We start from the raw sequence: 144,179 nt of genomic DNA, 5'->3' as shown, positions 1-144,179 counted from the left end.
GCCCTATTCTATTCGTCTCGGCAAGACAATTTAAAATTGTCTTACCGAGACTCAACATTTGCCTTACTGACATCTCTTTTGTCTGCTGTGTGTTTAATCTCGGCAAGACAATTTATATTGTCTTACCGAGACTTCATTCGCTATTGTCTTGCAGTGCCTGTATATATACCTCCGTTAGACATTTGAGCAAGACAATTTATATTGTCTTGCCCAAAGTTCATCTTCTTCCTTAGCATATACATACATATATACACGCACTTCATCTGGGTTTTCAAGTTTTTGCCGAAAACTTGCTAGATTCTTGTATTTCAAGCTCATACGCTTGCTTGGTACTGATATTCTCGAGTGTTTTTAACGAATTGCTGTCCATTTTTCGCCACGATTTGCTGGTAATTTTGAACTCCACGGACCTCGATCGTTTCTGGGAAAACATCCGTGTGTTTGTCTAATTGATTTCGAAGCTGTTCATTCGCTGATTGACTCGATTGTGTTGATTTAGGGTTCCTGAGATCAGTTTGGGATTTATCGATTTAAGGGCGTGTTTGGTTGAAATTGATTATTTGGGGTTTTTGGCCTTAAGGACCTGTTTGGCAAATCTGGGTTATTTGGACTTAAAGATTTGTTGGGTTATTTGAGTTAAGGACTTGTTTGTTTGGCTAGCTTGTGGGTTAATTGATTAAGTGCCATTTAAATTAATTAACTTTTAATTCGATATTATTTTAATATTTCGAATTATTAATTAATTAATTAAGCTTTAATTAATAGTTGAAATTTGCGAGACATTTGAGAATTCACATTTAATTTGAAAAATTCTCGCTTAATTCAATTTTTAATTATTAAAAATGGCCGGAGAGTTCGTGGTTGCTGAGACTAACTACTGTGCCAGCCTCAACCCTGATGACTGTTCTGATAGATTCCGAACTTGGGTCAGATTTCTTTCGAGACAGAGTTTGGTCAGTACAGCAATGACTGCAGATATTCCGATTAAGCTACAACCTCTGTTTGACTTCTACTCAAATGCTGTCAACTCTACAACCCTGGAGAACTACAAGTTAATAGGGGATTTACCTAACCGGAAGAGGATTGTAATAACTGTAGATGATGTGAATCGGATCTTAGGACTTCCGAGGGACAATTTTGAGCCAGATCCTTCAGAGGATGAATTGAGACAGTTCTTTCAAGATATTCACTATCAGGGTCAGATTTTTCTCCCGAAGATGTCTAAGGGAAATCTGAAAGCTGAATGGGATGTGTTCTTTGACACCCTTGCCAAGGTGTTTGCTCCCACAAATAGGAAGAATTTTGGCAATATATCTTCAATGCTGCAGATCTTTGGATTCAGTATAGCTTACAACCGTCGAATCAATTTTGGGAAGATATTGCTGAGGGAGATCATAAGGAAGATGGGGTCTGTTTCACAGAGATCTATTCAGAAGAATGACAAAGTTGAATGCTTCTACCCCAGATTCCTGATGTTGTTTATGCATGATAAGATGAATGCTGATGATAGGCACATGTACAACGATTCTCCTGTTGTTCCTATTCAGAGGACATGTGCCAAGATCCAAACTAGGCTGGTCAACAAGAAAAAGCATGATAATGTACCACTTGTGGTGACTCCATTCATGCTCGAGCAATTCAGTGTTCCTTTTCAGCCTGTACAAGTTCCAGAACCACTACAACAACAACAGTATCAACAACAACAACAACTAGCTCAACAACAAGAACAACCACAACAACAATCACCTCCACGTATCAATCAACCACTTCAACTCCTCCAAGACTACCAATCATCCAGCCAATCCTCACATTACTCTCCCTACAACCCTCCTTACAATTCACCACAACAATCACCTCATCAATCTGATTACAACTCTCCTCACCAATCTCAACACCAATCCCCTCCACAATACAACTTCTTCCCAGACCAACAAGCCTCCATTCTTCCCTCTCAATCTGAACCAACACCTTCACCTACACATACACATACCATTCCTCAACCTCAATCAACATCTCAGCCTCTGCCTGCTGATTCTGCTATCAATCCTGCCCTACAGGACTTCAGGGCTGACTTACAGTTAGCTCAGGTACTTTCTACTCTCACTGATACATTTAATATTGATATTGCAGATTTTGATTGTGATATTGGATTTGATTTCCAGACTCCCAGCATTGAACCTGTAAACACCCAGGTTCATATCCAAGCTGATGTTTCCTATTCAACAACTGAGTCTTCGTCAAACACATCAACCGACACTACTCATACACCAGTTGTTCGAAAGGTAGCCCGGAAACGGAGTGGGAGTGCTATTCTGAGAGAACCCGCAGCTCTGTCTCATAAGAAGCAAAGGGTGGCAGAACCGGAGACAACTGCAGCCGCATCCATTTCCTCCCAAAAGGATTTGGACTCTGACATGGTAAATATACAGTCTCTAGATTCATTCTCTCCACAGAATGCATTTATTGAAATTGGCCGTCCGACCGCGGTATCCTGTAAAGAGTCAAGCACACAACTAGCACTCACGCTAGTAAACACTGAACCTATGTCTTTTGATTCTTCACTTAGAGAGAGCACAGAATTTCAAAACATGTTATATGAAAATCTTTCTGATCACTCTTTCTTTTTGGATCAGGATCTACTTGGCAACCTGCAAGTACATCCGCCTTCACAGGCATTCGGAGAACAATTTGTTTCTTCACCTCCTACAGTTCCATCTCAGGGAACTATGGTTGTATATACAGGTGCTGGTGACGGTGTGAAAACTACGAGTGAAATCAGGCAAACACCGAGCGAAACACATGCACGAGAGGATAGTGAAAAATCTTTGAGTGTTCGTGAGGTGAGTGCACACACCAACACAGATCTGTTACAGGAACAAATGGCTGCTCTAAGGGCTGAAATAGAAAGGCTGAATGCTGAGAACGCAAGATTCAGAAGTGGAGAGCTGGTGTCTCTACAAGAGAAAGTTGTTGATCCCTCCTTTACTTCTCTCAAACAGGAACTAGATGCTCATGTCAAGGGTATTCACTTAAGGATGGACAAATTTGATACAACTCAGGAGCTCTGTCTGACGAAGCTTGACAACTTGGAGCAAACTATGGCTCAAGTTGTTCAACACTTAAAGATCAATCCGTCAACATCTCAATCTACTCCAGAGGATCCCTCAACTAAGGGGGAGAAGGATAAGGATGACAAAGATAAGGATAAGGATGACAGCAATGCTGGTGGTGGTGGCAATGGTGGTGATGCTGGTGGTGGTGGCAATGGTGGAGATACTGATAGGAGTGATAAGGGTGAAGAAGGTGCAAGTGAAAAGGATTCTTCTGCAGCTAGCAAATCTAAAGGCAAAATGCCTGAAACTGAGAACATCTTCACTAATCAGGATTATGATAACATTCCTGAAGATGTTGATGATGATGATGCATTTGATTCTGCTTACTTTGAAGCTGAAGAAGAAGGTCGTTTCGAGGAAGGCTTTCTTTTCAATGAAGATCAGTCTGTAGATCCTGAGCACATGGAAAAAGTCAAGATGTTTAAAGCTCAACATGAAGCTAGCAAAGCAAAGCTTCAGGAACTGCAGAAACTGGTGGATGAGAAGAGGACAACTGATGAGTTGGTCAAGCTGGAGAAACAGAAACTATGGGATGCAAAGTGCAAGGAAAAGAGAGAGGATATCTCCAGAAAAGTTGGTGAAAGCTGGGATATTGCAAGACAAATCCTCTCTGGACCTCAAAGGGAACCTTTCAATGATGGTAAATTCAAATCCTTCATTTATGACCTGAGAGAGGCTAACCCTAATGAAGATATGTTTATGCGTGCTCTTGCTCTTGAGTTAGAATATATAACTATTGGTGTCAAGAATCTTCTCAATGAATGGGAGATCATTATTTCTACTCAGAGAAACGGAACATTCAGGGTTTCAATTGATCTATTCAAGTTTCTATCTCTAACTGAAATCTGGGTGATTCGTAACAAGATTAGACGCAGCTCGAATTTGAATGAACTCCTACGTGACAAACTTATGGATTGTGCTATTCATAACAGTCCACAAGTTGTCAGAAAGCCTTACTGTGTCAAGTTCATTCACGAGAGAAAATTTGGAACCTTCTATCTGGACCACCAACATCTTCTCAAGTATGATGTGAGTCAGTTGGTTCTGGTATCTACAATTCTACGTACCAAGGGCTTCGCTACTAAGGCCAAAGCTGATGCTGATACTGAGATTGTGAACTACTGCACAAGAAGAAATATTCAGCAATACTTCAGGAAGATGAAGTATATCAACCAATCTCAGCCAGCAGATTTCATCGAAGACCCTGTGGATATTGAGGTTCAATATTATCTCTCATTGGCTCGTGAAAGAAAGAAGCGTGGAGAATCCACTGCAGCTGAAGAGCCAACTCAGAATGAGCCTTCTACTCCAATTATTCACTGTTCAGATGCTGAAGAAGGAGAAGTCACTCGTTCTGAGTGAATAGATTGATTAGGATATTTTGTTAGATATGTTCAAGGAACATCCTTTTGTAATCTATTATGAATATGGTTTAATGTTCAATGCAAGCCATAAACTTTTGCTATTTACATTCCTTTGTTTAAATCTTTGTCTTATCTGATAGTTGAGTTATCCTCTAGGAAATTTGCATGTTATGTTAACAAACAAATAGGGGGAGATTGAAAGGCATATGCTCAGCCTATTTGTATTTAAAGAGGTACAACTCAATTCAGATAAGAAAGCTCAGTAAATAGCAAGTCAACGGAATCCGTACGAAGAACGTCAAATGATTTATGGGAATTATATGTCAGATAAATTCCAGGATGCTGCTGCTCACCACTGAAAGAAGTTCATTAATATGTTCAAGCCTCAGTGCACAAATAATCTTTTGTGGCACGTCCAGGAGTTCAGAAGATATAAAGTTTCTATACTTTATTTTATCAGAAGATTCCATTTAATGAAGATGTACTTACAAGACGAAGACTCGACGAACAAATCAAATTCTTAATGTTTATTTGACAAAGAATATTTGATTTAACTAGATACAGATGAACCAGACAGTGCATCTGTGTATCAGTTATTCAAATTGAATATTTGAAGTCAAGCAGAGTTGGTGATTCGTTCGTTCGACTGATCAAGACGGAGTTATTAATGTTTAAAGAAGACGCAAAGCAATTCTACTGATGAATAGATGATTAAATATTTAATAGATTATTATTTCACTTCTCAAAATAATTAAATTAATTATGTAATTTATTTGTTAAATTAATTCACTCTCGAATTAATTTAATTTATGAATTTATATGATTAAATTAATTAAGTGGATAATTTTCTATTTAAATATAATCTACAATTATAATCAATCATCCACTCTTGTTCTGCAAGACAATCAAGATTGTCTTACCGAATATTTCAGCTCTGCAAGACAATCAATTGTCTGCCCGAATATGCTTTGCCAAGACAATCCTTGATTGTCTGGCCGAAAGATCAATTCTGCCAAGACAATTAGGAATTGTCTGACCGAAGTTGCATTGCCTGCAAGACAATAGATTGTCTGACCGAGGGAATGCCTGCAAGACAATTCCTGAGTCTTTCAAGACAATCTTTGATTGTCTGACCGAAGATGCTCTGCCAAGACAATTGGATTGTCTGGCCGAGAGAACAACACTGCCAAGACAATTTAATTGTCTGACCGAACTATAAATTGTCTTGCGTGCCTTAAGATTGTCTTTCTGCCATGCTTTTAGCTTGATAGGCAATTGTAATTGTCTTGCCCTTGCTACTTTGTCTTTGCAACTTTCAATTGTCTTGTCTTTCAATTGTCTTACAAGTACAAATGCTTTGCCTATAAATATGGCATTGCATCCTTCATTTTCAAGTGTTCATTCACTTTGTAATCAAAGCATTTGTAAAGCTTTCAAGTTGTTCGTAACTTGCTTGATCGTTATATCCACAGTTTTCTGTGCTTTGATAACCCGGTTGTTTTAATCACTAAAATCTAGAATATACCCTGTCGAATTTATTCTACGAACTTTAGTGGACATTAAAACTGAACCATCTTAATTTTATAACGACGTCAAACATTGTTATATTAATTAATTATAATCTGATTAACAAATCATATTCAATCAGATTAACTTCCGCGACGATTTGGTACTGATTGTATTCAACCCCCCCCCCTTCTACAATCATATCTGGACCTAACATATAATTTTTGGTTCTACAGATGAGAAACTTTGCAAGAAGTTTGCTAATCTAATGAAAAGTCAGTATGAAATGAGCATGATGGGAGAGCTCACCTACTTTCTTGGTTTACAAGTTAAACAAGTAAAGGAAGGTATATTCATAAATCAAACTAAGTACATCTATGATCTACTTAAAAAGTTTGATTTATTGGATTGCAAAGAAGCTAAGACTCCCATGCCAACAGCCACCAAATTAGAGTTAAGTCCTAATGAGAAATCTGTGGACATCTCTAATTATAGAGGCATGGTTGGTTCTCTTTTATATTTGACAGCTAGCAGACCAGATATTATGTTTTCTACATGCCTCTGTGCTAGATTTCAATCTGATCCTAAAGAATCACATCTTATTGCTATAAAAAGAATATTCAGATATCTTAAGGGAACACCAAATCTTGGTATTTGGTACCCTAAAGACTCTGGATTTGATCTAATTGGATATTCAGATGCTGATTTTGCAGGATGCAAAATTGATAGAAAAAGTACAACAGGCACCTGTCAATTTCTTGGTGACAGATTGATTTCTTGGTTTAGCAAAAAGCAAAATTCTGTATCAACCTCTATAGCTGAGGCTGAGTACATTGCAGCTGGAAGCTGTTGTGCACAATTATTGTGGATGAGAAATCAATTACTTGATTATGGATTAAATCTCTCAAAAATCCCAATATTTTGTGACAACACCAGTGCTATTGCTATAACTGAAAATCCAGTACAACACTCAAGAACCAAGCACATTGACATCAAATACCACTTCATAAGAGAACATGTGATGGCGGGTACTGTTGAAATGCATTTTGTTCCAAGTGAAGAACAGATTGCAGATATTTTCACAAAGCCTCTTGATGAATCCACATTCACAAGGTTGGTAAGTAAATTAGGTATGTTAAATTTCTCCTAATTTAGAGTGAATTTTTCTGTAATTTGGCAGCCAGAATTTGATTAATTTTGATTTATCAAAATTGAATTAGTTATAATTCTGGATAAAGTCTATAATATTTCAACTGATGAACTAGTGAAATTGTTTCAACTGATGTTTGAAACAATATCCTCTTGTTTTGTTTTTCATTCAACTGATGACACCAGTTGAAGACGCTTTCAACTGATCTTCATCAGTTGAATAGGAAGTTTAAAGAGGCGCTTATTCCATCCGTTGAAAGCATTATCAGATCTGAGCCGTTGAAATTTCTTTTGTCTCCCTCCTACTTTATACACACGATCGTGTGTGTAATTTTTGTAGAGTTCAATAAGAGTAATTTCTTCTCAACGGTAATTTCTCAGCCAATCACAGCAATTTTCTGAGAAAGTATTTAAGTGTTTTAATTTATTTTCATTTCTTTTCATCTCACTCTTTCGAATTCTTAAAGCTCTCTTCTCTCTCTGTGCAAAAGCAAGCTCTAACTTTCCTTCAAGTTTTCTCTGTAACTGCAATGGCACCAATGAAGAAGTATACTGCACCAAGTGGGTTCATTTATGAGAAGAACAACTTCGCATCATTTGTGGATACCAAGGCAGTAGAGGAGAAGGAGTATCACAAGATGATGGAGTTCATCAAGTCAAGCCAGCTCTCTTATGCTATGCTTGAAGCTCCTACCATCTACCATGAAATAGTGGAGGAGATGTGGACCTCTGCGGAGTTTAATAGTGAGAATGAAACTCTAACCTTCTCTATCAATAATGAAATTCATTCTGTTAATGCTGATGTTATGAAAGCATGCTTTAAGATTCCTGAAGATACTGTTTTATCTCTGCCTATTGATATCCAGTTGGTTAATTTACTTTATGCCATGAACTATGTTTTGCCAACTGATGCCTTAGGTAAAATAGAAAGAAGAGGTCTTAGGAGAGAATGGAGTTATTTGTGTGATGCATTTATTAAGGCATTCTCTGGTAAAATTAGTAATTTCAATGCTCTTACTTCCCAGATTTTACAAATGCTTTACATGTACCTGACTAATGAATATTTCAACTTTGGTGGTTTGATGATCCAAGAAATTGGGGAGAAACTAAGTGATAAAACTGGTAGTCCTAGGAATATTTATTATGTTAGATTTCTCATGATGCTAGCTAATCATCTTAATGAAAAGCTAGTTATCACTAACAAGGAAGCCAAGCTTCCCAGTTTTGTGCAGGAAAAGAGAGTCTTTAAAGACCTCTTTAGGATGAATCTATACCCCTCCTTGGAGGTGGTGTACCTGCCAATAATGGAGGCTGGAAAGGAAAAAGAGGTACATGGCTTTCCTACTACTCTTTCTCAACCCTCACTTTCTTTGCTTTCTGCCATCAGGGCTGTTGAAGAGGCCCATCAACAGTCCACACAAGTGGCAAAACCTTCTAAAACCAAATCTTCTAAACCAACCTCAGATGCCTCCCAAAAGGCATCTGTTGTAAAATCCAAGAAAAACAAACCTGAGGGGAGTGTTGTTGGAGGTTGTGAGGGGGAGGGAAAGGGTGAACATAAAAGAAGCCCTAAGAATAAGGATGGAGAGGTGAGTGTTGACCAGCCTGGCCACTCTACAGTCTCCCAAAAGACTGTAGATGTTAATATGGAAATAAACAAATCCCTAGCAGCATCCTCCCAAAAGGATGTTGCTATTGAAAATAGTCCCCAACCAGGGACACATCTAAAAAGGGAGAGGGACACCACTTCTTCACCAATCAAAGCTTATGGGAGAAAGAAGATGAGAAGTGACAAAGTTAAGCACTCTGCACACACACAGGCATCCATTCTGGATTTTATGCCTGTAACTTCTCAAAGTCAGATTGATGTGACTCCAATAAATGTGGAGTCACAGCCCCCTTCTTCATCTCAACAAATCACCCATATTTATGATCTTACCATCTCTACTACTCAAACACAATCCCGAACCTGTTCTGTGGATGTGGAATTAATTCACACCACACTTGTAAATTCTCCATCTTTGGATTTCATGGAGAAACCCCCTCTGAGATTGATCATCATCATTTTGATGATTTGTTGGATCTTTCTCTTCCACTTCCTTCTTCTGTGACAGTGTGTTCTGTGGATTTTCCTTTAAAATCAATCACCACAGACTCAACTATCACAGCCTCTAAACCTATTTCTTCATTCTCTTCAACTGATCTTTTTCATCAGTTGAATAGTGTTTGTCCTTCAACTGATCTGCTTAACAGCTCTCATCAGTTGAATGCCTCCTCTACTCATGTTTCAACTGATGTCCCTCATCAGTTGACAACTGCTGCTACTTCAATTAATTTACCTCTTTCTACAGCAGTTGATCACATGGTAGCACAAACACTTCTAAGATTGAGTGAAGTGAGCTATGGAGTGGAGAGGCAGCCTAGTGAGCTGGCAAAAGGAGAGGGTGTGAGAGTCTGGCATTTTCTTCTAGCCAGGAAAAAGGAGAGGATAAGAGTGACCCTTTAGTAAGGGTAAGTGAGGGAGAGGTAAGTGGTGTGGTGAGCCAAGGGGAGCCCTTGATGCAAGAAAAGAGAGAAATTGAGAGAACTGCAGGTGTCAATGAAAGGTTTAGTGAACAAGATTTTCAAGCAGAATACAGATCCATATTGGATAGTGTTTCACTAGACCCTGAGACTTTTACTCATGGGATGTCTTCTATTCAAGATTTGCCAGATTGGATAATCAAGCAGCTGAGAGGCACCTCAATCTGATTCACACTACATCTTCTATGCTTAGAGCAAAGGAGGCACTTACAGCTCTGCCTGCCAATGCTGGAGATGATTTTCATTATGATGATAGTGATGAAGACCTCAATGATGCTCTTGAGGAATCTCTTGTTGAACAACCTACAACTTCTCTACCCTCCTGGCTCTCCATGCAGTCTGCCAATGCAATTGTTGTTAGCATGGAGCTGCAAAGGCAAGCTTCCACCATTCTTCAACCACAATCTGGAAGCTCATCCTCCCCTCCAGCCATCTCTGCCACTATTGCCAGTCAGGCTCTAGACAACCTCAAGCTTCATAAATATCAATCTCTCCATTTTCAGCATGAAATAGAGCATCTAAATTCTCTCATTGCCTCTGTTAAGACTGATCTGACCAAGCAAATTGATGAAAAGCTTCCAACTAAAGTCAAATCAGCACTTTCTGAATCTGAGCAAAAGCAACTCCAATTGGAAAAGCAAGTGGAAGTTCTGGAAGGAAATGTCCATATCTTAAACTCTAGAATGGAAGAGATGTTGCAGCATCAAAGAATTCAGACTGGACTTCTTCAAAATCTTCTTCTTGCCTCTGGTGTTTCACTTCCCAGTCCATCCCCTACACTTGCTACTAACAAAAAGGGGGAGAAAGAATTACCAACTCCTGCAGAATTGATCAGCCAAATTCCTCCTCCTTTCCACACTGAAAGGGAAAAGCAAAAGATTGAAAGGATGAAAGAATTAGACTCTATTGCAAAGAGAGTGGCTCAGTTGGGCAAGAAATCTTCTGCAGCCACCACAGCTCAAATCTCTTTTCAAATCTCTACAGGATCTTTCAGAAACAGATTAATATTCTTGAAGAAAAACTTAAGTCCAGAAGAAGAAGATCTTCTAGGAACAAGTAACTGCTCAGTCTAGAGGAGCATAATCATCTGTAAACTTTTCTAACTCTTGTATTTAAATTCTGCATTTTATTTTATTAATGTTTTGTTATCATCAAGTGTAGAATTTATGTCTGCATCTTCTCCAGTCATAAATTGGGGGAGATTGTTAGAAATCAATAATTTTTGATGATAACATAAACATTTTGTAACATGTCTTACTTAGAATCTTTATCAAATTTCAGTTGTAATTGTTATATATTTCTTATCTTTGGGAATTATCAACGGATGGGTAGAATAGGATGGCTAATTGTAAATATCCAATGCCATGTAATTTTATCTAAGTGAAGGATATTCAACTGATAAGATGTAACTGTTCAACTGATGAAGACTGGATGATGTTTCAACTGATGAAAATCAAGCATTCAACTGAAGACAAAGTATTCAACTGATGATGCTGAGGAATTCAACTGATGAGACTGGAACAGCATTCAACTGATGAAGTTTGTAATTCATTCAACTGATGAGCCTAGCATTCAACTGATAAAGTCAAGAGCAGTTGAAAGCAACCAGAACTTTCAACTGATGAAGCAAAGAGCAGTCGAAAATGACTAGAGCTTAAGTCTGACAAATCACATGGATCGAATTACACTAAAATAGACATGGAAGCCTAATTAGGAAAATAAAGAAGAAGCAGAAACATACTTATCTCATGCAATGCAATCTGGATCAAATCAAGATGATGGTCAAAGATGAAGACATCTCAGAAAGCATGCATAAGACAAAGTTGTGCAGCATTGTTTTTAGATTAGAGTGCATTTTGTAATCTAGCTAAAAGCTTTGTAAAACTTGGAGTATATAACCAAGTTAGAAGCATCAGTTGAACTTGTTCAAATTACTTGAGAGAAAAATCTGAGAGTTAGAACTTGTTTGAGTGATGAACCAGCAGCTGTGCGAATTGTAATCAATCCACAGATTCTTCTATATAAAATCTCACGGGTGGATCATTCAATCCACCCGTATCTTTAAATACTTGGTGTTTTCTGTTTTACTGTGATTAAGTGTATTGTTCCTTGAATCTTTTAATTTGTAAAAGATTGTATTCAACCCCCCCTTCTACAATCTTTCTTATAGTTGGTGTAAAATAACAGTTTCACACAAATTTCAAATTTGTAGACTACATCTCCTGCATGAACTCAGAGTTTTATTTGGTTAAAACAAGTAGAATAAAATAATGTTAAATTTAAAGATTCAAATGTTCACCTAAATCAGGATAACTTGCATTGACATTGAAAGTCTTTACATTCAAAATAATATGCACATGCCTTTGTAGTGTAAAATTAAACTTTGCATTAAGAATGTTATAACCTTTCACAATGTCAGCGCTTCTTGGAATCTTCTCCATGCCATCAGGCCCGAACACAGACACTGTGTACATTGCATCACCACAGCATGATAAAATAACAACATCTCCAAATTTAATTTCAATTTCATCTTGAAGTTGTTTAAAGCCTGTAAGCTTATTTTCATTCCTTCTATACTTTGCCAGATATTCCTTCCCATTCTTTATTCTCAGCCTCACAATATTTAGAAAAGCTTTTTCAAATTTTTCCAAAACTCGGTCAGAGAGAAACTATATAAAAATCACCTAAAGATTAATAAATCTATATATATACACCTCATTCATTGGAGGATAATAATAGAGCAAAAAACAAAACATTGACTCACCAACTCATCAAAATCATCACCTTGATAAACAACAATCTTCATTATGTACTTCCCTAGCAAATCACACTCATCTGTCAAAGAACCAGTTTCGTTTGAGTAAAAATGAAACAGTCCAAATCTGGAAACTAACATATGAATATTTAATAGAAGTTGAAACAGATAGACCTGTCCATCTTTCACAGCCTTCATATGCAGGAAATATATCACACATAAACCTTCCTCCTCCATTATACTCCATCAAGAGAAATGCTCCTGTGCTACAACCATAGTACTCTAAAAGTGCCTTTAACCCGTGCAGTGAGTTCCTTTCTTTCCAGAATTTAACATTCCATTCAAAGCCATCTTTTAAAATAATCTGTACATTTGCTGGAATTCTACCAGTATACTCAGAAAACTTCTTAGGAAGGGTCTATACACAGATTTACAATGAATGATTTAGTTAAGCGATTCAACAAGTATCAATTGTTTTTCAAATAATTGAAAAGAATCAATTAAGAAGCTATGTATAATTACCATCACACCACTTAAACAAGTGTCCTTCAACGCCACTTTAAAAATCCTTGGAACCTCATTATCATGAAATGCCATAACTAAAATCAATTAACAAAAAGTGGTAATAAGAACAAGCGAATATATCTGTTCTCAACAAAACACATCAAATTTAGGGTTTAGAAAGATCTACATAATCCAGACTACAATTTATCAAAGACACTGAAGACTATATGCTAATGAACAGGGTTATTGTATCGTATATTCAATAGTACACTTTAACAAGTAATCATACCTGCGTAGTCCTTGAAACCCCGGCTCAAACTCTTCACCTCGCTTTAACCAATTTTAGGACAAACTGTGTACTTTTAGGAAAAAGGTATGATTTGTCTTTTAACTTAATATAGAACACTACCTTTGGATACATAAGAGCCCGTAGTCCAGTACTAGATACTAAATGTAAGCTCTGCAGCCCAAGTCCATTTATCAACCCATATCAGGAACAATAACTTTTCTTTTTTTTAATTAAAAATATAAATTATAAACTTCAATTAATATTGTTTTTTTTAAATAACAAATAGAAATATGTTTTTATATTAACTTAAATTACGTGCAAAAAGTTAAAGTAACAAGTAGAAACGGACGAAGGTAGTATCATATTTTTGGTAAATAAGTACTACTCTTTTTACAAATTTCATCTGTTGCTTGCTCCATTTTTTTTTTTTTTTGATTCTTTAACTTTAAACACTTACTTTTAAGTGCTTTGACCAAGTTTTTAAATATATAATTATCTTTGTAAATATTTTCTTTAAAATTATTAATAACATTTAAAATGATTAATTTATATAATAATCCAAAGTAAATTTGATATAAAAAATAAAAAACTATGCTATCCAATCAACTCACTTAACAGTGTAGCCCAAAAGTCAAAACGTTAAATACTAATAAAAAAAAGCACAATTTTACAGTACTAGCGTTAGAAAATGAAAATTCCCTAAATAATATGATTATATTAAATATGGCTATATGCCAGTATCAAAATATAAAAGAAATAACACAAGCTATTAAAGATATCAAACTAAAAATCATCTAAGAATTTACCAACAGTTACCTTTGTAAATGCAAGATTAAACCAAGTAAAGCAATAATAATTTGTTGCACTTCTTTTGCTACCACATTGTTATTTATCTACACATAACATGGTTTGTTCATCTCAAAACAAACTGTAACACCACAAATAAGTATTCAATTCATAAACAAACTACCATAGAACTGATAATTCATACTCAAACAGTGTATCCAACATAATATCATAACACATTAATCCACAACAAATTCAACAAAATAACTTACTTCTACTACCCAAGCTGCAAATTTAAGGCAAAACCTCTTTACATCAAACACACTTCAAATCCAAGTACGATTCCTATACTACAATACGAACTACAAAAGATCTGTCACCAACATATTCTAGCTCCAAGGTTTGTCCTTCTTGTAGTTCGTTCATAGTTGTGAATTGAGTCCACCCACAACCAAACCCGCACATTTTTCCCTTCCGCAAAACGGTCACGCCACAACTTTTTTCGCCACAAATTAATGTTACTGTTGTAGATTGCTTCCATGTATTATACATGGGATACAAGCTCCTTGGGATGTACTGCATTTGCATACAATGAAAACACAATGAAAATTTTCAACTTTTGACTCAGTAGACCTTATAACTAGAAATTTGAGACTACATACTTACCACACCATGTACTTTTTTGTCAACATGAGATTTCTTCAAAGTTACAAGAAAAGAATTGTTATCCTGCTCTTCATCTGAAACCTCCATTACCATTTCCTCAACTACAGGAAGATAATACAATATGCATACAGTAAATTACATATATTCAGCAAAGAAATTAGTAGATGAATACAGATCATTACCTTCTTGAGGAGCATGATCCAGAACTAAGTTGTTGTCACCTAATGCAGAAAAAAGAATTAGATTACAGTATTTTTAAATCAGTTCAATCGCATATGACAAAGAAAAGATTACAATCTTACTTGCATCACTACTGTCAGACAGCATAATAGTTTCTTGGGCCTCTTCTTCTATTAGAGCATCTAACTCCTCTGAGTTATGATGGTATTCAATGCCAGAGTACTTGAAGCAGGACACGGAAAATGTCGAATCACTCGCATATGTAAACACCGGGATATCATTCAGCTCTATAGAATATGAGTTTACCAAATTCTCAAGTCCATATATTAGATTCTTCCCAGCAAAGAAACGAACAAATACAGATTTGCCATCAGCCATTATCAATTTGACAATTTTTTTCATACCACCACCAGTAATTTCTGTATAGACTCTAGGAATTTCCTACAAACATTTAAATTTTTGTGGTCATGTAAATAGTTGAATGTACATTAGAAATTGTACCCGATTGCTTACCATTTGACCGCCAGATAAGAAAATGTCATCCACAACTTTGTACCAGTTAAGTACACCAGTTCTATGTCCAATTCCAGAACCAACAATGAATCTAAATTTTAAATATACAAACACACAGAAGCTTATGTGAAACAGAACCGTTAAATAACATATACCTTTTTCATTGCACCTTGACAGCAATACAGTTTCATAAATACATATCCGATATTTGCCTGGCTCACGAGTCAAATGGAATGCACATATATCACCTTCATTTAAATTACCAGCTTTTACAAAATCATATCATTTCCTATCCATGTATGCTTTGCCGTTTTCCCATTTCAACTTAACAGTCCAAGAAAAGTCCTTGAAACTTAGATCCACAAATTCCATTGATTGTCGAATACCCAATGTTTTACAGGCACTCCTTTTCAAAACCTGTTGTTTTTTACAAAAACATAGAAATCAGTAAGGAATTCTAAAATAAACAATAGAAGAATATAAAGCAATCTACCTTTGTGTACTCTTTATTAGTCAGATGTTTTTTCGTTATGACAAGATCATAAACCACAAGCCCAGTACTATTGACATTACAACTCATAATGCCGCCAAGTCGGTCCACTTCAATATCGGAGAAATTGAAAAATTTCCCATCAGCATAACAACTTTTGCACGGGGAACGCACAATGTAGTTAATCTCCACACCATACGGATTTTATATCTGCATGTTGAAATCCGGTCCTCCCATATACTCCAGTGCAATCAGGTAATAAGGCTTTACAGAGTAATAAATCATGAAATTATGTAACCCTTGGATACAATTCATCTCCTTACTGTATATAGCACTCCAGACTAAACCAGGCGGAACATGTAACAGAATTTTTTCTGGTACATTAGCAGATACCTCCAAACAGAAATCTTTTGGTAGGATCTAAAAAAAAACAACAAACATAGTGTAATTGCAAAAACAATGTGTTCCATATTTAACTAAACAATCTATGGCTTTATTTACCAGTATTCCAGGAAAGTAGTGAGAAGGATAGTTAGGGCATACAAATTTCTTTCATTTTTCACCTAAATCCATATCTATTCCTGCTGCATCAATGACGTATGGGCGATAAATTGCAAAACTTTACAAAGCACATAACTCGCAATATTGGTTAAACAACTTAAAAGTTATGCGTAGAAATCATACCTTTTTGAAATTCGATTACAGACCTGAGACCGAAATAGTTGAATATAAGCAAACATAAATGTTATAGTAATAAAAGTGGTTTGTTAACAGCAATCTACATACATATTTATCAATTCGCAGTGCGAAATAAACAAATAAAGAACATTCTTACTTGGAAGAAGAAGACGCCATGCAAGTGGTAGTTCCGTAAACAATCAACAAGACCCTTCAATAATACAGAGGCTGTAGGAAATGAAAAGTACAGTCACTTCTTAACATCAAAGAGTAATAAACTGTCCAGCATGTCTAATCCGTTTTTAATGGTTACAAAACTGTCACAGTCAGTACGTTTTCTTTTCTATTAAATGACATAGTACTATTTTTAACTTAGAAAATCTTTGGCCTTGCTATTGAGTTCTGTTAAAAAAGAAAACAAGTGAATCATCCGTCGTTTGGAGTGAAAGTTTTTGAGTTAAACTATGCTATATTTGACCATGACTTTCACTCGCTTTTGTCCCTTTAGAAAAATCATAACTTAATTTCCTCTACACTTGCTTTCTTCCCATTCTAAAACTCGGCAACAGGGTGTTAAAATGATCGACACTGATGTGGTACAATGGTGCAGAATTCAAAATTCTTTCAAGTCTTTATATTGTTTAAAAAATTACAAATATATTTTAGAACCGTTTTTAGTTTTTTTGATTTACTTTAACTAAAGTATCCTACGAAACATAAAATAAATTTAGCAATTAAAAACAAATTGTAAACCAAAGTAATGTACAATATTTTATTCATAATATTTCTTAAGATGTTGCCTTATTAAATCAAATAAATTAGAAAAAGATAACATTCTAATACTCTTTCTTTAACATCTTCTTCTAAATAATAGCCGGTTATGACCGATTAATATCAATTTCAAATGTTTTTCAATAACAATAAAATTTTTCATAACTTGACAATCAATCAATACGCTAACCTAACGAAAACTATTAATCACCAGGTAGTACCAAATACATTTATTGAATATAATTTTAGTCTAAATTTAAAAATACTTTTTCAACTAGCCAAAACACTTTATGATCGGTGTCTAATAATGATTTATCTCTTTCTATTCAACTCCTAACTACACTATATTACATGACTTATGAACCTCATCAATGAATATAATTGTCACTTACAAATTTAATTATTAAACACAAAATCGTCCTTGAATATAATTTCAACTTGCTATTATTTATGTACCATAACAACAATAACAAGTGTCTCACATCTTAAAAAAATATTTATAGACTTATAAGTAAATCGTCGTATAAGTTTGGGTAAGCATTACAAATTATAATTACAATTTTCAGGATCTACAAACTTCAACATTACAATTGTTGTGTTCTAAACATTTTATACCTGTGCTAGAACTGTATATCTCAAACAAAATTCATGTGCACTACAATAATAACAAAGCGTGCGACACAATACTCTGCAGTACAACAAGAGTATTACTCTTGTTTGTTCATGACATGCTACCTTATCACCATACATCTCTACACATGAAATCTCACCTAAGCTTAAACTTTTTTACAGACCTGCCCTGTATTAGCTTTCATTACAGAATCAAGTTTGCTGCTTTGAATCGTCTGCATTTCAGATGAGTTAATACAACACCTAAGTTCTTCATAGCATCCCTTTTTTAACAGCTACATATTGATTTTTTTTCTTTAACTTTGTTATTTAATGACGCACTGTGTTTATTAGAGTATCTGCAATGGAACTTAACATATTCTAAAGAATCAACGAGTTGAATACCACTCTATTCGACTGGAAAAGAAGCTTGAGATTACAGTCTTTGTGGGAGGGAGTTCACATTAAAAAGAAAGAATTCTACTGCATACATATAATTCTCATCAATGATTCAGTTAACTACATTGAAAGTTAAAATCATCTGTGCCTAACACAACAGATGCAATCTACTATCACTGCTACATATGTAATTCATTAGCACAACATTATAAGATAAAGAAGCCTACATAAAACTTTTACTCTGCTCAATAAAAGATAAATAAACATCACAACTAGAATTAGTTTACTCAATTCACAATAGTATGAAACAAATTAAACATTTTACAAGTTCAAATGAAATTTAACAAATGTTCACAGATCTCAGACTTTTAATCTATTAGTACAGAACCTACTCTTTTATCTACTATATACTGTAACTACCACTCAAGCACAATCTATCAAGACCAAGATCAAATCAATCCATGCGGCTAACAAGTATTAAACTTAACCTCATCATTACTGTTTTCAAAAAATTATGAAGACAACAGAGATTTCTAAAACAAATAAAGACTGAGTAAGAAATACAGCATGAACAAAACATTAAAAGAACAAAAGATCACAAGATTCAGTAAAAAGCACAGCAACAAACTATGTATCGAATGCAAGGTCTTAGTTCTTGAGATATCAAAATACATAAGCAACACAAGTTCAAAAGATTTATCATACAAATAATGTAGCAGTGAAACCCCAAACACATAAAATTTGTAAAATACCAAAACTTAGTCTATCACAGGATCAGCCCTGACCACTTCAACTCGAAAACAATGATAGGATTCATCAATCCACTTAAACCAACACTTATCGCCAACATTAAGACCCAAGTCATCCCTAAACTCGATCCAGCCCCTGTTAATTGTTGCACGCTTACCAAATTTACGCTTGCGAACTTCAAGTTTCCAAGATTCAACGCCATTATATGCAGTAATAGTGTCCTTCTTCTTCCAGAAAACTGAAGTTCTGAAGAAATCAGTTGATACATCCTGTAAGCATAACAATTCGATTATACATTATAAGATTTAACTATATATAGATTAAACTTCTTAGGAATAAGGAATAAATAACATACCACGCCGTGAGAATAATGCATCATGTGACATGGCATGACCTGAACTGAAAAATGAGAAGGGCAACGCAAAGAAAAGCAGAGATTTTCTAAATAGCAAAAACAGAAATAAGTGAATTACAAATGAAATAATTTACATGTATAAAATTCAGTGAAAAAAAAAATGTAATATCCGGGATTTCGACATGTGTTTATTTATACCAGTATGTAAATATTTTGTGAACATTATGTGAATTGATTGTGAATTATATGTTAAATGACTTGTTGAATGATTGTCTATGTATGTTATGACATGTTAAATTATAATTTTTATATGATCAGATCAAAATATGGAGAATTTAGGCACTCATTTGGCAAATTATGGATTATTATATGATTTGATATTTGATTTAAGGATTTAATTAAGTATATTATAAAATATTATTATTAAATTGATTTTAAACCCGTTTACTCGATAATTAAACCCCGGGGGGCTTCCGGGAAAGTTTCGCTGGTTTGTTATTCGAGAGATTCTGAACAACTTTCGTGTTTTAACTTTTCCCATCTGGTGTACGGATTTACGTGAAAGATTTCGGAACGATTTTATGAATATTTTATTATTATTTTATCGTATCGATGAACGTGTACGTCGGATATTTTTAACCCCCAAATTATTTTGGCTAAAGCATTATATTCTCGTGTTTCGTGCCAATCAAAGCTCGGAGCCCCATAAGTTCTCGTAATGTGTGTATTTGATATTTATCTTTAAAGTCGGTCCCGAACGGATCAGTTTTATTAATACTTAATGATTAAGAAGTGTATTTTATGTCCGGTCTGATCCAAATGGGGGCCAGTTATTCGTAATTATAAATAGGATAATTACTATTTTATTTTTCATAATTATCATTTCAATACACGGGAATCGAGAGAAACCGGGTTATCGTTCTTCGTGTTCCTGGAATTCAATCGAAGATTTGAAGACGTTATCGGACTCAGAATCGAGCGTGCAAGCAGTCAAATCGAAGATATTGAAGCGTAGAATCCATATCAAGCATCAAAAACCACTCTAGATTCACAGGTTAGAAGTAATTTGAGTTTTAAAATTCAAACTAATTAGGGTTAAATTAGGGCTTTTTGATTTTGATGTGTTTTATGTGATTTTATGCTTCCATGTTGTAGATAATCTTCTCCTGATCATTTTGGTATATCATATGTGTGATTTGGATGTCAATAACATGTTCAAAATTTAGTTTAATCTTCGAAATTCAAAATTAGGGTTTATGCCGAGTATGAATCTTTTCAATTGGAAATTGGGGGTTTGAGTTCTAGGGAATCTGGGGAGAAACGAAGGATGCCATCATGTAGAGCGTATCTCCAGGAGTCTATTTCAGGTTCCCTTGTGAGTGAACGAGTCGAAATCGACTCACCGGAGACTGGGGAACAGTCCGCCGGCGGCGGGATTGTTCTTGCCAATTCCGGCTATTCTGATAAGTATATATGAAATCAAAAGACATGGGCATGTTCCTGCTGTTATGAAGATGATTGGGTGAAGTTTTGGTGAGCCGTAGTGGCCGGAAACGCCACCTCCGGCGAAGCCAGGGGCGGCGGCTGCAAAAATTGCAGTTTGCTCCCTGGACTTTTGGAGGTGGTGAAATTGTGGTACTGAACTTTTCAATTTTGCAAATCAGCCCCTCCCCCAAGTTTCGAAACCTTGCAGTTTAAACCCTGAAGTTTTAAAACTTTTAAAACTGAATTATTTTAATTTCTTTTATTTCGAAAATCATTTATTTATTTTCAAAAATAGTTTTTAATTATTTCTTAATTCAAAAATAAATCTAATTTAATTTATTAATTAATTTTAATTAATAATTAATTATTATAATTAGTCAATTAATTCAAATATTAATTGATTAATTGTTTTAATTATTTATTAATTGATTTTAATTGAGTTATTAATTAGATTTAATTGTTTTAAATGTTTTAAAAATCCAGAAAAATAGTTTCAAGCTTTAGAAAATTATTCTAAAATATGTTGGAGGTTCGTTAATTGATTTCAAGTGATTTCGAACCTTATTTCGAGTATTTGAACTTGTTTATTCAATTATAACTTGATTCTTTTACCCGTTTTTATTCAGGAAAATGTTTGAAAATTCATAACAAATACCAGAAAAATCATTTTAACCCCAAACCTTTTCTGAAAGGCTATTTTATTGATTAACTTATGTGTTATGTGCTATTTTTTACTTGATTGATATGTGAAATGCTTATGTGAACACTGTATGACTGTTTTATTAGTATCTTTTGAACCGTATGTCAGATTTTAGTGAAACGAAGGGTAGATAAAAGCTTGTTTCGACTATGAAACAAATAGAATGATATAAGATTGAGTATTGATAGATGAATATTGTGATTATCAGAGAAGGACAGGCTTAGAAAGGGAAAGCAAGTAGTATTGGAGTGATTCTGTTTAGAGAAAGCTATAGAAAGAAGTGAATCTTCAGGATAAGGCAAGTGCTCTATTTCTCAACTTATACATCTGTAAACTCCTTGAGTTACCATTCTGTATATGATGTTGTGATCCTGGATAAACTTGGAAATGCATGTGCTGATATATTGTGCTATTGATCCTGATTATTGAGAAACCTTATTCAATCCTTTCAACACCTGAGTTACAAGCTGAACCTTGATTTTAATTTCAATTAAACTTATACCCATTTCTTTGAGACTTGACAACACAAATCACTTGCTCTGATTTCCATCCTTGAATGCCCAACAGTACAAGCCATATGCTACAATACTTCACCAAATTATACAATGTCTTACCAAATACCTATAATACTCTTTTGAAGAATGTTCACACATATACACCCTAACACTTGAAATTCCTACAAGTTAAACATATTTGAAACCTCAAGCTATTCTCACTTACATTGTTCTCTATACAAAACCTCAGATTAGCTTCACTATATACTTGATCTTTCTTTCAACCTCAAGACATTCTTCAAACATATTGTGAGGATACTTAAACCTACTTCTGAATTGTCCTTTGATCCTGATATGTATTGCACCACTAATTATCATGATTCTGATTTGTCGGTTATGATTCTGTTTTGGTAATATTGCTTCTGTTCCAATGGTATTGATTCTGATTTATTGAGATATTGTTGATTTCATTATATTGTTAAAGAATTGGATGGTTTTATAAATGTGGACCAGATTCGTGGTCAGACCAGATTCGTGGTCATTAGGCCAATGTGTGCCTTGGATCCAGTGATAGAGCTTGGTATGTACCTGGCTCGGGGTTAGTGCGTGACTGATCAGCAGCCTAACCTTGGTTTTTAAATAAAAATATGAATATCCAATTCTAATCATTGTTTTAAAAAAAGGGAACTTTATGCCTTGATTCATTCTTATTGATAAATGTTGAACTTCAGTTTATTGTTTATATTACTTGCTGAGCTGTAAGCTCACTCTTGCGATGCCTTATGTTCTTTTCCAGTGAAGAAAGAGACTACTGTTAGCGAGGACCCACAGGCTAGCCATCAAGCTAAGGTATCAGGATGAGTGTTGGGAAGCCTTGCTAGGAGTTGCTGATATTATGAACTTTTGAGTATCTTTTGTGTGTAAGCACTGCGTTTATGTTCGTAAGTTGTAAGATATTGATTGGGATGCGACGTATTGTAATATAACTTAAGTTGCGGCTTGTTTCATACTATAACCTGGAGCGATCCGTGGATGTTTAGGGTCAATGCATATATTATTATGGTTTAAAGGTTTATATTGTTGTGTGTGACCCCCAAGTCTATGACCCGGATTTGGAGGGTGTCACAGGTTGGTATCAGAGCTACAGGTTTTGAGTCAATGAAACAAGCCTAGATTATCGGGTTGGGTAGAGGAATTAAGATTAGAAGTGAGTGGTAGGTAGATAGAACGTTGAGAGGTGAGTATTGGTGACTAACAGGTATTATTATTATCATCAGAGATTCTTATGTATGCGTTATCTCATGACTAACAGGTATGTAGAGCTTGAAATTGTCTTTGTCAACTTGCTCAAAAACAAGCACTTCACCACCCATCACACCGAAATCAACTAGCAGATCACGTACTCCAACCAAAGTCGAATTGGTCGAATCATAGCGAACAGGTATCTTATAACCATTGCGTAAGCTCAGAATCCAATTCTCACTTAAAGGGTTGCTATGTTCATTTGTAAACTTCTGAGGAACTCGCTGCAAAACACAAACACATTATAAAATTTTAATTTCAGTTCATTATGAGCTGGCGCCTCATGCAATACAATCGAGTAACAGAGAAAGCTTACAATTTCATCCGAAGAAGATTCATCGCAACGGATGTACTTAATGAACTGAGGAAACCGGTTTGTGGACGCCATTTTCATTTCTTCTGAAGAATACTGAGAAAACAAGGGTTTTTGAGAGACGGATTAATGTATCTATGCCAATAGAAAGAAAACACTGTAACCGAAAAACATAAGTACCTGCATTGTATTAATACGGCACACGTTTAATTATGTTTTTTCTTTATAACAGTATATTCATTATGTCCTCACCTAAATGTATTTACTACTAAAAATGTGTGACAACCAACTCAAATTATGATAGAAGTTTTATCATGGCTGTCAAATTTATGAAGAGTCAACGGTACAATACATACATGTACCCATAATTCAAATAGTACAAAACAACTAAAAATTGGTGTGCTAAAATTTTAATACTCACTCCATAGAATTTTAATTGTCACGTTTTTTTTCCTTTGGCAAAAATGATCAGTTTCTAATCAAACATAATGAATCACTCTATAAATACTTTAAAAAAGTGTAAATCGCATCTTAAACCACATTTAAAGTTTTTTGCGGTGAATTGTATTTTTTTTCACGTGATCAAATATTAATAAATTTCAGTTAATGTTAGGTTAATTGATTGGCACATAATCAAATGTCATTACTAAAATGTGATCCAAAGAGTATAATTTATAATCAGATATCAACATTAATTTATTTTAATAATTATTCATATCTTACTGAATACTCATGAAAATAATTTATTAAGTAGAATTTTCTATATCAAACCAAATTAAATCAAAAAATAAATATCAGACCACAAATATTTTCAAAAATGTTCACAAAAAAATTTACATGTCATCTTCATACCATCTAATAGCTTTTGTTATTTAATAACGATATGTAAGGAAATTAAAAACGTATTCGGACGTTAACTCAAATGTTAACGAACATAATTAAATGCCATGTTCATGCATTCATGTGTTTGCCTTGCTATATCACCAACATCCAACTAATATACACATAACCGCATAAACAATAATTTCTGACAAATTACGTTTTATATATTCCCAAATACAATTTCATTTGCTATATAAATTTACATATAACTTATAAATACATTTTATACTTGAAACAATTTTTTTTTCATTTTCTACGAAATTAATACACGTACAAATTCCTTATACAAACCAAATATTTTCGTTTCTGTATTGGATTTATATGCACCTACACTTATATATGTCATTGATTTTTCTAAAAACAAAAGTGTACCTGTATTCACAAAGACAATTTTACTAATGGTGTCACATAAATAAATATTGGAATGCGGTAGAGAATATTTAATCTTACTCCTATTCATTCACACTCGTGCATAATAAATCGTTACAGTGTTCAACTCTATTTCCCGTGGTGCCTTCCCAGTGACACATGCAATGCAACAAACTATTTACTACTGGTATTCATGTACACAGCCAACCATTCACAAGCCTTTAGGTCTTCTATATTAACGTGCAGAGAATGTTTTAATTAACAGTTTTAATAATAAGGAAAGGTGAAAAGTCTTTTTCATTTGTACTATATATTATGCTGCAGCATGAGAGATGTAATAACACACCATTCCTCTGCTTTCAAAAGTACAGCAATGGCTTCTTACAATCTTCTAAACATTGACTATGATATAATATCACTTATTTTCTCTCATCTCATAACAGACTCATTTAGCTCTTTTGCTAATCTTTTTTAGGTTTGGCACTTTAATCAATCTATAAACACCATAAGATATGTTCTCCGCAAAATGGATTGGGATGAAATGTATGTTATGATTAACTATCCAGAGGAGATTCCGAAGGGGAGATTTGAGAGTTTCCTTAAAGTATGTTTGGAGCTTGACATTGAACAAGCCCATTTTCTATATTCTACCAAAATGCTGTTAAGGAGCGAATCTGTCCATCATCATCTCAACGTTTTGAAGATCAATTCTACGCTTCATCCTCCCTCGCATTTTGCTTTCTTAGTTTTCAAAGCTATGTACTGTCCATTTCAGTGGGATAGCACTGTCAAAGAAATGGCTGCGATTATCATTCACCCATACTTCAGAAAGAGGGTTCCTGAGTTTATCTACCTTATTCGAGATATTAAAGGTGATGATCATTATGATATATTCCCAATATACAAGCTATGTCCTAATGCAAAGAACAAGCAATCTTTCTTGCATACCGGTTGGTTTCCTTATGAACGACATGTGTGGAGTTCTTCTCTATGTAACAAGGTAGTGCCACAGTCACAAGACGTAGTAAGCCCGTTTGATCAGTGTATTACAATTAATCATATTTTCCAAACACAGTGTGCTTACTGCTCGATGCAAAGCATACTATACAAAGTGGTTTATGGTATATACCTGTAAGCTTTTTTCAATAATAAAACATATGTGATTGAAAGTCTTTAATCAATTTATTCGTTTTTGAGTTACTACTTCCAGTTTGTAGTCCATGTGAATGCAGAAAATGGCATTGTATACGTGCACAAATTTATCTTTTTTTACTTATACAGTCTTGCTCATGAGACAATAAGATCATTTTTGGCTCACTCTAAGTTACCAGTTGATACAATGTTGTAGAATTAAACAACAAGTGGAGTATGAATTCACCAGCTGTCTATTACAAAATAGTTAAGTTAATGTTCAAATAAATCATATGATCAACTTCATGAAGCCAAAGTACAAGTCCGTTAATACACTTGCGGAAAATACCCCGGCGGTAGCCGGGCAAACTTCCTAGTTTATATAATTTTGTAAACTTTATAAAGGTGGAAAATGAGCTGAAAATTTAGGAGAAACCGTGTCCTCATGCCCTTACTAGATCTGTACCTTGTCGATGCATCTGATATGAATGAATCCAATATACTGTACAATACAAGGATCTTGATTGTTTTGTGAAGACATGACCTGCATATAATTACTTGTGAAACAATTCCAGTAACAACTCCGAAAAACAGAGATTTCAAAAAACTTTAGTTACTTCATTGAAGATCTTTTGATTTAAGTACTTCAATAATTTATCAAATACCCACAACTCAACGGGGTATAATTATAAATAGACATTGCTGAATGCACAACATACACGGAGGGAGGAAGAAGGGAGGGGCAGAGAAAGAACAAATGAAGGTCAATACATGTAAGTTACATAGATATATGCACACCTTACAGTTCATCTTTTGATGAAGAAGGAAAAGCAGGAATGCTCTGTTCATGCCTGAAGAAATTATCAGGATCAACCAGAGTCTTTACTCTAACCAATCGCTCGAAATTGTTTCCAAAGTATTTAAAACCCCATTTGCTTGCTTCCTCGTAAGTTAAGCTTTCAATCCCCAAGTCAAGATCATTGTAGTTTATATACGCAGCCCTTGGGTTCTTTGAAACAAAAGGAGCTAGGTCGGTGTATAGGCTTTTGAGCCAATTCAACCTCTTCAACTGCTCATCTCTGCTCGTGTTTGCCTGCCAAGACACCCCACTGTACATCATGTACAAGTTTCCAGCTCTGTGTGGAAATGGAAGCTCAGACGCTAAAAATTCATCCATTTTTCCTCCATAAGGTGTCATTAATATATTAGCTGCACCTGCCTCGATCTCAAAATATTTCTTCCATATCATTTGAAACCCCTCTTTAGATATTGGTTCTTGAACATAGTCAGATTTTGCTTTGTAATGTAGATAAGGTATCAAACTTCGATTCAGTAAAAGTTCAACTGATTCACCGAACCGAAAAGCAGAATTTCCAGCAAACCAAAGAGCAGATTTTAGCCAACTGACTTCTCTGCAATCATCTTTCACCAAGCCCAATTCTGGGAAGCTGGTTTGCATTATAGAAAGTAGCTTATCAGCCCCTCCAAGGAACAAGGACTCAAAATAAACAATTATAGTTTTCTCTGACCCGTCTACATTTAAATTTACTGCTTTTATTTGAATTCTTATATATAAATCTCTGTCAACTTTGGGGGCAACATATTGCCACTGATGAACAAGATCAGTAGCACCTTGCTCTAAGGTCCTTGCAACAGAAAAGATAGTAACATTCTCTGGCACAGCAACTAGCTTCAACTTCCACGCAACTATGATACCAAAACTAGAAGCTATACCTCCTCTAATAGCCCAAAAAAGATCTTCCCCCATCGAATTTCTATCCAGAATTTCACCATTTGCATTAATCATCCGGACATCAATTACGTTGTCAGCAGCAAGACCATACTTCCTAACCATAGCCCCATATCCTCCACCACTGATTAGTCCAGTGACGCCAACTGTGCCTCGCACACCTCCTGGAAAGCCAAGGTTGCTACTCTTTTCAGCAATTCTATAATAAGCTTCCCCAATGTTTGCACCACCTTCAACCCACGCAGTGTTGTTTTCCAGGTCAACAATGACCGACTGAAGATTTATCATGTCAATCATCACAAAAGGGACACGAGCCGTATAAGAAAGACCCTCAAAGTCATGACCTCCACAACGAATCCTGATATGCATACTATGTTTTCTAGCACAGTAGATGACTGATTGAATTTGGGACTCATGGACTGGTGTAACAATCACTTGAGGTCTAAGGAACTCGGGTGATGTAAATCGAAGATTTCTCAACCCAAGCTGCAAAATGGATGTGTAGGAAGCACTCTCTGGGGTGAACAACACTTGTGATATTGGAGTTAAGTGATCTGAACGATTTGTCAGACACTGAAAAAAAGTTTTACAGGAAGCCTGAACTGGCATTTCAGCACAATAAAGGGACAAAAGAACGGCAAAATGAAATGCCAAAAGTGAAAACGAGAACAATGCCTTCATATTTCGCCACTCAATCACAAGGCAGAAGAACAAAAACACTTTTCAACACAACTCAATTGTCAATCACTCTATCTCACGAAACTCAACACTAAAGATAATATTAAATTCTTAAGGCTAAGTTTCGAACTTCCATGTAATAATTGCTTGATTACAAATAGAAAACTAGCTGCACACCGCACTCAAATTCGGAAATGTCAGTGCATAGAAAGTGATCAAGAGGATAACACAAGCATAATAACGCAGCAAACAGCTAAAGACCAATCCTAGAAAATATAAACATAATTTGATGTAACTTGAAGTTGTTTGAAGCATTCGAACAAACACATCACAGACAGCAAAGACACAGCAACAATATGTATATGTTTGTGAAGTATCTTATAGATGTATGGGGGAAGATTGAAGTGAAGTGAGAAGAATCTTTTTGTTGGGTTAATTGTTGTTCAATCAATATACAGCGTTACCCAAATATAAGTGGGTGCACATACTACTAAAGTTGTTTCAAATCTTATCTGTAGAGTGTAGACTGTAGTGTGTAATTGCTAGGTGAACAAGGCGGCAAATAAAAGTCACAGTGCCGCTAAAGGTGGGACTTCGAATTTGAAACTTCAAATTTTATAAAAGAGTTAATTACACTTTGTAACCTCTAAATTTGATCTAAACGCAGTTTAGTACTTGAACTTTAAAATGTGGCAATATGCACCCTAAATTTAACATTCTCGTGCAAGTTGTAACCCCTAGTGACTATTCCGTCTAAATCTACCGTTAACTTTAACTGTTTGAGAAATAACAATGTGTATATTAGTTTCTAGCAGCTACTTTACCCTCTGTGACCCCTCAAAATTTATATATTCTATTTTGAAATTATTTCTGAACACACACAACGATGTAAAAAAATTTAAATAATTTTTAAAATATGTATTTATTTTAAAATTTTAAAATAAGTTACATCGTTTATGTAAAAAATAAATATTTTCAAATTCTAAATCTAGATACATATTTTAAAAACTATTTTAAATTTTTTTACATCATTGTGTGTGTTCAGAAATAATTTCAAAATATAATACGTAATTTTTGAGGGGTCATAGGGGGTAAAGTAGCTGTTAGAAACCAATATACACACTGTTACCTCTCAAACAGTTAAAATTAACGGTAGATTTGGACGGAATAGTGACTAGGGGTTACAACTTGCACGGGAATGTTAAGTTTGGGGTGCATATTGTCACGTTTTAAAGTTCAGGTACTAAACTGTGTTTGGAGCAAATCTAGGGGTTACAAAATGTAATTATCTCTTTATAAAAAGATGAACGTTCGTTTTAAAAAAAAAAAGATGAATGTTAAAGATTTATGAAAAGAAATTCATCTATTTCTAAATTTTAGATAGCAATGTCTCGTTCATCAGTCCATCAGACCTTTGTAACAAATAATCATCAAATTTGCTTCAGAAAAAAACATCAAATTAAAATCAATTTATTTATTTTATATTATTTGGGAAATTAATTTGAGAACAAATTTGAGTTGGCAATGCTCTTACAAAAATGTACGGATCATTTTAAAAGATACTTTTATTTTATTATTATATTAATATTTTTTATACGTAATAAATTATAAATATCAAATAATTCATCAAAAAGATGAATTAAAAATTAATTTTCACTTGTAGATGATATCGGATCGGATGGGATCAGGAGTCGAATATTTTACAAATAAATTCATATCCGGTCTATTCAAATCGTGGATAACTGGATCGGCGATCTGATTCACTAAATTTATGTAATATATTTTTACCACCGTGCACAATGTATTTACCATTCAGTAAAAAAATGATATTTTCTAGCTATATTTGTTCATGAATTTTAACTTAATAAGCACAAAAAGCAACTCATAAAGTAGTAAAGTAAAATCTGCAGTTTCATGTTACTAACAAAAATGCAACCGAAAAACTTTGTTGGATGTTACAACAAAACCTTCGACATAAATGTATCAAGTAAATAAAAAAATAATAAATAAGTTGCTTGATATTATATTAGAATTTTGTCTTGTATTTAGAAATTTTTATTTTGTATATGATATATTAATATAATATAATATTAATATAATATAATATAAAATATATAATACAATAAAGTGTGGATGAATTGGATCGTTAACTGATCAGATATGACAATATCCATATCCATATTTTATCGCGGACGAAATTATTATCGGAACGAATTATTAGCAAATCAGATTATTTAAATAAGTGTCCGTATCCATTTATTTAATTACAAATCGGATATCCGATCCATTTACAACGTCCTTGTGTTGGTGCAAAATGTACATGTTCTATTATCAAGGTGTCGTTCATAAATGAGGAATGGAATAGGAGAAAATTCAATGAAAAATTATAAATACCTTTTTATGGAAAAATAAAAAAATTATGAAATGATATGAATAAGAATGAAATAGGAGAAGATGGAATAAAAAATAAAAAAAATACTTACAAAGAAATAAGAAATTATAGAATAATAACAACTAAATATGAAAAAGTTTAAATTTCTTACGACAAAGATAGTTAGAAACATGATAAATAAGTGAGATACCTAGTTTAACTCTGTAATATACTAAGAACAGAACTCTCTAGTCTATAATATACCAAGAACAGAACTCTCTAGTCTATAATATACCAAGAACAATCCCTTCAAAATATTAATATAATAAGATTACAAGACATATACAAATTACTAGGTATGTTTGGTTCTACTCCACACCAACGGGTTTAACTGTTCAGCAAGAAAAACACCAAAAGAGATGTTCAAAGTTTAAACTTTTTGTTTAATATTAACCAATGCACACAACATAAAGAAAAACAGAATAAATAATGTACCATAAATACATAAACATTACATATGTAAGACCATCTCCATCTCAGACTAAGCAGTCATTAGTTCGAGATGAGACATAATATGAGTTTACAACAAAGAAATCAGGATAATAGGAACAGGAAGATTATCAACACAGATCTTTCTCCTCAACATATATCTCTTGCAGATATCTTCCATTTACCTATATGAATCAGGACGTTTGGGCTTGGTCTGAACAACAGCCTCAATTTTGTCCATGATCTCTGGCGTAAGTAATGGAATAACCTTGATTGCTTTCATATTTTCTTCAATCTACAATATTAAAATAAAAGGTTTTAGCTGAAAAATAAGACCGAAAATTTCATTGATGCATTGTTGACCACATAGTTTAACTACAATTGTAACATAAACAAAAGAAATTTCTCAATTTATAATTAAGTGCCACATTATGTAATATAAATACAGCACCATTATAAATGGAACAGGCGAGCTGCGAGAAGCAAGAGTTATAGTAGAATCCAATCAAGGCACAATCACTTATTACCCAAGACGGGCAAAAAAATCAGCCAACCAAAAGAAAGTAAAAAAACAAACAAACTCAGCCAAAGAAGATTTGAACTGACCTGGTGAACCTTGGTTGCACCAGTAATAACTGATGATACGTTAGGATTGGCAGCGCACCACGCAATTGCAAGTTGAGCTAATGGGACTCCTAGTTCTGCTGCAATTGGCTGTAATCCTCTCACTTTCTTGAGAACATCATCCACCAATGTTCTACTCGCAAGATTCTACAAGGTGGCACAGCATCACTTAGTTATACTGAAAAGAGGTTGCTAACATCATAGTAATAGTAATTTAGGTATGTCTAAGATAGAGAAGTGCACAAAAGAATTTGATAAATCAATATATCATGTCATTATTTATATAAGCAATGCATAAAGTATATGATAACATCATTTAATTTTCAATGCACCAACAGACTCTTAGTCTAACGTTATCACCCTCACTCCCTTCATGGGATGTTGAGGGTTCGAACCTTGTCAAAGACAAGGAGAGAGAATAAAATATGATTCCTAATTTCCTATAGCAGTAAAGCTCCTGCACAAATTAGTAGATTGGCTTTAACATCAACACCAAATATATCTTATACCTTATAATTTTCCAGTGCAAACCTACTGTCCTGGGGAATATTTCCAGAGTTATATTTTCCAGTCAGGACTCCAGAGGCAAGTGGACTCCACGTAGTAAGACCGAGGCCATAGTTGGTGTATAGAGGCTGGTATTCAACTTCAACCTGCAATATAAGAAGGAAAAGTTTTTAAAAAAACAATGATCTGACGATTGCTTACCTGTACATACCAACTACAACAGTGTGACAAGATATATATATAATTGAGCTAACCAAATTCCAAAGATCTAAATAACCTATATTTATATCCTACTGACACCAGGCATCTTTACAATAAAAACAAAGTACAGATGGCTGAGATAACGGATGAAGGGAGAACAGGGAGAAGTGAAGGGTGAAAAACTCCCTAGGAACATCCAAAAGCATAAGTGGACTGGGAACTCTCAGTTTTTATGACTAATTTCACTGTTGAGCAGAAAGTATTAAACACAATTCTGATGTAAATATTAATTAGGTTAATGCATTCCTAAGAAATAATAACTAGCTCAAGTTACTTGATTCAAAGTGATTTAGCATAAATCAAATCAAATATAATGATCGGCCTACTAGAACTAATAGATATAGATCATGACAGCAGATTTACAACTAAAAAAAAAATGCTAATTACCCAATCAACTGCAAACATATTGAATTTTACAGAAGCCTGAGACTTATACTCGAGTCGATTGACATCGGCAGCTCTATTTATAAACAAAGTTTTGGAAACATTAGAGAAAATACATTTATAAACAAAGTTGTGGAAACATTAGAGAAAATACATTTCTTTCGTCTGTTTGTTTAAGAATATCATATTGAATGTTAATTATGCATATTAGGATATATATCTTTTCGTCTGTTTATCTAGGCTGCTACATTGCTAGCTGGGAATTATTGAAGTTGAATACTCCACGTGTTTTTTCAACAGTTCATTTTGCTCCAAGTTCCTTATTACGCGATTTGTTAAATATCAAAACAAGCATTTAAACTTCTGTTCCTCTACGTACTACAATAAGCATAGAGAGCTTGAAGCAGTAATATCAGCAGATATTTCTTCTCTTTTAAAATAAAAAAAATTGCACTCCCATCCAAATATATATATTGACAATATTACAAATATACATTAACATGAGTACTAGCAACAATTGATGGTTTTGTACAAACAGTGTGTTCAGATAAACCACCAGCTATTGTTTGCAAAATTGTAATCACGCATAGAACAGAAAATAGCTAAATGGTTTTAAGATTTTAAAATGACTAAGGGGTCGTTTGGTTCGCCGGGTGGTATGAGGTTGGAATGAGGAATCGGGTTAAGATGGTATGGGTTTATGGTATCATATCTGATATCATGTGTTTGGTTGTGTTCTGGAATCAATATATTCAAATTTTTTAAAAAATTATATTATTAATTAAAAAAATATTATTATATTATATTTTTGCATCATTGATAATTGTCGTATTAAAAATTAATATTTAATTATTGAAATAAAGCCAAAATATCGGAAATGAAATTAATTCTCATACCCCCATCTGATACCCACCTCCTCTCTTGGGTATCAAAAACCCATACCTTGGGGGTTTGAGGTATGGGTTTGAAGATTTAATTTTTGCAACCAAACAGCAGGTATGGGTTTGGAATGAACAAAACCCATACCTGATTTCAGATCCCCGTCAACCAAACGACCCCTAAACCCATTTCGTCTGGTTTACTATTACCAATAAAATAATTTTACACTGTCCAGTTTCAGAGATTAGAATTATTAGATTATTATGCAGAAATAGGATGATGGAGTTCATGTACGAAGACTCTAAGAGCCTCTAATTTTGATGCTGCTAGATTTGAAACAAGGACGTAAGAAATTTGGAAAAGGGAGAAACAGAGATAGTTAGAAAGAAGAAAACCTAGCCCTACAAGTTACAAGTAATAGGTAGACACACAAAAGTCATAGGACTGTATTTCAACTTAATTTCTAAATCAAATTTTTAATGGATTATGTGCAGAAAATTAGACATGATTAAGATAATCCTAACAAGCCTTTTAATTCTGCAGACAACTACTAATGCAATATGTATGCATGACATCAGTACTTCTTTCATTTGTTTACATAATTCTCTGTTCATCATAATCATATAAAAGAAACACAAGGCATCATCCACTCTAACAAAGATGGCGCAAAAGAACTCTTTACAGGTGTTGCTCCCAAACAACACTCCAGTTACTCCAAAATTGATCACAAAATTAAAGCACAACAATACACACTACTAATATTCAGTTTTATCACATATCAATTATCAATAACGAAAATCATGTCCAATCCCGATAACAAACTTCATAGTCATTTCCTTGACCACTACTCCCTAATTACCAACTTAATATAAAGCATATTAGGTGAAGCTATCTACATTGTACCTCAGTAGTTTACACACCTTGTACATTGCCAAGTATACAACAAAAGCAAATAATATTAGCAAACATATCAAAACCTTTTTATTTTGGCATAAGATTAATCCAGCTAACATCTCCCACCTACTGAAAAAGTACCATTCTTTTCCACAAAACCTACATACTCAAACACACCAACATACATAAAATATCTTAAACCAAAAACACAAAGCACAAAACAATACAAAAAAATAATTAATCCAAACACACCTTGTTCCAAATCTAAAGAATGCTAAGTCTAAGTTCACGTCATATCCATGACGGTTTTATTAAATGTAGAAAGAATTAGTGTTTCAAATTCGAAAAACAAAAAATAATGATTGAAGGTTATTATTTTATTGAGATTACCAATCTTCCAATCTGAGATATTTTCTTTAATGACAGTTGTGTTAAAGTAAAAAGTTTTAGTGCACCGTAACATAATATAGTGGTTTCTACTATAGATGTGTGGTTGATTGGAAGTTCACTTCTCTCAATTTCTTTGTCAGCGGATTTCCTTAAAATAATAAATCTTATTATGTATGTGTGCCCACCCGAAAGCAATTAGTTGATTGCAAAACTTTTCATCTACTCAATATAGTATATGCACTCCTCTAAATGTGTTAAGATGCATAATATAAAATTGATTTTGTGATACACAACAATTCTACTTCCTTGACTGGTCTAAGAAAGATTTGCAACTTAACGACCTTTTGGCCCTAATGTTTACGACAATGTATTTCTCAACCCACAAGGTATGATATGTATACCCCTTTGTAACAGAAGTGTATAATGGTAATTGTCTTTTTTCCTAGCCGATATATGGATTCAGACGTCAATCACGGGATAAGGGCTAAAAGATATTTAACCCATACTTTAGGGGCTGAAACGAATGAGTCGAAACAATAGAGGCTGATGGGTACAATGTAATATTCTTTAAGCAGCAAATTGTCATCAAGCCTAATATAAAATACAAAACTACACAATGCATCGGACCATTTCAACAAAGACAAACGAAAAGACTTTTTATTGGTGTTGCTCCAAGAATAACACCCCCGTAGATTCACATTTGAGATATCACAATCTCCTACTGTGATCATGGCGTTTTAACACAGACGTAGTAAATACAAATTCACTTTGATCACGATTCCAGAAAAAAATTAACTACAACTCCAATAACAAACTCACAGTCATTTCCTTTATACCTGCTCAATAATTACTCACTCGACACAAAGAAAACATATCTAACAAACCTAGTATCACACATAATGAAGTAAACAAATATCAGACATTTCTTGCATAATATCAAGCTAATTTAATCTCCCTAATTATTACACCCGCCTTAAACAACTATACCACCACATATGTTTCATTCACGGACCTATACTGCCAAACATACCATCATATATACCACAACACAAACCACCATTACAAAAGAACCAATCACGAGCAACACCTTGCCTTGGCAAAAACTTATACATTAATTCTACATTTCCAAACAAACCAAGACCTCAAAGTATTAAGATAAGCATCACAAGTAATACCGTATGCCCTACAAACCCACATTGTCAAACCACACATCACACATACAATTACGCAAACTAAGATCACATAGCTTAAAGAAATCACAAGTGATATATACCTTATGCCTGGACATGAGATTATACTCGGGCTGTTCGACAATCGGACCCGCAAGCCCCAACTTCTCAGCAACACCCCAAGCCTCCGTAATCTGCTGAGCAGACCACTCACTCGTCCCCCAATAATAAGCCCACCCCTGATCAATCACATAGTTCATAGCCCTCACAGTCTCCTCAATCGGAGTACTCGTATCAGGCCGATGACAATAAATCAAATCAACATACTCCATCTCAAGCCTCTTGAGACAAGCCTTGGTGCCCTCAATGATGTGTTTTCTTGACAGGCCTTTATCATTAGGACCCGACCCGCCCCAAAAGATCTTGGTGGAGATGACGACGTCGGATCTCTTCCAGCCCAGTTCACTGATGGCTTGGCCCATGATCTCTTCGGCTCGGCCGTTGGCGTAGACCTCGGCGTTGTCGAAGAAATTGACGCCGTGGTCACGGCAGCATTGGAGGAGGGCTTTGGCGTCTTTGACGTCGAGCTGGTTGCCGAAGCTGACCCATGCTCCGTAGGAGAGTTGGGACACTTTCAGACCGGATCGTCCGAGGTTCTTGTACTGCATCTTGGGAGTGTGTGTCTGTGATTACGAGATTTAGATTTGGGGGTTATTTGGGTTAGTCAATACTCCGTTATTAATCTTGGGTTTGCTGTCCCTGACAGAAATGCATAGTGTACTATGTGTGAACGTGGCAGTTTGTTGGGGTATATTCGGTGCGTTGCTTATCAAATGCAGCAGATTTTTTGCTGACCACGGCTCCCTCTGTCTCAATATATTTGTGATCTATTTTTACAGTTAAATTGATCAAATTTTGATTGATAATTAGTAATTATTCTTACATGATCTTGAAAATTGAAAAAAAATACTTTTCAAGTAGAATAGATATAGATTCTAAGCATTCGAGTTAGGAGCTGACGGCTGCTTGTTGGACTTAAATAATACTTTTTCATAATTTTTTAAATTATTTTAAATATGTAAATTTCAGTCAAAATTTGGTCAATTTGACCATAAAAAGTCAAACAAGACAAATAAATTGGGACGGAGGAAGTATATAAAATATCGGTTTTTTTTTATTTTGATTAGCTCCTATTTTTTAATAATGGTGTATCTCCTACATATACACCAACCACACCAATTGAAATGATTCAAATACAAAAATTTCCGCGCTTAGCATGTGCCCATGGGCCCACTACAAACTGATAAAAAGATCTTCATAAATCTGAAAATAGTCTTTTCTAAAAAGAAAATGTCCAAAATATTATACTGGATAATAATTTGTTCAAAATATCCATTTTCAAAGAATGCTCCTCCAAATATTCATGCATGTTGGATGCTCGTTATTCAGTACTCCCTCTCTCTGTCCCATTTAATTCTATACGTTTCTTTTTCACTGCTCGACACGCACTTCAATGCTCTTATAAAACATAGTTCTATAACTTATTTTTAGAATTTTCTTTTTCTAAATAAAAATATAACATTCAAACTTTTATACAGAAAAGAAAAATTTTAAAAATAAATTATAGAACTATACTTTACGGTAGCATTAAAGTCCGTGCCGCGTCCCCGTCCCTCAATGTATACAACTAGGGGGACGGAGGGAGTAGTACGTTAGATCTAGTGTCGACAGAGCGTCAACTGTGATAGCTCTAGAATACGCACACTTAAAATAGAATTTACAATGATTTATTTTTAAGATTGACTTTGAAAAAGTTTTCGATTCAGTGAACTGAGTTCTTGCTACTTCTTCTTGAGAAGCTTAATTTCAGCCAAAAATGGATCATATATGAATCAAAAAGATTTTGTGAACGACTAACACCTTGGTTTGAACGGGTAGTAAACCGTTCAAAATCCGAAATCCCTTCTCAAAAATTTACAAAGATACTATCTTCTCAAATTTTTTTACAAATATACTATCTTCTGGATTTTATTTGGAAATATACTACTTTATCTGATTCACCTTTTCGTTTCTCAAAACTAGGGGTGAGCATAAAAATCCGAAATCCGGATAATCCGATTTTTCGGTCCGGTATCCGATTTAAAATATCCGGAAATATGGATATCCGATCCGAATAAATCGGACCGGATATCTGATCCGCTTTTTTTGTCGTAAATCCGGATTCGGATCTGGATCACATATATATAAAAAACCGGATATCCAGATCCGATCCGATTTTGTTATTTTTGATTAAAAAAATATTTTTTATAAATAATATATACTATATTTTAGATTTTTTAAATAAAATATTAAGAGTTTGTTACTAAGAACTAGCTTTTTTGGCCCGTGCTACGCACACGGTATTGATTCTTTGATTTTTATCGACTTAATCTATACTTTGTTTTTAAAAACAAAACTTAATCTATACTCTATGTCGTGATTAACCCCAAATCTGGCGGGTAATCAGCGCAGTCAAATTATTTATTATGAGTTTTAAATTATAGAATTTTAAATGTTTATTAGCATTTTGTCTCGTGCTACGCACACGTGTATGTTTTTTGTTTTTTTTATCGAGTTAACCTATATATTTTTATTAATAAACAGTATGATATGAGATATAAGTTATGAAAGCAACATACGTAAGAGTCAAAATACTCGAGTTTTGTTATTAGCGAACAGTACGTTGTATATGTTAAAAATAATATATACAAATGTCGATTAAAAAAATAAAATCACGCAACAGATATTATAACGACGCAGACTATATAAATCTTTGTATTTAGATATATATATAATTATTAACTTAACCTGATTATGCAGATTACAGAGCTTCCATCCATTCCTCAATTATAAAATTAAGGTGAATATGCTGATGATAGAGTTTCCTCCCCTCCTTAATAAAAATTGATAAATATGTTAAGAAATAATTAACCTTAAAGTAATACATCAATTAGGGAATACATATGTATTCATAATTTAGTTACATTACTAAAATTATATAATGCTATAATTATTGCCTATATTGAAAATTGATACTAAGAGAATATACGTGATAAATATCTATAATGGAATAGATTATGTATTGATTTTATAACGGAATAGATTTTTCATTAATATCATTACAATAACCAAATATTTAATATAATAATAATATTTCATGTTTGGAATAAAAATTTATATGTTCATGAATCTATGATCAAATCATTATTTGTATAGTTAAAATAATAAAAAAATATTCGATAATTGTTTCTAAAACATTTATAAAAGATATGAAAAATAGTAATGACTATATAATTAAAATTTCTCGGCGTCGCCTAACGGCGACGCCTCGAATCTTAAATAAAACAACAAAAACTATAATAAATTATATGTAAAAATTTTATTGTTTAGTTATTTAAATGAAAATTTTCTCATTTATGAAAAAATTATTTAAATAAAAATATACATGTAGCATTTTCGCCCGTGCTACGTACACGAGTATGATTTTTTTTATCTAGTTAAACTATAAATTTTTTATTAACAAACAGTATGATATGAGATATAAGTTATGAAAACTAACGTATGTAACATTCAAAATACTCGAGTTATGTTATTGACGATCAATACGTTGCAAATGTTAAAAATAATATATACAAATGTCAATTTAAAAAAAAATCACACAACGGAAATTATGACGACACGGACTATATAAATCTTTGAATTTAGAAACATAAATAATTATAAACTTAACCTGATTATACATATTATAAAATTTCCATCCGTTTCTTAATTATAGAATTAAGGTGAATATGTTGAGAAATAATTAGCCTTAAAGTAATACATCAATAAAGAAATACATATGTAGTCATAATTCAGTTACATTACTAAAACTATACATATGTTATAATTATTGCCTATTGAAAATTGATAATAAGAGGATATACATCATAAATATCTACAATAGAATAGATTCTGCATTGATTTTATAACGAAATAGATTTTTCATTAGTATCATTAATATAACCAAATATTTAATATAATAATATTTCGTGTTTGGAATAAAAATTTATATCTTCATGGATCTATGATCAAATCATTATTTGTATAGTTAAAATAATAAAAAAATATTCGGTAATTGTTTCTAAAATATTTATAAAAGACAAAAAAATAGTAATGACAATAAAATTAAAATTTCTTGGCGATGCTTCGAATATTAAATAAAATAACAAAAAATATAATAAATTATATGTAAAAATTTTATTGTTGAGTTATTTAAATGAAAATTTGCTCATTTATGAAAAATTTATTTAAATAAAAATATACTCGTAGCATTTTGGCCCTTGCTACGCGCACGAGTATGATTTTTTGTTTTTTTATCTAGTTGAACTATACATTTTTTATTAACAAACAGTATAGTATGAGATATAAGTTATGAAAGGCAACGTATGTAAGAGTCAAAATACTCGAGTTATGTTATTGACGATCAGTACGTTGTAGATGTTAAAGATAATATATACAAATATCGATTGAAAAAAAATAAACTCATGCAACAGAAATTATGAGGACGCGGACTATATAAATCTTTGTATTTAGAACATAAATAATTATAAACACTTAACCTGATTATGCGTATTATAATTCTTCCATCCATACTTCATTATAAAATTAAGGTGAATATGCAAATGATAGAGTATTCTCCCTTCCTTAATAAAAATTGATAAATAAGTTAAGAAATAATTAACCTTAAGGTAATACATCAATAAAGAAATACATATGTAGTCATAATTCAGTTACATTACTAAAATTATATGCTACGATTATTGCCTGTAATGAAAATTGATAATAAGAAGAGATATACGCGATAAACATCTATAATGGAATAGATTCTGTATTGATTTTATACCGGAATAGATTTTTAATTAATGTCATTAATATAAATAAATATTTAATATAATAATAATAATTCATGTTTGGAATAAAAATTTATAATTTTATGGATCTATTATCGAATCATTATTTGTATAGTTAAATAATCAAAAATATTAGGTAATATGTTTCAAAATAATTATAAAAGATATGAAAATAGTAATGATTGTATAATTAAAATTTCTTGGCGTCGTCTAAAGGCGACGCCTCGAATGTTAAATAAAATAACAAAAAATATAATAAACTATATGTAAAATTTTTATTATGAAGTTATTTAAATTAAAATATGCTCATTTATGAAATTTTTATTTAAATAAAAATATACTCGTAGCATTTTGGCCCGTGCTACGCACACGGATATAATTTTTTGTTTTTTAATCTAGTTAAACTATACATTTTTTATTAATAAACAGTATGACATAAGATATAAGTTATGAAAGACAACGTATGTAAGAGTCAAAATACTCGAGTTATGTTATTGACGATCAGTGCGTTGTAGATGTTAAGCATAATATATACGAATGTCGACTGAAAAAAAATAAAATCACGCAACAAAAATTATAATGACGCGGATGATATAAATCTTTGTGTTTAGAAACATAAATGATTATAAACTTAACCTGATTATGCGTATCATAATGCTTCCATCCATACCTTAATTATAAAATTAAGGTGAATATGTAAATGATAGAGTTTTCTCTCTTCCTTAATAAAAATTGATAAATAGGTTAAAAAATAAATAACCTTAAGGTAATACATCAATAAAGAAATACATATGTAGTCATCATTCAGTTAGATTACTACAATTATATGCTACGATTATTGCTTATATTGAAAATTGATGATAAAAAGATATACGTGATAAATATTTATAATGGAATAGATTCTGTATTGATTTTATAACGGAATAGATTTTTAATTAGTATCATTAATATAATCAAATATTTAATATAATAATAATATTTCATGTTTGGAATAAAAATTTATAACTTTATGGATCTATTATCAAATCATTATCTGTATTGTTAAATAATCAAAAATATCAGGTATTATTTTCTAAAATATTTATAAAAGACACCAAAATAATAACGACTATAGAATTAAAATTTCTCGGCGTCGCCTAACTGCGACTCCTCGAATCTTAAATAAAATAACAAAAAATTATAGTACACCGTATGTAAAAATTTTTATTGTCAAGTTATTTAAATAAAAATATGCTCATTTATCAAATTTTTATTTCAATAAAAATATGCTCATAGCAATTTGGCCCGTGCTATGCACACGGGTATGATTTTTTGATTTTTTTATGTAGTTAAACTATACATTTTTTTATTGACAAACGGTATGATATGAGATATAAGTTCAGAAAGGCAGCGTAGGTAACAGTCAAAATACCCGAGTTATGTTATTGGCGATCAATACGCTGTAGATGTTAAAGGTAATATATACGAATGTCGAATGAAAAAAATAAAGTCACACAACAGAAATTATAACGACACGTACTATATAAATTTTTGTATTTTGAAACATAAATAACAATAAACTTAACCCAGTTATGCAAGTTATAAAGCTTCCTTCCATTCCTTAATTATAAAATTATGGTGAATATGCTGCTGATAGAGTTTCCTTCCGTCCTTAATAAAAATTGATAAATATTTATAACGGGATATATTTTTCATTAATATCATTAATATAATCAAATATTTGATATAATAATAGTATTTCATGTTTGGAATAAAAATCTATAAGTTTATGGATATATTATTAAATCATTATTTGTGTAGTTAAAATAATAAAAATATATTAAGTAATTTTTATCTAAAATATTTATAAAAAAACATGAAAATAGTAATGATCATATAATTAAAATTTCTCAGCGTCGCCTAACGGCGATGCCTCATACCTTAAATAAAATAGCAAAAAATAATAATAAACTGTATGCAAAGAATTTTATTGTTAAGTTATTTGAATAAAACGATGCTCATCTATCAAATTTTAATTCAAATAAAAAAAATGCTCATAGCATTTTAGCCCGTGCTACGTACACAGATAGGATTTTTTTTTTCCCAGTTAAGCTATACATTTTTTTATTAACAAACAGTATGATATGAGATATAAGTTATGAAAGACAACGTAATAGATTTTTCATTAGTATCATTAATTAAAGTGAATATGCTGATGATAGAGTTTCCTCTCGTCCTTAGTAAAAATTGATAAACATGTTAAAAAATAATTAACCTTGAAGGAATAATCAATAAAGAAATACATGTGTGATTTAAAAAGAAAAAAGAAATACATATGTAGTCATAATTGAGTTACATTACCAAAATTATATGCTACAATTATTGTCTATATTAGAAATTGACAATAAGAATATATACGTCATAAATATCAATAATGGAATAGATTCTGTATCGATTTTATAACGGAACAGATTTTTCATTAGTATCATTAATATAACCAAATATTAATATAATAATAATAATTTATGTTTGGAATAAAAATTTATAAGTTTATGGATCTATTATTAAATCATTAATTGTATAGTTAAAATAATTAAAAACTAAATTTTTTTCAAAAATATTTATAAAAGACATGAAAATAGTAATGACTATATAATTAAAATTTCTCGTTGTCGCCTAATGGCAACACCTCGTATCTTGAATAGAATAACAAAAAATTATAATAAACCGCATGTAAAAAATTTTATTATTAATTTATTTAAATAAAAATATGCTCATTTATTACCACATGAAAATTATTTAAGCATTTTGGCCCGTGCTACACACACAGGTATGAAAAAAAAATGCTCTATTAATAATGAAATTATAACAAAAATTCTTGATCTGGAAATTGAATGTAATGAACATGAAAACTGTATAAATTAAACGAAAAAGTATTGTTGTAGTAATAAATGTCAAAATCTGTGGAAATCAAATGAAGTTTGACTTCCTATTCGCATATAAGTTATTACAGTCCAGATTCATGTAACGAAAATTTGTAAAACCGAGTGTATGAATACTTCCTTATATATCAAGAACTGAAATTATGGAATGAGAAAAGACTCCATTAATTTGAATTTATAACAAAAGGTTTTGATTTGAAAATTAAATATAGTGTATATGTAAACCACCACATTTTATACAAAAATGGATTGTAATAATAAATGCCAAAATTATTGAAAATCCAATAAAATTTGACTATTTTTCCTTATTTACATATAAATTATAGCAGGCTAGATTCATGTATCTGAAAATTTTAAAAATCTAATATATAGAAACTTCTTTATCAAGAGTTAAAATTGTGAAGTGAAAAAAAAAAAACTCCATTAATCGGAAATTAAAACCAAAAGTCCATCTGAAAATTGAATATAGTAAATATGAAAACTGCACAAATTATACGAAAAAGTTTTGTAATATTAAATGCTAAAAAAAGTGGAAATCAAATTATGTTTGACTACGTTTCCTTTTTTGCTATGAATTATAGCAGTCTATATCCATGTATCAGAAAATATTCAAAAATAATAATTAATATATAAAAATATCAAAAGTCTTGATTTGAAAATTAAATGTATTGAATATGGAAACCAATATATATTATACAAAAAAGGATTGTAATAATAACGGCCAAAATCAGTTAAATAAAATAAAATTCGACTATTTTTCCTTATTTACATATGGGTTATAGCATGATAGACTCATGTATCCAAAAATTTAAAAGGTCAAATATATAAAAACTTTCTTATCAAGATCTAAAATTATGGAGTGAAAAAAAACTCTATTATTTTGAAATTATAACAAAAAGTCTTGATTTGAAAATTTAAATATAATGAACGTGGAAACCACAAACATTAAATGTAAATGGTATTTTAGTAATTAATGTCAACATCAATGAAAATCAAATCAAGTTTGACTTCCCTATTTGCATATGAGCTATAACAGTCTAGATCTATGTATCCGAATATTTAAAAATCTAATATATAAAAACTTTCTTATCGAGAGCTAAAATTGTGAAGTGAAAAAGTACTCCATTAATTTGAAATTATAACAAAAGGTCTAGATTTGAGAATTGAATATAGTGAATATGGAAACCACTACATATTATACAAAAAAGAATTAATGCCAAAATTATCGAAAATCAAATATATTTTGACTACATTTCCTTATACACATATGAGTTATAGTAGGCTAGATTCATGTATCTGGACGGAAATTAGGTCATATTCATTCTCGATGTCTCTTGTCAAAATACAATGACACGCAATAAGAAGTAAACAAAAAGCCTTGATCAGATGTTGAGAAAAAGTGAATATAAATCTTCACACAGTGAGCATCAGATAGTGGCCTGGACGAATCATCTCTTTTCAGCAGCTGCAAGGAAAACTCAATCATAAAAAAAGGATCAATAAATGCATTAGTGGACATATATGCATCATAATCACTATCAATACGAAAGGAAATTATGCAAAAATAATGTCAAAAAAAATTAATTACAAAATATCATGCCATCTATACAATATAAAAAACTTAAAAACTAGAACAAAAATACAAAAAAATAGAACATACACCAATGCTAAGCCACAATCCCATATGTGGAGGTCGTATACTTTCAAAAAAGGCCTCTCCAGCTTTCCAAACTTTCACCCAATAACTACCTTAATCCAATATTAGGTGAATCATATGAGCTCCCCACATGAGAATACCTATTAATTAATAACAGACACAAACTTATTACAAATTGTTGTATATCACACTAATGATTCTACATGAAGACGTTAACGACAATACGATCGCGTCTAAGACTTTTGAGGAACCAAGACCAAGAGTACTGCATCTTGAAAATGAATGCGTATGAAAACTTTACTCTAGTGCGGAAATCAATTACCTGATGCATGTGCTTTCTTTTGATTCTTGGAAATTGTCTCAACACTTTTACCACGATCCACGTCCATTTCTTTTCACACCTGCAGAAACAAAATTTTACGATTATAATCGAGGATTTCGATACTGCAACATTATCATAGAAAGGATTGCAAAACCTGTTGACGACGTTGAATCCGTCTTCATGCTAAGAAAACACGACCACCGTTACCACTGCAATATAAAATAAATGTTACTACCATACACTCTACAAATCGAGAGAGAAAAAAATGATCAAATGATTACAGATGCAAGTAGATAATAAGAATTTCGAATTTTAAATAAAAAATAGCAGAGAGCATAATGAAGGAGGAAGAGATTGATTTAGATAAATAAGCACGGATTTGTTATGATTAATTATCATGTTTGAATTTGAAACCAATTAGACGTAGTAATGAGTGCCATGATTGGAGGAACCGAATTCAATGCCTTTTTCAAACTCTCATATGGTTGGAAGATGCTATGAGATCCAAAAAGCTCAATGAGTGGCTTGATCAATGGAACAACAATAAATGCCACGCTCCTGATATGGCAGGAACTTGCTGCATGCCCAGTGGAAATCGGGTGGGTCGCATAAAAACCCGGAATATTCTTTCATAGTGTTAAGTTGAATGAGAAAGCTGCCGGGTCGATCCGAAGCTTAATGGGTTGATCCAAGAGAAAGTGAAATTACCAAAACAGCCTTAAAAAATGACTCATGCTTTAAGAATTATATAGATCTGCCGCTGACTTGTAGTGTTAGTTTAGGTTTATCAAGCTTTTGTGTTTCACTTTCAACTAATAACGACCACCGAATCGCTAACCATACAGCAATCTATAATCTACGCATTGTTTTGCTCATCCCCTGGCTTATGATGTTGATACAGTGATACTGATGAAATGAAAGTCTTAGATGTATGTCCAAGTTAGGTCGAACCTTTGTTTATAATATATACAAATGTCCATTTTTTTTTTTTTAAACGCCATTCATTGATAATAAGACAAAAGTACAAGAGAAGCTGGAAGACAACATAGAACTAGGAAGACCCAACCGAAATACTGCTAAGAGACAGAGACAAAGAACCTAAAGATAGAAACTAAAACTACATAACTAAAGCTACATAACTGCTAGCCAACTAAGAGAGCTAGATAAGCAGACTAAAAACCAGCACCCAAGACATAATCCTCCACTTCAGCTTCGTACACCGGCATCACCACAGGAGTGTCCATCCCTTCATTGTCTACAGCATAGTAGTCCACATGAAACGCATATCCCCCATAGATAATGTTATTGGGATGAACAGAAGCAGGACCAAAGGCTACTGGGTCTTCTTCATCACTGTAAATGTCCATATACTCTGCAAAATAATACATATATACTTTTTTATCTTAGAAAACTTAAAATATATGTTAGAATAGTATTATATGTTACAAACTCGTTGAATTAGAAAATAATACATATTTTTTTTTAAAAAAAATCTGAATAATCCGTTTTCCGATTCGATTAAAAGGATACGAATATCCGGATATCCGATTAAACCAGAACCGAATCGGAATACAAATCTAGTGATACGAAAAACCGGATATCCGGTTTATATCACCCCTACTCAAAACCCATTTGTGTGTATAGCAAACATATAAACTCAACCTAATTTACTTGTCACTCTCTCGTCTCTTCCGCGCCACCGCCTACCACCGGACCACCATCCCCACCGTGTCATCACATTCACCTCTCCGATCTCCTTCCCTGCGCTCCTACTCCACCAATCTCCCCTCCCTCCATACCATCACACTCACCTCTCTGATCTTGTTCTTCACTACCCGGCGCGCGCGTCCCTACACACACCCCCGAAGTTGACATCGCAACTCACGTGACAAAACGTAAGTGGTTGCTGAGTGACAAGAGTAGATGTGTAATATGATGTTTCAAAATTGGTGAGATTGTGAGAGAGGAGAGCAATGTTTTAGTATTATATTTTTTTGAACGGGACATTATGTTTAAGAAGTGCATAAGTGCACATTTGTATTAGTTGATTTCTAGTTTGTTGTTTTAGTTGCTTTTTAGATTGCAATGTTGGTATTAGAATTGGTCCCGCATGGGTGTTTTCCTTGTTTGCAACCACTTGCAACTTATTATGCAACTAAATTTAATTTTCAATCATTTTTTTAAAAGTTGCATTTCTGGTTGCATAAGGTCTTATGCAACCACCGTATTTTTGCAAATATTTTCAAGAATATAGTATATTTGCAACTTGTTTTAAAAAATAACAGTATTTTTGCAAAACTTCTTAAACTTGATTATGTATAAAAAAGCTCTTCTCTTTTTAGTTAATTTTTTACATTTAATTTAAAATACATAAAAGTGATATCGGTATCTTTTTAAAATATTATTTTGCTAAATAAAAACATAAATTATAAACTTTCAATGATAATTTGTTTTTTAAGAGTACCGCATGAAGATATATTATATAGCTACCTCAAATTAATTATGTGTAAAAAATTATAATGCACAATGAAAAAGGAGGGAGGAAATATTTATCTTTCTAAAAACTTTGAATTCTACTATATATGCTCCTTATTAATTAACAAATTTCTTTATTGTAACTTATTATAAGTAAGTCTCATATTTGCTGCTTAACTAGAAAAGAAAGAAAGTCTAATGTTTGGATTAACTTGATTTAGTAATTTTGTTGTTATTTTTGAAATTCATTGTCATCAGCAATCCAGGTTATAGTACCAGAGGACTGGTGGTCAGCCAACCAAGAAAAGAATATAGCGAGCCCGGGAAGCATGGAATACCCGATATTTAGCCGCCAAAATTGAAATACCCGATATTTAGCCGCCAAAATTGAAATAGTTTCTGTGCATAAAATGTGTTCCCAGCCCTGCAACTGTTTTTTTCCAACTACAGTTTCATTCGCAGTCTGCAACTGAAAACTTTTGTAATTTATGAAACAGAAGAGAAACCGTCCAATTAGGTTGAACAAGGATTCAATAAGTCTTCCAAATGTGCTAAATTCTCATTAGATTTATCTACGTAGAATGTGTCAGCCTTCAATATTGTAACATAAGGCCAAACAAAGGCCTGCTACGAGACTTTCATGCATGCATATTTCAATAGAATGAAAATGTGAATTAATTGACTGAGCTAGCTAGTTGATGAGAGGCCTGTCTCCCCTTTCATTGTAGTATCATTTTTCGAATGATGCACGAATGCCTAATTGGGCTACAAAGTTGGTGGTTTTTAATTAATTCATATTTTCTATGTGATTTTTTAAAGATTTGCAGATATCACTAATTTTGGACAAATAAAATTGGGGTTTTATATCAATTAAACCACCCAATTCACTCCAAAATCTCAATTAGACCACCCCAAAAAAAAGTATATCATTTAAAACATTTATTTAAGAAAAAATATCACTCCGTTAAATGACGTCAGCATTTTAAACAGAAAACGTTTGATTCCGTCAATTAGTCGGCAGTTAAGTGCACGTTGCACCACCTGGACGTCACGTAGTGCATTACATCGCAGCAGCTGAGTCAAATAATCAAAGAATAAAATATAAAGAGTAAAGAAAGAATAGAATAAAAGTAAAAAAACATAAGTATAATAGAGGATATAGGCGGGATTAGAATAGATAAACCCTAATTAAACACTACAAGAAAAACAGGCTATTTTTGACCGCCTTATTTTTGACCGAACGCGGTCAAATATAAGGTCAAACTCGCATGCCACCAAGTCAACGCTAAAATTGACCGATTAATTTTGACCGCTCATAATTTTGACCGTTTTCGGTCAAAATAAGTTTTCGGTCAAATTTATCCGGTCAATTTTAAATGGTGGGCCCCGCAAAAAATGGAGGGAAAGTTCCCGCCAAACTTTAATTCGATGGCGTCATTAAAATTGACCGGTCGCGGTCAAATTTGCCTGCGGTCGAAATTATTATCTATGCGGGAATTTTCCCGCACAAATTTTTAAAAATATGGGAAAACTATTTTTGACCGGATGCAGTTGAAATAGTAAAATTGACCGCCAGCGGTCAATTTTAGGTCGGTCAAAACTATTTTCTAGGCGGGAATTTTCCCGCACAAAGTTTCAAAAAAAACCTGAAATATATTTTTGACTGAAGTTGGTCAATATTGTAAAATTGACCGGGGTCGGCCGTTTTAATAGTTTTGACTGGACGCGGTCAGATAAATAAAAGTGACCGTCGCTGGTCGCTTTTATTATTTTGACCGAACGCGGTCAAATTTACTCTTCCCAGATTGAAACCCTACTGCTCTCTCCCTTTCACGCCGCTTTCCCTTTTTTGTTTCTTTCTCTTTCTCTCTTCTATTTTCCCTTTTTCACCATTTTTCTTCTTTCATGCCATCATATATATTATATTCTTCTCATCAAATCATTGAGATCATCAAGTAAGTATCACATTCTAGTATTTAAATTTTACTAGTTTTTTTCTTTAAATAATATAAATGCAATACCAAATTATGATAGTTATATAGCTTAGATTGTGTTTCCTAAATTTGTTAAATTAATGTAGAGTGTTGTTTGTGAAATTGGTATAAATGTTTGATGTTACTCATGTATGATGAAATTAGTATAGATGTGTGTATTAGTATACATTTTAGGTATGAGTTAATTAGAATTTTGTGATTTTTTTTTATTTGCATTTATATTGAATTGTGTGTATATTTTGTAGATGACATCCGATCGTAGTTGGGTTGGTCGTAGTCGATACAATGAGTTAAAATATATAACGGAAGAATACAAGAATGGTGTGGATAGTTTTCTTAAATTTGCTTGTGATAATCTTAAAGATGAAGATGAAGGGCTTATGAGATGTCCATGTCAAAAGTGTAAAAATAGGTATTTCAAAGATCCTAGTGGTGTGAAAGTTGATTTGTATCTTCATGGGATTATGCAATGGTATACCAAATGGGATTTACATGGGGAGAAGGATATGCCCCGAGTTGAAGTTGGAATGAGTTCCGGTTGTAATGATGATGATGACATGTATGATGCTCATAACACGCTAAGAGATTTTGCAGATGCAAATAGATATTTTGAGAATTTTGAGGGGGGACCAAATGCCGATGCCAAAGAATTTTACAATATGGTGAATGATGCCTCTGAACCAATCTATCCAAATAACAAGGATTACACAAGATTGTCATTTGTAAACAAGCTACTACATTTCAAGAACAAGCATCATTGTAGTAATAATGGCTTCGATGAGTTACTTTGCCTTATTGGATCGGTGTTACCTGATGGTCACAAACTTCCCAAGAGCTATTATGAGGTGCGAAAGATGATATCGGGATTGCATATGGGATATGAAAAAATTGATGCTTGTGAAAATGATTGCATGTTATTTTACAAGGAAGACATCAACAAGACACATTGTGATATATGTTATACAAGCCGATACAAGGAGCAAAAGGATCCAAAGAAGAAGAAGATCGCACGAAAGATCTTGCGCTACTTTCCTCTCACCCAAAGGTTGCAACGCTTGTTTATGGCTGAGAAGACAGCTGAGTGTATGAGGTGGCACCACAACAGAGTTGTAGTTGAAGGCCATTTATCTCACCCCGCTGATGGTGATGAGTGGAAGCAGTTTGATAGTAGATTCCCGCACTTTTCAAAGGAGATTCGAAATGTTAGACTTGGCCTTTCCACTGATGGATTTGACCCATTTCGTGATGCACATGCAAGGGAATATACAGTGTGGCCTGTGGTGGTTGCGGTGTACAACCTTCCTCCATCTATGTGCACGAAAGCTCCGTACATGTTCATGCCTCTTCTCATTCCTGGACCGAGTGATCCTACAAAGGACCTTCATGTTTATCTTCGACCACTGATTGATGAATTGAAACTATTGTGGCACACCGGGGTGGAAACATATGATAGATTCTCACGTACCAGTTTCATGATGAAGGCAACACTAATGTGGACAATCAGTGACTTTCCTGCACTTGCCATGCTTAGTGGATGGTCAACTAAAGGCAAGTTGTCTTGTCCAGTTTGTATGGGAGAAGTTAAAGCCACTCAACTAAAACATGGTGGTAAACCTAGCTTTTATGGCACTGCTCGATATTTCTTAGACCAAGATGATCCACTTAGAAGGAGCACAAAGTTTGGTAGAACTAAGGCACTATCAGTCACATATCGACATTCTAGAATAATAGCAAAGATATGTAGCTTAGTGACATCATTTATTATGTGTATGTGCAATTCACATGTTCATGGATATTAAAATATATTCTACTTTGGCATACATGAGCTGGAAGAAAAAAACAATGGGAAAATTTCTGAGTTGGAGTTCATATCCCATGTGTACCGCCTTGACGATCCAAAAACTGTGAAATTAAAGGTATATGAATACTATGCTTATTAAATTGATATAGCTTGAGTTACTTTTTCGCTGCATAAATTATGTTATAAGTAAATGCACTTTTAATTATAAAATAAAATCTTACATTTAAGTAGATGTCTAAATTATTGGATCTGATCTGAAATATGTAGATTAATTTGTCTATCACAAATGCAGCTCTTTTAGTTATTTACTGGATTAACTTTTATTTTTTCAAATATTACATATTTTCAGGAAGATATTGAAAAGACATTGGCTTCACAACCTACAGAACCAGAGGATGAGGAGATGGCAGATCCTCCACCATCACCGAATACTCTCAAAATGAATCAGCAAAGGAAGGCATTGAGTTTAATAATACAAGTGAGGCCTCCGAAAAAGGGAAAAGCTATCCTCTTCCCTCGAAATTCGGTGACTGAGGTTCTTGGAGCCTATGAGGTAGCCAAGTTTGCCAGCACCCAACCCAAACAGAATTCTACTCCACAATTTTCTAATGATTCAGTGGATCTCGTCGTGAGGGTTTCAGCAGAGGTTCATCGAATGGTTCGTTCTTTAGAGATGAGCGAGGTCCCACGTAGCTTTTTAAATGAGCAGATGCATCGCCTAGCTGATGAGGCCTTTCCAGATCATGATGATCCGATGCAGCAAGAATTGTGGAGTCAGTATATGCGCTTGGCAACGGCTTTTGTTGTGGATGCCCTCAAAATGAATGATAAGGTCATTTTAGAGGTAATATTTTTTTCGCCCTCTGTCTCTCTTACCCTCTTTTTTATTCCAGTATCATCTGCTACCAATTTTTATTCCAGTCTACTAGATGCTGATTGTTTGTTGCGCCACTTGGAGAGCCCTTTTACTAAATTAGAAACAAGAATATAGTTTTTCAGTCGTAGAAAATCAATACATAAATAGATTGTGTAATCTGCTTTAATTTAAAAACTTTGTTTTCACCGTGCTGTTAGATTGTTGTAATTTCTCTATTTATATTTGAGTGATTTGAATGCCAGATCTTGCTTTCTTAGAATACTACTCTAGTGGTCTTTGCTGTTATTCTGCGGTTGCCAAGAGCAATGAGTACTATTTGTAAGAAGAGACTTAGCAGGACCATGCCACGAATCTCGAATTTGTTCAGTACTGAGTCCAGTTTTCCGGAGATCATTGCATTTATGTCCTTTGATTTTTGTGTCCTCTGTGATATTAATGGAAATAACAGATGAGCTAAACTTTTTAAAACTGAAAAAATAGACTCTTGTGCTGCAGCCAGCATAGTAAGCTTGAGGCAGATGTTGTTAAGGCTGTTCTTGTATGTGATTCTTTCATAAACATCACAATCTTAGTCGAGTTATATGTTCAGTACTGAGTCCATTTGAATTTGTTCAGTACTGAGTCCATTGAATTTGTTCAGTATTGAGTCCAGTTATATGTTCTGTCATTTGAGTCTGTTTAAAGAAACTGCAAGACCATACGAAATAAGAGTTAATATATTTAAATGTTAACAAGTGATGATCAACTATTTACGAAGACTTTGATAAGCTTCTGTTATAAAGTAAGAACTGAAAATCATGAAAAAATTACAAGGATTAGTTTCCAATTTAGATCCTTTTTGGCGTAAACTTGTTGTTTCTTGTATGTGATTCTTTGATAAACATCACAATCTGATTCTGAATGGATCTATGACTTTTGGTACGCACAGTTTAAGCATTTATGTATCTATATCCATTTGCCTGGTACCACAAAAATTTGAGGTTACGTATTGCTTATTGGATTCTTCTACGTGCTGTCTACGTGCTGTACACATGCAAATCTGTTATTTTATTTTCTGCATTCTTATTTTTTTTCATAATTTATAAAATTGCAGGGTACTAATATTTAAAAGCTCCAATGGATCGCGACTTCTCAGGAAATCATGATGATGAAGACGTAGATGAAGAAGCAGATCAATTCCCCTTGTAATTGATACAAGGTTTATGAGGGACTAACTCATCTTTTGAGGCTAACTTTTTGAAACTCACTTGGACTTTTAAGACTAAAATGCTTAAGTAGATGTATGCATATAATGTTGTAAGTTGTTAGCCTGACCTTGGTGATAGAATTTCTAACTGCTGTAGTAATTGATTTTGCAGCGTAAAACTTATTAATCAGTTATGAATGGTACCATTTATGAATGGTGTATGATGAAGTTTGTTTACAGTGTCTATCTAATTTAAGTTTACATTGGATTGCAAAGTTCAGTATAGTTAGTTTGGGTGGTTGTGATTGGATTGGATTATTTTGATTTGCTTACAGGTGGGATAGTAGTATATATAGCTAGGTCATGGCGTTTTTTTTTTTGGTAATATTATTGATAATTTTGGCTGTTTTCGGTCGAATTAAACTTATTATATTTGAACGAAAACGGTCAAATTTATAATTTTGACTACCCAACATCAGTCGAATATATAAATTTGACTACCTAACATCAGTCAAATTTATAAATTTGACTGCACAACAATAGTCAAATTTATAAGTTTGACTACAACTTTTTAGTCAAAAATATAAAATTGACTAACTGAAATAAGTGGTCAAATTTATTAATATGACTGGATATAAGTGGTCAAAAAAATAAATTTGACTGAGTATTTAAAAATAGGCGGGAAATTTGAATTTTCGTGAAAATTTGAAGTGCGAAAATAATAGTTAAATTTGACCGCAAACGGTCGAAATTGGCGGTCAATTTTAAACGGTCAAAATTAACCGGTCACTTTATCCGGTCAAAATTAACTATTTTTGACCGAAAATGACTAAAATCCACTACGCTAAGACTGACCGCCGATTCCGGTCAAAAATAACTAAATTTGACCGAACCCGATCAATGTTAACTAAAATTGACCGAAAATGGCGGTCAATTTTAACTGTTTTTCTAGTAGTGAAACCCCTCTGGGAGATAATGAGAATTGGGGATAATCTACAGCTTCGTTGAAATCGATCATCTGAAGGAAGGATCAATGTTTAATCATACATTTGAAGCACCTACGCGATCAGTAAAGCAAGCGTATTCACAGCATCGAACAAGGTAATTTTCATTTCTTAAAACCCTATTTTACTGTTCACTATATGCATATTGTACTGATTTGTGTATGTATGTTTTGTGTTCATTCTTGTGATTGGTATGTATATATTTTGAATTTAAATCGTTTATGTGTACTGGGATGATGAATGCATGTTACAGTATGTTTATGGATATAGAGATTCACCACCATGAGACTTTCACATCTGATGCAAGAAACCCTAGGTATATTGGTGGATATATCGATGTGATTAAGCAGTTTGATGTTGATTTGCTGTCATTTAGGGATTTAGATGATTTTGTAAACAAATATGGTTACAGTGCTGAGTGTTTAGTCCATTTTAAGAATGATGGTAAAATTATGTGCAATGGGATGAGGTTTGAAAGGCATATGTTAAGCCTATTTGTATTTAAGAGGAATCAACTCAACTCTGATAAGAAAGCAAGTAGATAGCAAATACTGTTATCCGGAATCCGTACGAAGAACGTCAAATGATTTATTGAAGATTTTATATCAGAAGAATTTCAGGATGCTACTGCAAACCACTGGAAGAAGTTCATTAATATGATCAAGCCTCAGTGTACAAATAATCTTTTGTAGCACGTCCAGAAGATCAGAAGGTATAAAGTTTAAATACTTTATTTATTCAGAAGATTCCATATTGTCTCAACAAATTAAGAAGAACTGAGAAGACGAAGAATCGACGAACAAGCCACCGCCTAATTGTTTAATTGACAAGGAATATTTAATTCAGCTAGTTACAGATGAACCAGACAGTACATTTGTGTATCAGCTCATCCGGTTAAATATTCTAAGTCAAGAGAAGGTGGTCGTTCAATCAAGTCGAAGATCATAATTGTTTAAAGAAGACTGAAGACTCTGCTAAAGAAGGAAAAGGATAATTGATTATCTAATTAATTATTTCACTTCTCAAAATAATTATATTGGATGTGTAATTTATTTATTAAATTAATTCTATCTCGAATTAATTTAATTTATGAATTTATGCATTTAAAATAATTAAGTGAATGTTAATTGGTTAATTAATTAAAGGGAAATTAGATTGTCTACTTGTAAAACACAAGGAAAGACAATCTATTTGATTGTCTACTTGATAAACTACAAGGAAAGACAATCTAAATGATTGTCTAAATGTTTAATAAAAAAGAAAGACAATCCAAGGCTTTGTCTTGTTAGAGCAAGTCCAACACTATGCTAAGAGGTTCCCTAAAAATATTATAAAATAATATGTCTTAGTGATTTAGCACATGAGCTCCAATAGTACTCCCCATATCCATTCCCTATTATTATAATAATATTAAAAAAGAGGGAAAGAGGAAAAAGAGAGAGAGAGGGAAATGATGTGGAGGAGAGAGGGAAATGAATATTTTAATGATAAAAATAGTTTAGAAGTGGCTAGCATATTCTAAAAATAGGGAAGGGGAGGCTTGTGCTAGTGATTTAGCACATCACTAGCATAGTGTTGGAGTGCAATTTTATCCCATATTCCCTATTTTTGGATTTAAGACTTGATTTAGCACACCTATTGGACTTGCTCTTATAATCAACAAGGTAAGACAATAACTATGATTGTCTTACCTCTTCCTTCCCCTTCCAACACAAGGAAAGACAATCCTTGAGATTGTCTTACCTTCCCTCAATTGTCTTGCCAATTGGAACATAGCAAGACAATGACTCTGATTGTCTTGCCTTACTTTCAGATTGTCTTACCTTCCCTCAGATTGTCTTGCCCACGGATTTCATTGTCTTACTAGTTGTAGAAAATTAATTTTATTGTCTTACAAGGTCTAAAATAGCAAGACAAAGTGCCAAATTGTCTTAGCAAGCTAGGGATTGTCTTTGCCACAATTGTCTTACTAGTTCAAGGGTTTTGCCTATAAATATGGCTCTCCCTCATTCATTTGTTCTTGTTCAAAGTATTGTAAAGCTTTCAAGTTGTGCTAAACTTGCTATTCGTTAAATCCACAGTTTACTGTGCTTTGATCATTCGGTTGTTTTGTTCCGCTAAAATAGAATACTTTCTGTTAAATTTATTCTACGAACTAGTGGACATTAAATCGAACCATATTAATTATATAACGACTTACACATTGTTATATTAATTAATTAAAATCTGATTAACAAATTTATATTCAATTAGATTATTCCGCCGCGATTATTTTTAAGTGACGATTGTATTCAACCCCCCCTTCTACAATTTTACCGTATCAGATCCTATACACACTCTGTAACGTCCAAATATTTTTTATTCGAATTAATTTTATTCCAAAAATTAATTTTGATTAAAAATATTTTTCTTTCAAAAATCCAAATCTCATCCAAACACTATTCACCTCAAATCCAAATATTTTTTAATTCGAATTATTTTTTTTTTAAAAAAAAATTAATTTTGATTTAAAATATTTTTCTTTCAAAAATCCAAATCTCTTCCAAACACTATTCACTTCAAATTCAAATATTTTTAATTCGAATTAATTTTTTTTAAAAAAAAATTAATTTTGGTTTAAAATATTTTTCTTTCAAAAATCCATTTCTCATCCAAACACTATTCACTTTAAATCCTTAAACATGAGTACACAAAAGATTAGTAGCATTAAAATCTCACCGTTCAGCAAAGAACACTTTGGCCTATGGAAGAGGCATATGTTGTTGTTCCTTCGCACCGCCAACAGAAAATATATCGGGATTTTAAACAAAGGTGTTACTACCCCGATGAACGTCATATTAGCACACGAAGAAGATGGTGTGTTAATACCTCATCAGACATTTCCGAAAGAACCTTCTGAGTATACAGATGAAGAGATTGAACAGATGAACTTAAATGAAACTCTTCAACTGATTTTGGTTGAATCTCTAGATCCGGTCATGTACGATGCTGTTGTAAATTGTACGAACGCAAAGCAAATCTGGGATACACTAGAGATTATAAACGAAGGCTCAGAAGAAGTTAAGGAAAATAAGAAAGAGATACTGATGGCTCAGTATGAACAGCTTGGTTCCAATCCTGGAGAAGGGATTTCAGAAGTATTTATCAGACTTAATAATTTGATAAATAATCTAAATCTAAATGGGAAATACTATGACAAGAAAGAGGTCAACATGAAGTTTCTCTTAACCCTTCCCGAACATCTGGAACACAGAATCACTACTATCACGGAAAGTAGAGATCTGAGTGAGATTTCTCTAGAGAAACTCTATGGAGTTTTGAAAACTTATGAACTCGAGAAAGTTTAAAGTAAGCAGAGATATGGCTGGGGTAAAACACTGAGCCATTCAAGAGCTCTAGTTGTTGAATCACCTACACGAAGGATGTTGTTGTTTCTTCTAAGGCCATTCAGGAATTTGTTGTACCTGAGATGGGTTAGACTGCTTCTTCCAGTGGTGATGAAGAGTTCTATACAATGGAAGAGCTAGAACAGTTAGAAAATCAATCTCTATCACTGTTTGCCAAGAAATTTGGAAACATGAGATTCAAGAAGAACCCCTCTTACAAGTACAAACCTACTGCTAACAGGTTTCAAAAAGGAGGTTACTCATCTTCTACAAGCAAAGGAGGATACAAGACAAGGATGGTGGACAGAAGCAAGTTTAAATGTTTCAACTGTGGTGAACCGGGACACTTTGCAACTGAATGCAAACAACCCAAGGTTCAAGGAAAGAGAAAGGATTCGTACGACGAGCTGAAGCAGAAGTATGATGCACTAGTGAGAAAGCATCAGGGTACTTCTGGAAGTCAAAGTTTTAAGAGCAAGTCTTATCTGGCAGAAGGGAAAAGCTGGGATGATACAGATAGTGATGAAGAAAAGCAGATTGGGAATGTTGCTCTTATGGCTAATGCCGGATCATCTTCACCTCCTCCTGCTGGAAGCTTTCAGGTAGATCCTACATGCCCTAAACTTTTTATGCAATTAGGACTTGAAAGAGATGATGCTATTAAAAAGTTGAAAGCTGCCAATCTTAAGATTGATACTTTAGTATTAGATATTCATGCTTATAAGATGAATGAGATGAAAGTATTAAAACCTAAAATTGAACAACTGACTATGGATTTAGGATTACAATGTGCTAAAGTCAGAGTTCTAGAGAAAGGTGAGATTACTTTAAGACTTCAGCTAGACGAAGAGAAACTTAAGTGTAAAGCCTTTAAGGATGCCTCCATTATAGTCAAAGAACTTAATGATAAACAAGAGATCAAGAGAACTGTTGGAATAGGTTTTGACTATAACAAATCTGTAGGTAAGGCTAGTAACATTACTCCCTTTAAGAAGAGTGCTGAGGAGAGAGGAATTCCTTTTGTTCTGAAAGATTCCCCTCAACCATTGTTTAAATCCTCTGAAGCTTAACCTTTGTTAAAAACTCCTGTTGTCATCAGATATGAACTCAAACAGGAAGACCTTAAAATGAAAGAGAGTAATGAGAAGAGAGATGAGATCCTGACATCACTGAAACCAATCAAAGTGAAAGGCAATGTTAGGTTGCCTAAAGCTGGTTTAGGTGTCAACTCTAAGAGAACTAAATTCAACAAGCCTAATAACTTTGTGAATAGTAAGAACAGAGACAATAGATGTCATTCTACTGAGAACTTTAAATCTGTTAACAAGGTTAGAGTAGAATCTATTGATGTTCCTACTACTATGACTGATATGCCTGTTGCTCCTGTTTTTGATGCATGTCATAAATCTTGTGGTGTTGATAATTGCATGACTTGTGCTTTCAATATGATGTCTGCTTATTTTAGAAATTTGCATGCTAAAAATGAAAACACATCACCTAGACAACACACAAACAATAAGCATGCTAGATCAAAGACTGCTAGTCCTCCTCGTGTTAGGAAGGAGACTTATGTTCCAAAGCCTAAAACCAAGGTTTACAAGGCTGTTGTTAAGGAAGTAAGTTCAGTCAAGAGTGAGCCAAATATCAGTCCAAGAGGCTCTGTTGTATTACCTGATAGAAATCAATTCTTTAAGTCTGCTGGACCCAATCAGGTGTGGGTTCCAAAGAATGTTTAATCAAGTTGTCTTTTGCAGGGTGCCAGTGGAGTTGTTCGAGTTACTTGGGTGCTTGACAGTGGAGCGTCAATGCACATGACTGGCAATAGATCCCAGCTGGAAGACATAAGAGAAGGAGGTGGCCCAACAGTCAGTTTTGCTGATAATAGCAAAGGTCGTACTGTGGGATATGGCAAGTACAAAATTGGAAGGATCATCATCGAAGATATTGCTATAGTTGAAGGACTTCAACATAATCTCCTGAGTGTCAGTCAGTTTTGTGACAAGGGATATTATGTTCATTTTGAAAAAGAGATATGTATCATTAAACATATCAAGGATAAGCGTCCTTCACTATGTGGCATAAGGAAAGGCAACATATTCATAGCTGATTTGTCTTCAGGACCGGGAAATGAAGTTCACTGTTTCTACGCCAAAGCATCTGCTGAAGATAGTTGGTTATGGCATAAGAAGCTCTCACATCTTAACTTCAAAACCATGAACTCTCTAGTCAAGAGAGATCTAGTGAGAGGTTTGACAACTGATGATCTGTGTGAAGCTTGTCAGAAAGGAAAAGCGAAGAGAACATCTCACAAAGGCAAGACCATCAATACCATTACAAATCCACTTCACTTACTGCATATGGATTTGTTTGGCCCCGTGAATGTTGCATCAATTGATGGATGAAGATATGCCTTGGTTATTGCGGATGACTTCTCGAAATTTACTTGGGTTTAATTCCTGGCTTCTAAGGATGAAACCCCGATGACAGTGATTGATCATATAAAGTTAAATAAATTGGATAATGGTGTGCCAGTGAAAGTAGTAAGGTCAGATAATGGCACGGAATTCAAGAATCAAACTCTAATCAACTTTTACTCTGAAAAGGGAATTAGAAGGCATTATTCAGCACCAAGGACTCCACAACAAAATAGAGTCGTCGAAAGAAAGAATCGTACACTGATTGAGGCTGCAAGGACTATGATTGCTGAAGCAAAGCTTCCTTTGTACTTTTGGGCTGAAGCTGTGAGTACTGCCTGCTATACCCAGAATAGAACTTTGATCAACAAGGATCATATGAAAACTCCATTTCATCTGTATAAAGACAAGAAACCATATGTCAAACATCTTCATGTCTTTGGAGCCAAGTGTTTTGTTCTCAAGGATGGTGAAGGGAACTTGAACAAGTTTGAGCCAAAGGCATCTGAAGCAATTTTTGTTGGTTATACAACTAGTGCTTATAGAGTTTTTGTAATTGATACTCTGTCAGTAAAAGTCAATGTAACATTTGATGACACTAAACTACCAAGTTTACAATCTGCCAATCCGTCTGAATCTCTGAAGTTTGACAAATATCCAGATTCTGATTCAGATGATGATGTACCACCTGAGGCTGCAACAGGTGATGACAACAATGATGATAATGATCCAGGCAATGGTGGAGGACATGGCAATAATGCTGGAGATTCTACTGATACTAGTGGTGGATCAACAAGTCAACCTGGCAGCCACTCAGGAGGAGCTGGTGGATCAACTAGTCACACACTTCAGCTTAATGATAATACTGCTGAATCATCAAGGACACAACTTCCAAGGGAAAGGATTTGGAGCAGAGATCATCCCTTTGATTTAATTATTGGTGATCCGATGCTGGTGTCAAGACTAGAAGTGCTACGACAAATGAATGTCTATTCTCTGGTTTTCTATCACAATTAGAACCAAAGAAAATAGATGAAGCACTTGCTGATCCTGATTGGGTTCTTGCCATGCAAGAAGAACTCAATCAATTTGAGAGATAAGAAGTCTGGGCCCTGGTTCCAAGGCCAAAAGGAAAGTCTACAATTGGAGCTAGATGGGTCTTCCGTAAGAGGTTAGATGGTGATGGCATTGTTGTGAGAAACAAAGCCAGACTGGTTGCAAAAGGTTATTCTCAGGAAGAAGGAATTGATTACGATGAAACCTATGCTCCAGTTGCTCGTCTTGAAGCCATCAGAATATTCCTTGCATTTGCTGCACACTCCAACTTCAAAGTTTATCAGATGGATGTGAAAAGTGCATTTCTGAATGGAAAGCTGGAAGAAGAAGTATATCTGGAACAACCCCTGGCTTTGAAAATCCAGAATTTGCTGATTTTGTTTACTTCCGATTCAAAGCTGTCTATGGGCTCAAGCAGTCACCAAGGACTTGGTATGACACTCTCTCTCTGACTTTTTAATTGAAAACAATTTCACCAGAGGTGTCATAGACAAAACTCTCTTTTATAAATTGCATGATAATGATATGATATTTGTTCAAATATATGTTGATGATATTATATTTGGTTCTACTAACGATAACTTGTGCAAGAGATTTGCTAAGTTAATGCAGAGTAATTATGAAATGAGTATGATGGGTGAGCTATCCTACTTTCTTGGTCTTCAAGTAAGCCAAAAGGTAGATGGAATCTTTACTTGCCAATCAAAGTATGTCAGAGATCTTCTAAGAAAGTACAATCTAGAAGACTGTTCACTAGCAAAGACACCCATGGCCACTGCCACTAAGCTTGACCAGGATAAATCTGGTAAGAAAGTTGATATCTCAAGCTATCGAGATATGATTGGCTCATTACTCTATCTCACTGCTAGTAGACCAGATATAATGTTTGCAACATGTTTGTGTGCTAGGTTTCAGGATGATCCCAAAGAATCACATCTTATAGCCGTCAAAAGAATCTTTAGATATCTTAAGGGTACACCTGGTTTAGGTATTTGGTACCCTAAGAATACTGGTTTTGACTTAACCGGCTATACAAATTCTGATTATGCAGGTTGCAGGATTGATAGAAAAAGTACGTCTGGAAGCTGTCAATTTCTAGGACGTCGGTTGGTTTCTTGGTACAGCAAGAAGCAACACTCAGTGTCCACTTCTACTGCTGAAGCTGAGTACATAGCTGCTGGTAGTTGCTGTGCTCAGATACTCTGGATCAGAAACCAATTAAATGATTATGGCATTTCTGTCGACAAAATTCCAATATTTTGTGACAATACCAGTGCCATAGCCATTTCCAACAATCCTGTGCAACACTCCAGAACCAAGCACATAGATATCAGGTATCATTTTATTCGAGAACATGTCATAAATGGTACAGTGGTGTTACATTTTGTACCCACGGCTGATCAAATCGCTGACATCTTCACTAAACCACTTGATGAATCCACTTTCTCTAAGTTGGTTTGTGAGCTAGGGATGTTAAATATGACATGATTCCCTTTGTATATATATTTAATATACTTTATATGTTTTTATATAATTTTGTGAATTTTCTTTGTAATTATAGGTATTTTATTAGATTTTATATGATTGTCTGTATATTATTTGATAATTATCTGTGTAATTATGCATGTCTATATGTTTATCTGTAATTTTCTAAGGGGTCATTTGGCAAATCTGAATTGAATGATTAATATATCTGAATGATCTCAATGAATAAGCTATCTGAATTCTGAACCAATAATATTGTTTGACGAATTAAATTCAAAACATCTGAATAATATATTAAATATATGATAATTTATTTTAAGAAAACAAATTTATACAAATATGTAAAGAAAATATATCACTTGATGTTTCGTAATATCAAAAATAATTTAAAGATATATGGAAAAATATTATATATATTAATATTCAAAAGATTTATATAGTTAAAATTATTATTATATTACTTTTAGATAAATTCATTACAATAAAAAAAATCTGTGTTAAAATTGTTACATATAATATGTAACAAATAAACAAAAAATGTACATTTTTTTATAAAAGATGGACATTTTGACAGACAATGCTTTACGGTGGCATTAACAGCACATGTGCAGGAATTAGGATGTAGCATCTGAACGATTCTTTTAGGAATTTTGAAATGATCGACTCAGATGGCTATGAATGATTTAGAAGAGTAAAGTGTGTCCACCAAATAATCTTAATCATATGAATCGCTCATATTAACCTCGTTCAGCTCGGTTAAGCGCAAAACAAATGAGGCCTAAATGCCTGCATACTCCCATGTATTATTCTTTAAGCATTTAGATAATTATTTGTATTTATTTTGTATTTTTCAAAATTAATTAAGCATAAATATTAGAATTTAAGTTAATTCATTTTTATGAATTAGAGTTAAGTTCATAAGTAATTATATTTAATTAAAGTTGAATTTTATAAAATATATGTGTAATATTTAATATTGTTTTTATATTAGATTTTTGATTTAATGTGCAAAATATTTTATTTCAAAAATAAATCAAAAATCATATTTTTAAAGTATTTTTTCGTTGTTTTTCGGTTGAAAAACTCGGCAAGACAATGTTTCCAATTGTCTTACCGAGCTTTTTCAACAGGTTTTCCTATTTTTATTTTTCTTCTAAATGCGGCAAGACAATTTTAGAAATTGTCTTACCGATTTTCCTTTTTTTTCCTGTTATTCTTTGCGGCAAGACAATTTACTCTATTGTCTTACCGAACTGTGTAAGCCAATCTTCTCGCACACTCTTTCTTGGGTCGGCAAGACAATCTAACGGATTGTCTTACCGAGTTTTGAACTCATAAGACAATCCATCAGATTGTCTTACCGACTTGAAAACCCTTAAGACAATCATATAAATTGTCTTACTCCCCTTATTATTCATCTTCTTCACTCTACACGCACATATACACACATATTTTCGAGTTTTTCAAGTTTTAATCCATAAAAACTTGTTGTTCTTCGTTTTCAAGTAACGTATAACTTGCTGGTGTGGATCATTTGGTTGATTTCTACCGAAGTGCTGCCGGATTTTCGCCGGATTTTCTTGAATCGATTTCATGGAGTTCGAACTGTATTTGTGGATTAGCGGACTTGCGATTCATCTGCTTGTGTGTTGCTTTCGACTGGTTGTATTTCGAAAGGAGGAAGTGAATCGAAACCCTTGAATTTGATTTGTGTAGATTTCGAAAATTAGGGTTCTTAAGCCTAATTGGGTTTCGAATTTTGTGGAATTTGTGGAGATATTTGGACTGATTTGGACTTTGTTGGATTTCCCACAGTCTTGTTCCTACTATAAAGCTTTTGGGCATTTTGACTCAAGATATGAAAAGAACCCCTCCTATGTGAAGCCCCCCACTAAAGATAAGGCTCCAGTGAAGAAAGGGAAAGAAAAAGCTGAGTTTATGGGTTGTCCTGTGGAGAAGGATCCTGCTGTGAACCCCACCCCTGTTAAACCTGTCACCAACCCAACCACCCCCAACCCTGATGTTGTTGGCACCTCTAACAAATTTTCTGTTCTGGAAGACGGAGAAATTGGGTCCCTAGCTGAAACTGAAGTTGTTGGAACTGATTCTGAGCCTTTCTCTGTTAATCCCAATGAAGGGAATGCTATGCCCCATAGTGTCCCTGAAGTGCCCGTGGAATGCCCTGCTAATGCGTCTGTGGCTGTGCCTGAGTGCCTGGTTGATGCGCCTGATGCGCCTGTGGTGCGCTCTAGCGATGTTGAGCTCCAAGATGCGCCTGCTGCGCCCTTAGGTAGCTCTAGTGATGCTCCAGTTGAGATGGAAGTTGATCAGGGGTTTATTGAGGTTGTTTGTGCTTTGCCAGCTTCCAACACACCTCCCATCTGTCCTCAAGCCACTGTTTCTGAATCCTCTAAGAACAAAAGAAAGAAGAGCAAAGGTAAGGGTCAAAATGGACCCTTTTTTACCGAATCTCCTCAAGTGTCTCCACCTTTGGCCTCTCCAAGTAAGAGGGGAAAGAATGTTGATGAAGAAGGTTTCACTCAGATTGAAAACAAAAGAAGCCTACGGTCACGGGGTAAGGTGACTAACTCAAACCTTTCTTAATGAATTGTGCCACTTGGAATGTAAGGGGTCTTAATAAGCGGTCTCATCAAAAAGAGGCCCTTCATTTTGTTGATTCTAATCATCTTAGCTTTGTTGGTTTTATGGAAACAAAAGTTAAAATTCAAAATATGTCCAAGGTTGTAAATAGAATTAAACAAAACTGGTCTTGGGTTTCTAATCATGCTGATCATTATAATGGTCGTATTATTATTGGTTGGGATGTTGCTATTTGGACTGTTTCTGTTCTAAACTCCAGTCCTCAACATGTTACTTGCCGTGCTTTATTTAAAGAGAACAATTCTAGCTTTGTCATTTCGTTTATTTATGTTTTTAATGATGGTTGTGATCGTGTACCTCTGTGGAATTTTATTTCCTCTTATTCTGTGGGTGAACCCTGGTGCCTGGCTGGGGATTTCAATACTGTTTTGAGCATTTCTGAAATTCTGGGGGGTCGTGAGCACTGGACACCTGAGATGCAAGCTTTCAAAGACTGTGTGGCTGATGCTGGTCTCACTTGTCTTCGAACTATTGGGGATACTTTTACTTGGACAAACAGAAGAGAGAATGACCTGGTGTTGAAAAGATTGGTTGGTCCTTGTTAATGACTCTTGGCTTCTGAGCTACGCCTCGAGTCAAGTGGTGGTGCACAACAGAGGCATTATGGACCATCATGCTCTATTCATCACTGTTTGTGACTCTGTGCGCAGGGTTCACAAGACTTTCCAGTTTTTTAACTATATGATTAGCTTTGATGGTTTTCTTGATTGCGTGGCCAGGGCATGGGACACTCAGCTCTTTGGGGATCCTCTTGCAGTTTTTTGGAGGAAACTTAAACTTGTTCGAGCTAATCTGGTGACTTTAAATAGAGAGCATGGGGATGTTCGTTCTGTTGTCCAGCAGTGTCGCACACAACTTGCCTCCATTCAAAATTCTGTGGCCCTTGATAGGGGAAATACGTCTCTGTTGCATGCTGAGGACTCTGCCATCTCTGCTCTCAACACTACTCTTGATCATGAGGAGGAGCTCTACAAACAAAAGTCTAGATGTAAATGGTTGAAATTGGGAGACTCGAATACCAAGTTCTTCTTTGGCCAAACTCGTACCAACTGGAATACCAACAAGATTCTTTCAATTCTCAACCATAATGGTGACCTTGTCCATGGTCATGATGCTGTTGCTAATGTGGCTGTTAATCATTTCCAAGGTCATCTTGGCTCTGCTGGGGAAAGAGTTGCTTTGGATTGGGAGAACTTATCTTGCCCTCTTCTCCCCTTGGATTCTCATGAGGCACTTGTTGCTCCTGTTACGGATGACTTGATCCTCCAGACTCTTAAGTCGCTCAAACCTGGCAAGGCACCGGGTCCTGATGGGTTTAATCGTGAATTCTTCCTTGCGACTTGGTCCATTCTTGGTCGCGACTTTTGCAAAGCGGTTCGCAGTTTTTTTGAGGGTGACCCCATGCACCTTGGGGTGAATTCTACGCTTATTGCTCTGGTTCCTAAAACTCGGTCGCCCACCTGTATGAAAGACTTTCGTCCTATTGCCTTATGTTCTACTATCTATAAGTGCATCTCGAAGATTATTGCTTGTAGACATAAGTGTGTTATGCCTGGAATAATTGATAAGGCACAATCTGCTTTCGTCCCTGGTCGCCAGATTAGTGACAACATCCTTCTTGCCCAGGAGCTTTTTAGGGGGTATGGTCGAGAAACTGGACTCCCCAAATGTGCTTTAAAACTCGACCTCAACAAGGCTTTTGACTCAATTAATTGGGATTTTTTGCTGGATTGCCTTCATTATATGAACTTCCCATCCAGATTCATTACTTGGATAAAGGGATGTGTTTGCACCACTTGCTTCTCTGTCAAGCTCAATAGGGCCAGTGTGGGGTTCTTCAAGGGTGCCAAAGGGCTTAGACAGGGTGACCCCATCTCACCTTATCTCTTCACCCTAGCAATGAATGTGTTTTATGCTATTCTCAATCAGGTTCCAAATGGGTTTCAGTATCATTGGAAGTGCAAAGAACTCAAGCTCACACATTTGTTCTTTGATGATGACGTCCTCATTTTCTCGAGGGGTGACAGGGTGTCCATTGGGCATATCATGGATTCTCTTGCTAAATTTTCTCGGGTTAGTGGCCTTACTGCCAATCTTTTGAAGAGTACTTGCTTTCAAAATAATTGTGATGCTCTGTTGACCTCTTGGTTTGATCATACCTATGCTATTCCTCATGGCACTTTACCTGTGCGCTTCCTTGGTGTGCCCCTTATCACAAAGCAACTATGTGTTAACGACTGCATGCCCTTAATTGAAAAATTAACTGCTCGCATTGATGACTGGACGAATATTTTGCTCTTCATTGCTGGAAGGGTTCAGCTTATAAAGTCTGTCCTTCTTGCCATGATTTCATTTTGGACACGACACTTCATTCTCCCCAAGGGTGTCCATCACACCATTCAGTCCATACTCACCCGGTTCTTATGGAAAGGTTCTTTGGCTGTTGGTGGAGCCAAAGTTGCCTGGGTGGATCTCTGTTTGCCTAAAGAAGAGGGTGGGCTTGGTATCCCCAACCCGGCTACATGGAATGAAGCACAGATCCTCTCCCATCTTTGGAAAATTGTGAATAAAGATTGTTCTTCTCTTTGGGTTAACTGGATTATTCACTCTGTGGTCAAACAGAATTCCTTCTGGTTGCTCCCAATCCCAACTAACTGTTCCTGGATTTGGCGTAAGCTTTTATCATTACGTGACTCTGCTAAAGCTCACATCAGATTCAGAATTAGAAACGGAGCCTCAACCCTACTCTGGCTTGACCCCTGGTATAACTCGACTACTATTGCCACATGCTCTACGGATCCAATTATTTCTCACCTGGGCTCCTCTCCCCAAGCCTTGGTCTCTGATTGGATCTCTCATGGTCACTGGGTGATCCCGGAACCTGTCTCTAGCCAACGTCGAAGTGGGATTCGATTTGGTAATTGGTTGGCGACCTTTGCCTACCCCACTGTGTTTACCAGCTCTGATGTTCTTTTTTGGGATTCTGTCTCTGGACATAATGTTACTGTGCGTCTTATTTGGGACTCAATTCGATTACGTGGTGGTGGGGTTCCGTGGTGGTGGGGTTCCTTGGTATTCTGCTGTTTGGTTCAAACAGGGGGTCCCTCGCTACCGACTTCATTCTTGGCTTGTCTGTAAGGAGCGTCTTGGTACCCTGGACAGACTTGACCACTGGGACCTTACGACCACTTTGCAATGCTATCTTTGTATTAGTGGAGTGGAATCTCACTCACATCTCTTTGTACACTGCCCTTATACTTGCTATATTATGGATATGCTTTTTGCCCCCATCTACAGGACTCAGATTTTACCCCATTGGCGATGGACGGATCTTCTTGAGCACCTCATGACCTGCCCTGACCCTTCCAGGCGCACCATTGCTCTTATTGCTGCTCAGGTTCTTTCTTATCACCTTTGGCGCGAGAGGAATGCTAGAAGACACAACAGAGGCTCTTTTGGTCCACGAAAGCTCCTTCATGGCATTATCACTGACTTGCAGGCTCGTATTTTTGGAGAGTCTTGGTTTATTGCTGCTGCTCGTAGTAATTATGTGTTACGAACTTGTATCTCTCATTTTGACTAGTTGTTGCGTTTTATTTGTTCTGGGGCTTGTTCTGCCCTCTCTTTTGCTTTGCTCGGCTCTCTAATTTGAATCTGTTGTCTTAGATTTATTTTAGAGCCATAGATGGCTGGATAGTTTGTATATTGTAATCTTTTTCTAATACATATCTATTTAGCAAAAAAAAAAATAAAAATTCACACCTTAAATTAATTAAATTTTAATTCGAGATTAAATCAATATTTCGAATTATTAATTAATTAATTAATTGTTAATTAATTATTAAGTGAAATTTGCGAGAAATTTGAGAAGTATCGTTTTATTTGATAAGTTCTCGCTTAATTCATTTCTTAATTATAAAAATGGTTGGAAAATTTGTAATCCAAGAGACCAATTACAATGCCTATCTGGATCCTGAGGTTTGCCCGAGCTGGTTCAAGCACTGGGTGAGATTTCTGAATGAACAATGTATATCCAGTACTGCCCTCACCGCATCTGCAGATTTACAGATATAGCCACTCTACGACTTCTACTCAACCGCGCTGTATTCTACACTGCTAGAAGAGTACAGGATGATCGGAGATATAAGGCTTGGTGATGTGAACGGCCAAAAGAGTATTTTGATTACATCTGATGATGTTAATCGTGTTTTGGGTTTTCCTAGGGGCAACTTTGCTGAAGTTCCCGAAGAAACAGAGTTGGTACAGTTCTTTCAGACCATACAGTACCAAGGAGATATCAATCTGCCCAAGATGTCTAAGGGTCATTTGAAGCCTGAGTGGGAGATATTCTTTGACACCTTGGCTAAGGTGTTCTCTCCTACAGATCACAGAAACTTCCACAACATCTCCAACATCCTTCAGGTTTTTGGACTTTGCATTGCTTATAATCGTCCAGTTGATTTTGGCAAGATCATCCTGAAGGAGATTCTGAGGAAGATGGGACCACTGATGAGTCGATCAGTGGAGAACAATGATAAAGTTGAATGCTTCTACCCTCGGTTTCTTATGCTGCTTCTGAATGACAAGATTACGGAAGCTAATAAAAACTTCTACTTCAACAGTGAACGAGCTTTCGTCAAGAAGGCCAGTACTAAGTTGGGTGAATAAGCTCGCTAAATCTAAAAAGCACACTCAAGTTCCACTTGTAGTCACTCCATTCATGTCAGAGATGTTCAACGCTCCGTTGGCACCTCTTCAGTTTAATGTGGCTCAACCTGAACCTCTGCAACAACAACAACCCCAACATCAACAGATACAACCCCTGCAACAGCTACTTCAACAACAACAACAAAACTCTCCACAACAATCACCTCAACCATCACCTCAACAATCACCTACTCAATCACCTATCCACCACCAACAACAATTCCATTCATTTGAAGATGAGCCTCAACAATACAACTTCTTTGAAAATCATCCATCTTCATCTGAACCTATAATACCCCTCACTCAAACACAATACTCTCCACAAACACCAATTCAATCCACTTCATAACCACTGCCGTCAGATTCAGCTATCGACCTTGATCATCAGGATTTCAGAGATGACTTACAGGTAGCTCAGGTACTTTCTGACTTCTCATCTAACTTTAGTGTTGATATATCTGATTATGGTTGTAACTTTGACTTGTTTTGTCAGCCTGCCAGCAATGAACCTGACAACACATAGGTTCATATCCCCACTCATGTTTCATTTCAACAAACTGTCTCTTCTCCAAACACTTCAACCAACACTACTTCAAAACCTGTTAAGAAAGTTGCCAGGAAGAGGAGTTCGAGCAGTTTGATGAGTCAACCCGCAGCTCTGTCTTCTCAAAAAAAGCAACGAGTTGAAACCTCGAAGACAACTGCAACCTCATCCCCGCCTTCCCAAAAGGGCTTGGACACTGATATGGCAATACAGTCTCTGGAGTCATTCTCTCAACAGAGTGAACCCATTGAAATTGACCGTCTAGCCACGGTAATCTGTACTGAGTCAAGCACTGCTCTAGCACTCACGCTAGTGCAAAATCAAGCCAATACACAGGTTACTACACTTTCTGAGAGTACAGTTTTTCAAAACCAATTTACTATGTATGAAAAATTTGCTGATCACTCTTTCTTTAATGATCAGGAGCTACTTGGCAATGTGCAAGTAAATCTGCCGTCACTGGCATCTGGAGGACAATTTGTTCCTCCACTACCTTTGCACCCATCTCAGGGAACATTGGTAGTTTATACAGGTACAGCTGGAGCTATGAGTGAATCGAGTGATGAAAGGCAAACACCGAGCGATACACATGCACGTGAGGCTAGTGAAACAGCTTTGAGTGTACGTGAGGTGAGTGCACACACTAACACAGCTCTTTTTGAGGAACAGATTGCAAGGTTACAAGCTGAACTTGCCAAAATGATTGCTGAGAATGAAGATTGAAAGGTGCACAACTGGTCACCTTAGAGAAGAAAGTAGAGGAGGAGCCATCCAGTTCTTACAGGGATGAGCTTAGAGCTGATATTCAGAGTTTAGCTGTCGAGATGAGATCCAACCATGAGCTCTATATGTCTAAATTTGATGATATCGATAGCAAACTAGATCATCTTCTCAGGAACTCCAGGTCTGATGATCCATCCTCCAGAGAGGATCCCTCAACTAAGGGGGAGAATAGAGACAAGGGAGGAGAAGACAAAGGGAACAGCTCCAATCAAAGCAATAAAGGGAACACAAACACCAATACTTCTGATTCTGCACCTGGCAGAGAAACTGAAAAGTCTAAAGGCAAGCAACCCATGCATCAACAAGAAGACAATTATGATGCCTTTCCTAAGGGATGATGATGATGTGTTTGATGCCACTTACTGCCAGAATCAAGAAGATGGTGTATTTGACGAAGCTTATCTGTTCCAGACAGAAGAGGAGGCTGTGGACCTAGAACATGAGGAGCTTGTAAGAAAGTTTAAGCTGGAGAATGAAGCCAGAAAGAGAAAGCTCAAGGACTTTCAGAAGCTTCTGGAAGACAAGCTCATTACAGAAGAAGAAATCAAGAAGGAAAAACAAAAAATCTATGATGCTGCCTGTGTGCAGAAGAATCTTGATATAAAGTATAAATTTGGTAAGAGTTGGGACATTGCACGGAGAATCATCAATGGACCTCAAAGGGAACCCTTCGACGACAAGAAGTTCATGTCTTTAATCTATGATCTAAGGGAGGTAAACCCTGATGAGAATTTATTTATGCATGCCCTATCTCTTGAACTGTGGTACATTACAGTTGCTGTCAGGAACTTGCTAGATGAATGGGAGCTTATCATTTATACCAGGAGGAACGGAACATTCAGACTCTCAGTTGAATTCCTAAAGTCATTTACTGTGTCTGAGCTCTGGGTGCTTCGTAACAAAGTCAAGAGAAGCTCTAATTTGAATGAACTCCTTCGAGACAAGCTGATGGAACATGCTGAATTCAATAGTCCTCAGATTGTCAAGAAACCTTATTGTTTGAAGTTCATCAATGACGACATCATATGCACTGTGTATCTAAATGATGAAGCCTTCCCCAAATATCCTGTGAACCAACTGATTCGTGCATCTACTCTCCTACGAACCAATGGATTCGCTTCTAAAGAGAAGGCTGATGCTGATAGTGTTATCTTTGACTATTGTCTTCGGAATGGTATTTCTAAATACACAAGGAAGATGAAGCAAGTCACGAAGACTCAGCCTGCTGACTTTAAGGAGGACCCGGTGGATCTGGAAGTTATGCATCAACTGGCTCTGGCTAACGAAAGGAAGAAACATGGTGAAGCCACTACTGCAGAAAAGCCATCCAGGGAAGAACCTTCAACTCCTATTCTTCACAGTTCTGATACTGAAGAAGGAGAAGTTGATCTGTAGATTTATATAGGGTATTGTAATATATGTTCTAAATGAACACCCCTTTTGTAATCTACTTATTATGTTTGAATCTGGTAAATGTTTAATGAATACTAGAAACTTTTGCTATTTGACTTTCCATGTTTAATCCTTTGTCTTATCAGTTAGTTGAGTTATCCTCTCGATAATTTGCATGTTATGTTAACAAACAAATATGGGGAGATTGAAAGGCATATGTTAAGCCTATTTGTATTTAAGAGGAATCAACTCAACTCTGATAAGAAAGCAAGTAGATAGCAAATACTATTATCCGGAATCCGTACGAAGAACGTCAAATGATTTATTGAAGATTTTATATCATAAGAATTTCAGGATGCTACTGCAAACCACTGGAAGAAGTTCATTAATATGATCAAGCCTCAGTGTACAAATAATCTTTTGTAGCACGTCCAGAAGATCAGAAGGTATGAAGTTTAAATACTTTATTTATTCAGAAGATTCCATATTGTGTCAACAAATGAAGAAGAACTGAGAAGACGAAGAATCGACGAACAAGCCACCGCCTAATTGTTTAATTGACAAGGAATATTTAATTCAGCTAGTTACAGATGAACCATACAGTACATTTGTGTATCAGCTCATCCGGTTAAATATTCTGAGTAAAGAGAAGGTGGTCGTTCAATCAAGTCGAAGATCATAATTGTTTAAAGAAGACTGAAGACTCTGCTAAAGAAGGAAAAGGATAATTGATTATCTAATTAATTATTTCACTTCTCAAAATAATTATATTGGATGTGTAATTTATTTATTAAATTAATTCTATCTCGAATTAATTTAATTTATGAATTTATGCATTTAAAAAAATGAAGTGAATATTAATTGGTTAATTAATTAAAGGGAAATTGGATTGTCTACTTGTAAAACACAAGGAAAGACAATCTATTTGATTGTCTACTTGATAAACTACAAGGAAAGACAATCTAAATGATTGTCTAAATGTTTAATCAAAAGGAAAGACAATCCAAGGCTTTGTCTTGTTATAATCAACAAGGTAAGAGAATAACTATGATTGTCTTACCTCTTCCTTCCCCTTCCAACACAAAGAAAGACAATCCTTGAGATTGTCTTACCTTCCCTCAATTGTCTTGCCAATTGGAACATAGCAAGACAATGACTCTGATTGTCTTACCTTACTTTCAGATTGTCTTACCTTCCCTCAGATTGTCTTGCCCACGGATTTCATTGTCTTACTAGTTGTAGACAATTAATTTTATTGTCTTACAAGGTCTAAAATAGCAAGACAAAGTGCCAAATTGTCTTAGCAAGCTAGGGATTGTCTTTGCCACCATTGTCTTACTAGTTCAAGGGTTTTGCCTATAAATATGGCTCTCCCTCATTCATTTGTTCTTGTTCAAAGTATTGTAAAGCTTTCAAGTTGTGCTAAACTTGCTATTCGTTAAATCCACATTTTACTGTGCTTTGATCATTCGGTTGTTTTGTTCCTCTAAAATAGAATACTTTCTGTTAAATTTATTCTACGAACTAGTGGACATTAAATCGAACCATATTAATTATATAACGACTTACACATTGTTATATTAATTAATTAAAATCTGATTAACAAATTTATATTCAATCAGATTATTCCGCCGCGATTATTTTTAAGTGACGATTGTATTCAACCCCCCCTTCTACAATCGTTCCAGGACCTAACAAGGTTGTTATATGATGATGATACTGTTAGTGAGTGTGTTAATATTTGCAAGCCTTATGGTAAAATTGAACTTTACATTGATCACTCATTCACGGATGACCTGACTGTTAAAGATAAGGGTAAGAAACCTTTAGTTGAGGAAGAGCACAGTGAGGATATGGAGGAGAATGATGACCGTGAGGATGGAGATTTTGAGTACAATGGTTCTGAGAGTGAGGGCAGTGACAGTGGGAATTCTTTTGTAGTTGACAATGATGAAGAATTAAGAGAAAATCAAAATAAATCTAGGAAATTTAGGGATGAAATGAGAGCTGCAATGGCCACACCTACAGCTTTTAATGAGGAAGATTATGATTCTGATGACTTGAGGTCCATTGGTTCCTCAAGTGAGGATGAAAATACAAATGTTGGATACATAGGGCCTCCTCCTAATTTGTTGCAGAAGAAAAAAAGAGAGTTGTGGGTATTTCAAGCAGGTCTGGTAAGTTTCAGTGGGAAGTTGGGATGGCTTTTGTAAGCATGGAGGAGTTTAGGGAGCAAGTGAGGAACTATGGTTTGGAGGAAAGGAGGGGTGTGCATTTTGTATGTAATGAGCCTGACAGAGCACATGTAAAGTGTGAAATTGGCTGTCCTTTTAGGATTTGGTTTAGAAGGCAAAAAAAGAGTGAAATTGTAGAAATTAAGACACTGGTAACTGAGCATCTTTGCACCAAGCCATATAAGAACAAGCTTGCTAGTGTAAAGTATTTAGTTGAGAGATATGGTGAGAGAATCAGAAAAAATCCGCAATGGAGAGTGAAGGAGATAATTGAGACAATAAGGAATGAGATGGAAGTAGATGTGCCTTGGATAAAAATAATGAGAGTGAAAAAATCAGCCCTTGATGGTGTTGCAGAAGAGTTGACACGACATTATTCAAGGGTGAGGGACTTTGGTCATGAGGTTCTTAAGAGTAATCCACACAACACAGTTAAGATATGTGGCACAAGACTGAATGATGGTGATGTGAACAGATTCAAGAGATTGTATTTATGTTTTGCTGCATTGAAAAATAGTTGGAAATCTTGTTGTAGACCATTGCTTGGGTTGGATGGATGTTTCCTCAAATCTGTCTGTGGAGGGCAGTTACAGAGTGCAGTGGGGAGAGATGGGAATAACTGTATGTATCCAGTCTGTTTTCAGTTGTAGAAAGTGAAAATACTAACAGTTGGAGGTGGTTTATTGAGCTGATGAAAAATGATTTGGATCTGGATGATGGCATAGGATTAACTCTCATCAGCGATCAACAAAAGGTACTTGCTGCATACTTATTATACTTGCTTCATTTTCCATTCACTCATACACAACTGTTTAATTTTATTCTTATGCAGGGTCTTGAAAATGCAGTCAAAGAAATCTTGCCAAAAGCTGAACATAGGTTTTGTACTAGACATATCTACTCCAATCTTAGAAAGAAGTAAGTACTTGCTGCATACTTAATAATTTTGTTTCAATTTCCATAATTATTGATTATGTTTTGCCCTGTAACTTGTGATTTAGATTTCCATCTGGTGTGATTAAAAAAGCATTTTGGAATGCTGCTTGTTCTACTCACCCAGCTGCACATAAAAACTTCATAAAACAAATTGAAAATCACTCAAAGTTGGCAGCTGCTAGCTTGAACAGGATAAATTCCAAGACATGGTCCAAAGCCTTTATTTCGACTGTGCCAAAAGCCAATAATATAGAGAACAATATGTCAGAGTGCTTCAATTCTTGGATCATCAATGAAAGGTACTTGCATCCATCACCTTTTATTATACTCTTAATTTTCTTGCATTTGTACTGTAATCTCAATAATCTCAAAAAATTTAAAAGGTACTTGCATCTTCTGGACATGATACAAGAAATTCATTTCAAGTTATTGAGAAGGGTAACAGAAAAGAGGGGAGAAATAAGAGACAGTAATTGGGATATATGTCCTAAAATCAAGAAAATTTTAGATGCAAACATTATGCAGTCTAGGAAATGGAGGGCTGTTTGGGATGGAGAGAGTAAATATCAGGTTAAATACAACACAAGGTTTGTCACTGTTGATCTTGATAGTAGAAGTTGTGACTGTAGAAACTTTGACTTGACTGGAATGCCATGCAGTCATGCACTGGCTGCTATTTATGATAGAAGGGGACAACCTGTAGACTATTTATCAGAATATTACAAGAGGGATAAGTATGTAGCTGCCTATTCATTTCCTTTAACAGCATTAGTGTTGATTATTGGGATTTCCATGATGATGAGGTGTTACCCCCCCCTGAACTCCCAAAAAAACTGAGAGGCAGGCCCAAGAGATTAAGGAAGAGGGAGGAGTGGGAGGGAGGAACTCAAGGGAAAGCAAAGGTGACAGAGGAACAAGTGCAAAGATGGAGCTGGAAAATGGTGCATCACTGCAGCAAGTGTAAAAAACCAGGTCATAGAAAGCCTAAATGTCCAGAGCTGATGGCTGTTGGTGAACAAGAACAAGGTGACACTGCTGCAACTGAAGGTGGCCAACAACAAGAGTCTAGGACTGAATTTGCTGGACATGAAGAAGATGTTGGGATTGGTGAAGAACAAGATTTTGGAATGGGTGAAGATATTGGTGGACATGAAGAAACTGCTAGGACTGCAACAAAATTGATGGATCAAGCTGATGATCTTCAAGTATGAGTAAGGTTAAGAGAAAAACTCTTGGTATTAAAAGGCCAAAGCTAGCTATTAGAAGGCCAAAGTGTAGCAACATCCCCAAACAAGCTTCACAGACATCTCCAGCTGCTAATGAAGGTGAGTCTGCTAATCAAGGTGGTCATTTGATGCATAGAGTGCTTGGTCCATTGGGTGAGACTGCAGTTTACAAGCCTTTAAATGGTTGGGCTTTCACAGCTCCACCATATAATCAAGTGGCACCTTGGGCAGCAAGAAGGCCAGCTCCCTCAGCTCCAAGAAGACAAACTTCTTCAGCTCACTCAGCCCCAACTCCACCTAGAAGAAGTAACAGACTGTGAAACGCCAACTTCAAAATCATCCCAAACACTGAAGATGATCCAGTGATTGTAAAATAAAATTAATTCTCTTGTCTACTGAAACTTTTAAATTGCTCTGTCCACTCCGTAATGCTTATCTAACATTGGCCAATCTTTTTGTTTGTCTTTCGTGTCTACTGAATCTTTTGTATTATGTAAAATGTTAATGGTTACTGAATCTTTTGGTGAATGAAATATGTGATCTGTTGGACTGTACTTTTTACGTAGCTTAGTATGTCTAAAATTTTAACATTATTTCTCATTCATAACAATGAAAAATTACAAGTTCATGCCTTCCTTATAATTTCAGACCATGACAGCAAACATCACCACAATAACAATACAGAAATAAATAAATTGTTCTTGCTTTTGCTTCTTCAACTGCTTGTTCTTCATACTTTTTCTAGCCAATTTATCTTCAAGTTGCTTCAATTTTTCCTCCAGACCATCATCTGCCGAACCCCTTGTTTCATTATCCAGCCACATGAAGAAATTGCATGGTTTCTCATTCTACAAAAAAAATTCCCAAAACAAAATTCAAATTAAAAATTTCACTTAAATATCATAAATTGCTACCAGATTACTTAATAATTACCTTCAATCTGGCACAACACCAGAAACGCCTCCCTGGATTTTTAGAGGTCCGTGATGTTCGAATTGCAGCACTCCTCTTACATTCGTAAAACACATCATATTCAGCCATTGATAGTGTGGAGCAGCTTACACTGTTATGAACCCTAGTTTTTTTGATATAAGTATCGTATATATACACTAGCAACTAGTCGTTGGAACAGATGAAGTGCCACGTCCTTTGCCAGCTCAGATTTCCATCCAATCATTTTATTGCTAATTAACGGAGTGATATTTTTTCTTACATAAATGTTTTAAATGATATACTTTTTTTTGAGTGGTCTAATTGAGATTTCGGAGTGAATTGGATGGTTTAATTGATATAAAACCCAATAAAATTGCTATACTATATAATATATTTGCACTAAACAAGAAAACATTTTATTTCCGTTTTTACATGACCTAGTTAGAAGTAGCATCTGTACAAATATATATAGATGAAGGTATTTTATCAAATTTCTGCGATATAAACATAGTAATTGTTGAAGGGTTTTGGTAGTATGTTCTGTGAGCACGCACTAATAATTATTTTTATTTAAATGAATTTTTTATATATCATTATTAATAATTAGATCTGATCCAATAATAATTCATATATTAATAAAGAATAATAATTAATATATACTCCCTCTGTTTTTTATTATTTGACGTTTTGACTTTCGGTACGCGTTTTGTGAATTGACCGGATAGTAAAAATTATTATTTTTGATTGATTTTTTTTGTGAATTAAAATTTTGATTATATATTTTTATTTTAAAAAAGAAAATTTTAACTACTCGTTCAAAACACTTAAAAGTACGTGCTCAAAATGAAAGCGGTTAAATATTAAAAAACGGAGGAAGTACTGCATACAAGAAAAGCCCATTTTCGGTTTGTCACTCTGAATTTGACTCGTATTTAGTGCTGATCAGCCTGGCTCTAGATTAACAGATTATATTTATATGTGCATGCATATACATAGCTAATGTGCCAAGAGCCTGGAGAGGCATTAATATGTTTTGAATCTACTGGCTCCATTATCATATCAGAGGTATCTGGTGATCCCCTTATTCTTCTGCCAGTGAAGAACATGCATGCCAGTACCACAACTCAATTATTAACGAGCCAGATCGAGCAATTAAAGAAAACTTCATATAACAGTTTCAAGGACTTGTATACGGTGAAATTGTGGTGTTAGTTAGACACAATAAACACACTATTCATTTGCTATTTGCTAATTAAGTTTAAATATTATCATCTGCTACTTTAATTAATGGTGTTTATCCGCAACATCAATATATTTTACTGAAAAGAGACTCTTGTACACGAATTAAAAAATTCGAAAGCCCGTTTCAAGTGTCATTGATCGAGCCTGCATGGTTTGCATGTAAATTGTGAAATGGCATATCAAGGTGCTTCAAACAAGAGCAGTCGCATTGTATTGACTAACAACATTTATAATGCGAAATAAGGTTAATTCAGCTACAACGTTTTCTGGATTAATCTCGCACATGGCGCTTATTTAATTATACGAGATCTATATTTGGATCCCTGAATTCGTGGGGTTGTAAAGATGACTGTTCATATCCTCATAAACACAGAGAGTATGAATTAATAGTACACTTATGTAGAAAATGTGCCATGTAAAGTTCGATTTCTAAGATTTTTTGTTCAGTCAACTTTTAGTCGGATTTATTGGTTGGCTCTGGCTGTGTGCTGCATTTTAATTACTAGTAGTTTCTTTGGTCGTGTTTCTCCTCTGCTACGTTATTTTCAGACACAGGCCACCATTAATTAGGCTGGTTTGTTGGACTAAATGCATGATATTATCCAACTAAACTTTTTTTTTTTTTAACAAATATCCAACTCAACTTAATTGTATTTAAATGAAAAGAAAACCTTAGCATCAGTTTATTTTTGTGTTTTCTTGTGTTTGTTTGAACTCATGAGGCAACCAATCAATCGATCCAGCTAGCCAGACCATATAATATGTATATAATTAGAGTCTTGGGGGTTTACAAATATATTGTAAGTAAAATATAATTTAAAATATTATAAAATATTTTATCTTAAAATATATATATTATATAATTTAAATTTTAAAATTTTCATAAATTTACAAGTACAATATGTATGTTACTCTAGGTAACATGAACATGAACCTGCCATGTAGGACCCACTGCCACGTCAGCATAGGGGTTCAGAAAATATTTACGACAACACATCTAATCTAGCTTTAATGCAACACTTACATGTTGTACAAAACTATAATGCAACACTACTAATTCCTATAATGCAAAAGCATTTGAGTCTGTTGTAGAAGATAGAAAAACAAAACTCTATCGTAATACTTTCCTTGCAACACTAGGAAAAAGCGTTGTCTATGAGCACTTATGGTGTAGTGTAATTACTTGTAAAATGTATTAAATTCGCAAGATTTTCAATAATAAAATATGACGACTCCAAGAATCCATTGAAATGGATACTCCGTAGAACCTCTATAATTTAAACATTGATGATCAATATTTTATTTTTTTTAATATATTTTGATAAATCCATGAAAACATTTAGAGAATGGAAATATCAAAACATAAAAAAGTCATAACCGAACCAAATTGATAAAAGACTAGTCCATGCAAATGTGATGGTTCTCTTCCACCGCAGAACCAGCAAGATTAATCCAGCAAGAATCCGTGACTTGATAATTTTTTGTTAAGGCGCAGTTATCTACCCTGCAACTCTTCCCAGGTGACCAGTTGAAAAAAAAAAAAGAGACAAGAATCTAAGTGCGGGCAGTTGTTAAATAAGTTAAATTATACACACATGTTTGAGTGATGATAAATAAAAACGCCATTTATGTTTATTCCCGCGTGTCTGTCTGACTGTCTATATATATAAGAGGCCATTAAGCTGCCTTTGCACTGCATCCTTCACTTGACTAGGAACAACTCTCTCTGTCTAGAGGGAATTGAATAGGAATACTTCATATTCCGGTGACAATGGAGGTCCCCACCAAGTCGATTTTTGTTTCTGCATTGGTGCTTTTACTACTCTTCGTAGGAACTATGGCCTCTGTTAAAGATGACCTCTCAAACAAATTGTTCGTTTCACATTCTGATTTTGGCTTGATAGTATATGTTTAGTGGCATAAAATCATGTTCATTGTCAATATTTGTTTTGATTTGAATTGGTTGTTTATTGTGTGCGTTGGTTTAGTGATAAATAGATTGAGGTTTTGGTTTTATGTTGTTCTTAGACCGGAAGATGTTGATGGGAATGAGCATGCAGTTTCTAACCCGGATGAGGTTGCTGCCATGGTTGATATGTAAGAGGACCCTCTCTCTCTCTCTCTCTCTCTCTCTCTCTCTCTCTCTCTCTCTCTCTCTCTCTCTCTCTCTCTCCCCCTCTCTCCCTCTCTCCCTCTCTCTCTCTCTCTCTCTCTCTCTCTCTCACCACTTGTGTGACATAACAGAGTATCATAAGTCATATCATATGGTAGCCAAGTGAACATCTATTTATTGATTTCACAGGAGCACCCGGAACAGCACTGAGCGGAGAAAATTGGGGTCTTCCACCTGTGGAACAGGCAATCCCATAGATGACTGCTGGCGTTGTGACCCCAACTGGCATCGCAACCGTAAGCGCCTTGCTGAATGTGGCATTGGTTTTGGCCGAGACGCCATTGGAGGCCGTGACGGTCACTTCTATGTGGTAACTGATTCTAGTGATCATGACCTTGCTAATCCCAAACCTGGTACTCTGCGCTACGCTGTAATTCAGGACAGGCCTCTCTGGATTGTTTTCAAGCATGACATGGTGATAAAACTGTTCAAGGGACTTATTATCAACAGTTTCAAAACGATTGATGCTCGAGGGGCAAAAGTCCACATTGCTTATGGAGGGTGCATAACCATTCACTATGCCACCAATGTTATTATTCATGGTCTACATATCTACAACTGCAAGCCCACTGAAAATGCTGACGGAGATGCCATTTCCATCTCTGGATCAAGCCACGTCTGGATTGATCATAATACGTTATCTAATTGTACAGATGGCCTTGTTGATGCTGTCATGGGCTCAACCGCTATAACAATTTCAAATAATCACTTCACCCGTCAGAACCAGGTGCATTTGTTATTTCTGCAATGATTTCAAGTTTTTAGCCAGGTCTTTCAAGGTAATTCTTCGTAACATAAAAGTATCAAATTCTGTCGTGTAAATAGGTTATGTTGTTGGGGCACAGTGATTCCTATGTGAAGGACAAGCATATGCAAGTAACTATTGCTTACAACCGTTTTGGGGAAGGCCTTGTTCAAAGAATGCCAAGGTACTTTTCAAAGTGTGTCTCTTGTTAAGTAGATATTATACTATTCAAATACTTTGGGAGTTTAATCAACAGGTTTAGTAATATATATATGGTAATTGACAAGCATAGCTTTGATCAGGAAAGTGAATTCATCTGATATAATACAAATACCTTTATGGCAGATGTAGACATGGGTATTTTCATGTAGTTAACAATGACTACACTAACTGGGAGATGTATGCAATTGGTGGAAGTGCGAATCCTACCATCAACAGCCAAGGAAATAGATACCTTGCCCCGATTAATCCTTTTGCAAAGGAGGTGATTCTTTCTCCCTACGGTTTTCTCATGTCCAATTTTCTTACACAGTACAAGAATATAAATGATTTTGTTTACCTGTTTTACAATAGAAAAAATGGGGAAATTGTTTAATTTTTCATGAATCTGCTTGGGCAGGTGACAAAGAGAATACAAACACCTACTGAGCACTGGAACGGTTGGAATTGGAGATCAGAAGGTGACTTGTTACTCAACGGAGCCTACTTCACTCCGTCTGGAGCAAAAGCTACAGCCAGCTACGCCAAAGCTTCAAGCTTAGGGGCACAATCTTCTTTGATGGTTGGTGCAATTACTTCTGGAGCTGGCGTTCTTCACTGTCGTAGAGGCCATCAGTGCTAGTAATCACCCAGTAGATCCATAAAAGTTCCTCATTCGTCTTTTTACCCCTCTCTTCAAAGTCTCTGTGAATTCCATATTTACCAATATGCATGTCTTAGGCTCTTAGCTCACCTACAATTTAGTAGTCCGTCTTTATAATTATATTTGGCAAGTGCACAATTATTGCACATGTCAATCGTTTATCCTCCCTACAAATCTTCTTCAAATCATGGTTGTGCAACCTCAGCCAGTGCTTCAACTAAATCACTAATCTCATTCAAGTAGTGCAGAAGTGTAGCGGTTTTCTTATCTTTCTGTTCTCTTTTGCTTTGCCCTTCGAATCCTAAAGCATTCCTTTCGTCTTCCTACTTACTACCCTTCTTGCTACAACTAGCTTACTGTCCAAACTGATCTATCTCTGCAACTGGGCAAGTACATCACAGTGTGTTGGCATTTGGATATATAATATAGGAACAAAATGGGTTCCTCACTAGCTATGATTTGTTAGGCTTTATTCCATGGACGTGTAAATTATGTAATTGTGAATATAAGAGGTTGTTACAGAAAGATTAAGGTTTTGTAATTTTATGATGCTATACACTGCATTCTTACTTTCTTGCTCTCTTCTTAACAATCAAACTCTTACTTTATATTCTTATGGTTCCTTCTTCAATCTACTGGAAACGCATCTTGCTCTACTTTTACTCTGGGCAAAAGTATCAAGATGTAGTTGAGTGATTTTGTTTGATTATAAAAGAAAGGTCTTGTTGCGTATTTAGCTATAGACATAGCACAACTAAGATCTATGTTGCTAAGCAATCCTGAGATTTTCTGGCCAACACTTTTGCTAAGCGTTCTCGGGGACTGTTAAACTTATCAAGGTCAATCTCAAAGTTGTCATTAAAATTATGCTCGGACCAACTTTTCATTCCTGGTGATCCATATACACCGTAAGATATCACTTATAGGGGGACTCAACGACATGAAAAATTACTAAACAGACATCGACTTGGTATATGCTCGTTATAATCTAATTCATGAGAAGTTGAAGCGCGAGTTTACTAATCAAGATCTGGAAGTGCATAATGATTTGAAAGAGAGTAAATATTTGGGTCTTCCATCCCTCATTGGTAGATCTGAAAAATTTGTCTTCAACTACATTAAAGAGAGAGTTCGGCATAAAGTTCAAGATTGGAACAATAAGCTCTTATATATCTAAAGGAGGCAAAACGATACTGATAAAAAATGTTGCGCAAACCATACCATCGTATAGCATGTCCTGTTTCCTAATTCCGAAATCTTTATGTAGTGAAATACAGAAAATGCTAAATGGATATTGGTGCCCATCCATCCAACACTATTAGTTGCTCGAATGTACAAAGCCAGATATTTGCCAGATAAGCATTTCTTTCAAGTTTCTAAAGGAAATGAATCAAGCTTTATCTGGTCGCAAGGAAAAGCTTCGTCCTGGTTTTAGGTGGATTTTAGGCGATGGGAAAGATATCAGAATTTTTCAAGACCCTTGGCTGAAAGGGAAAAGAGATTTTTGTGTCGAGAATAGTATTTGACTGCTATCAGAAATGATTACGCTTGTAGTTACTTCCATTCTGTTAGCAAGGCCTGGGACGTGCATAAAGCAGGGTAGGATAGATTCATCTCTTTGTCATGTTAAAAAGCAAGCAAACACTTTCAAAAGATCTTAACACAAATTTTAGAATAAAGTCAAGTTGTCCATAGTTGTTATGTATTAGTTGCCAGATTTTCAAATATAAGTGCTCCTCCATGACCCGTACTAAACAAAATCGCCGCATACTCATACTGCAACTGCAATGCATTATTCTAAATTTTCACCATGTCCACGACACAACACAGGCACTACCAATCATGCCACACATGATCCATCGAATCTTGCTTTGCATCCCCCTATGATGGATCCGAAGAAATTGTCATTGAAGATAGATCATGCATTTTAATTACTCCTGTCCGTTCCACCTTTTCTCTACTACATTTTGCTTTTAAGTCTTTATTATTGTGAAAAATTTGGTGTGAACCTAACATAACAAATAAACTTGGTTCCACATGCACAAATAAATTCAAATGAAAATAAAAAAGAAGATTGAAATAAATTTTATTCACTAAAATAATATAAGAGATGACCACAAGCTCTTAAAGATAATGAAGGAATTAAGGGAAGCTCTTAATTTTATAAGATTTACAGAAGGTTGTTGGAGCAGGTTTTTGTTCTGGATTCTCTATGTTTTAACTTAAGAGCCTATTAAGCTAGCCTCTTGAAGTAGCTTTAAGTCTTTAACCACTTTAGATGTTGTGTTTGTCGTTAACAAGCTCTCACAATATATGCTAGAGCGAAGAACTGATCAACATTGGACTGCTCCCAGTCTTTCGATGCCGGTTGGGCTAGTGACAGAGATGATTCACCTTCACTATGTGACATGTTCTGTTTCTTGGTTCCAACCCCATAATTACTTGGAGGTCTAAAAAACAAAATTTTGTGGCAAGATCATCTGCCGAGGCAGGTAATCTTCTCCGTGAATCTGGTGTTATTTATTACTGTATGTCATACACCTGTTAAATGTCACACATCTTAGTGTAAATCCTATTTTTCATTCTAGAATGAAACATTTAACACTAGCATTTTATTTTACCAGGGAACAACTTAAATATGGTACTCTTCATACTGGTGATCAATTAGCTGACTTTCATACAAAACCTTTATCTCATCCAAGAGCGGCCCTGATTATAGACGGATAAGACTTGAGCCTCGAGCCCTAACGTCGAACGCCCTCAAAATTTTGAACCATAAATATGTAAATGCATGAATTACAGATAATATATGCAGACGAGGCCCCAAAAACTGATTTTGACTATGACCCTTCAAATCTCAGGCCCGTCCTGATTAACTTGGGTTTCTTCTACTGTGTTTATTCCCCAGTTGGCTAGTTTTCAGAACACAGGAGTCTTGTGCATGAAATAGTGAGACCAAACTCCTCTTCCATGGCTATTTGTTTCTCTTAATTAAGTTATTCTCGTTTTATAATTTCGTGTTCATAGTTTTGTTCACATTTCTAATATTGATTGCGACTAACAATCTAGACAGTCTCCTTCCTTCAAAAAAAACAATCTAGACAGTCAGTAAGATATTAATTTCAAACCCCAGGGACCTGGCCAACCAATGAGACTCACGCTGGAACCACTGAATAACTGTAAAACACATTTAACATATTGTCAAAGTGCACGATAAATTACACAAATTTAATAAACGAGCCTCCTAAATTGAAACTGTTTTAGTACACAAAAGATTGTTTTCACAGCCTTAACTGTATTTTTGCACCAATAGTTTCGTTTGCAGTTGCAGCAGTCATGCAACTGTATATTTGTTTCGTACTTGATTAATTAGGAAAACCATGAAACCTAACAATAGTGATACTCAGGTATTTACATGCTCGCCATTATATTATTCTTCTGCCAGTGAATCTGCATGTCAGTACCACGATATATATAATTAACTAAACTGATTCTGCAACACAAGTTTCAGCCAGAAAAATTAGCTACAGAAAAGTTGATATATAGGTAATTTATCAAAAATATCACTTTTTATAACTTTTTTTTGCGATTTTACTATATTTTGAAAAAAATATATAAATTAATACTAATTTCTTAAAAAATTAATATTTGCAAAAATATGGTCTGCAACTAGATACAACCAGATGCAACTTCGGTTTATTGACCCCACGGGGGTTGCAAATGTGGTTGCATCTGGTTGCATGTGGTTGAAATAGTTTGCATACAATATTTTTGTAAAATTTTTCAAAAGTTTGATATTTTTGTAAAATATTTAAAAAAGATATAATATTTTTGCAAAAAAATATTTGGACTCAGGTATCTATGAAAAAACCCCTGTATAATACTTGTATAGCTCTATATATAGTTATACGGTGAAAGGTGGTGTCAGACATTATTTACGAAGATCATACTATAGATCATATACACTATAATTTGATGGATGAAATCCGGTTCCTATGCGACTCCCACAACCCACAACTGATGTGGTTGATGGATGAAATCCGGTCCCTATGCGACTCGCGACTCACAACTGATATGAGACAACTCCTAAAAATTTCCCTAAGTTATATATAGACCGTTCTAACCTCTGGTCTCATACCATTTATTAGGCTTTTGATGGATAAAATTCGATACCTATGCGACTCCCAAAATCCATAACTGATGCTAAGACCGCATGGCTTTTGGGCATCTCCCAAAAAGTCTTATAGTTTTGGAGACCGACGTGGGACAACTCTTAATAAGAACCGGGTTTTATATATACACATACATACATACATATATATATATGTGTGTGTGTGTGTGTGTGATATTAGTGATGCTGGAGTCTTATGCACGAAGTAAGATATGATCGAGAGCCAGCATTGTCTTCAAGAGTCATCATCGGCAAAAATCTGCATGGTTTGCATGTAAAATGCAAAATGGCATATCAGTATTGTTGTAAAGAAGAGTCGCATTGTATTGCCTCTAACAACTCCATTTATAATGCGGAATAACGTTAATTCGGTTATAACGTTTTCTATGCTTTTGCTCATGCTTAATTATCTCGTCTACTGACTACTGGTCCCTGAACTAATCCAATAGTTTTTTAATGTACTTCTAAGGTGCTTCGTGGGGTTGTAAAGATGGGTGTTCATATCTTCATAAACACCAAGACCATGATTTAATAGCACACATATGTAGAAATGCATGGGTACATTTTGATCTTTCAAATCATTTGGCCCGTACGTCAACTTTTAATGAGATTAATTCGTAGGCTGTGTGCTGCATTTTTCTGAGTTTCTCTGGTCATGTATCTCCTCTACTCTGTTATTGTCAGGCTTTAAAAATAATAAGTTCATACTTCAACTTCCTCTCAACGGGTTAAATACTTAAATGTCAAAATATCAGCTCAGCTTAAGACTAACTTGCAAATACATCATCGAACTCAAGAAACTTGCATTCAAATTATTATATTATTAAAATTTTCAATCGTTTCTACTGTTAAAAACAGTTAAAAATATAACGGAAATAACACAAATATTGATGTGTCTCTTTAATATCTAAAACATCATTTAACTTAGACCTGACTCACGGTTAGGTCATCTAGCTTACAAATCTTGCAATCAAGTCATTAAAATATATAATTATTTCATTTTTTATTTAAAATACGAATTTTGATTAATATAAATGGAGGGAGTTTATGTAGAATGATGTGCAATCATATTAATAACTTAATCGAAAAAGACATATTACATGGTTTTTTAAGAACCGATAAGAACAATAATGATATATTTGATACAAATAATAAAATATAAATTTTGATATAATACTAATTTACATAAATTAATAACATGATTATTAATCAGGGGTATATATACAAGGGATTTCTTAAAAAAAGGATACACATTTTTTAATATTTTGTAAAAATATTTTTATTCTTTATAAGAAAATACATAAATACTATCTTTTGGTTTTTTTTTAGATTTACTGTGCTACAATCAAATATAAGTAGATGCAACCAAAATCAACCTACAATACAGTTATAAGGAACTCTAGTTTTTTTCAAAAATAATTGTTTTAGGTTGCATTTGGTTGCAAATCGTATTAAAAAAATTGCATGTTGTTGTTTTAGTTGCCGAAAGTATTCTTACAAATATTTTTTTTTAGCAGAATTCTTGCAAATATTTTTAAAATATAGTACAATTGGAAAAAAAAAATTAATCAAAAATAGTATTTTTGGTAAATCTCCTATATACAATTAGCCAAAAAAAATTAATTTATTGATATTAAGATTTGAGACAACGATTTAATATTTAAACAATAATTTGTTTTCATTTTTTTAATGTTTATGAAATAAATATTGTGTTTATTACTCAATTATAATCTTTTTGAATTTAATAATCCACTTGAAAATTGAACATAAATTGTGTGATAATTTTGTAATATATTCTTCGATTTGACACGTCATTTTTTACTTGACAAATGATGAAAAGCTGACAAAACAACGTCAAACATATTTCCGTCAAAGTTGAGTTATAATCAAGAGTTTGATGTTTAGGGTAATTTGCAAAAATTAATTAGATGAATGTTATATTTGTAAATTTTTTAAATTTGATGATTCATATACAACTCGGATGTTAATTGAGGCATGAAAATGCCAACACGTCCATTTGAAATCAAACTCGTGAATCACGTGTTAGTTATGCTAATAGATCGTAATTAAGTACTAAAACAAATTCTGTCAAAAATAAAAAAGTACTAAAACAAATTTGAGCTCGAGTCACTTTGTTTAGTGGTAAACAAACGACAACTCGCAAATTTATCTCCGCTTTGTAGGCTAGTAGCATTTATAGAAAATCAAGTCTGTACAACTACGTATAAAACGTTGAACAAATTATTATCCGCTGAGAGTGATGGTACAGATATAACATTGGGCAGAGCATATTATACTATGCAAATGTTATTTTGATTTTTTATATGTAATTTGAGATGGAAAAATATATTCATATATGTTTTTTTTTGATTTTTTATACGTAATTTGGATCTCATATCTCACAATACCAGAGCATGACTATATATATAGATAACTATTCCAATACAAACCCTTTTATTCGACAAACTAAAACCCAGCTTCAATATCACTAAAATATTCTACTTATTATGTTAATAAATTTTTTAACAACCCACCTCCACCTCCATCTTTTCCGGCTACGCCTCCACTTCCGACAACACCATGTTCGCCGCTCCCTCCATATTTGTCGCCTCTCGTTCATGTCCATCATATATCCCTCAATTCCTCCTCCACCGTCTCTAGCACCAACGTCCACCCCACCTCCACCTCCTTCATCTCAACCTCTGCCATCATCACCTCCACCTCGACACTTCTACCACCACCACCTTTATCCGCACGCTATCTCAGCCCCTACCTCCGTCATAACTCCACATCCACCATCTCAACCCTCACCCCCGCATCCTCCATGCCCCCGTCCCCTCCATGTCCACCACCACCATCATCACCGGAATCAACAAACAAGAACAGATTTGGAAGTTGGCATCAAGTTCTGGAAACTTTTACGAATATCACTAATCTCTACGGCGAATATCACAAATTTCTAAAGCGAATATCACTAAAATGTATAGCTGATATCATTAAATAGTATATCACAATATCAACGATTCTTGTAAACATATCAGCGGTAGGTGGTAGAGGTGGTGATGATGATGGTGAAATCAGAAACAATGACATGGGTGGTAGTATTGGTAGGAGTGTGTGCGCATATTAAAGATGTGGTAATAGAGGTGGATGGAGAGGAGAGACATGAAACAAGGTTGATGAAGGAGATAAAGTGAAGTTGTTTGGTAGTATAAAGGAAGAGGTTTTTAGTTTGTATTTAGAAGGTGGTTTGTATTTGATCATGAGCCTTCATATATATGGTCTTACTCCAGTACTAATCAAATTAGCTTACAAACTAAAAACCACTGGAAACACTCTCAATTTTACTATACTGTACTACACCATAATTGCTAAATGCACTCCAGTGCACGACTTTATATTTTTTAATTTCTCGCTGATGTGGTAGGTGCCAAGTCAGCACTTTGCTGATGTGGCATTCGGGGGCGGGGAGGTGTTCCCCTTGGCAGCTGACGTGATAGCCTGGGTGCCCCTCCAGTACTGACATGGTGATTTGGGTGGTCTTTATGTTGATGTGTTGGCGTGGCGGGTGACGTGTTATTTGGGTGGGACCTATTGCTGGCGTGACATATGGCTAGAAAGTGTAACTTTTGGAATATTGATATGCCATTTAAAGGGTGCATAATGTAAATTTTAGAAAGTATAAGGTGATCTTTAATCATTTTAAAACTAATTTTTAAGTTTTTAGATTGCTATTGGTTTGTATTTGATCATCTCCCTATATATATATATATATATAATGTGAATAAATTAAATGAACTTATAGAAAACCTTTCTATGAATCTGTAACCAACAATCGGGTGATTTGCACCGATTATATGCTTATATATTAGTTGACTCAATTATTGTTTTATTGTTATTATTATTGTGACCAAAAAATTTAAACAGAGATTTTTGGTTGGTGTATTAACAAGCAACGGTTGTCTTGAGACTCTTCACCGCTGCATATCAGCAAGAAAGCGTGACTTCTGTACGGGATATAATATTTGGTTTGGTCTAGAGCATTTAAATTTAAAACGTGGTTAAAGACAAGAATTACAGTTACATGCACACACCGGAGAAAAAAAGAGAGGAGAATCAAGCAGGAAACGCCCGTAAAAACTCTGTAGCTCCCGCCATAGTAGACGTTGTGCATTTTTGTTAAATAAACCCAATCACACAGGTTTTGACTAGCCTCAAATACAAACATTATTTATTTCATTCCCGCGTCTATAAAAGAAGCCATTACGCTGCCTTTGCATTGCACCTTTCAATTCTTAACCAACAACTCCCTCTTTATAGAGAAGGTTCATTCTTTTTTTTGCCAGGGGCAATGGCGGTCTCTGACAAGTCGATTGTTGTTTCTGCATTTGTGCTGTTACTACTCTTCGTCAGAGCTATGGCGACTGTCAAGGATCAACTCTCAAACAAATTGTTCGTTTAGTGCTCTGCAATTTATTTTTTCTAATTTGCTTTCGGTTTTGCAGCCATTGAATTCCACACAGATGCACTTTTTTTTAAGCTTAGCGACATCTTCTAGTGTTACGGCTACTAGATTCTCTTACATTGCATTTTAAAAATTATAAAAAGAATTTGTCATCAAGGAGTTGATTTTATGTTTTGTGTCAAATTTGTTAATTGCTTTAATTTTCAAGATTTGTTTCACTTTGATTATTTAAATTAAAATTTTGTTTTATGTTGCTTTTAGGCTGGAAGATGTTGATGGGAATGAGAATGCAGTTTCTAACCCGGACGAGGTTGCTGCCATGGTTGATATGTAAGAGAACTTTCTCTTTTTCGCTGTTAAACCAGACTGATTAAACCACTGGTATATTTCGTATTTGAAAAACATGGTATCTGGAAAATGAGATGTACACTGATCTTACCCGAGGTTATATCTGAAAACGAACAACGACTTCTGGAGTCCATTGATTTGAAGTTTTCTTAAATTTAAGAACATTTCAAAAAGGCTACTATCTGGAACAATGTTTCAACAACGGGGTTTCTTTAATTTTGATATATCAAATATTTGACAGCTATTTAACCGGTAATTTGATTACTCTGCTAAAGGCTCACCCCTGTTCTCTTGCAACAGCCTTGTATAGAAACAGAAGTCTGACCTGAGGTTCTTCAAAATTTGGTTGCTTGAGTCTTTAAAATCTTCAAACTTATCTGTTCTTGTTATGATTTTACGTGCATAAATCCGTGATCGGTTTAGTATTTTGTTACTTTTCGGTTTTCTGATTCAAGTTATTGCATGTTGATCAACTCAAAACAGAGAGCAAATTAAATGTAATTGGGGCGAGCTATAGATAATGCTTTTGATCAAGTCATAAGGCAGCAATGTTAAACATATATTTATTGAAAAATTACAGGAGCACCCGGAACAGCACTGAGCGGAGAAGATTGGGTGATTTTTCGTGTAGAACAGGAAATCCCATAGATGACTGCTGGCGTTGTGACTCCAACTGGCATCGCAACCGCAAGCGCCTTGCTGACTGTGGCATTGGTTTTGGCCGAAATGCCATTGGAGGCCGTGATGGTCGGTTCTATGTGGTAACTGATTCTAGTGATGACGACCTTCATAACCCTAGACCGGGTACTCTGCGCCATGCTGTTATTCAGGAGAGGCCTCTTTGGATTGTTTTCAAGCACGACATGGTGATCCAACTGAAGAAGGCACTTATGATGAAGAGTTTCAAAACAATTGATGGTCGTGGCGCGAATGTCCACATTGCTCACGGAGGCTGCATAACCATTCACTACGCGACCAATGTCATAATTCATGGTCTGCATATCCATAATTGTAAGCCCACTGAAAATGCTGATGGAGATGCCATTTCCATCTCCGGGTCAAGCCACATATGGGTTGATCACAATTCATTATCTAACTGTACTGATGGCCTTGTCGACGCTGTCATGGGCTCAACCGCTATAACAATTTCCAATAATCACTTCACACATCACAACGAGGTTATGTTGCTCGGGCATAGTGATTCCTATGTGAAGGATAAGCAAATGCAAGTTACAATTGCCTACAACCATTTCGGAGAAGGCCTAGTTCAAAGAATGCCAAGGTATCATATATTATCTGCATTTCTGCACATAAATATACTTTGAGAGTTTAATGAACTTATTTTAGTATACTTGAAAGTTAAACAGGAAAGTGGATTCGTGTGATGTAATGGGAATACTTTTGTGAAAACCGCAGATGTAGACATGGGTATTTTCATGTAGTTAACAATGACTACACTCACTGGGAGATGTACGCAATTGGTGGAAGTGCAAGTCCTACCATCAACAGCCAAGGAAACAGATACCTTGCCCCGTCGAATCCTTTTGCAAAGGAGGTACTTCTTCTGTCCCTTAATAAGTGTTTCATGTCCAATTTTTTATCTTGCATACAAATAAAAATAGCTGTATTTATTACCAAAAAAAAATGCAGGTGACAAAGAGAGTACAGACGCCAATTGGGCGCTGGAAGGGTTGGAATTGGAGATCAGAGGGTGACTTGTTACTCAACGGAGCCTACTTCACTCCATCCGGAGCTGAAGCTACAGCAACTTATGCCAGAGCTTCAAGCCTAGGGGCACAATCTTCTTCCATGGTTGGTACAATCACTTCTGGAGCTGGCGTTCTTGGTTGTGTTAGAGGCCATCAGTGCTATTAAATAACTCAGTAGTTCCTTCAATTTTCCCCTTTCAAAGTCTTCATAAAATTCATTACCAATTATTTATACGATCCTACATGCCTTAGGCTCTTAGCCCACCTACACATTTGTATTATAAATCATATTATTTGGTCTTCCTTATGTCCTCCCCAGTCCCCACATCTATTTTTCAAACCTCAACCTGCTTCAACTAAATCTCAGTCTTCATTTAAGTAGGTACATACATGTAGTGTTGTTCATCATTGTATTCTCTTCTCCTTTGCCCTTTGAAAATCTTAGGCATTCCTCCTCTTTTTGATACTCCTAAAGGGTTACCGTCTATTATGTGATTAATCTCTGTAATTTTGCATGTTTGTACTGTCAAGGTTTACATTGGGAAAAAAAGTTTGTAATTTTCATTTCTTAGTTTTGATGCCAAGCTCGTGGGTCTAATTTATGTAAGTGTTAATATAAAAGCGGCCATTGAAATAAAAAGCTTTTTGCGTTTGCCTAATGCTCCAGTATTACAATGCATGCACTTTCTTGCTCTCTTCTTGACAGTCAAATTATTAGAGGTATAAAGGTAAGTTGGCGGGAGTACGCACGTCTGGCGACTGGCTAATCTTCATTTTTGAAGAATAAGGTTCAGAAAAAATTAGATGCAACCAAGGCTGCACAGAGGATCCGCCCAACCGCATTAACCGCTTGCATCCGAACCGTAATTTGCGGATACCCGCAAAATATGAGTTGGTTGCGAACGGTATTTTAAGTAATCGCTTATTTGTGGTCCGAATGCGGTTTTATATATTTAAAAATCGCAAAAATCTAAACCACAACCGCAAATTTATATTTATAATAATTTATATTTTAAAATATATTATTATACTATATAAATTAATATATTTATTTATAATATTAATCTCATGATATTCTAAGATATATAAACGAATGCTACTGCTCGGTACAAATCCTAACCCAAAACTTCATTTAGCTTCTTATCTTTATCTCAGCGGACATTGGACACTCTACACATGTGTTTGGATTAAGTTTCATCCTCTCCTAGTTACAAAATTCCAAATCTTTTTTTTTTTTTTTTTTTTGCTAACTTTACAAAATTCCAAATCTTGTATTATATATTATGACTCACTTATTTTACTTCTGCATAAAAATGATGATTTGGATCTAAAGTGAGTAATATTTTGTAATAGTTCGAATTTATTTTTCTTAAATCATTATATATTTATAATTAGTGGTTGAATCGCAAACCGAACAGCATAAATCGCTAAACCGCGGTTGAAATTATGTGGTTAATCGCAACCGCAACCGCGGTTGTGCTTTTAGATTTTCTTAAACCGCTATTTGCGGTTTGGTTCGACTTTGACCCTAAAACCGATCCGATCCGAACTACGTACACCCGTAGATGCAACTTTACTTTAATTTAAAACAAACCCTTAATTACTTTTTTGTCACCTCTTTAATATTTATATCCAAAAAAATTATAAAAAAACACTTCTTAAAGAAAAATAAGGACTTATTTTTTCATATAGGTGATTGCCAAACAGGGACATATCTATTCTAATGATCCATATTATCATATATTCTAATATTTCTATTTTTTATTATGCATACCAGCTTATGACCTAATCTGAGCACCGGTCTAAATGATTTTTTAAAATTTATTATTTATTATAATTAAAATGTCTTTTTATTTGATTACATTATCATCTTTATAATATACTCATGCACACTAATCGTTGTTTATATATAAATTTTTACATTTATTGACATTTGATCTATTTCAAATTTTATTTTAAAAAAAATAAAATTCTCAAGCATGTTATGATATGAATTTATTTCAAAATGATATGTTTTATTTCAACAAAATCATTGTATTCTACAAGATTTCTAGAAGACGAAAAAAAATTACTGGCTTGTAAGTTCTTTAATCTTTGCTAAAATTTATATATTTTAATTTATAATTATTGTAGATGTCTAATAGGTCAATTAATGTAATGCTGGTTGGAATTCTTTCAGTCTAGTATCTAATTGCTAGTGAATTTAGAAAATTCAATATATCATTTAATTGGATGGATAGGTGCAGGAATCATATATGAAAAACTTAAAATTTTCAAGTATGAAACATAATGGATAATTATATTTTGACACAATAAAGTGAAAATTATAATAAAATAAACTATACTAAATCAATGTTGAAGACATGTGTTGCTTGATTTTTGAACGAATACAACAACATTCCATTTGAGGAAGAATACACCGGCCACTAACATATCCTTGATCGATGCAAAATTTCTCACAATCTGTAACCTCGACACAAGGCCCAAAACAGGCGTAATCAACCGGAAACCTTCCCTTAACGCCAATAGCTGAAATATAATAATAATAGTTATTAGAATGATTATATGTATATAAGTTGTTGTAAGTACAAATTGTAGTTTAATCTTATATAAAATGTTAAAAAAATCTATTTCATAAATATATTTTAATAAATTTGGAGGAAGATTAAGAGTTTAGTCAAAATGCCCATATGTCTCTCCGAATTGATTGCGTACTTTTACAGAAATAGGTTTCGTATTTTCATATCTCACATGTAACAACATAATGAGTCGTTCATATTAAGTAATTTAAAAACGACACGAACCTGGCGAGGAGAATAAGAAAATGATTACAATCAACATTTGAAGTATGATGTTTGACAAATAAAGCTTTCCAATCTTCATTTTTGCTATATAATTGCCACTATATCAATTTGGTGTGTGGATATGAGCTCACAATTGTGTATTATATAGTACTCCAAATAATGATTATTTTTTCAAAGAAAATAATTATATATTCGATACTCTGACTAACCGTTTTAGGACCTAAAGCTGACCAAAATATTATATCTTATATAAATGGGATAACCGTTTTAGGACTTGTAACCAAAATATCATATCCTATATAAGTGGGATAACTTGACTTTTTCATGAAAAAACATTGAGACGTACTTTTGGTAAAAGTAACACGGGATCAAAACTATAACATAGACTCCTCTCAGTATCTAAAATGGACAAAAATATTGACTATTAACACATGAATCTCCTCGAGCAGTAAATAATTTATATTTGATATACTGAGATGGCAAAAATCTTGACTATTTAAATTGAATAATATATTCTAATTTCACAAGTCCAATTACTTCATCTCAATTGAACTATAGTTTTGTGAACTTATATAATATGATGTAATATATGAAAGTACAGATCATATATCATTTTTATAATTGTATTTGTACATTGAAATGTTAACTTATACTAGTATTATTGTATGTGTATGGCTTTTTCTAAGTACCATTGCCATATCAATATTTCATCTACTTCAATAATTTTAATCATTATGTGCCTTATTTTGGTTATTATTCGCAAATAATATTTTTATGTATGGCCTACTTAATTTGTATAATAAATCAAACAATTTAGACATGACTTAAAACATGTCTCGAATGACGTCACACACAGATATAGACATACGATAACATTGAAAATAAAGGGAAATCATCCAACTTCATCCTCATAGCTCATCATTTATCCTCATTTATCCCTAGTATTGCATTACCCAATGAGGACCATCCCGGACGAACTAAATAACCTTCGGGCTCAAAAAGCCTTACCGAGGCTCCCAATAGGTCTTAGAAACTCCGAATAGGTCTAAAAGCCCTCACTAGGCACCATCCTGGTCCTACTAGGCCCTTGCCCGGTCTCATTAATTTCTACCAAGGCCCACCTTGGGGTTTATCTATAACCTTAGAGTCAATACTTTATTAATGACATTATGTTCTATTTAATTATATTGATTATCTTATATTATTATTGCAAATGATTAAAATATGAGACTATATAAAGTATAATAATCTCAAATGTTCATAGTCGTGTATTAATTATCTACTATCTACTATATCTATTATACGAGAACATCACTTTTCCCTGAGCAAATTAATTCAAGTTTAAAAATCAGTATTAGCCTAAATCCTGCTGTTCAAATTGTACTAAACCTAATTAAAATAAAATGACAGTGATACCCTCCGACTCTGAAAACACCCCTTTCCCGATGCTGGCCTAGCGTGGATATGCTTCAGCCCCCCCCCCCCCCCCCCCCCGGCTCCTTCAAATTACTGACCACCCGGAACACATTCTTTACAAAACTAACCACCCAAATTTTCGTTTCACAAAACTAACCACCCTAATTCAACACCCCTCGGGCGAACACAGAAGAAAACATTTTTTTTAGCCGAGATTCTGCTACGGGCGAACAGTAAGAATTCAGGCAAGTGTGTTCGCCCCTGCCACGGGCGAACATAGTTGTGCAGCTCTGACGTGTCCGGCCCAGTCAGGGGCGGCCACGTGTCCAACATAACCCTTAAACCCACCCCCCCTTTGTTTCTTCTTCATCTTCGCCGCAGCACCACACCACAAGCTTTGTATTTCCAGATTTTACACACACACAAGCTGCAATTTGTAGAAGAAAGGGAGAAAAGGGGGAAAAAGGAGCTTGCTTTGCTACTTTCACCGGATCAATTAATCAATTTCACCCATTTTCAAGGTTTTTCCACCATTCTCAATCTGATTAAAATGCATGCATGTATTTTTATAAATTTGATAATGATTGATCTTAGTTGCTAGTAGATACAAATTATATGACAAGCTTGATTAGTAATTTGTTTGATAATTTATAATGGGTTTTGTTAGTTGGTATTTGTTAGTGATAATTTTAGTTTAGATTAGTAGTTGGTGATGATTGTTGTTGATTAGTAGTGGTAGTGATAATTTTAGTTTAGATTAGTAGTTGGTGATGATTGTTGTATTATTTACGTTAAGAGTAGATTAAATATAATCAATTTAATTTTAGCTTTTATTGAATTAAATTAAATTAAATTAAATTAAATTAAATCGAATTAAATTAAATTAAATTAAATCGAAGTAAAGTAAACTTGACACCATTAAATTAAATAGGTTAGTTGGCCTTGGTTAGCTTTAAGCATGGGATTAGTAGTTGGTGATGATTGTTGTATTATTTACGTTAGGAGTAGATTAAATATAATCAATTTAATTTTAGCTTTTATTGAATTAAATTAAATTAAATTAAATCGAATTAAATCGAATTAAATTAAATTAAATTAAATCGAATTAAATGAAATTAAATTAAATCGAAGTAAAGTAAACTTGACACCATTAAATTAAATAGGTTAGTTGGCCTTGGTTAGCTTTAAGCATGGGATTAGTAGTTGGTGATGATTGTTGTATTATTTACGTTAGGAGTAGATTAAATATAATCAATTTAATTTTAGCTTTTATTGAATTAAATTAAATTAAATTAAATTAAATCGAATTAAATCGAATTAAATTAAATTAAATTAAATCGAATTAAATGAAATTAAATTAAATCGAAGTAAAGTAAACTTGACACCATTAAATTAAATAGGTTAGTTGGCCTTGGTTAGCTTTAATCATGGGTTAGTTCGATAAGAAAGACTTTGAATAAAACTCAACGACTCCCTTAAATTTAGGAAATACGTTTTTTTGATTAGAATAAAAATTTAAATTATACAATGTTATATTATTCCAATAAATAAAAAAAAATCAGATTTGTAAAAATAGTTAGAGATAATTATTTCGAATTTAAAATTAAGTAATAATGTAAAATAATAAATATAGTACAATCTTTTGGATTACAATTAATATTATAAATATAATCAACATAATTTGAGTTTTTATAAATTTAATTAAATTAAATTAATTCGAATTTCAAAGTAAATGAAATACAGGAAATTTTTTGAATAAAAAAATTAAATATTACAATATTAGCATATTTTTCAGATTTGTAAAAAAAAATTAAATCACAATATTTTGAATAAATGAAAATATAATATAAAATAAAAAAATCAGATTTGTAAAATTAGTTAGACATAATTACAATTAAAATTAAAATCACAATGTTATATTATTACAATTAAAATGAAAATTATTTCGAATATTGGATTTAATGAAACAATTTCAAATTTAATAACAAATATTTTGAATTTAATTTCGCAGATGGATGTCGGTCGTTCTGGTCCCGGACCTTTAGACGGGAGTTTGTTGACATTACAGTCTGTGCACAGGTCTCAGGTTGTGTGGAACAACATAGAGGTAAACTCCTTCTTTAGTGCAATTTTTTTTACATTTGTATGAGTCTGTAGCCTATAGGGACTAATATTTTGTGCACTACAATTATTTCAGCCACCCCCTGATTTCAGATTGAGGACAAACTTTGGGGAGTATTGGAAGCAAGTTCGAGCCCACAGACCGCATCAGATGATCATGGATGCAATCAGGGATTTAGGATTTGATTGCATATTTAGGCTGGGACAGTTCAAGCACGACAGGGGTTTGATTACAGCCTTTATCGAGAGATGGCGTGGAGAGACGCACACCTTCCACCTGCCGTTCGGAGAGGCCACTATCACTCTTGAGGATGTTCATCACATTCTCGGGTTACCCACTGAGGGTGATCCACTCATCCTCCGTGGAGAGAGTACCACCGTGGAGGAAAGGCGCGTGCTAGTACGCGAATTTCTTGGGCTATTACCAGAAGCCAAGGACGATGTTAACCGAGGTGGTTTAAAGATCAAATGGCTTGTGGATAACTTCGGATCTTGTGAGCGGTTGGAGCAGTTGGATCCAGAGGATATAGGTTATGGTGTACAGGTTACCTACCATATTCGGGCGCACCTACTATGCGTTATTGGATCATTGTTCCCCCACAGCAGCGGGAACCGCGTGCAGCTTGACCTTCTATGGTTACTGAGGGACATGGACCAGCTGCGTCGGTATAGCTGGGGTAGTGCTGTTCTTGGCTTCCTATACCAGAAGCTATGTTCTTCTAGCCGGGATAACTGTACTGATTTCTGTGGCTACGCCAAATTGGTACAGGTAATACTAAACCAACCACAACTTTCTTTCTCGTCTTTATTGTTGCATTATTTATTCATCATGTGCACTTGTACTAACCTTGCCGCTAGGTGTGGATTTACGAGCGCCTAGGCACAGGGGTCAACCCTTGTTCGAGTACCCGCTGGCGCTGAGGTATGTTGTCACTCCTTCTGTTGATTAACTTCAATTCATATTTGTTGCATGTATAACCTCTGACCACTTATGCCAACTTCCACTGTAGGTGGAAGGCGCCACTTAGGCGTTGTCAGGTGCCGCATGCGCAGAGCCGCATGACACAATATGAGTTGGATGCGTTGACACCCTGACAGTTTCGATGGAGGCCATATGCTGATTTACCTGCAGAGCATCACCCGGAGGCCACTGTGTACTTGCGTTGGACGGCTCCCGCCCCCATGATGTACATGTCCTACGTCGAGTGGTGCTACACGGACAGGGTGACGAGGCAGTTTGGTTTTATGCAGGGTGTACCATATTCCTCTCCCTACCCTAATCATCAGCAGCTGCACGACCACTACAACGAGCAGGTTGATTGGATGTACGCGAGGGAGCCATTTGTTGATCTTTGGGATACGCGCATGGAGCGTGCCCTCGCATCTCCTACACTTATGCATGGCGAGGGTTGCACTGCCTCATACCTGCCATGGTTCCACAGGGTCACACGTCGAATCATCATTAACCCCTTACACTGGCCACAGCAGGAGGGTGCCTTCCAGGGAACACAGCTCTCGACACAGGAACTGGTAAATATACAGCTTAAATATACATGCTTAAATATACATGCTTAAATATACATGTTCGCTTGTTTTGTACACTGTTCTGACTTAAATATACATGTTTGTAAACAGGAGGAGCAGTTATCCGCTATGCAGCGTGCCATTGACCCTTATGCTCCTGATTTGGGTCTGGCAAACCATATTTTACAGGATATGGTTACTGTGTACAGCGTCGACCTACGGAACAGGCCCCTGCCAGACCTAGGGCACGGGCTCCTGCAGGGCGTAGGGGACGACCACCAGTCACACCGGTAGTGCCCGAAGAGGGCACTTACTACACCCATATGGGTAGCTCACACCTTGCAGGCACCTCACATTCTGCAGGTCATGATGGAGCAGGTACTTTTGAGGCTGGTGGTTGGTCTCCATTCATTCAGCCTTCTACATCTGAGGGGGGTGCATGGCCCCAAAGGAGCAGATTAGGGGATGATGAGGCACAGGACGATGAGGGTCCGTCACAGGATCACTTGTCAGAGTCATATGTATATCGTCCTGACATGTCATTCTTAGAGGATCACACACCTCCCCCATTCACCCAGGAGCCGTCCTTTGGGAGCAGTACATACAGATTCGGGAGTCCACCTGTCACGTTCACTCCGATGATGTCCACCAGCGGCCAGGGTTTTACCACACCTTTACCCGCTTTTGCTGCATTTGCGGGGGATAGTAGCCCCTGGGCGTACGCACCTGTGCGTCCACCGAGAGCAGCAGCACAGCCGTCGGAGGTTGAGGATGAGTCTGACCATGAGGAGCCATCCGAGCATGAGCAGAGACAGCAGCCACCTAGAGCTGCGAAGGGGAAGGGTCGTAGATGTCACACTGGAAGTCACTTCTTCGGGCATACGAAGAAGTAGGCTTTTTGGCTTCCCCTCGTATGTACTTTGTTTATGTGTATGCACTTTTATTATGCATTTGATAATGCATTATGTTTATCTTTATGTACTTTTATTCGGGTAGAACGGTTTATGTACTTTTATTATGTTTATGTATTTTGTTCACTCATATTGTTGTATAATGTTAGCACTTTCTGTTTACATGATAACATAACAAATGACATAACATAATAAATGAGGCTCCTTCAAATTTCAATTAAATAATAAATTAAAATTTTCAATTAAATAAAATTTGAAAAAAAATTCAATTTTTTTAAAATACTAGCTTATAGCCCGTGCAAGGCACGGGAGCTTTTTAATTATTTAGAAATTTTTTAAATATATTTTAAATGGTGTGGAAAAATTTAATTTATAAATAATAAATTAAAATTTTCAATTAAATAAAATTTGAAAAAAAATATTCAATTTTTTTTAAAATACTAGCTTATAGCCCGTGCAAGGCACGAGAGCTTTTTAATTATTTAGAAATTTTTTAAATATATTTTAAATGGTGTGGAAAAATTTAATTTATAAATAATAAATTAAAATTTTCAATTAAATAAAATTTGAAAAAAAATTTCAATTTTTTTTAAAATACTAGCTTATAGCCCGTGCAAGGCACGAGAGCTTTTTAATTATTTAGAAATTTTTTAAATATATTTTAAATGGTGTGGAAAAATTTAATTTATAAATAATAAATTAAAATTTTCAATTAAATAAAATTTGAAAAAAAAATTCAATTTTTTTTAAAATACTAGCAAAATAATCACGATAGAAAAAACAGATAATCGAGCGTATAGAACAGGTAGTTGCGTGTTAAACATCCAAAACGGTGAGTCACAAGATCCAAATGGGCAAGTCAAGTAGTATGATAATTGAGTTTGTGGTAATTAAAAAAGCGAGGAGTGTAAACGCAAGTAAACACTTGAGGTCAGTTTTGTGAAGTGAAAAAAAGGGTGGTTAGTTTTGTAAAGAAGTTGTTTAGGGTGGTTAGAAATTTAAAGGAGCCTAATAAATGACAAACATCCCTGCATAACATGAATTTTATTGTTTGTCATTGCTAACAAAGCCACACAAACATAGTACGCATCAACATACCACTTAAAATGCCACTAAAACATACAAGTGGGCACTTACAAACGTAACACGAGCAAACAACAATTGGAACAGTTATAAAGATAGATAGACAGATGTGCATAAGTTAAACAGCATTGGAAGACAAACACATAACATGAATAACATCACACATCCTCATCATCCCATCGAGATCCATCACCTTTCATGGTCTTCCTCATTCTTCTTACTCTTTCGGCATGCTTCGTCTCCATTTCTGCCACTTCCGCTGCCTGCGACCATTTGAGGTCACTTATTTCCTCAGCAAGTTTGTTGATGACCACAGTTGAACGGTTGTCTAGTCGATCATCTAGCCATAGTAAGTAACCACAACCAGTTGCGCCGTCAGGACATTGCAACATCCGTCTACCAACGTCGGGACCGTTGTCCCGACAAACCCTCTTAACAAGGACTTTGTCACAGTAGCACTTATCGACAGCATCGGAATCCATAAATGATATAATGTGTTTGAGCTAGTGATGAAAGTGAGATGATGAGGGAGAACTTATTTATAGGCGAAAATTACATAGAGGTCACTTTAAAATATTAAAATGTAAATAACTTAATATATAAGACTGAGTTCGCAAAGTAGGAAAGGACATGGACAATGTATTATTGATTAACATAATAAGAAAAACAACAGTACATGCACGTTGCCAGGACATCAACTTTTATCCCTTTTTTGAACAACCCTCCCCCATTTTTTTCCCCTTCACAGATTTAAGTTCTTCATCATGCCTCTCTCTAATCCTCTCCTTCGCAAAGTAATGATCCCATATCATGTCACTCATCTCCTTAGTCATCTCAGTAAGCACTGCACTAGCACGCGGCTCAAGTGGGTCATCGATCCAGAACATGTATCCGCACCCGTTTGGCCATAGTGGACACCGGGACATCATTCTTCCAGCATTAGGCCCTTTCCCTCGATAATGACTATGAACGGCAAGCCTTTCACAGTAGCACGTATCCCCTTGAACAACCTCACCTATTGGCTCCATGTAATTAAGATTTGTTTAAAAAGTGTGAACAAGTTTTCCACTATTTATAACCCCAATTTCCTAAGTAGGCTCCCTTCATACACATGTTCACTCAGCATTATTGCTGAAGAAAATAATGGAATCTCTGCCAATGTAGTGCCTCACATGGCTACAGCACCCCCCACTATGCCATTTACTTTACTTTTATCATGGTTACAGTAAGGGAATCTATGCAGTTTCACATGGCCGGAAGCATTTCACACACCTCCACCACTTTACTCACATGGGTGTACTGAACCATTAACATGGCTACAGTGCAAAGGGCAGAACACAACAATTTCACATGGCTACAGTGCAAAAGGCCACAATATCATTGCAAAAGGCCACAATAATTTCACATGGCTACAGAGGACGAATCTCTCTGCACCATTTTATCATTGCAAAGTCCAAAACATATTCAAATGGCTACAGTCATTTACTCTCTGTGCACCAAACATATTCACATGGCTACAGTCAAAGGCTACAGAGGACGAATCTCTCTGTGCACCGAAAATATTCACATGGCTACAGTGCTTTTGAACTCTATATTTGCTTTCACATTCTGAACTTATACACATAGAGACACCTTCAAACTTTCAATCTATAATTACACCCACAATGTACTCATCAAGTAGAAAGTGGTTGCTAGTAGAAAGAAATGATGATTACGAGAGTTTAAAATACAGCGATCCGAGAGAGTATTTCGCTGGTGTTCGGCGCGAGTGGGCTCATCGTCTTGAAGAATCCGACCAGTTGAGAAATGATCTTATAGCTCTAGGTGCAAAACTCCCGGCCCGTGACTCGTTAGCTATTTATCCGGAATATAGGTTCCAGGGTAGTTGGGGTGAATATCGAATGAAAGTGATTGCAGGAGTGGAGCAGATCAGGGAAGAGAACAACAGAATGTTGTTGCGCCGATGTCGTATGTACATGTATCAGTTGGCCAGAGACTCGGCAACTGCTAGCGGAAGAGAAATGTCTTTCGAAGAAGAATGTGCACTGCTTCAAAATCCAAATTACATTTCGGATTTCTACATGTCTGACGAAGACTCAACCGGTGCCAATGATTCTGATTGACAAATATCATTTGTATTTTATTCCAATAAATATAAATACGAATAAATGCATCTTTATTATTTCTTTTGAAAACAAAATTACAACTGCTTTGCATAAGCATCAAAATTTGATTTCTCAATGACTTTTACTTTTGCAGCGTATTCTGCCGAGCTTTCTCTCAGCAAACCTATCCTTTCCTCATCCATGATCTTTCCTTTCAAGAAGGCATCATTTATATCCCGGTCTTTTCTGTAGTGATATTCACGTAGCGGGCGACCGACTCCATGCAGAACTTCAATATGGGTCTCATCCTTAGTCGGCACCCAGTGTTTGCCCTGTCTCGCTTCTCGATACTCCAACAACCGCATCTCCGTAGCAAACTTCATCTTCTCCGCATCCCTTTGCATGGCAATTGAAACAAGTCTTCTCGTTTTTGTACAACTCCATTCTTCCATCCCGTCGTCAAGCTTTCTAGATTTTTTCTGCTTGTCCATGAGATGTTTTTAGTATGAGCAGATGAGAAGTTCGAGTATGTGTATGGCCTTAGTTCTAACTATATATAAACAAATTTACTCAATTATCACTTCAACTGATGACATTTTTAATCAATAAAATAATATCAATTCAATATTTACAAAACAACTCATTATATGTTCGCCCTCTCTTCGGGCGAACATAACTAATTACCTTCTTTCATTATGTTTTCATTTATTTATTATATTCGAAATATTGATATGATATTATATTATGTATTTTTTAATTTGACATATTGTACTGAAATTATTAATGAATTAATTTCTCTAAATTAATTTGATACATAATACAAAATGAGTTAATTTCATGAACAGCATGTTTTATTTTTTTTTTGATAAAGTAATAACATATTTGGCGAGCTTTACACCTTTAACATGATGAATAATCAAACCGTAGAATATACAAATGTAAGACTAAAATTTTAAAAATAAGTATTGTGTCTATGCGGTCAATGAACTTTTAAAAATTTCTAATATTTGGTTGGAAAATTGGGAACTATAATATAATGCGATTTAAATGTTTAAAGCCGGGAAAATTCATTAAATCAACTAGAAATGTTACAAGACTTTTTCTTGCCTTACTAAGTCACTGAGGCAAAATAATACATAGTAACATCTAATATGTGTACAATGTATTATGCATTGTACATGGGGCACTTCTTGTTCCGCTTCGTATGACCTTCTTGCTTGCACCGACTACATTTGTGTCCCGTTCGGGAACCGTCCATCTCGGTCCGTATTCTCACCGACTGCCCCCTTTGGCCTCGCTTTGCTCTTCTCTTTCGCATGGCCTCGTTCGGCACCACGGTTCCATACCTTTGCCATGCTAATGGGAGTTGCACATCCCAATAGCCGGTTGCTGGTAACGGATATATCATAGGCTCCCACATATTTTGCAAAACGGGAGTGTAGTGGTAAGGGCCGATCCACTGTTTCCAGTTTATGGAATTACGATTACACCCAGCAATCAGATGAGAACATGGAAGGCGATGACAGGCCCATTTCCCGCACGTGCAAGTACCCCTTCTGATGTCCACGACTTGTGTGTTTCCGCCCTTTTCCACACCTTTCAACCTGTACCTACGCGTCTTTACGGAGAATAAACCACTTTGCCGGTTAAATGTTTCAACGTGGTGGGCGTTAGCCCTCTCAGTATTGGTTTCCAACATTCTCCTAGCTCGCAGGCAGAGTTCATGACCTTCTTGCATGCTTTCTAGAGCAGCGTTTCTCTCCTTGTTCACCGTCCTTACAGTTTTGTAAAAGAGGAATTCCATCATTGCGGTGACCGGTAGGAAGCGAGCTTGTCGAATGTTGCCATTGAAACTCTCCGTCACGTTGGTAGTGGCCTGGCCGTAACGAGCGTGGCCTGTGTCATGACAGATGGTCCACAAGGCAGGATTTATCTCCCGCAAATATGTCACCGCTTGGGGAGAAATGCGGGCAATATGTTTCATGTAAGCCTCGTGCTTTCTTATTTGTGGTGTTCGGCCTGCTAGCCACATGAACATCTTCAAGTCATTTCCCGGGTGATGTTTGGAGAAGTTGCTTCTCACATGGTGGAGGCAGTATCTGTGAACACCAAAAGGTTCAGTGAAGCCGTTGCGCTCGTCATTCACTGCAGCGAGGATCCTGGGGGCACGGTCCGATATAATACAAACGCCAAGTCTCTCTCGGCATACATGTATTCGTAGAAGACGTAGGAACCAGGACCAGTTCTCCGTAGTCTCCTCATCCACGAGGGCAAAACAAATTGGATATTGGTGGTTGTTAGCGTCCACTCCCACCGCAACCAGCAACTTTCCATTGTACTTTCCCTTGAGGAATGTACCATCAATTGAAATGACTGGGCGAGCGTGCTGCCAGCCATCAATCATCGCCTTCAGACACCAGAATGCGCGAACAAATACAGATTTGCCAATCTCAGTTTGATGTGGAACCGCATCAATCTCCATTACGCTCCCTGGATTTGTACTTGCCATGACAGAGAGGAACCGTGGTAACTCATTATAGGTTGTCTGCCAATTGCCATAAAGGGTCTCCATTGCAGCCATCTTCCCCCTCCACGCTTTGCTGTAACTAACAATGTGCTGGAACTCATCGTTCACCATTGTTATAATGTTTGTTACCCTAAGATTTGGGGTTTGTGAAATCTGTTGAAACGAACAAGTATTAATAATCAAAAGGACAAAAAATCAGTGTCAATAAGAGACAATAGGTTGTGCGACTTACGTGTGGAGCAACCAATGACCCTATCATTTTTGCTGAAATCTTCTTATGATCCTGTGTGGGCCTATCCAACAAGCACGTGTGTGTCTCAGGACATTCTGTGATTTCAAACATACCGTGCTGCTTTTTCTTCGCCGCCCTTAACTTCCACTTACAACCATAGACTGTACACTTGACTTTGTATTTTTGCGTAGTGCTTTTTTGCACAACAAAGTTCCGATTCATTTTAATATGTGCCTCCTTAACCGCCGAGATTAGAACCTCTTTGTTACGAAACATGGCGCCGACGCCTAACTCATCAACGGATGGATTGAACCCGTGGGACATCATAGTGTCCACATTGGACACTATCTCAGTCTCGTACTGCTGAGATCCAAACCATGCAGCCCTTGATACATAAACAGACATATCGCGCGTCTGCAACGAGGTATTCCCCTCTCGGACTTCATCCGAGTCGGCTTCTGAAAAGTCTTCAGATTCTTCCTCAACCTCTTCGTCTGACAGATTCCAATCCGAATCGTCACTTGTAGTTAATGCTCTTTCCGTGGCATTTTCTTCATCTTCTTCGTCCCCGTGAAGTGCAAGATTCACAGCTGCACTTCTGTCTCGCGTTTGACGAGGCTGCGACAATTGTATGTCCTCCTCAGCAACTTCTGTATGCCCTACGGTCCCGTAGTTGTAGCCACTTTGGAATACGCTATTTGACCATCCGGCCATAGACCCCAACTCGCTTCCTCCATAGTCGCCACCGTAACCCCCACCACAGTTTCCTGCATAGTTCCCATCATATTGTTGGCTATCAAGAAATGTATGCGACTGCCCAGATTGTTGGGTCCATGGGGCTTCATAGGGTTGGCTTTGCTGAGCAACACTCTCAGCTTCAACAAACATCCATACGTCTCCCATCCCATACAAAAATCGTCCGGGGATGCTTAGCATCCTCCTCACATCGTCGTCCGACCTAATGGACTTTACAAAATATCCTGTTACGAGGTTACCGACACCAAGTCTAGGATATTTGAAACTGAGTTTCAAATTCCAGTGATGCCTACTTATGTTCATAACCTCATACACAATATCGTGTAACTCTTCCAATGTAGTGCCGAATTTGATAAACCTCATCTCTTTTGGATCAGCCGTATAGATAACATCGTTATCTTGCTTCACGATTTCACCGCCCCAGAAGATGTTCACGTTTACGTAGCTTGCCATTTTTGTGGTTGTGTGTTTTTGGGTGTTTGTGTGCTTCTCTAATTTTTGAAGAGTTTGAAACTGGGTTTGCTGTGTTTAGATGTGATTCAATATGCATGGAGAGCTTCAACATATAAAGAGAAACATACTGTGCATGAATAGTAGGCTAGCTAGTTGAATAATTGGTGCTTCACAAGTGTAATAATGCATAGGAGGTGATTATACGTATACTGTGCATGAGCAGGAGGAGTTATAATTGCTCCTTTGATAAAAGGGGTTTCAAGCACTTGTACGAAACAGAAGCATTTACATAAACTTATTGCTTATGGTGTTAAAGCAATAAATAAACGGGATAAATAAACGGAATAAAAACTTCTCCTATTTATTTTTATTTAAATCAAATAAAACAATCAAAAAATTAAAAATAAATAGTTGATAAAATTTTAAAAATCTAAAAATATTAGCAAAAATAGTAGGACTCGGAATCTTTCATTTGGATGTAATACCATTCATAAAAAATGTGTGAAACTCAATATATAATATTTTCAAAATTTCCACTAACGATAGAGTAATATTTTTGATACAAATTTTTCTAATGAGAATAGTCGTATCTGATAATGCAGAGGTTCACATGATCAACAGTAGGTCATAAATTAAAGGTTCTGCAAAAAGAAAAGCTGCAGTTCACTAGTAATGCATTATTTTCAAGGGGAATCAATGAATCCTTCAATAACATATCAAACTGCAAGGACTTGTCATATCAAACTTTAAATATGAGTAGTCTACTCGCCCCTTTAAATTGCAGTTACTGTTCTTCTGTGCATGCATTACAAGTTTGACTGAAAAAGATACAAGAGGTTCTGCAAAAAGACATGGTTCACATGTGTACAGTAATAAGCATGACATGATAGCTTGACAACACACTGCAACTCTACAGTAATATGCATGCTTTGTATAAAGTACCTGCAAAAGAAAGCTGAAGAAAATTTTAAGATACCCTAGACAAAAATGCAGCAGAGACTTGTCATTTCGAAATTTTAAACATGCAAGAAGAGCAGTGCAGGGAGTTGCCATAATACAAATTTTGAATTATGTCATAACTGCAACTACTTTTGAATATACATAATATTACAACAATAATTCAATGTGGAGCTGTCCTATAAATATGTTCTCCCCCATACATTCAACACATACACTTCACTCATTTTATTGTTTGTCATTGCAACACTTCTTCTTTTAATCACTTCAATCACCCCAGAATGGATAAGGGCAAGGCACCAATGACCCCCGGCTATGAAAAACGCCTAAAAAACAAGAGAGAAGACAACCGGAGCTATTGTTGGGAGGAATGCGCAGCAACCAGAACAACCAACAACCGGTCGTACAACAAAAGCGTCGCCCACCAATGGGACGGATGGCGACGAATCAGCATCCAGGGGGGGCTCCAATGAGCCTTAAAGAGGAGATCTTACAGGAGAAACGTCGCCAGGCCGAAGAGCACGCTCGAGAGCTGGCCCAGATGAAATTCAACAACTCTTTCCGCAAGTTTACTACTAGGAGAATCAGAAAGGGCAAAGATTGGGTGCCGACATATCAGGAGGTATTAGACGAGTCGGAACGTTATCCTGAAGTTCAACAACTTTATTTTGACAGACTTCGTCGGTTGGGTATCCCATTTTCTGATGCTCGCTACAATCGATACATGGCTGGAATTACGAAAGAATGTGATGCACTGCAGAAGAAACTTGATGCACGTGAAGAAGCTAAATTTTGGGAAGTATGGGGAGATGTGCCAAATTTTCTTTATGATTGCAATGAAAAGCATACCTCGGTGGCCGCTGATGCTGAAGATGATGATGAAGATTATGATTCCGACTATTATGTCGACATAATTCAGGATTGAGAATATTAAAGACCTCGAACTTATCAAATGTACTTTTATTTGCAGTAATAATTTTTGCAAATCAGAATGATATGAGCAATATCTATTTATATTAACCTAAACAAAATTATTCATATTACCGAAAAAACCACATATTTTAGTGCTTATTTTTTATTATTGTTAATCCAAGCATTACATAAACTGAGGCATGTGTAATTTAAAGGAAACACAAGCATTACATAAAATTAAAAGAACACAAGCATTACATAAAATTAAAGGAAACACAAGCATTACATAAAGTTTTAATAAAATTACATTTGATTAAAATAATTAAAATATTTGAAATGACAAGTCTCTGCATTTCTTGTATCTTTTTGAGTCAAACTTGTAATGCAGTAGAACAGTAGCTGCAATTTAAAGGGGTGAGTAGACAACTCATAATTAAAGTTTGATATGACAAGTCCTTGCAGTTTGATATGTTATTGAAGGATGCAGTTATTCCCCTTCAAAATAATGCATTACAAGTGGCTAAAAATCTTTCCGGATCTGATAATAATTTAGGATTTTACAAGTCCTTTGGCTTTAATTCTAATGCAGCCTTACTTTCTGCAGAACCTTTACTTTATGACATACTGTTCATCATGTGAACCTCTGCATTATGAGATACTACTGTTGATCATGTGAATATCAGCATTATGGGATACAACTGTTGATCATGTGAATATCAGCATTATTTCGTTGCAATGTTATGCTATGCCTATAAATAGGTTCACATACAATATGCACAATGCACACACAACCATAGACCTCACACAAGATATAGTTCATCATAAATCATGAGTTACACACCAGGTGATCTGTTTGTTGCCATGGGTAGAAAATGGTGGTGTGATGATGACTTTACGTACTCTTTAAACCCTAATTTACGATACTCCCCTCAGTCGATTACCACCATGTTGAATGAGTGGGAGTGGCGTGTGCGTAGGCATGAAGTGTGCATGGAACATTGTGCACTAGCTGGGATTCCGATTCCTAAACAAAGGGCTCGTACTATGCCTCGAGAAACGCCGCAACAGCTGGAGGCCGCCCTCTTCAGAGCGAGAGAAGAGGAGAATCGCATGAATCTGCGACTGCATCGTCAGAGTCTATACGATGATGCTAGGATGTTTCGGGAAGAAGGGGACCGGTTTAAGGAACAACAATACCTTGCATTGGTCACCGCTCCGGATTATTATTCTGATAGTGTAATGTCGTCCGAGGACGATTAAGTGGTCTGTAGTTTCGTCGTGATTGTTTTCTGCTTTTCAATTTAAGTCGTGTTATCGTTGTTTTAATATCTTCTATGAATAAAAGTGCTGTGTTTGATCAAATGCATTCGGGACAAGATATTACATGACGTTTTCGGATTAACAAAAATAAAACAATAATAATATTATTTATCTTTTATGAGCTTAAATATGAACTTAAATATTAAAATATTATATTTTAATATAAAATAATTTTGTAATATTATATCATTATATAATATAATATTATAAAATATAATAATATAAATAATATATCACAATTTCCCCTTTTTTTGAATTTTTTATAAATTAAATAAACGAACTGAAAAGTGAAGAATTTTTGAGCAAACCCACAAACATTTTCCCTTCTATGTTCGCCCGTGGGGGGGGCGAACATATAAGGAAAAATGTTTGTTGTTCGCCCCTCCCAGGGCCTGCTGCAAAAATAATTTGTGTGGTGTTCGCCCCTGGTTTTTGTGAATTAGGGTGGTTAGTTTTGTGAAGTGAAAAAAAAGGTGGTTAGTTTTGTAAAGAATTGATTCAGGGTGGTCAGTAATTTGAAGGAGCCCCCCCATCCCCCTTTTCTCAATTTCAGAAATCTATGCTACATTGGAGAAGAGTTCTGCGACTCAGTGCGTCTGCCCCTCAACTCCCTGACGCCATAAACCCTATCAAACACTGGGTCCATGAATATAAGACTGTTTATGGAGGGTCAGGTATGTCGTGTTGATCGAGTGTCTGGATCAGTTTGGTTTATGTTATGTGCCGTTGATTGTGTTCTTTCTTGTATTTATATATGTTATTCTCTATTCTTGTAAAAGGATACTGTGGATGTGGAAATCAGCCTTTCCCTGTACCATTCACTCTTCAAAATATGATTCGTAGACCATTTCTTAATGGCGATTAATCACTATTATACCTCAATCTGAAGCTCAAATTGAGGTATGTGTTGTGATCAATTTAGCTTTATTTCTATATGGGTAATTCATTTTAATTTGTTTGTATGTATATGTGTGGGTATTGCGATTTGTAATGGTTGTATTTGATGGGGTTTTATTAATGTGTGTCTACTCTGTTGTGTAGGGTGAAGAGTGGAAATCTTCTTCTCTTGTTTGGAAGATTTGTATTGCAAGTATTTGGATACGTGGTGAGACTAGAATTGACCCCCTTTTGCAATTTGTTGTTTCTGTAGAAATTGGCATCTCTATTTTTACATGAAAAATGACTTTTATTTGGGATACTATATTTGTGTGAAGTGAAGTGTTTCTGCATAAAATCACCATTTGATTTAAGGGAGGAGGATTCTTACGATACAGTGAAACATTTCACAAACATTCCAAATTGAATCGATGTAAAGAAGATCCAATTCACTTGCACAATTCATCGAACATGTAGGGTGAACCCATTTGATAGGGTCACTATGATTGTGTCTGATAGTGCCACTATGCTTATTGTATAGCATTGTGTCGTGAGTGACTCGGGGTTTACATAAATGTGCTTGAGTGGTGAGCAGTATATGTCATATGCATTCAGTTGATATGAGATATTTTATTGATTTATTTAAAAATTTATACATCTTTTGATAGCTATAGTTTATTTGGTTGGTTTGTTCCTTGCCTAAGTCCTGCAGCAACTGAGATATTAAAAGTATGCAATATATGTTACTTTCAGCACTGATTTTCCGTAGCTTAGGATGGAAATTTGGGAGTTCTAGATTCTTTTATGATGCTATCCTATTGAGAGAATTAAGTTTAGGACTTTACAGTTGTGTAACGTAACTTTTTACATATCTATCTGCATATCATAGACTTGAAACCAATGAAGAAGAGTCAGCAGACATAATCTCAGTTTGTATGATTATATAATAATTTGTGTGATTAAGTAGATCATTATATCATACGGTGGCTTTATTTGTAATTTTTTATCTGTTATGAAAATAAACCAGGAGGAGAATTATTATTGCAAGTGGTCGCGAGGTTGGGCAACTTAACACTGGTGGTGTATGCAGGTGCAGTTTTTCACTATTGTTGTTGTGGTTTCATTTTGATAAAGTCTGAACAATCTATGTTTGCTTTTTCTTAATAAACTGAAGTACCTGATGTCCGAATGTTAAAACTTTAAATTACAAAATATGATAATTTTAATTATTGTTGCTTGTGATTAAGCAAGCAGCCCCCCGCCCTAAAAAAAGTATAGATTTGCATATATCAGACTAATACTGAGAAGTAATATCCTTAAAAATGTGTTTTCCTTTTTATCTAATTATTTGGCATACTATGCTAACACTATTTAGGCGTTAATGAATTTTCCACGGAGAGTTTTATTATTCTCTTAAATAGAATAAAGATCATTGCAAGTTGTAGCATAAATGTATGAATTTATACAGGTTTATTACTGGCAATATGATTAATCCTGCCAAACTTTGTTTCATACATTCGAGGAATCTGTGTTTCTTAAGATCTTTAATTAGCCGAGTTAACAGATAAGTTCATTAATTTGAAATTCCAGTTTAATTCAAAACGTATTTACGCCAGATTACTTTGGTTTGTATGAGTTGTGGTTGATCTTTACTTTAGGCATACCTGAAGGTGATGTATTCTAATTGGGAACATTGACTCCAGAGCTCCACAGTTTACTGCAAGCTCTTTTTAAAGTTTTGATATCTCTGCACTAATGTTGCCAAAGTCTTCACTTATTTAAACTTTCTTATATGGCTTCGTTTTTTAAGGGAGCACAGCTTAAGTGGTTCTTTCCCTCAAACTTAGATTGATTAAAATTGGTGACAAAACGAAATATTAAATCAAGATACATGACTTAGTACGTGTAACATCTTTTAGTATGATTGTTTTCCTGCCAGGCATTAGGTACACAGTCACATTAATGTGCTCACATTGCTTCAATACCCTCCAAGTAACTTCATTCAGTAGAAAAATACAAAGACTTATCCAAGACAAGATGGGTACATGTTCAAGTTTTCATTTTGCCATGTGATCATATTAAACAGTACAATATTTGAGAAAAAAGTGCAGAGGATATCAGAAGTTGCAATAACATTGAAAGAGATAACAGAAGCTATTTATTTCAGCTACTGCAGATATTAGTGCAAGAAACACGAGTAATTCCATTTCTAAAAAAACAGGTGATAAAATTGAGGAAATGTAGTGTTGGAGCTTCAAGGACTACTTAGAACCCTCCAGCATTTGCGCACAACATCTGACGGTGGTCCACCACATTGGTTTTCCCAGTCGGAGTGCTCTTCCACACGAGAAAACTCTCCTCTTTTGCTCTTTTTAACAGGTTTCCTATTTCAAGCTTATCCTTATTGTATTACGAGTCTATGAAACTCTCAATCTGAGAAAAACTGGTCACTTATCACAAGGATGACATTTGTTTGTGCGTTTTTTTGCATGCATACATTATTAATAAAGAGTTTCTTATAAAAATTGCAGGTCTTGATGGATTTGGAATTAGACTTTATTTGCAATATCAAAGGCTTGGGCAGTAGGTTCATTAGCACTCTCAAGTCTGCTCAGTACAAGTCGGGGATTTGAGCTTTAGTGAGTCTAGGGTTCAAGATCTGTGGAGGCTATTTAAATTATGTAAATTACCATTTCTCAATAATTTAATAATGTTATTGAGTATTGCCAAATGCTAACAATTATTCTTATTTCTTTTTTTCCCTTCAAAGGAATTTTGATATATGGTGCTTGCATATTCTTATTGATGACTGGACACCATTTCCAGGTCCCTTTCATCTCTGTATTACATAAGCACAACATATTCATTTTTTTGTCCTCATTGTGTGACGTTAATGAGTAGGGTTCTTATAGTCAGTTAAGGACCTTTCTATGATAATGGTACCATGTCAGTAGGTCAATACCTCAGCTACCACTTTGCTTCTTCTATCTCTTATAGCTCAGAATTGGTGAAACTGGTTGAAAGAACAGTTAGATTGGAGAATCGCCAAATAGGCCAATATATCTTGTTGGAGAATCTTTGGAGGATGCTTAACACTAGACGTCGCTACCTGGAATCCTGATATCGATCTTGTGTTGATTTTGGCTAATCCATGTTAGAAATTTGTTCCTTAATAACACTATCATATTATATTGTATAGTGATCCTTTCTTGATACTTCTGTTAAAAATGGTATATTTGACAGCTACATCATTCAGAGAGTCCCAGTTTCAACCTCCTTCACCTCCATTAAATGTAATATTTTTGCTGAGCCTTATGACAGGTCTATCTCTGCTTCTAGATTCCAAAAATTTCTATTATACTAAACAATATTTATTGTATTATGATAACTCAAATTGGTACCAAAAAATAATTATCCTTAATATTGGAGATTATGGAATTCTCAGATATGACACATGAAATTATAATTTTCCCGTCATTTCTCGGCAATAAGGTCAAGGTTTATTTTGGAACAATGAACGTAAATATATATTTAATACATCATACTTTCAATGAATTATTTCACATCTCCAAAATATTCTGACGCAAAAAAATTAAAAACTCGCAATCTTCCACCTATATAAGGACAAAAAAGTACAAATCTCTTAAACATAGATTTATTTGAATGTGGTACTTTTTTTTGAAACTAATTTGAATGTGATACTTAATGATGAACGACAGACCATGGAGTCACACGACCATTTATCCATAATACTCCCTCCGTCCCTATTTATCTGTCCACTTTGGAAGTAAAAATTTGTCCCTATTTATCTGTCCATTTATACTTTCAAAACCAATTTAATGATAGTTTTTCAAATATATCTCCATAATTTCAATTTTCAAGACTTGACTTATTTAAAACTTGGTTGAATTCATGTTTTCAAGACATAAAGTAGGGGTATTCCACCATTTTCAAGATATTAATTAGAGGTATTTAATGAAAAAGTTCATACAATCAATTATTCCTTGGTATGTGTTTTTTTTCCAAAATGGACAGATAAAAAGGGACGGAGGGAGTAGTAACTTTTACCTCGAAAATGAAGCCACCAAAACTTCTGTGTTTGAAAATATATTTATATTCATTTTATTCATGCCCTACACACTCTCGAGAACATTGTTCTAACTTATTGGTAAAAAAAATTGTCCTTTTTTACGAGTAACACAAAACCTTTATGTTGTGTTTGGTTGGGTAGAATGGAATGGAATGAGTAAAAATAGTTGGAACTAATAGAGATTGGAGAGAAGTTTTGAAATAAATTTAAGTGAGTGCAAAATTGCTATGATGAAATTTGAGAAGAAATTGGGGGTAGGAGAGAATGGAGCATTCCATGTCAAAATTGAAGGTATGATCTCTAGCACATAATGTAAGGAATGGAATGGAGTGTAGAATGAAATTTGTTAACAATTGCTCATAATATAGTTTATTTTTCATTCCATTCCTTCCGGAATCATTCACCCCAACCAAACACAACATTACATTTGTACAAATCATTTTATTCTAGAAAATTAAATGTATAAACTTCAATAAATAAGTTCAAAGATGAAAAATAGAGGATAAATAAAAAATAACTCTTTAATATAGCTCGATAATACATCTTCTTGCTTGGGTGATACTTTTGCATTGTATATATTCACTCCCGTACAAAACTTCTTCTATTTAGCATACTTATACTTGTGTACATTAAAAACTATACGAGTTTTATATGAGGCCCGTGTCTTGCACAGACACTAATACTAGTTAATATTATAAAGACAACAATAATAAATCGAAAGTAGTATGCTAATGGGATGATGACCACCTTTCAATCTATATACCTGTATAAAGGAAAATCTCGGGCGGCCTACGTGGCGCTTCTTACACTCTTAAACCAAAATCTCTGCTCTATGCGTTCTTCCCTATTTCTTTTATATTCAGGTGAATTCAATTAATAGATGCTGCTGTGAATATTTATGATCAACCCTTTCTGCCCCTCCGCTTGCCTTCAGGTTTGTTCTGTCTGGGATTTAGACAGGCACTTCAGTTACCTGGTTCGTAACTGAAGCCCCTGGACAATCTTTTTGCACATGTTGTTTATTTCTGGACCAGCTATGGATTGCTCTTATCTTTCTGATATCAATGGTAGCGTGGAGGATTGGTTGTTTAGGGTACGAGTTTGCAGTTTTTGGTTCATCGTACCATATTGCAGAGGTGATTCTCAAGCTCTCTCCTTTTTCATTGCTTATATGTGTCTATATGTTGTATATATTGATTTACAGTGGAAACTCTTTAAGTTAATACTCGGTAAATTAATAAACTCTCCAAAATAATAAATTTGTCCAATCCCGACTTGGGCCAATGTAAAAAATTGAAAAACTCGATAAAATAATAAGATAATAATTTTTTAGGAGATCCCTTTATAATTTTCGGTCCCAAAAAAATCATAAATTAATATTTCATAGAAACTGAAAAAAATGTATTACACTCTATTGAAATATGATTCAATAGTTGTCTGTTTTCCTTTTCTTTTTAGATTTCGGGCCATCCTGTGAGATATGGTTTGAATACTCTAACATATTCATGTAATTTATATATCCCAAAATTGTTTAAGAATATATTGAACACATTTATTCCTCCTGTTTACATTTGTTGTACAGTACTTTAAAAGTCGTTACTGATTTCCAATACATATGAACACGGTAGTTACTCATTTATATTGAGTCCCAAAGTTCGCTGTAATTCTAAGAGGCATAGACTAATTTGCCTTTTTGTTTGGTATATTAATTTATATATATAAGATATGTTTTTTTGTTTGGTATTTACAGTATAATCGATTAAAAACTCTTTAAATTAATAATTATTAATTTAATCGATAAATTAATAACTCTCTAAATTAATAAATTTCCCCGGTCCCGACATTATTAATTTATAGAGTTTTTACTGTATAGGGGTTAAATTTGTGGTTTTGATCAATTTTTTGAGTTGGTGGTTTATTAATTTGTTGATTCTTTGATGGGTGTTTTTGATTTTTAAGTTTCTTGGTGTCTCTGGATTGTGCGTCTTTTTTGTGTTCTTGGAACTACTGGGTGCTACTGTGTGGCGTGGTTCCTTAAAATTAGTTTTTATAATGTTTAGAGTTTTTGCAACTTCTCATGTTCTTGGTTCCGAGGTTTGTGATTGTATTTTTAGCAAATGTGATTATAAAATGTGATTTTGTGTTATTTTGATTTGAGAACTGAGGAGTTACGCGTGATTCCTCTTCATTCATTGGGGATTTATAAAGGCCGAAAGCATCTGTTTAATTGTTAGATTTCGCACCATTGTGAATAATTCTTGAAACCCATCTTTAGTTTCTTGATCTGATGATTCTGCTTCTGTTGCCACTACATTACAGGTCGAACTATATCTATCTATCTATATAAAGCAGGGTCTCAGGAGGGTGATGCGGCGCTTTCCCGTCTTCTGGTCAGTAGTCTTTGTGGCTCATTTGATTTGCTTAGGAGTTGTTCTTGAGGCATGATTTCACTTTTGATCGATTTATCAAATGGCAACTTTTTGTAAAGCGCGACATCAACACGTTGTTCTGTATATACCAAAAAGAGTTAATGTGATGATCCTTTTGTTATTTGTTGCAGTGGCTTAACCAATTCAACCTACGCAGAGCTGGCAAAGGTGTATGAAAAATACAAGGATCAAGGTTATTTACTTGCCTCTGTTTCTATCTGGTTTGTAATTGACATGGAGAAGTTTTAGGGCATCACAATTAAACTCAACTCTGAACATGTTCCGGTAATCCATGTTTAGAGATTCTTGCATTTCCTTGCAACCAGTTTGAATCACAGGAGCCGAGAACTAATGAAGAAATCGTAGAGTTTGCTTGCACTAAATTCAAAGCTGAATATCACATATTCGACAAGGTATGAATTTAAGTAGCTATTTTTTTTTAATTAGACCATCTGCATTATTTTTTCATACATTTGAAATCTTCCTAAACATACATAATATTTGCTTTGTTTCAGTATGTAACTCCATCATTTTTTACTAATGTGTTGGTGATTCAGGTAGAAGGGATTGAAATGACTGGTTTAGGGTTTTGATTGTTTTCAAGATTGAAAAAGCTGAGAAATATATAGGGCTAATGAAAAGATGAATGACAATTTTGTTATATTTGTGCCTCTTTTTTGTTGTCTCTTCTTTAAATTTGCCTCTCCGCATCAAAGCTCTGATCGTCTGATGTCTGATCGTATATATACACACACACATTGCACCAATTGAAGGCGGTCTTGGCGACTTCGGTCTCACGTCCTGGTGGCATTGGTATAGGTGACTCCTTTACTCTTCCTGCGCATGTACGACTGGAGTATAAGAATTTGTAGCTGACAAACCATGATTTTGGTCTTGCATCTTCAGCAACATCCAATAGCTTTATCGATCTCATTAACTACACTAGCTACACTGTAATATTTAATGAATGGATTGTAAATGACTCGATAGGAGCATAACCCCTTTTGATCATATCATCATATAGTTGTGTTGCCCTCTTAATTTGATAAGTTTTGCAACACCCTTGGGTTAAATGTTTTGTAAATGTTACATATAGCTGTAATGGAGAACAAAATTATTGCCCTGTAATTTAATTTTCAGCTTATGTTTTCTTCTATGAAGTGCTGTTAAATATGGTAGTAGTGTTTAAACTATTTTGTGTGATTTTTGGCGAACCTTGCAAACCATTCCGGGGTGCGATTGGGATTAAAGATACAAGCAAATCTCATGTAGTGTTTAAGGTATTATGCTTGTATTGCTTCTGTATCTTGACCACTAGGAAGCTTGAGTGCGGGTGCGGGAGTGCGGGTGCGCAGTACGTGGATACGGGAATTCGTCAAATTCCAAAATATGGGGATACGGGTGCGGGGGGATACGGCAAATATTAAAATATTAAATATATTATATATAATATAAATAATGCATAAGATGCATTTAAGTAGAACAAAATAGTGGAATAACTAAATTAATCATCCTTATGTCTTGACAATTAGAATACATAAATAACTATTGCAATTTAAGTGATTCAATTGAGCATAATCAAGGCTTCCATGATTTTGACCAACTAATTTTAAGTTTTTTTAAAAAAAAAAAGTTGTAAAAAATTATGATTTGTGCCACTCCCGCACCCCCATCCCCGCACCCCCGCGTATCCCCATCACTGCCTCCACCGATACGCCACATTGCGTATCCCGCCGCACTCCGCCGCACCCCCGCAACCCCAAGTATCCCCTACGCAGTTCTTCACCCAGATGAAGTATCCCTGCTTTCTAGCTTGACCATGATGCATCTTTTATTTTTAGGAACTTACAAGTAGTTTGTGAACTTGTGATAAAAATGATAATATAGCAACTAATATTGTTATTTAAGATTATAAACTAACAGCTTATTTGTCTTGATAGTGTGTTTTCAATGTTTCGAGGCATTTTACAGTGTAATGTTTTAACTGACCGCGCGAAGCACGGGCTTCCCACCTAGTTGTCATTAGTATGGAAATAATGTAATCAGTACATATGTACATAATAAGAGTACATTGTACTAATCAAACCTACTATGAGATTCTACATGAACTATATACTCTCTCTGGTCCTTATTATAAGGCACCGAGATTTTTTGCACACAATTCTAGGTGCTTTGGTCACCTACTTAAAATAATTTTTTTAAAAAATTTCTTTTTCTGAATTAAAATATATATCACATATTTTAATTCAGAAAAAGAAAATTTTAAAAAAAGACATTTTAAGTAGGTGGTCAAAGCACCTAAAATTGTTGTCATGATCCCTAGACCTGGAATCGTTATATTTCAGCATTAACTAGTTATTGTCGTATGCATGGATGTTATCGTTGTAAATGTTGGTGTTTCGTCTAGGCCTGGCAATTTTACACGTGACACGCTAACATGAAACGAAACGACACGAAAAAAATGGATATGAGTTTCGATTTTCGATACACGAAACACGAAAGTACACGAACACGAAATTACACGATAGATTTCGTGTCGGATATGGATTTTTATTCGGGGTACACGAAATACACGAAAGTACATGGAATATTTGTAGATAATATTTATTATATACATGTTATGATATATTAAATATATAATTGAGTAAAAAGTATATATATATATATATATATATATATATATATATGTGTGGGGGGATATATATTGTAAATACATTAACAAATTTATAGAGAATTGTATACAAGTATAAATATATCATTCACATTTAATAAATTTATAAAGAAAAATATATATTAAATCCATTTTTTGATTAAAAAATATATTAATATTTTTATATATAATATACACGAAAAGTACACGAAATATACACGAAACGATTCGGATGGATACGGGTTTCAAATTAGGTACACGAAATTAATAACGGACGGATACGGGTTTCACCTTCGAGTACACGAAACACGAAAATACACGAAACGAAGGTATACGAAACGAAACGATTGTCACCCCTAGTTAGTCCCACATTAAATAGTCATTTTAAGTCATATTTTGAGGAGGTAATCGTTGTGCGCGCATGATAAAGATAGTTGGAAAAAACGAGAGTAAATAAGGGATAAATAAATAAGAGCGTAAAATATGAAATGGAACCTTAAGTTTCACATTTAAAGAATATAGAGTCCAGCTATTAAGGCTTTATATAGTAAAGTACCCGAGTTGTGTTTAAATGTGTAAATAATGTATTGCCCAACCCCTATGTGGACTGTGTGCATAAGGGGTGCCAATTATGAAATTTTGAGATGAATTTCTTGCTTAGCAAGACCCGGATTATTTTGTGTATACGACCTACAAACATGAATGGAGCAAAAATTTGGATTGAATAAATAGTTAGTAGTTTTGCTAATTTATTATTTTTCACTAGCTTGGACTCAAATATTATAACACATAAATTAATTGGATATTGTTTTAGATTAATTGGTTCAATTTAAATTAATTTAATTTACAACCAAATAATTTAGTACCATGCTTAATTTATTAATTGAACAGGCACAAGTTTTACTTATAATAACCTGCATCAATACCTCTTATTAATAAGCGAAACCATGTTTCAGTGGAACATCGGTACCAAAAGTACCAAAATTTGGTCATCTTATATCATATTTAATTATTCTTATTATTATTCTTATTATTATTCTTATTATTATTATTGTTATTGTTATTGTTATTGTTATTGTTATTGTTATTGTTATTGTTATTGTTATTATTATTATAATCATATTAAAAGTATTATATTATCATTAGGAGACTTATATTGGTCAAGAATTTATAATATTTTAAGATATTATAATTAAAGACGACTCCTATAGTTATTAGGATTTTATAATCAATATAAATTTTTTACTTAATAATGATAATCATTAAACTATTATGAAAAAAATGTCGTATTGGTTAGGATTTTATAATTTTATTATATTATTATGAAAATATTTTCATATTTATTATGATTTTATAAATAAAGACTTTAATATTGGTTAGGATTTTATAATTATCAGACTTTGATATTGATTAGAATTTTATAATTAAAGACTTCAATGTTATACTATTAAAAAGAGACTTCTAACGCTGTTAGGATTTTCAGCATTCAAATAAATAAAAGATTATATTGATATTAATAGCCAAATCGATATTATTCACATATATACATTTTATTAAAATGCGAAATTTTTCTTTAGTGGAAGAACATCAGTACCAAATACCGAACTATCAGAATTTGGTTATTATCATGTAATTTAACGTTGTCCTACTCTTCACAATATTAAATATTATTATAATAACAGAAAGGGGGTGGTAGCACTACCATGACAAACGCAAATTCCAACGAGAATAAAATTACTGTGAATTCTCTGGTTATAGTCAAAAAGAGGTTTACGAGACTTTTGTCAAAAAAATTTATAAATAAAATAATTTTAAATTCATTTAATTTATAATCTCTGTTATAGTTTTATATTAATTTGACAAATATCCATCAATATTAAATTTACAAGAATTTCAATTAGCATTGCAATTAATAATATTTATTAGATGTCTAAAACAATTATGATTTATGAACTAAAACAATTAAGTTTTATTAAAGATTGAATACACTCTCAGCCAATTTATATATGACGGTGTTGAATTTTTTTTCCATCTATCTAGAATCAAAAACAACATAATGATTATATTAAAATAAAACGTACCATTTTAAAATAAATTCATATAATAACATGTATTCTGAAAATATTTATTTTGAAAAATAAAACTTAAACATAATTAAATATTAATATGTTAATGCATAATAAGTCTTGTATCTCAACAATAATAATTTAAATAACTATATCAAAAATATTATATTTCCAATAAGCAATGAACTTAAAAAAATTCATATAATTTCATGCTTGACACGGGTTACTAGCACATATTTCGAGGACACATGAGCTTTAAGAAAAGAGGGGGTAAATGAGTCAAACTATTCGTAAGGTATTCCAGCTCGACTCGTAAATTATTCGAGTTTGACTCGATAATAATGGAGTTAAGCTTGAGCTATATAAATATTTTATCGAGTGAAGCTCAAGCTTCAAATTACTCGACTCGTAAGGTTCGTGAGCTTTATCGAGTCTCTATTATTTTTAATTTTTTTATATTACAAATATTTTTCCAAAAAAATATTTAATTTTTTATTTAATTTTTTATATTTAATCGAATCGAACTTGAGCCGAACCGTGGATCATAGTTTTTGTCGATATTTGGTTACTTGATTCAAACCTTGGAGCCGAACTCAAGCTAGCCTATCGAACTGTTTATATGAGCTGAATTTCGAACTTGACATTAGAGACTCGAACTCGAGGTCAAGCTCGAGTCCTGAACTTTTTAATTGAGCACGAGCTGAGTCTGACAGTGTTCGACTCAGCTCGGCTCGATTACACCCGTGTTTAGGGAATATTTTACCCGCCAAACTCCAGCAACTCACAGACCATTTGACTCGTTACACCCGATGACTGGTCTTTCCGTATGTTTACATCTATCGAGTGGAAGCAAGTTGGAGTATTTATGGAGTAAACCTTGAAATGCGTGGTACCCTTGTCACAGGGGTTGACATTACTTCCTTAAATTCACTCTCTCCTTCACCAAACTCTGATTCGCATTATTACAACCTCCACAAAATGCTGTTCTCGAGCAAATTTTAATGCATTCCTTTATTTCCCACAGCTGTCCTCCTCCTTTGTTTGTCCATAAATACCCGCATGTGTGATGTGTCACTCCAAACATTTGCACTGTACTTTCTTCACAAACCAAACTATTTGTGTGCGTCTGAGAGAAATGGCAAAGTTGTCCCTAGTGTTTGTACTTTCTTTAGTGCTTGTGCATGCAATGGCACGTAACGTTCCTACTGAAAAACATGACCAAGAGACTCAGACTGTTGTTGTGGCCACCAAGACCAGTGGTGGCAAGAACGTCAAGGACAAGAAGTGCGTGGTGGGGTTTGTGGGTGTAGGGGGTGCTGTTGGCGGTGTTGCGGGTGTTGGTGGTGTTGGGGGTGTAGGCGGTGTGGGCGGTGTTGCCGGTGTGGTTCCACTTGGTGGTATTGGTGGTATCGGTGGAGTTGGCGGTGCAGGAGGTCTTGGTGGGCTTGGAGGGGGTGCTGGGGGACTTAGTGGTCTGGGAGGGCTCGGAGGGGGTGCTGGTGGACTTGGAGGTGGTGCTGGGGGACTAGGTGGGCTGGCAGGTGTTGGCGGTGGTGTGGCTGGTGGTGCCGGTGGTGTTGGAGGTCTTTTACCTTAGTATTGCCAAAAAACAAAAATGCAACATTGTATTTTGCATGCATGATCTGTTTGTACTTCAGTAGTTGGATTCTGTTCTAGGGTTTTAATTTCTACTTGGTGCTAAGTAGGAGTATTATGTATTAACTTAACTTTGTTTTGTTTCTGTTCTAGCCTTCTGGTATCCAATGGTTAAAATGCTTTTGGTTGATCTTTTCTTGCATTCAGTTATGCTTCTCGGTTGCTCGAGTGTTTTCACAAGTTTATATGATTTCCTATAGAGTTAATTATCAAACTTCGTATTAAAATCGACAAAAGATATCAACTTAATCACTAAATTTCACGGGTCTCACTTGGCTCACTAAACTGATTTGACGGTATCAAAATTAACGCCGCCGTTAATTTTTTAAAGAAAACTAACGGAAAGTTAAACCGAGATACAGCTGAGTAGGTGATGTGGCAGAATAATAAAAAAGAGTGCAGATAAAATGAAGAAAGAATATAAAAACGAAGAAAATAGAAAGAAACAAATAGAAAAACTCATTTATAGTTACACCCACATATGTCGATACATTCGCACAGAGATTTATATTGCTTACACATACGTTGATACATTCGCACAGAGATTTATATTGAAGGAGAAGAGTCATCAGCAGAGAAGAACCCTAATCCTCAAATTATGCCTAATCAGCACTCATGCATCTTCATTTATTTCCAAACATTTATCTCCAAATATTTTGTTGTATTCTTCTAATTTATTTTCAAATGTATTCATCAACTAAGTTAAAGTTAAGATACAAAATAAATAAAAAAATACATATATTTATTTTCATGTCTTTGTTTAATACAAATAAGCCCCAAAAGATTACCACAATCACTACACCAAATTCAGGCATTTCTGACGGCCATTTTAGCCTATATTATGTCAGAAATATGGTTTCTTCTGACAGACTACCTCTGTCGGAAAACTTGTTGTCAAAAGTTCTGGATTGCGTCGGAAGTTGCAATTTTGTTGGAAGGTAATGTGGGACCCACTACTTACTTGTTATAATAATAAACTGAACATATGACAAACAGGTCTGTCAGAAATTTACAATTAAAAATAAAAAAAACATAAAATCATTTTCATACTAAAATAATAATACAAACCTTCTGACAGATAAACTTAGTCATAAATTACATACTTCAGCGCAACTGAAAATGAAACTAAAGCAACTACACTTACAATACCATAAACTTGCAGCTTATATTAAACATTCATAAATAAAAGAATAGCAAAGTTCATCGTAAAAAACATACAAAGGACAGCAAAGTTCACTACTAACACCATAGTTACAAGTTCAACGTTCAAAAACATAAAAAGGGTAGCAAACTTCACTGCTAACACCATAGTATTCGCCTCCATCTTTCCGAATCTTCTTGTCAGCCCCTGTCTTTTCTTCTCTCAGAATCTTTCACATATGGTCACACATATGCTCTATTGCAGATTGAGGATCAACAGTGTGATATTCTTGTGAAACAAAACAAATAAGTCATGCTCCATCAGTAATTTTAGTTTATGAATAACAATACATAATAGAGCTTATATTTGTTTAGCAGATAGCAGGGAGCCTATGTTTGTTTAGAAGAAGGGAACCAGCTATGGTCCTGACATCGTTGAAACTAAGAATATGTCCTGCCACTGTCGTTCCTCCTGCCATCTGTCATTCCATCCATACTTTCCTTAATCTTTTTCAACGGTATTGGTTTATGATACCATCAAATTAGTTTAGTGAGCCAAGTGAGATCGTGTAGATACCAGTGATGAAGTTGATATATTTTGTCGACTTCAGTGATGAGTTTGATGATTAATCCATTTCCAATATTAGAATAACGTGGGAAAATATGTTGTGTATACAGTATATAGGAGGCTTTGTTTTTGTAAATATTGTTTACAATATGATACTATTATTTTTGTAAATCTAATACAAATTTGGGTCTAAATTCCTATTTTCAAATTTAAAAGACTAGCGCTAGGTGCATAAAATTATGTGCAGAAAATTTCTACTAATGACATGTCAATTAATGTGGTGGATTTTAATTGGGGTTGATGTAAATACAGAGTAAAGCCCACCACATTTCATTATGTACTAAAATTTGCACACAATTATATGCACCAAGGGTTAAATATCAAAGTGGTCACTGAAGTGGAGGCCATATATCACTTCACTCACTGATCTTAACGGGTATCATCTCAATCATTAAAGTCACAATAAATATCAATCAAGTACCTCCAAATTTTAGTTCAATGAGTAAAAATATTATTTATAGGGTTTGACACATTATTTTCGAATACTACCAAAACCAAGTAAAAGGTTATGACTTCTAATATTAATAATAATATATTTAGATTTTATCAATTTTGTTTACTATTTATTTTTATTATATTATTATAATTTTTGTTTTAATTAAAAATAAATAGTAAACAAAATTGATAAAATCTAAATATATTGTCATATATACTAGAAGTCATAACCTTTTATTTGGTTGTCTTAGCAATCAAGAACAATGTGTAAAACTCTATAAATAATATTTTTACTTCGTGAACTAAAATTTGGAAGTACTTCATTGATATTTATTGTGACTTTAATGATTGAAATGATACCCCGTTCAGATGAGTGAGCTAAGTGATATATGACCTCCACTTCAGTGACCATTTTGATATTTAACCCTATGCACCAAGCATTTTCAAATTCAAAAAGACTGGCCCTTCTTGCATGCATTTAAAAGTCGCTTTTCGGATCTACTCGAGAGTCCGAGACATTATGGGGCGGTTTGGGTGAGCTTAAAATAAATATTTCTTGCTTAAAATAAAAAAGTGGAGTAAAAGTTAAAAACAAGTCAAGATTTATAAGTGATTAAAGTGTTTGGGAAATAAGTAGAAGTCCTCAAACAAAAACTAGCATTTTTAGCTTTTTATAAGTATTTCTTTACTTTTTACACAAACGGTACGAAATACGTATTTCTAATTTATAAACCCAGAAGCCGGTTTTTAAACCATTGCCAAACAACCCCTAAATACATTATGAATGGCCTACAAAGATTAAAAGATGTAAAGGAAAAATAACTGATATTGAAATGTTTAGAAAGGGCGGTAATTTCAGATTATATTACCAACTCCTCTAAAGTAATTCTCTTGTATAATAGATTTATATATTTCTAAGAAAAATAATAATAATTACTTTTTTACATACAAAAATTCATCATATACATCCATAGTATTTTTAAAAGAATAAATATAAATTTGATAAAGTTACCAAATTAAATTGATGAATTTTGTAAAGATATTATAAAGTTGAATTAAAAATGATATAGATAATAATATACGGTGCGGAAGTTAATTGATAAAAAGTTTTAATAAAACAGCATTCAAAATTAAGAGTCAAGTTCTATAGTGTCCCTGTTTTATTGGAGTCTTAGAGTTCACATATGTTCTGCAAGTAAAATACAACTCAAAATATCTTATAAAACATGTTCCACAAATTTTCAATAAAATCGTACAAATCTCATATATTTACGAGTACAATACGTATTTTATGCAAAATGAACATGTATGTTCCGCAAACTAAGCATGTTTGATAAAATAATATATTTTATAATGTTCTATTTGTAAAATGTATGGGTCAGCAAGATTTTCAATGAAATAGTGATGTTTGAAGAACATCATTCAAAAATAACATGTTTCATAATATTTTAAGCTATATTTTACTTGCGGAACATGTGCGGACTCCGAGACTCCAACGAAACGAGGACTCCACGCAACTTATTTTCATAAAATATATGGTTGAAAATATCATTTTATACGGGTGCCTAAGCCGCGATTTAACACTAACATATTATAAAAACATATTAATTATCATGATAAAAGAGTTATGAAATTCTAATACAGGTTCCAAATACTGATCCCCACTTGGGACCGAGACTATTTATCAATGGAGTTTATAGGTTTGGATAGTTTTATAACTTTTATTTAGAGAGGTTCTACTGTATATGTCGAATTCGTTTATATAAATGGGTATTAGAAAGAAACCATGAGTATGCTCATAAAAAAAAACACAATGAGTATTACAATCTTTTATACTAGTAGCATTAGTAGATGGATGGGACTATGGAACTAGGAATGACAGGCTTGTACTGTCTAATTTATTACCTCTAGGGTCAAACCACAGAACAGTTATTGTGTCATACTAAGTACTAAGTATAAGATTAGATTAAGCAATGTACAGATGATTGTTTTTAAAAATTCGCAATCTGATTAAACAAGAACTAGAGCTAGTATATATAGATTGACAAAATAATTTATATCAAGCCAATGAAAGAAACCAAGGCATTTACATTCACAAGGAGTCATCCTTCAAAGGAACATCATCTTCCAAAGAAGAATCATAAATTGGAGGAGTGATGAAGCTTCCTTCTCGTCTATTAGACTCGATCAGCATTTGAACAACTTCTCTCATTGAAGGACGATCATATGGATTCATGCTCGTGCACAAGAGAGCAATCTTTAAGACAGTAAGCATGTGATTAACAATTTGTTTGTCTTCCAAATTCAAACGACTATCAAGTATACCAGATGTAAGTGAATGATTGCGAATGTATTTCTTTACGCATGTAACGAGATCACCGCCTTGATCTATTGGCTGTACAGGAGCTTTTCCTGTTAGCAACTCCAATAGCACAACTCCATAGCTATATATATCACACTTTTCCGTCACCTTCATTGTGTATGCATATTCTGCAATTATATGAGCCAAGTTGCAATAAAACTAATCTTACAAATTATTACTTATAATAAAGCAAAGCAGAAAAGTAGATGCAAGGCATCATGCCGCGAGCTTAAATTTAAAAAAAAAATTGTTTATTGAATAATTTAATATTGCATATAAATTATTGTTAAAGTATCAGGGATAGATTAGATTTTGTAGATTTTATATAAATTATGTGTAGTTTGTTTTTTTAATAATATCATGTATAATTTTATGAATTAAATTCCAAGGTGATTTTGATATCAAGAAGTATATGGTATAGTCGATAAGAAAAAAAGTTTAATTTGCAATTCCTGATTCGAGTGGCCGATACAACTTTACTCATGCCTATACTAATATATTCCTCACTTTCGACAAGATATATTCCTCGCAGTTAATCATATGTAGGCATGAGTGTTATCAAACAAATAATAATATAAACGCCATGAAAACAACGAAAATGAAAAAAATTTACTTAACTAATCATGTTTGTAGGAAACATAGTTTGTAGTTTCTCTGCACATAATATAATAACTAAATACGTAAAAATAAAATCCATCTATTGTTTTGTTTTGTTGCAAGTTAAATGTCTCACTGAGTTCCTAGTGCAACAGATTCCACACATATGTTAATATGGAGATTTGGGTGTCAGGTCTTGTAGCCTTGCATAGAAATATAAATCTGATGTTATATATTATAAAATACATAAACCAGACACAGGGACTTAATTTAAAACATTTAAGTGAATATAAACATCAGAAATAAAAAAGTTGAAAATTTTAAAATGAATAGAGAAATTCAGAGGGCATACCAGGGGCTATGTATCCATATGATCCTGCAACTGCTGACATGGACTTGGACTGAGGCATGTCAATAACCTTCGCCAAACCAAAATCACCAACATGAGCTTCAAAGTCATCATCAAGTAAGATGTTATTGGATTTTATATCACGGTGAATAATCCTTGGCTTGCAGTCATGATGCAAATATGAAAGTCCTTGAGCAGCCCCAAGAGCAACGGTGAAGCGTATTGGCCATTCCAAGGTAAAAGAGGACCCATGAAGTAATTCTCCAAGGCTACCCCTTGCAAGGTACTCGTAGAGAAGCAAATTGGAACCCTGGTGATAACAGAAACCAAATAGCTTCACAATATTACGATGTCTGATTTTTCCCAAAGTCAAAATTTCAGCACGAAAACTGTTGTCAATATTATTCCCCTCTCGGTTTGATTCAAGTTTCTTAACTGCAATCATTTGCCCAGATTGCATTACTGCCTTATATACTGTGCCAGCAGCTCCCTTACCAACGACATAACTATCATCGAAGTTGTTAGTTGCCTCGACAAGATCCTGAAAAGTAAACCCCTCTTTTGGAGGAAAATATATATCAGAGACTGGTGTGGATGTATCTTTTTCCTGTAAAGTAGCAGCTATCTCAACTGGTAGCCGCTTCATCATATATATTAGGACCACAATGAGAATCAGGGATACTCCACCCACTGCAGCAGCAACCACGGCTATGATTTTCCTTCGATGAGCACCACCATCTGGCAAAGGTTGAACTGAATCAAAAGAAGTTTTTGTGTTGCAATCACCTAAAGGGCCACCACACAGCCCTCTGTTTCCCGTAAAACTGTTCTCGTCCATGTTCTGGAAGACTGGTACAGAAGGCAGGGGTCCAGAAAGGTTATTGTTAGAGAAATCACATCCCAGTAGACTTGATAAATTTGCAAATGTGGTTGGAATTTCACCAGACAAATGATTGTTATTGAGCAATAGGTATTCCAGTAAAATAAGGTTCCCCAGTTCAGATGGTATTCCGCCAGAAAGACTATTAAAACTTAAATTCAATGCAATCTGTAATCCTGAAAGAAAACCCAACTCATTTGGTATTTCACCTGAGATAAAATTTCCGCCCATCTGCAACTCTAACAAACGTGAGAGATTGCCCAAAGCTGCTGGTAGATTACCAGAGAACTTATTATCTGAAAGCTTAAGAAGTTCCAATTGTGAAAGACTTCCAAGCTCATTTGGTATAGCACCCTCAAAGTTATTTCGGCTGAGATCGAGACGCTGAAGCGTCTTGCAATTGAGAATTTCAGGTGGTATCTTTCCAGTCATAAAATTTGAAGATATATTAAACTTTACCAATTTATCCAGATTACCTATTTCCTTGGGCAACTTGGATGTGAAGTTGTTGCCTGAAAGATCAAGTCTTTGCAATTGTTGGCAGTTTCCTATTTTAGGAGGTATAGAACCACTGAACTTGTTTTGGCTTAACTCTATAGCAGACATTCTTACTATATTGCAAAGCTCAGATGGGAAGTTCCCAGTTAGTCTGTTTCCATTCAGACGAAGTTGACTTAATGATGGACAATATAGAAGTCCTTCTGGAATATTCCCATACAGCTGATTAGACTCTACATTTAGGGTGTCTAAGATTGACTGCCGACAAATGTAAGGAGGAATTTTTCCCGTTAAGTAATTATCAGAAAAATCAGCTACCCAGAGTTTATTGTAGAACCCGAGCAATCGAGGTATGCTACCGGTAAGAGAATTATCAAATAGCTGAAGCTGTCTCATATTAGGTAGATATTGAAAACTATAAGGGATAGGACCTGTGAGGCGATTGATAGAAAGATCGAGATTTGTCAAATTCTTCAAGCTACCAAATTCGTCTGGTATAACACCTGTGAGCTGATTCTCGAACAGATAAAGCAATGATAAACCCTTTATCTGACTAAACTCCACGGGAATTTCTCCGGTCAAAGAATTTTCCGAGAAATCAATTTCAAGGGCACTTGAAAGGTTGCCAATTTCCCTGGGAATTGTACCATTTAAACCATTCCTGTACAAGTATAACTTCCACAAAGATTTCATGCCAAGTATCTCCTTTGGAATTTCCCCGACAAGATTATTCTGGTACAGGGCAAGAGTCAAAAGATTTGTACAATTTGAAAGCTCTGCTGGTATAAACCCAGAGAAATCATTACCCCAAAGAATAATATCTGTCAAATTTTTAAGCTTGCCCAGTACCTTTGGTATATCACCATCTAATAGATTCTGAGCAAGACCGAGGTATTGCAAATTTTGACAATCACCTATTTCGGCAGGCAAATTTCCAGAAATACTATTTTGCCCTGCCCTAAACGTTTTCAAACTCCTGAGCTTTCCAAAAGAACGAGGCAATGGACCACTCAGCTTGTTTGAGTAAGCCACAAAATTAGTTAGTAGAGATAGATTCCCAATTTCTTGAGGAAAAGAACCAGATAACTTGTTATTGCATATGTTCAAGTCTGTCAACAAGGACAGCTTACATATTTCAGCAGGAATCTGCCCTTGGAACTGATTATTATTCAAATAAATAGTATTCAGCCTTGAGCAATTTCCTATCTCCTTTGGAATTGATCCATTGAATGCATTAAAAGCAATATCAAGGTAAGTTAAGAAAGCCAAACCTCCTATACTAGAGCTTAAGTTTCCCGAAAGATTCATCCCCCTCAAAACAAGGGAATCTACAACTGGGACAACATCGCTTGTGCAGCTCACACCTCTCCACAAACAAGGAGTCTCATCACTCGAATTCCAGTTCCACAAATGATTAAAGTCATCTTGGAGTTCTTTTTTTAACTCCAACAAAGACATTCCTTCAGCATTCAACCCCTCTGATGGACAACTTAATAAAGCTAGTGCAATCACCGTCAAACTAACAAGGAAGCTTGCTCTTGATCCAACAGACACATACATTGTAAATACTTGACTAATCCAAAAAACTATGAACTCTCAATAAATTCTGAAACCCCAACAAGCCCACACCACGGAAATCACCATGTCAAAGATCACAACTTAGAACCAAGAGGAGAGTTTCTCAAACAACCACAATAAATCTGAAAATAAAAGATATAACAACATATCATTAAATCCAATACTTGCTGAGAATTTACCCAAAATAAACCAAGATAAATGAAAATATTTTTACATATACAAAATTACAAATACAAATCAAGGATGGTAAAAATATAAATTGCTTCAAATCAAAGATCCTAGCTTTAAACATACCTTCCTATCTGCAGCCTTGGATTGATTGTTCAAGAAAGTAATAAATAAAAAACATGAGACTTGAATACCAAAAGTAAGATCTTTAAAGCACAAAAGGAGCTCAAAGAATATCAAACACTTTTGAGGGTAAAATTCAACCCTTTTAAAAGCAGAAATGAGTGAAAGTAAATGCCACTGAATCAAACACCTTCAGGGTATCTCAACTGCAATTGATTCTTGAAGAAACAAAGCAAAACAAAACACACCCTCTTCTTGGTTTTTGATTTTGCTTAATGGGTAGTGAGATTAATCAAATGAAGAATGAACTAGAGCTAGTCATTGAAGCTTTAATGGCCGACAAGCATGTTTGGATACATATATTAATGTGATATGCATAAAGTATAGATCAGATTCTCTGTTTCAGAAAGTAGGCTTTTGTGTTGCTTAAGAAAAGGAAGTTACAGGCAAACTGAAGAAAAGGGCTACTGAAAATATGAATTCTATGTATATTAGATTGGATTATGACAGCTTTTTCCGGGTGTAGTTATCATGTTAAGAGGGTACATGTTGAATAGTCCAGTGCAGTCGATATAAACAAATGTTTTTGCCTCTGCTGTCATGATTTCTTAAGATGATGGAGTAAAAGTTTGTTCTTAGAAATTATTCATTTGATATATTTTGGGTTTGCAAATAATTTCTCTCTCGATATTTCTGAAATTATTCATTTGATATATTTTGGGTTTGCAAATAATTTCTCTCTCGATATTTCAGAAATCGAAGTTTTTCGGTTCGGTGATTAAATGAAGGACTAAATTAAGTAAATTAAGAGTGTATTTAATTGATATTTAAAAGTTTTTTATTTGTGAAATTCGGATTTATTTGTTCGGACTTTAAGAAATATTTTGGAAGCAATTAAGATTTTTAAATTATTAAAATTTAATAATATTCAAATGCTGGTGGAATTTAATGGATTTCGTAAAATAATAAATTTTGTTAAATTGTTCAATATACTTAAAATTTTAAATATGACATTATATACTTATATATAATAAGCGTAAGGGAGATAATTTGGTCGCATGGTCCTATGATCCAAAAGCTTATCAGCCGTTGGATCGTATATTGAACAAATAAGCACCGTTAGATTAGAACAAAATTAAATTCTGTTCTATAAGGAAACTGAAATCTACTTGCATGTTTATAATTCCTTTTCTAAATTCAAAACAAATTCTATCTTTCATGTGTTTTTGGTTTTTTTTAATCTAAAATAAATATTTCCTACAAATTTTAATTGTAAAATCGTATAAATCGCACCGTCACAAAATTATTTTTATCCATCGGATCGTATATTGAATAAATAAGCACCGTTAGATTCGAACAAAATTAACTTCTGTTCCATAAGATAACTGATATCTACTTGCATGTTTATAATTTCTTTTTTGAATCCAAAACAAATTCTGTATTTCACGTGTTTATGATTTTTTTAATCCAAAATAAATATTTTCTACCAGTTTTATTTGTAGAATCATATAAATCGCACCGTCACAAAATTATTTTTATCTAATATCTTTTTAAATTAATGAGCCCGATTTATGCGAGGAACGAATACAATAAAATTTTCTTAATCCAAAACAAATTCTACCATCTTATTGCATGTTTATGATTCATCTTCTTAATTCAAAACAAATTGTGTTTATCAATTTTAATTTCGAACCATAAAATTTTTTTAGAAAAATATTTAAATCCATTATAATAATTCTAAAATAAAATACATTTATATATAATCTAATAGGAGTTGGCGTCACATATTCTACTTAAAATAATTTAAAATTTGATAGAAAAAATTTAATACTTTGACATGATACATACAATTTTAATTTATTATTTATAAATTAAATTTTTTCACACCATTTAATATATATTTAAAAAGTTTATAAATAATTAAAAAGCTCCCGTGCCTTGCACGGGTTATAAGCTAGTATTGAATAATTGTGCTTAAATCTTATGAATTATACACCAACTCCTCCACATTTATCTACAAGTAGTATAAAATGAAAATCAGATATATGTTATTAAAATTCATAGAATATAAATAATCTATCAAAATCTTAGTTGAATATACCCTCCAAAATTATACTCCCTCCGTGTCCGTCGCTTTGACTTTTTCACGTATTTTGAGGTGAAAAAAAACGTATTTCTATACATTATTTTTCAATTTTTCTTATTCTGAATAAAAATATAAATGTTAAACTTTTATTCATAAAAAGAAAATTTTAAAAATAATACATAGAACTATATTTTGTGTGCACAAATTCAAACCGACTAATATAAAAGAACTGGGGGAGTAATCAAAAGATTACTTTAACACAATTACATTTAAAACTTGAAATATCGACATCATTAATAATGAGTATTTTATATAGACACGTATATAGTTGAAAATATCAATATTATAATTATCATCAATGATCGATAAATTTTTGTCATTGTTATTCCTTTAAGCGGGGTATAGAGGACCCGTTTGGATTATATAAACAATCATAAACTTGTTTTTTTATTAAAATTTAATATTCATATTTTTTATAAGATAATGATAATTTTAAAGACAATAAATTATATTTTATATAAGTTAAAAAAAGGTGTCAAGAATAAAAAATCAAAGAAAGGAATATTAATCTAGAGTTTATATGTAACATTGCAATAATTGAGGAGGAAAAGTTTGTAGGCTGATAAAGATTGCAAGCAAGAGCAATGAACTAAGCATTGTGTAATCAAAACATGTTCCCGATCACAATTGGCTCTCTTGTATTGGCGAAGAAGATGAGTGAGTGTAAAAACACCATACCATTACATATATCACGATCCTGGAAGTGGAAAGCCCTTTATGTCCAAATCAATGATTTGTAGTATATGCAAACAATCATATGGTTCTTGAAAATTTGTTTTCATATAAATCTAGTGGGTCCATCCGAGAGAATATTACCAGTGAATCACCTCATTAATGCACGAAATTTATAATATGTCTACTGGTGGGAATCAAATGGAAGGCCATTAATAACATTTTAATGCATGTGTTGGGAGAAAATTTCGATCCCACCTTCATAGTGGCTGCGTTTTCAACTCCCACTACTATTGCTTATGCATTCATCTCCTTCACGGGACTGCAAGTTTTGTCAAAGGGTCAAAAATATATTTCAAATTGTAAGAAAATTAGGTACTCTTTCCATCCATTTAATTGTGTAGGTTCATTATTTGACATATATTTTAATAATATAATTATAATACTAGTTTCGAAAATCAATTTTTTTCTCGAATTTTAAATATTAAATTATTATTAATATAAATCACATAATATCCTATATTAGAATTATTTACATATATATATAATAAATATTAAAATAAAATAAGAATTTATGATAATATACTACAAAACTCCATAAGGTGTTCATGACTACACACATACACACACACACAATATGTACACACATATATAGATTTTTATAATAGCACACATGTTAATTTTAAATTATTTACTTTTAGTAACTTTAAATATTATATTTTTGAAAAAATTAAAATGCAATTTATTGTATATGTGAGAATTTTACATTTATTTATGATTATAAAAAGTAATGTTTAGAAATTAAAATTTAGAATATTGTGATTATTGATGAGATTGAAATCTTACATGTTTGTCTAAATTTTTTTATTATTATACCCCATACTCCATAGTTGATATAAATCTCATATAAAAATTTTAATAATTAATGACTATATCTAAAATCAAAAAATAATACGGGGTTGTTTAACAACGGCTTAAAAGCGGGCTTGTGAGTTAGAAGCACTTATTTCGTACGTTTATGTAAAAAATCGAGAAGTACTTATAAAAAGCTAGGAATCCTAACTTTTGTTTCAGAGCTTCTGCTTATTTTCCAAATACTTTAATCACTTATAAGTCTTAACTTGCTTCTAACTTCTACTCCACTTTTTTATTTTAAGCAACAAGCACTTATTTTAAGGCTCACCCATACAGCTCCAACGTATATATTATGAGAAAAGCATACAAATTTGGAACAAAAACTGCAAACAGCTGAAAGCTCAGGTATACCAAGCATTTGAGTTTAGATTATGGACTAATGATGACTACTATATAAGAAAGGGAAAATTGATTTTTTTGTCACCCAACTTATTATTTGTTTAAAAACCTACCACTGAATTATAATTTTTTTCTTTTTTGCCACTAATATTAGGTTCGGATTTTTCTATTGTCACTAACGTTAGGTTCGGATTTGATTATTAACACCGAACCTAACGTTAGTGACAAAAAAAAGTCCGAACCTAACATTAGTGATAAAAAAGAAAAAAATTATAGTTCAGTGGTAGGTTTCTAAACAAATAATAAGTTGGGTGGCAAAAAAATCTATTTTCCCTATAAGAAATTGATCTTCTCTCGTTTCTTTGACTTAATCTAAAGTTTGTTTATATAATCGATTACTAAGAGATTTTATCTTTATTTTAAACGTATTAAATTGACGTCGGATCTCGAATGGTGCTGACTTCATCGTTTCTTCTTCAAAAAAAAGATAATCAAATGTTGAACTAGATGAGAGAAATGATGCGAAGCCATGGTCAACCTATGGAGGGTGAATAAGGTTGCATCCGGAAGAAAAGAATATTTTGAGATCCCGTTGAGCATCTAGCCTCTAGGTCCTGGTCAAAGTTGTGAACTTAATTATTATTAACAGGACCCAAACTTAACCGATAATTCATGGTGGAATACGCGTAAACAAACTCAAGTTTGATTTGACTTTAACGCAACTTACGCTACCTCACGGGTCTCACACTTTCGATGGAGCAAACGAGTTCATTTTTCCTCACTTTATGTGCAATTCTACATAAACCGGTGCATGCAGTCTTGTTCGATTTATTTACCAACTTGCTGGGGAAAAGGAAACTGTGATCGTACACTTCGGAGCTCAGCTGAAAAGCTGGGATTTTAGGTGGTAAATTGGTTAGAAAATTAGTGTGTAAAATATATTAACAATTAATATATTAAAAATATACATTACAAATTAAAATAAAGTGATCAATAATAAACAGAGTAAAACAGAATAATATATTTGTTCCATATACAAATATGCGTATAAACTAAAATTGCATCAAATTAATATGTAAAAAAAAATTAAAATATAGCAAAAGTATTAAACATATATACACACAGTGTAAATCATCCAAATTATGTATAGCACAACAAAGAGGAAGAACCCGAGAACCTGTTTTAAAAGTAGAGGGAATCCATCGGTGCTTTAGGCAAAGATGGCAGTGACTTTGCAAGATTGAGTGTGATTATCGTTCTAAGAAATGTAAGCACGGCAGATTCTTAATTAGTCTGAAAACAATATAGCTTAAAATAAAATTATTATGATTCAAATATCTCTTTCTTTAGGTGACTACACACCACCAAACTAAAAACTAAAAGAATTATATATATTATGACTATTTTTATTACGTTTTGTGTATGTGTTTTTAAATGTGTCTTGAAGATAGGTACCATATCGGTGTCCACCATATATATATATAGCCGATGAAAAAAAACTTGACACCCTTGATACTCCAACAAACACCACAATTCTCCTACAAATACTATTGCTTGAATAGTCACCATTCAAGTTTATATTCATTTAAATTATAAGAATAATAGTACTATTATTTTAACAAAATGTGCACAAGAAACCCGTCCAATTTTATCCGAATAATATTTTTTTTAAATCATTTGATTTGATCTGAGTCGATGATATTGATGGGAGTAACTTCTATCTAAACCTTGTTTTATCTAGTAGAAATTTCACATTTTCTACTAATATGTCTAATTCTTTCATATGTTCATTAAATCCTGTTATCGTAATTCTATGAGTTAACGGAGTAATTTGGTAATTAACAGAATTCGAGGTTCGCGGCTGGAATCAAAATCTATGACGGTGGTTGAGTGGTGATGAAAATAAGGGTGGCTGAGATTAGAATTTCGAATTGCCTTCATGTGCTCCCAACTCGTGTTCCCCTAATCTGCATACGCACCCCTATATTTATAGGGGATCAAGTCAGACGTAGTTCTATTCTCCTAAGAAACTTATTTGGATTAAACAGGGTAATAGAAAAATATAAGATATCAAATATATGAGAGCTAAAATAAAGAATTTGAACATATCTTTATCATATTAGTGGGTTCATCTAAAATGTACGACAAGATTGTTTACATTTTTTTTGTGGCTGATAATTTTATTTTGATATTGAACATGCTAAATGAAGCCTGACAATGGTAATTTGAGTGGAATTCCAAGGACATGTTAAACTAAAAACTATATTTACTTTTGCAAATGAGCAACAAAGGCATAAGTTAATATTAACTTGTTTCTTTTCACTTGGTCTTCTTCTTGTGTTTCTTTATTGATTCTTTGACCAACCTTATGTGTCATGTCTTCCTTTTGTGACGATTGAATTCTAACACAAAGCAAAATTTTTGGTCGCATCTAGTCTCATGAAATTAGAAAAACTGCTTAAAACAACCACTAGAAACTGATGTCTCAAATTTTTTTGACTGATGTTTATGCGAGGGATGTTAAAAGTATACAGTTTAGACATTAGTTTTTAACTAATGTCTATGTAGTACTTACACATCATTTTTTAACAAAATCTGATGTCTTTGACTTATATTTATAAGTATATTACATGATAATTGTATGAATAGTTTCAAGGTAAACACAGACATTTAAATCGGTTATTAGTAAAAATCTGATGTCTATAACTATTATTGACATCGCACCAATAACAATATCGCTGTTAAATATCTTATAAGACAACAGTTCATAGAAGTAACCGATGTAATTCTTTTCATTTAACATCAATATTATATAAGGAATCGATTTTGTATGTGATTTAAGACATCGATTTTATTTGAGGAATCGATTTACTATCTACCTTTACACATCATCTAGTGAGATATTTATTGATGTCTTTGTGATTTTAGACAACATGTTTATTTTATATAATGATTTCAAATACTCTTTTAGACATCGGTTTAAAACTATTATGCGATATTCTTTATATATCTATATCATGGTTTCCTATGTTCATAATATTACCATCCAAAAAATCACGCACAGTCATAAATTAAACAATCCCCATACCAATTACCGAGTCAAACTCTACTCACATATATATCAATTAATACCACAAATCAAACTCTAATCATACACAATAGCTTATCATATCAGATCTCTGATGTATAACTATTGATGCTCGTCATATAGAATGATGAACCACTAGAAGAATACGAGAATCAAATGTTTCTCACAGAGGTTATTTTCCCTGTAAACTCATTTCTCATGGAA

The 144,179-nt window shown here is 34.5% G+C and overlaps 8 protein-coding genes and 1 long non-coding RNA gene across 14 annotated transcripts; 5 read left to right on the top strand and 4 right to left on the bottom strand.

The window, feature by feature from the left end:
• Positions 1-12,782: 12,782 nt before the first annotated feature.
• On the bottom strand, positions 12,783-13,327 carry LOC135147813 (uncharacterized). Its single transcript, XR_010285636.1, has 3 exons — positions 13,264-13,327; positions 12,993-13,069; positions 12,783-12,888 (listed from the first exon to the last, which is right to left on the bottom strand). It is a non-coding gene; the product is annotated as an uncharacterized LOC135147813 (long non-coding RNA).
• Positions 13,328-26,680: 13,353 nt separating this feature from the next.
• LOC108194645 (berberine bridge enzyme-like 8) lies at positions 26,681-29,139 on the bottom strand. Its single transcript, XM_017361599.2, has one exon. It carries the CDS (start codon positions 28,565-28,567, stop codon positions 26,936-26,938), a length of 1,632 nt encoding a protein of 543 aa, XP_017217088.1. The 5' UTR covers positions 28,568-29,139; the 3' UTR covers positions 26,681-26,935.
• Positions 29,140-31,403: 2,264 nt separating this feature from the next.
• LOC108193514 (probable voltage-gated potassium channel subunit beta) lies at positions 31,404-37,405 on the bottom strand. The gene is made up of 4 exons (XM_017360203.2): positions 36,637-37,405; positions 32,558-32,701; positions 32,031-32,195; positions 31,404-31,719 (listed from the first exon to the last, which is right to left on the bottom strand). Exons 1-4 carry the CDS (start codon positions 37,198-37,200, stop codon positions 31,606-31,608), a joined length of 987 nt encoding a protein of 328 aa, XP_017215692.1. The 5' UTR covers positions 37,201-37,405; the 3' UTR covers positions 31,404-31,605.
• Positions 37,406-82,384: 44,979 nt separating this feature from the next.
• LOC108193797 (probable pectate lyase 1) lies at positions 82,385-85,048 on the top strand. Its single transcript, XM_017360616.2, has 6 exons — positions 82,385-82,568; positions 82,725-82,793; positions 82,999-83,596; positions 83,695-83,798; positions 83,960-84,098; positions 84,234-85,048. Exons 1-6 carry the CDS (start codon positions 82,468-82,470, stop codon positions 84,453-84,455), a joined length of 1,233 nt encoding a protein of 410 aa, XP_017216105.1. The 5' UTR covers positions 82,385-82,467; the 3' UTR covers positions 84,456-85,048.
• Positions 85,049-92,918: 7,870 nt separating this feature from the next.
• LOC108193946 (probable pectate lyase 1) lies at positions 92,919-95,828 on the top strand. Its single transcript, XM_017360803.2, has 5 exons — positions 92,919-93,099; positions 93,374-93,442; positions 94,041-94,742; positions 94,877-95,015; positions 95,111-95,828. The coding sequence occupies exons 1-5, from the start codon at positions 92,999-93,001 to the stop codon at positions 95,333-95,335; spliced, it is 1,236 nt and encodes a 411-aa protein (XP_017216292.1). The 5' UTR covers positions 92,919-92,998; the 3' UTR covers positions 95,336-95,828.
• An 18,828-nt stretch (positions 95,829-114,656) lies between these two features.
• Positions 114,657-118,379, top strand: LOC108193810 (uncharacterized). 6 transcript variants are annotated; one of them, XM_064082213.1, is made up of 7 exons: positions 114,664-114,964; positions 115,332-115,395; positions 116,194-116,256; positions 117,106-117,207; positions 117,334-117,545; positions 117,698-117,992; positions 118,164-118,379. In XM_064082213.1, exons 1-5 carry the CDS (start codon positions 114,935-114,937, stop codon positions 117,408-117,410), a joined length of 336 nt encoding a protein of 111 aa, XP_063938283.1. In that variant the 5' UTR covers positions 114,664-114,934; the 3' UTR covers positions 117,411-117,545; positions 117,698-117,992; positions 118,164-118,379. The 6 variants fall into 6 exon arrangements, 3 of the variants coding, with proteins under 3 accessions (XP_063938284.1, XP_063938283.1, XP_063938282.1); XM_064082214.1 differs by having other exon boundaries at positions 114,657-114,964; positions 117,388-117,545; positions 117,698-118,379; XM_064082212.1 differs by having other exon boundaries at positions 117,698-118,379.
• Positions 118,380-120,320: 1,941 nt separating this feature from the next.
• LOC135147912 (probable phospholipid hydroperoxide glutathione peroxidase 6, mitochondrial) lies at positions 120,321-122,278 on the top strand. The gene is made up of 6 exons (XM_064081963.1): positions 120,321-120,392; positions 121,216-121,350; positions 121,576-121,646; positions 121,817-121,878; positions 121,986-122,098; positions 122,243-122,278. Exons 1-6 carry the CDS (start codon positions 120,321-120,323, stop codon positions 122,276-122,278), a joined length of 489 nt encoding a protein of 162 aa, XP_063938033.1.
• Positions 122,279-127,536: 5,258 nt separating this feature from the next.
• On the top strand, positions 127,537-127,998 carry LOC108195601 (glycine-rich cell wall structural protein). The gene has a single exon (XM_017362583.2). The coding sequence runs from the start codon at positions 127,537-127,539 to the stop codon at positions 127,996-127,998; it is 462 nt and encodes a 153-aa protein (XP_017218072.2).
• A 4,205-nt stretch (positions 127,999-132,203) lies between these two features.
• LOC108196460 (probable leucine-rich repeat receptor-like protein kinase At5g63930) lies at positions 132,204-137,333 on the bottom strand. The gene is made up of 3 exons (XM_017363755.2): positions 136,819-137,333; positions 133,572-136,646; positions 132,204-132,750 (listed from the first exon to the last, which is right to left on the bottom strand). The coding sequence occupies exons 2-3, from the start codon at positions 136,504-136,506 to the stop codon at positions 132,353-132,355; spliced, it is 3,333 nt and encodes a 1,110-aa protein (XP_017219244.1). The 5' UTR covers positions 136,507-136,646; positions 136,819-137,333; the 3' UTR covers positions 132,204-132,352.
• Between the last annotated feature and the right edge of the window lie 6,846 nt (positions 137,334-144,179).

Source organism: Daucus carota, chromosome 7 (genome assembly GCF_001625215.2).
Source record: "Daucus carota subsp. sativus chromosome 7, DH1 v3.0, whole genome shotgun sequence".
Taxonomy (NCBI): Eukaryota; Viridiplantae; Streptophyta; class Magnoliopsida; order Apiales; family Apiaceae; genus Daucus; species Daucus carota.
The sequence above is the reverse complement of the archived record's forward strand: the minus strand, read 5'-3'. Positions and strand labels throughout refer to the sequence as shown.

Coding starts and splice junctions, on each gene's coding strand:
- LOC108194645 (XM_017361599.2), bottom strand. CDS start 28,567: ATGAAGGCATTGTTCTCGTTTTCACTTTTGGCATTTCATTTTGCCGTT.
- LOC108193514 (XM_017360203.2), bottom strand. CDS start 37,200: ATGCAGTACAAGAACCTCGGACGATCCGGTCTGAAAGTGTCCCAACTC. Junction 32,196..32,557: donor TTGCACTGGAAAATTATAAG/GTATAAGATATA, acceptor GCCACCTTGTAG/AATCTTGCGAGTAGAACATT. Junction 31,720..32,030: donor GTGCAACCAAGGTTCACCAG/GTCAGTTCAAAT, acceptor TTAATATTGTAG/ATTGAAGAAAATATGAAAGC.
- LOC108193797 (XM_017360616.2), top strand. CDS start 82,468: ATGGAGGTCCCCACCAAGTCGATTTTTGTTTCTGCATTGGTGCTTTTA. Junction 83,799..83,959: donor CTTGTTCAAAGAATGCCAAG/GTACTTTTCAAA, acceptor CCTTTATGGCAG/ATGTAGACATGGGTATTTTC. Junction 84,099..84,233: donor TTAATCCTTTTGCAAAGGAG/GTGATTCTTTCT, acceptor CTGCTTGGGCAG/GTGACAAAGAGAATACAAAC.
- LOC108193946 (XM_017360803.2), top strand. CDS start 92,999: ATGGCGGTCTCTGACAAGTCGATTGTTGTTTCTGCATTTGTGCTGTTA. Junction 93,100..93,373: donor GATCAACTCTCAAACAAATT/GTTCGTTTAGTG, acceptor TGTTGCTTTTAG/GCTGGAAGATGTTGATGGGA. Junction 93,443..94,040: donor GTTGCTGCCATGGTTGATAT/GTAAGAGAACTT, acceptor GAAAAATTACAG/GAGCACCCGGAACAGCACTG.
- LOC108193810 (XM_064082213.1), top strand. CDS start 114,935: ATGAATATAAGACTGTTTATGGAGGGTCAG. Junction 116,257..117,105: donor AACACTGGTGGTGTATGCAG/GTGCAGTTTTTC, acceptor TTTTCCTGCCAG/GCATTAGGTACACAGTCACA. Junction 117,208..117,333: donor ACTTATCCAAGACAAGATGG/GTACATGTTCAA, acceptor TATTTATTTCAG/CTACTGCAGATATTAGTGCA.
- LOC135147912 (XM_064081963.1), top strand. CDS start 120,321: ATGGTAGCGTGGAGGATTGGTTGTTTAGGGTACGAGTTTGCAGTTTTT. Junction 121,647..121,816: donor CGGCGCTTTCCCGTCTTCTG/GTCAGTAGTCTT, acceptor TATTTGTTGCAG/TGGCTTAACCAATTCAACCT. Junction 122,099..122,242: donor AATATCACATATTCGACAAG/GTATGAATTTAA, acceptor TTGGTGATTCAG/GTAGAAGGGATTGAAATGAC.
- LOC108195601 (XM_017362583.2), top strand. CDS start 127,537: ATGGCAAAGTTGTCCCTAGTGTTTGTACTTTCTTTAGTGCTTGTGCAT.
- LOC108196460 (XM_017363755.2), bottom strand. CDS start 136,506: ATGTATGTGTCTGTTGGATCAAGAGCAAGCTTCCTTGTTAGTTTGACG. Junction 132,751..133,571: donor ATATGGATACATAGCCCCTG/GTATGCCCTCTG, acceptor ATATAATTGCAG/AATATGCATACACAATGAAG.